General features: G+C 38.4%; 2 protein-coding genes across 6 annotated transcripts in view; one reads left to right on the top strand and one right to left on the bottom strand.

The window, feature by feature from the left end:
• Nucleotides 1-8,755, top strand: part of LOC108704343 (lipopolysaccharide-responsive and beige-like anchor protein) — a 369,752-nt gene extending 360,997 nt beyond the window's left edge. Inside the window, exons 55-56 of the mRNA XM_041579550.1 lie at nucleotides 6,404-6,555; nucleotides 8,064-8,755. Of these exons, the coding sequence (XP_041435484.1) occupies nucleotides 6,404-6,555; nucleotides 8,064-8,154 (243 nt within the window). The 3' untranslated portion in view covers nucleotides 8,155-8,755. The remainder of the gene's footprint in view (nucleotides 1-6,403; nucleotides 6,556-8,063) is intronic.
• Nucleotides 8,756-31,961: 23,206 nt separating this feature from the next.
• Nucleotides 31,962-94,484, bottom strand: dclk2.S (doublecortin like kinase 2 S homeolog). Of its 5 annotated transcripts, none has more exons than XM_041579553.1 (18): nucleotides 93,379-94,484; nucleotides 83,242-83,573; nucleotides 68,229-68,328; nucleotides 67,186-67,281; nucleotides 62,245-62,283; nucleotides 58,442-58,536; nucleotides 55,856-55,922; nucleotides 54,344-54,452; nucleotides 53,313-53,370; nucleotides 51,752-51,871; nucleotides 49,448-49,594; nucleotides 47,232-47,365; nucleotides 46,180-46,257; nucleotides 45,160-45,256; nucleotides 40,081-40,161; nucleotides 38,572-38,685; nucleotides 34,593-34,605; nucleotides 32,352-32,498 (listed from the first exon to the last, which is right to left on the bottom strand). In XM_041579553.1, exons 1-18 carry the CDS (start codon nucleotides 93,797-93,799, stop codon nucleotides 32,485-32,487), a joined length of 2,115 nt encoding a protein of 704 aa, XP_041435487.1. In that variant the 5' UTR covers nucleotides 93,800-94,484; the 3' UTR covers nucleotides 32,352-32,484. The 5 variants fall into 5 exon arrangements, 4 of the variants coding, with proteins under 4 accessions (XP_041435485.1, XP_018098760.1, XP_041435487.1 ...); XR_005964882.1 differs by having other exon boundaries at nucleotides 32,415-32,498; nucleotides 34,593-36,763; XM_041579551.1 differs by lacking the exon at nucleotides 34,593-34,605 and having other exon boundaries at nucleotides 31,962-32,498.
• Between the last annotated feature and the right edge of the window lie 49,695 nt (nucleotides 94,485-144,179).

The raw sequence follows: 144,179 nt of genomic DNA on the forward strand, positions 1-144,179 counted from the left end.
AGCGGCATTAGAACCTCCACCATTTTCCTTGTGGCCGTGCCCTCACATTTCTGCCTACTTGTTTACATTTGTAACTTTTCTTATCTGCCTTTCTAATCCATGCCATTTTTCTAGTCATGCCCTTGTTAGAGTTGGGTAACTCCCTCTGGCAGGATCTCTGTGATCATTTTCACCTTCTCCAGTCCATCCTTATCTTCATGTCTCTCGCAGCATTTCTGTACTTGACATTGCACAGCCCACATCAAAACAACATTTCTGATTCATCTACTATACTTATCATTTCTTAGCTTACAAACGTTTCTCTCAGATGATATATCTCCTTTACCATCTGAGCGAACAGAACATTTTTTGGATGTTCATTTAATTTATTGCCTTATTTACAGTTCACATTTTAGTGTCTATGTTAGTTAAGAAAAGATCTGATATAAATATTATAAGAATTATACATACCTATTTACATGTATAGCTAATCTCATTTTCACAAAGCATCTATTTAAATTCATAGTAATGTCTTCAAAGTCTTTCCTGTCCAACCATTTGTTAGGATTTCCTACACCTACAATGAGAAAGTGGCAATATAAAAACTATCACCAAGTAAAGGTATGAGACCTATTATCCAATGCAGGGGACCTGGAGTTTCCTGGAGATCTTCATATCTTAAGTCTACTAAAAAATAATTAAAAATAAAATTAATCCAATAGGCTTATTTTGCTTCAAATAAGGATTTAATTATATCTTAGTTTGGATCAAGTACAAGATACTATTTTATTATAACAGGGAAAAAGTAAATAATTTTTAGGTATGCACCGAATCCACTATTTTGGATTCGGCCGAACCCCTGAATCCTTCGTGAAAGATTCGGCCGAATACCGAACTGAATCCGAAAAATATTTTTTACTTCCTTGTTTTGTGACAAAAAGTCACGCGATTTCCCTCCCCGCCCCTAATTTGCATATGCAAATTCGGATTCGGTTCGGCCGGGCAGAAGGATTCGGCCGAATCCGAATCCTGCTGAAAAAGGCCGAATCCTGGCCGAATCCCGAACCGAATCCTGGATTCGGTGCATCCCTAATAATTTTTTTTTTTTTTTTTAATTATCTGGGTAAAGTACAGTCTATAGACAAATGGCCTCATCAACTTAGTCTAGTTTATTAGATATGAAGAGCTACAGTGTTGGACTGGCGCACTGTGATACCAGGAAAACTCCCAGTGGGCCCAGGTATCAGTGGGCCCTTCTGATTTTAACCATTTGCCCTATTTTTGCATGGGAACAGAGAGGCTAAACAGATGGAAGGACAGAGTTTAGTATGTAAGGAAAAGAGAATAGGAGAAAAAAAATCTTGACTGAGAAGAGGAAAAAAAATTTTGGAGAGAGGCCCATGGTCTAAGGTTTTCTAAAACGCACTAAAATGATAACATAGGCGACCATCATACAATACACATACTTACATTCATGTTTTATATGATAGCCATGGGCAAACATGAAGGTGATTTCAAGCACTGTGACCCTACATTTCTAGAGTGAAAAAACCAAAGTGGGAAAAATATCCTAATTCCATGGAGTCATTAAGTTAGAAAAGAATAAATTCTTAGTATGCCTTTTGTCCTGCTTTTCAGTGTTTCAATATTTTTCAATGTAATATAAGAAGAAGAAAAAAACACATAACATTTTTCATGGCTTTTATCTATTTTTATAATTTCTTATTAGGATGACACATAGGCACACACAACACAACAAATATGGCAGCTCCTACAGTTTAGAAAATGTGAGCAGGCACTTCTAGGAACCAATCTTCCAGGCAGACGTTCAATTAAAAAAATTTATTTATTGAAGAGCACTAGGACACAGCCTAACGCGTTTCGTATCAACAGGATACTTAATCATAGGCTGCTCAAATTTTCTATACGGTTATCTGCTCCCTCAGCTGGAGGTTCAGGGCGGTGCACCTGGACCCCTTCCCTAAACTGGTGAGTGTTTTTCACTTTGAGACCTGACAGATTTATTGCATCTACCCATCAGTGTTCATGATTCTAGCTCCTACAGTTTGCCAATGTAGATTTAAATACTCATTTGTTTGTTGTTAGATCTTTGTGTAGCTCAGTACATCTTCCTTAATGTTTGCCAGATTCACCGATAATATCGTACAATAATTCTGTACGATATTCAGTGCGTATATAGCAGGAGACAAGCCGACTGTAGACTTGGATATCGGTCGGCTCATCAATTGGTCGAGGCGGAAAATTTTGATCTGGTGCTTTTGAAGGCACCCAAAAATCGGCCATTTTAAAGGTGGCCATACACGGGCCGATAAAAGCTGCAGACAGACCGAGTCGGCAGCTTATTGGACCGTGTATGGGGCCCCCCGACGGGCTTCCCCGATCGAGATCTGGCCAAAAGTCGGGCAGATCTCGATCGGATGAGACTAAAAATCCCGTCCATCGCGGCCGCATCTGTTCGTTGATGCGATCCGACCGTCCGTTACAATTTGTTAGGATCCAATCGTTGGGCCCTAGGGCCCACGATCGGATCAGCCCGATATTGCCCACCTCAAGGATCGGATCTCTCCGTGTATGGCCACCGTTAGTGCTGAATTGTCAGATACAGGTAGAATTCTATTGTTACTACCTGTATCAGCTCTACACATGTGCATTGAAACGGACGATCTTTCTTGGAAAGATCTTTTCCAGGAAAGCTCATAATTGTTATGTCTATGGCCACTTTTAGAGGGAGCAGTGATCTTGGCTACAGAGCTACATTTCCATTTTAACCCCATCTGGAAACCTAAAATGCTGATAAATGTTGATATTCTGCTAGTAGTTATTTATTGTAAGGGGAAAGAGCTGATTACTAGGGCAATATTCTTTGTCAACGTGAGTAATTTGAATGGATGGTTTTAATTTAATAAAGACATCAGAGGAATCACTTTCTCAGGTTATGGAAGGGTTAAAGATTAATGACTTTAATTTGCCTCTTAGTATAGCGTTTCTTTCATAAAAAGCTCAGAGTATAAAACCCAAGTGAACCATGTCTGAAAGGTTAATGGATTTTCTTCAGATGAATTTTCTAAATGTAGCAAATAATTATTTGTCATGGCAATAATTACAATTTCAAAATAGCCTTGGGACCTGGGCAGCATTGCGACCAATGGGGAAAATGAGTATTGATTTAATTTATGAACAAATAGCTCTGTAATACTTTGTGCCATTGTATTTCTGTGTGTGGATTCAAGTATGTGCTGTCTGGCTTCTGCATGTCTTCTGATACTTACAATGAAATGTCATTTAAAATCTTGCACATCATGCTTCGCAATCTTTAATATTTCTGCAGTACCATACCATTTTTTGAACCTGAATTCATTGTCAGCAGTTACATACATTTTATTTTCACTTTATAATTGAAGATTTTATTTTTTTTACATTTATTTTTTTCTTAAATTTTTTAATATAAATATATAGTCATATGAAAAAGTTTGGGAACCCCTCTCAGCCTGTATAATAATTTACTCCACTTTCAACAAAAAAGATAACAGTGCTATGTCTTTCATTTCCCAGGAACTGGGTACTGGGGTGTTTTCTGAACAAAGATTTTTAGTGAAGCAGTATTCAGTTGTATTAAAATAAATCAAATGTGAAAAACTGGCTGTGCAAAAATGTGGGTACCCTTGTAATTTTGCTAATTTGACCCTCGAGTTAACTGCTCAATACTGATTACTGGCAACAGCAAATTGGTTGGATTAGCTTGTTAAGCTTTGAACTTCATAGGCAGTTGTGTCCAATCACGAGAAAAGGTATTTAAGGAGACCAACTGCAAGTTGTGCTTCTGTTTGACTCTCCTCTGAAGAGTGACAGCATGGGATCCTCAAAGAAACTCTCAAAAGGTCTGAAAACAAAGATTGTTCAGTATCATGGTTTAGGGGAAGGCTACAAAAAGCTCTCTCAGAGGTTTAAACTGTCGGTTTCAATTGTAAGGAATGGAATTAGCAAATGGAAGGCCACAGGCACAGTTGCTGTAAACCCCAGGTCTGACAGGCCAAGAAAAATACAGGAGCGGCATTTGCGAAAGATTGTGAGAATGGTTACAGACAACCCAAAGATCACCGCCAAAGACCTGCCAGAACATCTTTCTGCAGATGGTGTATCTGTACATCGTTCTACAATTCAGCACAATTTGCACAAAGAACATCTGTATGGCAGGGTGATGAGAAAGAAGCCATTTCTGTACTCACGCCACAAACAGTCACTCATTTAGACAAGTCACAGTCATTTTGGAACAAAGTGCTTTGGACTGATAAGACAAAAATTGAGTTATTTGGTCGCAACAAAAAGCGCTTTGCATGGCAGAACAAGAACACTGCATTCCAAGAAAAACACCTGCTACTTACTGTCAAATTTGGTGGAGGTTCCATCATGTTGTGGGGCTGTGTGACTAGTTCAGGGACTGGGGCCCTTGTTAAAGTCAAGGGTCAATGAATTCAACCCAATATCAACAAATTCTTTAGGATAATATTCAAGCATTAGTCACAAATTTGAAGTTACCCAGGGGTTGGATATTCCAACAAGACGATAACCCTAAACACACTTTGAAATCTACAAAGACATTTATGCAGAAGGAGAAGTACAGTGTTCTGGAATGGCCACCACAGTCCCCCGACTTGTATATCATGGAAAATCTATGGGATGATTTGAAGCAGGCTGTCCTTGCTCAGCAGCCATCAAATTTAACTGAAGTGGAGAGATTTTGTATGGACGAATGGTTAAAAATACCACCATCCAGAATCCAGACACTGATCAAAGGCTATAGGAGGCGTCTAATGGCTGTTATATTTGGAAAAGGAGGTTCAACTAAGTATTGATGTAATATCTCTGTTGGGGTGCCCACATTTATGCACCTGTCTAATTTTGTTATGATGCATATTGTATATTTTCTGTTAATCCAATAAACTTTATGTCACAGCTGAAATACTACGGTTTCCATAAGGGATGTTATATATTAAAATGAACTTGCTACTTTGAAAGCTCAGCCAATGATAAACAAAACTCTAAATAATTAAGAGAGGTTCCCAAACTTTTTCATATGACTATATATATATATATAGTTCATTCATGTGCTCTCTCTCAGCCTAATATATTTTACCTGTTAAAACAATAAAACCAGGATGTTTGTCAGTAGTATACTGTGACTTGCTTTCTCAGTCTGAAATCAGCCAGGTAGAACAGGTGGGATCTGTCAGAGACTCACAATATCAGTGTGTATGTTGTAGCCAGGGGCACAAAAAGTTTGGTTGAAGAATAAACAAATTGTTAAAGGAGAGTTCAACCCTAAAGTTAAAAAAACCCTACCCACTACATAGACCCCTCCTCCCCCCAGCCTAAGTGTTACCCACGGGCAAATGCCCCTAACGTTTTACTTACCCCTCAGTGCAGATTCAGGCATTGGTGATCACAGGCGCCATCTTCTCTTCCGAAATCTTCGGAATGAGACTGGTGGTGCGGTGCATGCTCAGTTGGAGCAATTATCCGTTTCGCGACAACTGCATATGCGCCTAAACTCACGAAAATTGACAAAGCTTTGGTCTCATTCCAAAGATTACCAAAGTGAATGAAGATGGTGCCCCCGAACTTCGATGCCTGAATCTGCACAGAGGGGTAAGTAAAATGTTAGGGGCATTTGCCCAGGGAGCAGGGAGGGGGGGTCTATGTAGGGTAGGGGGGTAGGGTTTTTATAGCTCAAGGGTTGAATTCTCCTTTAAATATCAAAACGACTGGATTACAGGAGGTGATTTATTATGGATTGAACTAGAGAATCCACAAGAATGCTCCTTTTAGGAAGACAATGCACTGGCCTGGAAACTTTCTAATGCAGTCTTGTGCCACCATCTTACCTGAATTTCTCAGTTGTCCTCAGATATAAACCTTATTCCTGTGCATGGGTAGTAGGGTAACATTTCTAGGCTTCACTGCTCATGCTCTAAAGGTGGCCACACACACAGAGAGATCCACTCATTTGGCGATGTCACCAAACAAGCGGATATCTCCCCTATATGCCCACCTTGAAGTGGTGATACCGGGTTGATCCAATTGTGGGCCCTAGGGAGGGTCTCATACATGGGCCAATAGCTGCAGCTTTTATCGGCCTGTGTATGGTCACCTTATGTCTGGTAAAAGGACCATTGGAAATGAAAGATAGGATGGTGAAGCTAAAAAAATGTATTCAGATTAACCTGATAGTCCCAAGGCCTACATTTTGTCTTTTCATCAAACTCTTTTCTGTTAGATGGTTATTCCGATCAGAAAACTACTAAAACAAATATTTTGTTATTCTGTTTACTCTGTTTATGCGCCTTGTATACATACAAGCATTGGTATACATTAAACATATTCTGACTTCTGTTTTATTCTGAAGGCCATTCTGCTTAGCCGGGATGGGCAGTACCTACTGACTGGAGGAGACAATGGAGTTGTCATGGTGTGGCAAGTATCCGATCTCAAGCAGCTCTTTGCTTACCCAGGCTGTGATGCAGGGATTCGATCCATGGCCATGTCTTTTGACCAAAGGTGAGATTAAACGCTAGATTTTAGGCCTCTGTTCTGAATGGACCAGGCAATGTAGCCAGATTAATTTAGCCAATTAGTTTCAGAACCAGTTTAACGTCTGACCATATTTTCAGGTCCAAATATCCCAAGTAGAATCTGTTTACCATTATATGCAGTAGATACTGACTAGCCATGTTGGGAAATCCATTCAACACATGAAGTTATGAGATTTAAAGGAACAGTGATGTCAAAAAATAAAAGTGTTTTAAAGTAATGAAAATATATTGCAGTGTTGCCCTGCACTGGTAAAACTGCTGTGTTTGCTTAAGAAACACTATTATTGTTTATATAAATAAGCTGCTGTGTAGCAATGGGGGCAGCCATTCAAAGGAGAAAAGGCTCAGGTTACACAGCAGATAACAGATAAGCTCTGTCTAATGGTGTTATCTGTTATTCATTAGTTAACCTGTGCCATACAGCCGTTTTTCAATTTCCGCCATTGCTACTCAGCAGCTTGTTTATAAGAACTATAATAGTGTTTCTGAAGCAAACAGAACAGTTTTACCAGTGCAGGGCAACAGTACATGATATTTTCATTACTTTAAAACACTTTTATTTTTTGGTGTTACTGTTGCTTTAATGCATTTAATTCAGAACTACAGTAGAACCCTCATTTTACATTTTTCAGGGAACCATGAAAAATGATGTAGAATCCGGGAAATGTAGAAAAAGTAGAAGGAAAGCTATGGAGGCATTTTATTGTCAATAGATTAGCTGCAATAGTGCAAGTTAGATTGCTATATTTATTCTGTAAATTGTTTTACCATACCTGAGTAAAAAGAAGCTCTCTGTTTGTTTAGGATAGCAGCTGCAGTATTAGCTTGTTGTGACATCACTTCAGAAGGGAGGTGGGGGGAGGAGCAAACTGAGCATGCTCACGCCCAGGGCAAGGAGGTTTAAGCTGAAAACAGGAAGTCTGATACAGAAGTCCATGAGTACACAATAGAAGGAAAGAAATTAGGTTTTTCTTTTGACAGAGGACTCAGAGCAGCATTACTTTGAGGGTTTACTGGTGTATTTATATAGACCTTTCTGATAAAGCTTATTTAGTTTTAACCTTTCCTTCTCCTTTAAAGTAACTTTTTTTTCAAGTACTGAAAGGATATTAGCACAGGAGTCTGTTTGAGACACAATATTTAGTGTGTTATTAACTAACGAGTAAGCATTGCAGTGTTAATGTTACACTATGGGGGCATGTGTAAGACTCTCTGTCAGTCACATACAAAACCTAAAGCAATAAGTGATTGGTGCAGGACTGTATAAGGGACAGACTAATTGGAATTGACCATTTAAAGACAGAACTATGGCAAATATACATCTGGTTAGTATTTTCAACCTCTTTATTTCACAAATAATACAATTCATAGAGGAAAATACTTATACTATAGAAACTCACTTTATATACAGTATCTTTGTGTATGTTGACCATGGTGGTGCTTTTATAACTGTTCTTTTTCTTTTGTTCCTAGGTGCATAATGACAGGCATGGGCTCTGGAAGCATCGTGCTCTTCTACAATGACTTCAATCGCTGGCACCATGAATATCAGACAAGATACTGAAACCAGCAGCCGCCTATATACTTCACTGAAGCACTTGAACCCCTTGCCTATTGTTGCACGGCATCTTTAAACATGTCTGTCAAGCAATCTGCCACTGCATCCACCCTTATAAATAGCGACGTTACATCTGAATGGAATTTAAATGAGGCTCAAATAAGCGGAATATTTTTTAGAGTTAACTGCTATTTTTGTAGATCTTAAGACTCTGTTTTTTTGTGGTTATAGATGAACTGAGGTTGAGTTCTGTAGTACAACAATTATAAATATATAAATATATATTTTTAGTCATAAGGAGAAGTCTATTTTCATCAGTGTCTAAAAGCAATGTTTTTCTATATCTTGGTGAGGTGAGTGGGTGTTACATTCTCTGATTTTACTTTGAACTCAGTGGCTGAGGGAGGTTGTTGGGGCATTTTAAGCTGTGCCAGGTACATATACTTTGTGTTATCCTGTTCTTTTCTTCTGTATTCTGGTTTTCTGAATGATTTTCTTATTAAAGCACTGACAATTTGGTAGAAAATTGGAACAATTACTGTCAAGTGATTTAAATGTCTTGCAACAATTACTGTTCAGGGATAAATAAATACATGGGATCATCTGACACTGGAGCTGTTGTTGTACCGTTCATTGAGATGCTTATTTACATGTGTATGTGAATGTGTTTGTTTATACCAATACAGCAAGTAATAAATGGCATCTTAAATGGTCTTACACTATAGCCTGGTAGTAAATAGATTTAGTATGGCAATTCATGGAGGCATCTCCATTCCTAGAAGACTGTTAACGGTTACTAGTGATGGGCGAATTTGTCCCGTTTCGCTTCGGCGCGAATTTCCCATGACATGGGCTAAAAATATAAATAAATTCGCCCATCGCTAACGGTTACCGCTCATTTCTTTATGCTGCCATTTCCGTAAATAGGCAGACTACGTAAATACGGATGTTAATTAACCAGGACGTTATTTCAACGTTCCGATGACCCTGCCGTTCTGAAACATTTCTGTGTGGGATTGTGTGATCTTAAGAATTATTGTAAGTCTGTATAAAGACTTGTTTGTAACTAGTGACCTATGTATGGGCTGAACTGACATTCCATATCTTTTCCAGGCCAAGGATGTTTGCTAAAGCCGAGCCCCTTTTTTATTCATTTAGTGACAACCTTTTCATTACCTGAAGTGTGCGATAAAGTTCCTCAGTTTGAGAGGGGTTGAAAAAAAAAAATGAAATTTGTAATTGATAATCTTTGATTTGTCTGTGTGTTCTTATTTACGAGGCTCGTTTCTTTACTGTTTTTCATCAGGGTTAATGTATATATTTGGCTTTATTTTTATAAGCAGGATTGTCAAAAGTAATTCATTTTGGCCCAACTAGTATGCCAATTCATTGTCTATGTAAAGGTGACCACAGACAGGCCATGGAGCAAATATAAGTCATGGTTAGGGAGGATTAACTCAACTCAAATAGCACTGTACTGTACTGACTACACTGACTGTTATAATAAATAAAACAAAATGTCATTCTCAATATTGATATGGAAATCAAGCCTCTACAGACAAGCTTTGATGGTTCCAAGAAGGAATGATTCCCGGACTGTTCTAACTAAATAGTTGCTATTCCTTTTCTATACACAGACCCATCTGCCCTGCCCTCGGTACCAGAAGTTGAGACCAGATAATATTTCTCCCATGTAGGACAAGGTTAAATGTAGAGATGAATAATAATCGTCCAGTGGCTCCTACATTGGGAAACCAGTATCTTTTCCCATTTTCAATGGTTGACCTTTAAGAACGTTCACACATTAAATATATTTTTTATAAAAATGGGATTTAAATAAAGATATTCTAGTTCAGACTTGACACACAACATTAATCTATCCACAATGTGGTATATACCCCAATGTGTTCCTTTGAACCTATTTTGCCAAGGGATATGGATCAATAGACAAGTCACAATTGCACCAAGAGAACTGGCCACTAGAAGTGACACAATCCAGTGTTTTGGTACATCGGCTGCAATTGAGTCGGGTGCATCTCCTCTTGAAGCTGCATGAGCTGGAATTACAGGAAACAACTGGCAGACTTAGTGGCTCATGTGTCAAATACAGGGCCAGCCCAACCATGAGAAAAGGTGAGAACTTCCTCAGGCAGAAGTGTTTGTAGATTACCAAAAGCGTGCAACTGTAACTGCAGGACCACCATCAGAAATCGCAGGGCCCCATATGACAAAATTTCCTGGGCCCCCTGGGCTGCGCCCACCACAAGCCACACCTACAGGTCCGCCCTCCCCACCACACAGTAAAAAAACAAAAAAATATTGGTGGCTAGGGTTCCCACATGTTATAATAAAAAATAAAAAGATATTGGTGGTCAGGGCCCCCCATAAAAAAACTTTTGTGGCCAGGGCCCCTCCATTAAAAAATATTGGTGGCTAGGCCCCCACATGAGAGAAAAAAATTGGTGGCCAAAATTGGTCGCCAGGCCCCCCCCCACATTATAAGAAAATTGGTGGCCATGGCCCCTTAAACGTCCATGCCTTCCCGAAGTCAGCAGATGGGGGGGCCCGGCTAATCAAGTAAGTATGGCGTGGCTGGGGCCCCCCCTTACCCTCGGCCCCCTGCAACTCTCCCCCCCCCCTGATGGCTGCCCTGTGTAACTGGTAACTTTAAAAGGTGAACTTCTGTTTTTTTAACAGAAGCCAAATTTGGTTTGGCTACTGCCAAGAGCACAGCTGCCACTCCCAGTAGGGGGCAGCAACCCCTGAAATGCCCCTATATAAATGCATTACTATTGGAAACATCATATAAAGTAGTTTTTGGTGATGCATGGTCCCTGCTCAGCTCCATAAAGCATCTAGTAAATAAATTGTGCTTCCAGGACTGTGAAAAAGGGTTTGGTCTCACATGAATAATGGCAATACCTTTAGGTTGCCAGAATTTAGTGAAGGGTTTATGGAGTGATAAAGACTTAATTTTAAGTGAAATCATCACTGTACACTGGTAAATGAAAAACAAGTATCATACTTGACAAAGAAGCTAAATTTGTATGGTCTCTATGGATTTGATACATTGTCCCTCAGGGTTGTGTCCAGGCCCTCCTCTCTACATAACCATATTAATAATACTAGTTTATTCTGGAACATGCTGTGCTGGGAACGTTTTGTAAAATCTTGTTCTCAAAATGGAGGCTTTTGTTTCCCATTGGATTTTAATAATTATTTTTTAATAATTATTTTAATAATCATTTTTTTTTAACCTGTATGAAGGTTCAGTATAAAGTTTTGGTAGGCATCTCTCAAAGGATTATATAAAACTACACGACTCTGAGCCAGAAAATGATAGCAAGGAACTCTGGTAGGTCATCTCATCCCTGAATGTTAGTGTTGTACTGTACAACTGCAACAGTGTTAAAACAAAACTACATGGAAAGAAAACTAATAAAGGCCAATATAACCTCTGCAGCGCCAGTTTTGTGCACTAGACATACCTCCCAGCTGTCCCGAAATTTCAGTGGGACAGTCCCTTATATTGGCGGCTCAGCCCGCAGCCTGGATTATTATTAAAAAGTCCAGAGTTTCTCTTTCATCTCCTGCACTGACACCAGAGAAAGATACAAAGTTTCTGATACTTAATTAAAATAAGAGGCTTGTTTGGCAGAGAGCCCAGAACACTAAACACCTGCTCTTAGATACATTAGTAACTATTTAAGATAAGCAGGTCTCTTGGGAGAACTGGGACTTGCCGCTTAAAGGGCAATTTCAGTTTTCATTAGCAAAACTGTTAAAAAACATGAAACACGGACCTAAAACTCCCAGAAATGTTTGAATAATCTGCCAGATTTTGTAAAATGAACACAGTAATTAGGGGGTGTGGCCATAAAATGGACGTGGTAGATCTTTGTCCCTGTTTACGTTTTTTAAATGTTGGGAGTTAAGCATTACATCTGGTTTGAATAGTTGCTGTACATAGGTCAGTGCAAGTGGCATTCCATCAGCAGTGACTTCAGTCATTATGTTCTGCCTAAGGTGCACCATCACTCTACTAGGACTTCAGGGGGGAAAAATTTACATGTAAATTTCTGGAAAAACATTTGGAATACTGGTTAATGTAAATTGAGTTAAAGGGACTGGCACTTTTGTAATTCCATAAGGAAACATGATCAAGTGAGTTCCATCTTTTACTCCTACGTGTTTTTAATGTGTTTATAAATGCACACTGAGCACTTCAACATGTATATACCACTTGTAATGTATATACTACTCTCTATTTATATGGTATATTTATTGCTCTATTCATATTTGTCTGTTCTATTATATTGTCTCCTGAATCTGTATCAAGCACAAGAAAATGAATCATGTGGCATCTAAAAACCCCATAATGCAGCGAAACACAAATCTGAATGCTCGTGAGGACAACCAGGCAGTGTATAATGAAATCAATTAGCTGATGTGTGTTTAGGGGCTCAAACCTGCGTCTCAAACATGTATCAGACGCACAAAGTAATGTCCATGTGCAAGAGCCTTTATAAGGAGAAGTGTAGTTAATGAATTAATCCCTTTGCTTACAGGGCAGCAATTGTGCCGTGCTTTAGGGCTAATTAGCTTTACAATTGTAGTGGTCACTGATTCTATCTGAGATTCACTTTGTCAAGTAGTGATAGTTCCAGATTGGACTAGTATTATTATGGTTATGTAACATGGAGGGCCTGTTCTATAAAGAACAGAGGGATTGAGATAAGAAACTCTATGCAAGAAATAATTAATTTTATGAACTCTGGGTTATTTAACCGTTTCTGACACTTTTCAACACATGGAAATGACACAGACCCATCACCCTACTATTCTGTTGGGTTAGTTGAGCAAATTAAACTCTACTTATACTATATAAATTCTTACATTTTGTGTCCTTTATCATAACAACAAGCAGACCGGCACCAATAAGTAGAAGCTGTATAAAATTATAGACCGTGGGGGTCATTTATAAAGTTCGTGCAGCGCATATTTTTCGCAAATGGTTGTATTGCGCATGTTTTTTCCTGAACGCTAATATATTGCACTGCTCTGCCTGTCTTTCCGGTTTTTGCAAATTCGCAGTGTAAATACTTTTTCGCAAATGGCGCACAAATGAGACGGGAGTTTGCGTGAGCGCACCCAATGTGCGAGGTTGTTGTGCGCAAAAATAGCGTTGACAGTAACTTAAATTCACAGTTTGCGAAACTGTCTTGTGAATATTTTATCCGCCACCAAAGTTGTGGCGTAATTGAGTCGCAGAGTGTGCGCATAAATATTCACAATTTGCAAATTGTGACATATTTAAAAAACTCCTATAGACATTCACATTGTGAAAAAAAATTCGCAATTCTGTTTGCACCCTCTTATTCAGCTTTATAAATATAACCATGCGCAGGGCAAATATATTCACTTTGCCAACCAATCTGCCCTGCGCAAAGTTTATAAATGACCCCCCGTGGGTAGAGAGGGGCAATGTGAGAAGTGCGGTCACATCAGTGAAGAGCAAAATTAAAAGCTTCTGCGCTTTAGTCCTAGAGGTGGGGAATAGGCCTGAGTTAAATGTTTTGCAGAGAAAAAAAACATCCATATACTATAATGGCTAGTAAAAAACATAAAAAAAACGCACTTGTGTGGCTTAAAAAATTGTTGCACAGTTTGATGCCCATTGACTTCAATGTATTCGTCGGCTTTTTTGACGTTTTGTGAATTTTTGGCAAAGGCAAACGGTCAGATTTTGCCCATGACTAGTGGGGAAGGCAAAATATGATTGACAGCTGAAATTTTTAAATGACTATGGATGTTGTTAAAAAATAATTTGGGTTTAATTTGAAAAGGACTTTTATGTCTGGGTGACAAGTCCCCTTTACAAATGCATGAAATTAGTTTTCCATAAACAGGGTCTTCATGCTTAGGCTGATGGCACAGAAGGCATCTCTTAGCTGAAAGCAGACATTTCCCATATAAATGTAGGAACCCATTGGATCATGGCCCCTATGCCTTCATCCCCCTCCATTTCCTTGTTGCTGGGTTAAAACCCATGTATCCTTTTCTACTCATTTTACAAATCCAGTTCATTGGCCCTTAGGTTGATGACCATTTCCTGTATCAGTGTAACGTATTGCTTGGCAAGGGGTGGTCCTTCCTCTTTTATATTGAATAAAGTCTGCTGTTTTTTTAATGCAAAGAACCCCTGGCATCCATTTTCTATTATTTAACTATTTTGGCAGTATAGAGATGTAGATCAGCAACACCCTCATGTGCTCTTTCCACACAGTGAAAGCCCATCCTGCTGAAAGAGGGTCCAGTGTAGCCCATGCTCTACCCTTCTTGTTGTTATTTGCCTTTTTAATCCAAATTAGGTTACACGAGTCAACATGAGAATGTGAAGACAAGTGCAGTTTCCAGCGCAATGACATGTTTTTTTCCCCACAAAGCAGAGCTTATTTCCCCCAGAATTCCATCCAGGATTGCCACCTCCTGCCGACAGGTAGACTAGGCAGGGGGCGGGCCTGTTACATCAGGGGGCAGGGCTTTTGATGGTCCAGTGCTGTGCCTGTTACATTAATCCCCAAATGGAGAAATGTAGCACCTATTTTAGTAAATCAGTGTCACATTTATTCACTGTTATGTTGTAAATTATTCAATCTCTGTTTAGTCTGCGATCTGGTTGTAGTCAGTTGGTGACACTATTCCAACAGATTTTCCTTCCATCCCAGTGGATTGAGGATTATCTGTTGCGTTGGGAAATTATTGTTGGTTGGAAGGAAGTGAAGAGCCAACATTTTAAGGAAACTTTTATTCCCATATTGTTGTGCAACTGCATTTCCAAGAGCACAATGAACAGGACTGCTGTGAGAAGTAGCCCTGAAGCTCCAACAGTTGAATATTCCTTAAATAAATAACTATTGTGCCGTACACAAAGTAGATGATGGCTGGGACGCTCTGCACCCTCTAGTGAAACTCAACTCTGTAATGGGATACACTTGAAGCTTGATGATTATTTGTTTATTTGACATAATCAAAGGCTGAGTGAAAATGCCCTGCATCCAGAAATCAGCATATTCTTCCTGACGGTGTTTATCTTAATTGCACCATTGCTAGAAATGGCCCCAGGCTGTGCAATTTAAGAAGCTCGTTTACCCCTGGGAGATGCGAGTACAACTGGCAAAAACATGTGAAAGTGACTTTGAGACAAATATTCTGAACACAAACTAGTAGGGCCGTGCTTTATTGTCAGATGTGTTCAGCTAGACCCTTATTATATGTACGTTGGGTAAGAGGAAGGAAACCGGCTCTGGCAAATAATGGCTTAAAGGGGAGCACATTCATTTCACCATTCCCAAAGGATTGGAACAATAAAATATAAACAGCTACAAGGAATTCCATGGGAAGTTTGAATGGGCCACGTTTGCTTAATATTCTCACAGTGCACGACTATAGGGAACATTTTTAATAATAATCCTGTTGCTCAATGAAAGCAAGTCATATGTCACCTTATAGTTCTGCTTCTCTCAATCAGTTCTGCATTCACTGGAACTCAGCCATGACCTAGTCCTATGCCAATTGCCATAATTGTGTCTGGAAATGAAATTCCGAGATGTTCTCTGCTGTGGGGTTAAACTGATTACTTTGTTATTGTATGTGCACTAGATATTCATTCCTTACATGAATACATTGCAGTTCATTGGGTTTCATCTCTAATGGCCTATTTAAGTCATCTCATGCAGAACAAAGTGGAGAGAAGGAAAAAGATATGGATCCACCGCTCAGCCCCTCACACTAGCTCTTTACCCGGCCATCCAAGACATAGGGGCATATTTATCAAGGGTCGAATTCAGAGTTTATAGGAGTTTATAAAATCTTCCATAAACTCGTAATTCGAAAAAAACGACCAATCCAAATCTATTAAAAAATTTAATTTTTAAATTCGGGTGAATAGGATCGACCTGAAAATTTGAATCTAATTTGAATCAAATTCGATTTGTTTTTTCACAAATTTTTTTTATTTTATTTCAAAAGTCCACCAAACTACTCCAAATTGATTGTAGGATGTCCCCCATAGGCTAAAGCACCGATTCGGCAGGTTTTAGATGATGAATAGTCAAATTCTTAATGGGACAGTAATTGATAAATTTCGAATTTCAACTTTTTTTTAAACTCAAATCGAATTTGGACTATTCCCTAGTCGAATTACACTAAAATAAACTCGAAATTCGAATTTAAAAATTCGAATTTTCAATTCGACCCTTCATCTGCCCCATAAAGCCATGTTTTTAAGTCCTACTGGTCCTACTGTTTAGTAAATACAAGTAGAGAAAGATCCACCAGATATTAACTGGCATGGTCACTTCAAAATGAACTTTTTTTTTTAATGATATTAATACATAGTAACATAGTAAGTTAGGCTGAAAAAAGACGAGTCCATCTAGTTCAACCTTTTAATTCTATATAAAACCTGCCTAACTGCCAGTTAATCCAGAGAAAGGCAAAAAGCCCCATCTGAAGCCTCTCAAATTCGCAGACCAGTCTCTGGATCAACTTGTACTATGAGCTATCTCCCATAACCCTGTATTCCCTCACTTGCTAAAAAGCCCTTTCTTAAAGCTATCTAATGTATCAGCCTGTACCACTGATTCAGGGAGAGAATTCCACATCTTCACAGCTCTCACTGTAAAAAAATCCTTACGAACATATAGCCGAAACCTCCTTTCTTCTAATTGGAATGGGTGACCTTGTCCCTACAGGTAAATAAAGCATTAGAGAGATTATTATATGATCCCCTTATATATTTATACATAGTTATCATATCACCCCTCATATTCTGATGAAGTTGGTCTCTTGCAACCAGATGGTTTAAACCTCAAACTGCAATTGCAAGACCAACTGCAAGCTGTCCTAACAAAAAACTGCAAGATCCTAAATGCAAAAATATTCAGGTTGAGAAAAGCTGGAGCCTTCAGTCTGTGTGCCCATAGCCATAAAGAGCTGATAATTATCATATGTGCCCCTGAATACAGAGATGGTTGTACATTATAGTTGTTACAAAAAAAAAAAAAGTAAAACTACACAAGTGAAACGAAAAAAAGGTGGAGGGAAAAGCAAAAAAAAGGAGAAATGAATGGAGATGTTAGTAAAAAAAAAAGACCAAACAAATCAGATTAAAAACCAGAAAATTCTCATAGTCAAAAAGGCTTGTTTATGGGCACAATGCTTGGATCAAAGTGCAATTTACTGGCATAATTCACATTTTTTCTTCACAGAATGCTATTGCAGGAGCACTTGTACTTGTGTAATTGCACTGTTGGTGCTAATTTAGAAGAAACTTTTGTCAAAGCAGGTTTTTATATTAATGTCACCGATTATATTTGCCAAACACAAGGCAGTTGTGCCCATGGGTAAAAAACATTGGTGGAACCCAAGAATTACCTCCAAGTTTAGGGTGGAAGTAATACCAGACAAGGGTGATCCTGGTCCCTCTGGATTGACTTATCAATCTCTCATTTATTTATGAAAAGCATATGCTGAGCTACAAATAACCACATTCTCTGACAGTCAGTAAGGGCTGGGCCAAGGTATTTTGGCACCCAAGGCAAGGGATTCAATCAGTGCCCCCCCCACCCGGTCCTGCATTATCATTTCCCACCTTACCATTCATATTGTCCCCTGTACCTGTGACAGCAGCCATCATGTTGCCCCATTTGTACCTGTGCCTATGGCAGCTAATCCCTCGGATTGGCCCAAAACCCTAATCTGTACCAGTGCCAGCATAAAACAAAAAATCCATCATATTGCCCCTAATTTTTAACCTGTGCCAGCAGGAGCCAAAATCCATCATATTGCCCCAAACATCTGTGTACCTGAGCCAGCAGCCACCATATTGCCCCATGTACCTGAGCCAGCAGCAGCCAAGAGGGAGGTGGGGAGTGCTTCTGCCCGCAGTATGAATCATGGGCAAGGGGGGGTTAGAACAGACAATTTATAAAATTGAAAACCTATTAAAGGATAAGCAAACCAGGGCTTACAAAAAAGAAAAGAATTCCCCTTAAAAGTGCCCCCCCATGATTGCGCCCTAGGCAGGTGCCTACTCTGCCTACCTCTAGTTCCGGCCCTGCTAATGACGCATTCAGTATGGACCAGTTTTCTACAGTCGAGCTAGGTGGGGGGGTCCAGGCCCACTGGGGCTGCCAAATCAGAGGCCCACACACACCTGCTCTGGGCCCCCAACCTCCCAGGCAACTTCAGGGCCTCGGACCCCCTCAAACTTCAGGCCCCCCACCAGCTGCAACAATCCTCTACTCACCTGCCTCCCCACCCCTGACCAGCACGTCCCTGGTTTTCTTGCATCAGTCGGGGGTGGGGAGAGATCAGGCAGGTGTAATCAGACCAGTCTAACACTGGTGTTATATCAAGAGCGTTTTGTCATATTTTTTCATCTTTGAGACCAGCATAGTAGTATTGAAAAGCACTTTGAACTCCAAAGACTTACTTTTATTTCAGGTGTTCTCATTTGGAAAGCTTGAACACAATATTTCTATACACATGAAACTTTCAAACCTGCTCAACTGCAGAAATGACCAAGACAATACCCTTCCAGATTGTCGGCTCAATACACACCAACAGTTTAGCATACAAAAGCCTTGTAACATCCCAAAATACCTATATGTGAGCACTTTCAGACTAAAGCAACATTATTTTTAATGAGTATTGTCAGAGTCTGGTCTAGGCATTACGGATATATAACATATTTTTGTCAGGTTGCTTCAAAAAAACACCCAAAGTTGTGCCAGAACAGAAAACAGAATAAGCAAATCTGTCTCTCCAAAGTGTCTCTGGATTAGGAAAAGTAAACTTAGACTTGACCAGAAAATTTTACAAGAATTGATTTCCTTATTAAGCCAACACTACCAAATCAACTCAAATATCTCAGTTGAACCTGCATCTTCAGTAAGTGGAAGTGCTCTATCCACCTAATGAATCCATTGCATTTGCTACTATATCTTTCCGTGCATAAAACAACTCAATTTTAGTTACATTTCTTACTCTACTGGAGACTTTTGGAGTAAGCATTTACCTTCTCTACTACCAGTAGCTTCTGATAACCCAGGATCAGCCCAATATGTATAGCGAGCTGTACTTCCCACTGCTGATCTTTGAGTGTGTCGGGTGGAGGGTGGGGCGACCCATCCTGGAGGATCTGGAAGGGAGATATTTAAACCATTTATATAATATTCTAACTGTATTTCCTAACAGTGTGTAGTGTTACGAGCAATATAATCTGCACGGATAAGCATGCTTGTAGTTTGTATGGGGCTACACTATGCTTCCTAATATAAACATCTAGATTTGGGAATTCATAATTGTTCACTGCTGAGATCATTGTTGTCTTTTTCCCCTCGTACAATGCAAAACACCATCTGTTCACAAACACCTGAGTGTGCAATTATGATGTGGACTGGGCTATTTTTATCTGTAAGTGAACTTGACAACAGGTCCTGATGATGGGAGGCTCCATGGCAAATTTAAATTGGAATACGGAAATGCAATGCTTTACTGCCCTCTCGTGGTCTCTATGCAGAAAAAAAAGCGGAATTAAATTTGCAGGCAATTGGCTGGACTTACTATTCTTCAGATAATTATGGGCTCATTTTGTGTTGAGGATTGAACAACAAAAAATCCCCATTATTAAATTCCTATGATATTAAATCCTAATGCTGAGCATATCATTTGTAAGTAAATCTAGACCAGTGTTTCATACTATTTTGATATATTATCACTAAATCTTAGAATGGATGCTTAAAAAATAACATTCTTTTAGCAATTTATTTATTTAAGAGCATACAGTATATGAAGAGTTAACCTCTGTGTTTGCCAATTGCCCATTCATGTTTAAAAGAAAACAACATTTTCAGAAAGCTTAACCGACAGATTTATCTACTTATAACTGACCTGTACAAATCAGTCATTATTATCTGTGTGTCACTTACTGATCACCTCTAAGGAAATAAACTAAGCCCGCACAATGGAACACAAACACCTGCATTACTGATACAAATGTGGTGTTAACTGTGTTTGACAGCCCTAGAAAATCATATAAACATTAAATAAACCCAATAGGCTGGTTTTGCTTCCAATAAGGATTAATTATATCTGAGTTGGGATCAAGTACAAGGTACTGTTTCATTATTACAGAGAAACAGGAAATCACGTTTAAACATTTAGATTATTTGGATAAAATGGAGTCTATGGGAGACGACCTTTCTGTAACTCCGAGATTTTTGGATAATGGGTTTCCTGATCAGGGCCGGCCTTAGGCCAATTGGACCAATTGGGCTCAATTGGGCCCCGCACCTCTGGGGGGCCCCGCACCACAGGGCAGCACAGATAATATTTCCCTCAGCACATGATGCTGCCTGGCCTGCCCCCAACTTTGAGAGTCCAGCCCATCCCCAAATCCATAGGTCTAGCCTGCCCCCAACTCTCATAGGCCCAGCTTTCCTCCAACCTTGATAGGCCCTGCCTGCCCCCAATCCAACCAAGCCTGCTCTCAAGCTGAATCGGCCCAGCCCCAAACTAATTGGCCCAGTCCACTCTCCTATTTCCTCCCTCTCTCTCTTACCCTGTGTGCCCCTATTATGTTACCTTGTCTGCCCCTTTCCTTTCTATTTTGTGCCTGTATGCCCTTATTTTCCTAAATACTTGGTGTGTCAGTAGCCAGCAACACTTTGTCTAGGGGCCCCGCCAACATGGTCCCAATTGGGCCCCACATGTGATAGGACCAGCCCTGTTCCTGATAATGGATTCCATACCTGTATAGGTTTCTGGGGGTTTTCTTATTGTTAGGGGGTCTTATGATACACAATACAAATACAGGCAGTATATTTTTACGGTGGTAGTATATACAGGTATGGGATCGGTTATTTATATATATATTAGTTATTTTCAAAGTGAAATGCAATTAGTGGCCCCTTTGATCAGTCAAGGCTATTGTGCTCCCTTATACGTATGTGCTGCATTCTCTCTTTGTATGAGACGACACTGACATCTAGTGGGAATTATATTAATCATCTTACTCAGATCCTTCACTCAGGAGAAACCATTAATCCCAAGCAAATGGCTTTGAAGGGATATTATCACTTTCTCAGTGTGGTTTTATCCTTTATGTAATCTGTTATCTGTTTTTAAATGAATAGAACATTAATTTCAGTTATCTGCAGTAGGGACAAATCATCCTGATAAAAGAAACCTGTCGCTCTGCTTAGAAATGACCAGAGGAACGTCAGGCAACCCTTGTCTCCTTAACAACGTCCTTCTATACACAGAGCAACTCATTACGTTTAGCAGAATATTATTAGTTGTACAGACATTAGTTGTACTCATATGCCTGACTATGAACCACATTATGATGCTAAAAAAGTATAGCGTGGATTTGCAACACACGACTGGTGGATGTTTTATGACATCAAACATCAGGGCAAATATTAATGGAATGCATTCTGGCATCAGTCATGGCAGACAGTTTTTTTAATTTATGCAACAACACAAAATAAAGACCCAACAAACGAATTATCAGCTTATCCCCAATCTTTGCAATAGCAGGCACTCCTTTCAAAGGTCACACCGTATAGACCTCAATTAGCATCAACAAAAGAATAGTGAAAGGATGCCACAGACTGCAGAGCTCTGCTGCGTTAGTGCTTTATTGTACACGAGTCACACGGACCCTTTCTCAAGTGTAGCAATCACATGATCAAACCACATCTTATAACCTTAATTGCCAAACAGTGCTCCTCTTCCCACCAATTATCTCATTAGTCCAAAGTAATAGTAAAAGTGTAAAAGAAGTAGAAAACGTAAAACGTATAAAATGTTTAAAACATTTAAAAGTCCCAGTGATCTCCAGTGAACAGGTAGTGTCCAAGTGCCAAAGTTCCATATCTTCAGGTTCACTCTATAATAAAGACAAAAAATCCAAAAAGACCCACATCACCTTAGTCCACTAAAAAATGGACAACCGCTATTTAGTTTAAAAACATTTAAAATAGATATTCACATAAGAAAGGTGGTACTATCCTTTTTATGGATCTACCTGTCCTGACAATCCAAGAATACATGCATAACTGTGCCTTTCCACAATTATTCTAGAGATACATTCATATTAGGCTATTACACTTTACAATACGATTTACGTCTTAAAGCAATCGCTTCTCCCTTACCTTACCCCCAGCTGAGAGGATAGGCACCATTTAAAAGTATAGTCAGGTAGCCATTAGTTGCTATGGTATTTCTGGTCAGGCAAAGCATTACTGCTACCATAAGAGGTTGGATTAGGTTTTGTAGTGCAAGTTGTAGCACTTGGTGAAGAGCAAATATTTGATATTTTTAACAAACCAGGGTCAAGGCCATTACATTACATACAGCAGCCAAGGTTGGGAGTTCAATCACCACTTCTTATCATGTGCAGTTTTTTGGAATTTTATGTCTACAGTAGCCTTGGTTCATTATGAAGTACCAGCTGCCATTAAATTTGCTAAACCTAGAACGGTGCTTTCAAGGTGAAGTGGTTAAGAGAGGACCTTGGTAAAGATGAACGTTGATAGGTCAATTGAAACAATTTGGTTACAAATTAAATCGTGCCTAACCATGTGTAGTGTTTCCGTGGTGCCATGTTTGGCAGACATCTTTATAAAGAGATAAGAACACTGAGTGTTGAATTCTGCGGTTTTGTTACAGTGACCTTTGTTCATCGTGAAGGACTTGCCCAGATGGCTTTCCCATCTTTGTATAAAATAAGTTGTGTGATTAGGTTCTGAGTTGCACTTTTTGAGTTAAGCCCCACTCTAAGGGTCAGGGCACACAGGCAGATTCGGGGAGATTAGTCGCCCGGTGACAAATCTCCTCTTCTTCGGGTACTAATCTCCCCGAACTGCCTCCCCACTAAAATGTAAATCTCCGGCGGGATGGCACTCGGAGCGATTCGTTTGCCGAAGTCGCCCAAAGCTGCCTTACAAGGAAACTTCGTGCAACTTCGAAAAACAAATCACTCCGAGTGCCATCCCGCTGGTGGTGCATGGTTGGAGTTGTTGGGGGAGGTGCATTGGTGGCCAGGGCTTGCATGGCTTGATATGATGATACGGATTGCACATTCTACCTCTTTTGACACCAGAGGCTGCCCTTCAAGAAAAATGTATTTAAAAATGGGGGGGGGGGAAGTCTGTGCGGATTTGGTAGGAGTCGATTTCAAAAAATAGCGAGAACTCTTCAGATCTTGATAAATAATAGTGTTAGGTCCCCGAACCTTAATTCAATAGAAAACTAGTGGGGTGACATCAAAAATGCTGTTTCAAAGGCAAAACCAAGAAATGCAGAAGAAATGTGGAATCTAACAGGTGCCAGAAGTTGGTGGACTCCATGTAACACAGATGTGCAGCAGTTCTCAGAAACACTGATTATACAACTAAATATTAGTTCAGTGATTCAGTGAAGGAAAGAAAAAAACATTTTTCAGTTTATACAGTGAATGAGTTTGTAAAGAAGATTGCAGATGCTGCTATTTTTTGGAACAGCCTAATATTCCCTTTTCTTCACTTTCTGTAGAGGAATAACACAGATTTGATAATTTTTTCTTCATGTTTTAATTTAGAATAGAATGTGCAGTGTTCTCAATGCATTTGTGTGTATGGAAATAAAAGTTATTATAAGGATTTTGAGCTTTATTCACTTTTGCAAACATACTGCTATTATACTAACACAACTGTACCTGAAACAGGTGGTCTGACTTTTTTCATTCGACTTTGAATGCTGAACTACCCTATTCGATGGTCAAATTTCAAAATTTTTTGCACTTCGAAATGCGGCCCTTGATAAATCTGCCCCTTACTGTTCTGTGTAAGTCACTCATTTCATATTATCTGGAATGGTAATGGGATATTTTAGTTGTCCTGGCCGCTGGCAGACAAAATGCCCCATGTGCCACTAATAGCCAACACTTCTAGTGTAACACAAATGTAGTATTATAGACATTACGGTGCCTTGTTTCCATGGTTATTGATATGCACAGATTTGTTCTTAGAATTAGAACTCCAGGAGTGATGTCGGAGCGCTGCGCAAAAACACAGCCGTCAAGATGGATGCGAAGGAAATAAAGTAAGCAATGTGAACGTCGGATGGTGTCGCAGCAGCAATCCAACGCGACACGACTGTCGGATGCAGACGTTGCAACTTCATCCGACATTTCCATCTCTTACCTTATTTCCGTCGCATCCGATTTGACGCCTGCGTTTTTGTGCAGCGCGTTGGAGCGCGCTGAAATCATCCGTGGAGTTCTTCCTTAAGTTACCAGACAAAAAAACATAATACATTTGTATCGTTTTCTATATTAGACGAATTCCATTTGAATAACTGAAAGGAGGCAATGACAACTTTGGGAGCTATTTGCTCTGGGGTAAAATTTGCCTAAATGAGAATGACAAGTAAAGACAACTATGTGTATGCTTCTCATGCACATCATCATTTTTATTTTTGTTGCTGTTAAAAGCTGCTCAGTCCCACTCAAATACATTATATATAGAACAACATATTGAATTATCCTTTACCCATCAACAATGTTAATGGCAGAGCAAACCTACTTAAAAATAAAATAGTTAATACAGTCATCATTGTCATTAGCGCTGCATCCTGCCGTTATGTTATAAAGATAAAGTTGCATTGAATTATTTCCCTTGTATATTTAAGTTGGTTATTTCTTACCTTTAAAGGGCATGTAAAGGCAAAGAAATAAAATCCCATTTTTACTTTAATGAAAAAGAAACCTATCTCCAATATACTTTAATTAAAAAATGTGTACAGTTTTTATAAGAAACCTGACTGTATGTAGTGAAATTCTCCCTCAATTTACTGCTGTGGATAGGAATTGTCAGATGGTCCCTAACTGCTGAGCAGGGAAACAATCATACTTATGAACAGCAGGGGGAGCCCCCGCCTTACTTCCCAGCCATGCAGAACTCAAGCAGTTTTGTTTATGACGATCCCTAAGCAGCCCAGACCACACTGAGCATGTGCACAGTCTTAGTCTTGCAAAGATGTTTAACAAAGTTACAAGATGGTGACCCCCTGTAGCCAACTTTGAAAGCATAAATTATTTGTTTGATTAGGCTTGTGGTGCAGTAAGTTCATGTTTATATTTAGTATACAAAATACAACATTTCTAGCCCTATTCTATTTTAGACTTTATATGCCCTTTAAATAGTGTGTGTTTGAGAAGTAACGCATGGACACAAACACACAGTATCTGGAATTGGCATGTTCAAGACACTTGAAGCTTTCCAAATCAGTTGAATTTTTGTGCATAAAAGACGTTTCTGGGGTAAATCATAAAACATTGCAAATTTGCATTTAATTTTATTTAGGTATTTAGAGCTCTAAATATTGTTCCAGTAGTGAATATTCAAAAACACTCAGAATTTAGAAAGCTCAGGTTCTCCTGGAAAAAAAATGATTGTATAGTTTTCCTAGGTAAACTTAATCTCCTGGGGTCAATTGGGCTTTGGTCCTTCTATACAGCAATCAAACAAAATAAACAGGATAGTCATTTCACTAGTGGTTTTCCATGAAGAGGATGTTTATTGTAAATCTTTTAACATTTCTAGTACAAAATGAAATCCAACAATAAAGATGTTCTCACACGTGGCATTAAGAAGAAGACAAATAAATTAGAGCCTGTACAGTGTAACGTTGCCATAATCCAAACAGTCTAAATTAGACTATAAATAATATTAGTGGTTGGTTAAATGTACTATGAAATTTAAAACCATCGTTGAATTGGATTATGTATCTCCAAGGTCCAGTAGTGCTCAAAATAGTCATTCTTAGGAGCCAAAACACTGGAGTAAAAACTTGTCTAACCTGCATTTCTAAACTCATGCTGCTAGTTTTTAGAGTCACTTTAGTAAATTGTTCAAATAAGCCCCTCCAATAGGCTGCAAAGTCCTGAGCTGTTTCACAGACTGCCATATTTTCTTTGGCTCAAGATCACTAATTTGTCTTTGACAAGAAGAGAGACAATATAGAAGCAGTTTACACATTATGGGCACCTAAATGTTGTGTAGGGTTTAAAACAACTCAGTTCCGAGTGCAGGCAATAAATGTTGCTCTTTGTGTGTGTGCCGGCAGTTTTCATGTGCAAATTTACATTTCGCCAATATCTTTGCTTTCACACTATCCCATACCTGCCTCACTCTTGGAGCCATTACTTTATTTAAAAAAATAAAAACCAGCTCTGTGGGCACAAGTGCTTCTCGGCACATTTCGCCCATCAAACCAAGATTATGATTAAAGAAGTTTGACCTTGAGAGAAGAAGTTGTAAAGTAACAATATTGGCAGATTTATTATGTGGTGTAAAAACAACAGCGGAATCATTTGCCAGACATCACCATATAAAAACATTTTTCTTCTTTCCTTTCTTAGAGCAACTTTCTCCAGAACTCACTTACAAATGTCTGAAATAACAAAAATAACAGCGGCAAATCTGGCGTTCGCATGGAGTAAAATAAAACCTCTTGATAAATTCGCCATTTATTTTGAACAGTTTTTTCAGTGAATTTCATTTTACACAGCATAATAAACAGACCCCTATAAAGTATAGAGAATGATCTCCCCACTTGGTGCAGTCAAGCAACTTTAGGAGAAGCTGCAAGTTTGATGAAAACGATTGCAAAATGCAAGAAGTCGATTGGTTTCCATGTGAAGTGAGTCAGAAATAGGGTCTTCATTTAATTGTGCCAAGAATCAAGAATTCTTAATACCTAAATATTAAACATATTTCATAATATTTTTGAAACTGCTCTGTTTTTCCTGCTCGTCTCTATGTAAAGAGCCAATAACCCTCGTGAACATACATGTGAACCTTCAGGAATCAGTGGAGAAAGAACCTTTAAGAAAGAAAAAGTTCTACAATCAGTTAGGTATTCTTATATCATTAGTTCCATTCATCATCCGTTGATCAGCTGACTTCAGCCGCACAGTTTATGGAGTCAGAACCATTTTTGATTAAAGGGGTTGGTCACCTTCAAACAACTAGTTGTTTTCCGATAGATCACCAGAAATATCGGCTTTTTCCAATGACTTTCTATTTTCTATGTGTTACCATTTTTCTAATATTTAAGTGTAAAGTGTCTTTTTTCACCTTCCAAAACAGCTCGGGGATGGGGGGTCGCTGACCCAGTTAACTATTGATACATTTCTTATCTTTGTCCCTGTTTCATTACAATTGATACAATAGCTGTGAATACTCCAGAGATGCTGCTGAGAAATGTATCAACTAAATGTTGCAAAATAATAACAGTTTATAGAGTCTGCACCTGAATTACTGAGCTGCCAGACTCAAACACCGGAGACAGGAATATTCAACTTTAAACTTAGATTTTGGAAAAACAGTAAAAAAGAAATAATGGAAAGTAATTGAAAAGTCTTTATTTCTGGGGAACAATCTGAAAACAACTGAAAAAAAGTGTTTGGAAGGTGAACAACCCCTTTAAAATACTTTGGAAAGCTCCTAAGAATTTGACTGCAGAAAAGCTTTTGAATTGGCTCTGACCAACTGCTGCATTTAAAAAGCTTTCATGCACTTTTCAGTTAAGTTTTCTGACTCTCTGTAAAAATGTCCTGACAGTTAGAAAAGTGATAATACTATAACTGAAATAAATCTGCCCCTAAGGCTGCTGATTCCAGTGTTAGTTTGCTTCTCAAATTTCTTGGCTATAATACTGAATAAATAATATTATAAAGTTCAAAATATTGAAAAAAAAAAACATAATGCATTTCTCTACAGTGGTCTAAAGTTGAAAATAGAAATTGCTATGTGCCCAGAAACAATGATAGTTTGAGCAGGCACATTAACATCTAAATGCCTCCATGCAGGGGTGAAACTACAGAAGCGGCAAGGCAGAGGCAGACCCTGTGGCTGCAGGGAGCCAGTGAGGTATAGGGGCTCCATGAGGCCCTAATTTATGAGAAATTTCAACTTTTTTTGGTAAAACAGGACACCCTCTAGCTATGTTGGAGGCCCTAAAATTAATTTGTCATGAGGAGCAGTAACATCTAGGTATTCTATTTCATCCACATATACATATAGCCCTGTACTTAATCTGATAACCACCAATTTCACACTCCATTTGGTTAAACAAAAGAATGGATGAGCAAATATGGGGTAAATAAGGCTAAGGATGATTCAGGCACCTGCACTATACTTAATAAAAAAGGCTATACCTGCAGGTAGTTGCAAAGCAATTTGAATAATTGTCTGTAGTCACAGAGCATTATGGGTTATGTGTTTTTTCTTGGCAGTTGAATTACAGTACAGTAGTTGGTTTCATGGCATTTCTCTTTATCTAAATGTGCATCAAATGTGCACTACTCAAAGCACTTCAGCAAATCTCCCAGGGAGGAGTCATGTTGTGTCAGCATCCTATTGATACAAAATGCTCCTTATGCCACAGTAGAAGGCACAGCCTCATTCAGCTCGGATGTCTTATTATATGATTAATACAAATATGCCATCGGATTCTAGAGCAGAAACAGAGGAAGGATTTAAAGGGTATCAAAGCCCTGAAAACAGAGGCCATGCATTTAGCAGAACAATGCAGAGCAAGTACAGACAAGTGGAAGAGAATGTTCTTGTGCTCCATCATCAGTGTTATGGTGATACACCTTGGGATGGGGGTGCTGCTTGCTCTGCATGTGAGAAGGTTGTTCAGTTCAGTATTTGCTATGCAAGGAGCTGCCATACAGTCAGAAGTGTTTATCAGGGGCAGACAAAAAGGTTAAAGAGTACATATAGTTACCCTTTAAAGGATCAGTAACATCAATTTTTTTTTATTAAAAAAATCATTAGTGTAGAAAGAAAAAAAAAACACAAAGACATATTAAACTTTTAAATCGCTAAGTCGTTATTAAGAAATAACTTACCGAAACTCCGCTTGCATTCCTCTTCAGAAAAGGCGACACGGCGACGATCCATCATGCGGCGCTCGATTTCTCCTCCTTGGCTATCTCCTATAAGGAAAGCAGGAAGGAGAAATCGAGCGCCGCACGATGGATTGTTGCCGTTTCGCCTTTTCTGAAGAGGAATGGAAGCGGAGTTTCGGTAAGTTATTTCTTAACTTAATATGTCTGTGTTTTTTTTCGTTCTATGCAAACTAATTTTTTAATTAAAAAAATTGAATGTTACTGGTCCTTTAAGCTTAAGTAAATTAAGGCAATATAAAAGATATAACTGCTTTAAATGACATGTAACCACACTGCACAGAATGTCATGGAATAGATTACTGCTAATGTAAGAATAAATCAACCAAAGGACTTGTTGCACCTCAGGTAAGTCCTGTTATAAGTCAACCTTAAATACTTCCGTACTTTCGCTTTCTGCTTTTTTCCATCTAATAAACCTAATTATGGATGAGAGATCCTACGCACTGTTATCATGCCGTCATTTAGTAACGTGACACTTACATTTGATCTGCATTCAGTTTTACATGATGTATGTTAATGCAGTCTTTACATAAGCTCATGAATCTAGGCCAAGGCATCATTAAGGGAGTGTAAACATGGTTAAGCCTAGATTATTTATCAAATATTATCAATATTCTTTTTTTTTTTTTTCAAAAAAAGCTACTCTACAGAAAAAAGAATGCCAGCAGCTTGCTGGTTAACTCAATGGTGGGCTATGGTCCATAATTAAGGTAAGAATAACTGTAAATCAAGAGCAATTACAGGATCAATATACTAAAGGGGTTATATAATAAATAAATAATAAATAAAGTAACCAGTATCAGCCAATCAGCAGGTGGTCAACCATCTAAATGGTTGCTATGGGTCATTGCTCCTGTGCAAACTTAGTGCCTTTTATTACATATGAGTGTTGGTGGCAGGCCCGGACTGGCAATCTGTGGGTTCTGGCAAATGCCAGAGGGGCTGCTGTAAGTTGCCATAGACAGGCACTATTTATTGGGCTGGTGGGGGCTGTTTGGGCCTCTGTGTAGCTGAAATGCCAGGGCCTATTTTGAATCTCAGTCCAGACCTGGTTGGTGGTTAAACTTAATGAAAAAGTCAACGATGCTCTCTCATCTGATTTCTGCATGCCAATGTTATTTGGTGTATTGCAACAACAAATTATAAGCCTTCTACTTGTCACCAAAAAGCAATTTTGTTAAATAGTCACAGAGACATTTCAGATAACCTGAAACAAAGAAGAAGCATGTTTATGAGTGATATATGAACCTTGAGGGGTACAGAAGAAAAACATATTTGGGTAGGACGTCGCATTTTCAGCAAAACGGCACAATTAGCAAATATTTTCTTAAAACAGCCCCAGAATGGCACATTCAGTGTATCTGCATCCATTTTGATGCTGCGTGCAAAGAGCTAGCGTTTCACATGTCTCCATTCAAACGTCATAAAAATAGAACAAGGCATGGGCTGTATCGATTATGTCTTCATTTTACGTATAAAGGCAGGCCATTTGTTGTAGATGTGAACCATTGTTTTGGCTGCAGAATACAGTTAGATGTTTAAAAAAAATACAATAACAGCAATTTATAGCTTCAGTTCCAATTGTCTATGAAAATTAGACAATCCCCATTAGCAACACCTCACCGCTCCTTGTAAAAGAAGGACAAATATATTGCTGGATAAAACTGCAGAAGTTCTCTTGCGTATGATTGTTACACCATGCGGCAGTTAATCCATTGTGAGGCAGAGGGGCAAGCACTAGGCCACTGTAAAAAGGATTCATGGAGTGTCTCTGCTCTACTACTGAATACTTAGCCTTACTCTAGTCATTTAACAGAAAACGGTGTAGCCCCGTAATATTTCTGCAAAGGGGCAAGGAGACTACTTGGAAAAAAAATATTTGTATATAAACTCCCAAAAACCATCATCTAGCAATAAATAAATAAATAATTACACGCTCACAGAGAGGAAAAAAACATTTGTCTTTTCTTTACAGAATCAGCTTCAGTGACCTCTGAAGAGGTTTTTGCATTTTCCCACCCAATGGACACACCAAGCGGCTTCAGTATGAATGTGCCACACCTCATTTCAGTGCTCACATGTGTTTATCAGCATTCTTATCCAGTAGCATTTCATTTAGTCTGATATCATCAAATAGGAGGGAGAGTCACTGAATTATAGTTTTATATTACCTATAAAATCATCTCTTTTCCACCTTTGTCTGGCAAACATACTATCTGGCTGAACATCCATCCTTTTCTGAACCAGAATATTTTCACATGTAGGCTATGAAAATATAGGATTTTTTTTAGCATTCAAAATGTATATACATTTATGTTTGTGAGTGTATGTTATGTACCCTATAGCTGCAAATCAGTTCTAACATTAATGTCTCCATAAAGCCTGACCTGAAACTGTGAAGGCTATTTGCAAAGTGTGGAAACCCCCTAACTGAAACCATTGTTTCTAATCTAGTAGCAAATCAGTAGACAATCAGTAGTTACCTAGTTTGATAACTAAAAAAATGACCTTTTAGGATCAGGGTACACAGGTAGATTCAGGCAGATTAGTTGCCAGGCGACAAATCTCCTCTTCTTCGGGGCGACTAATCTACTTGAACTGCCTCCTCACCGGCTAAAATGTAAATCGCAGGCGGGATGGCACTCAGGACAATTCGTTTTCCGAAGTCGCCAGAGTATCCTCGTGAGGCAACTTTGGGCAACTTCAGAAAACAAAGCGCTCCGAGTGCCATTCCACCAGCAATTTTCATTCTAGCCGGTGGGAAGGCAGAGGAGGCAGTTCGGGGAGATTAGTCGCCTAGAAGAAGAGGAGATTTGTCGGCTGGCGACTAATCTCCCTGAATCTGCCAGTGTACCCTTATAAAGCACAGCCTTTAGTCTCACATTTTTGGAATGTGGTCTTGAATGTGACCTACTGGAAAAGCTTGGCTCTCAGGCACTAGCTTTGGATATACACATTTAGAAAGCACACTCACGACAGTCTCTGCAAAAGATGGCAGAAATAAAATCATAAAGATCATCCATGAATCATCAATGACACATAGAGCAGAAAAGTCATAGAAGGGCAGGTTTTGTAAGTATAATCTTGCTGATTTTGGTCATTAGTCAACTACTTGGGCTGTACATCTGCCCAACATACGTCTGGCAAGAGAAAGCAATTTTCACAGGCTCAGTTTCATCACAGCAAGTCTGTGGATCCTGGAACAAAGATCTTGAGATGATGAAGTCACCTTAAAGGTTTTCTTTAGGTTATTGCGGCCAGTGTCCGGACAGCACTTTGCACAGATGATCTGCATCTCCTTGTCAAGAGCTGTGTTCTAAAGATAAATTAGACATGTAAATGTCACGATAATGAATGTCACTGTACTAAACAGTACTACTAATGTCTATGTACGCATGCACTACAGAGAGAAGGAGAAGTAACGGACTAGTTATAAAAGATTAGTGGTCACCTCCTCTACTAAAAATTTTTTGGTGCTGTTCAGTAGTAGTAGAAAACCATCAAGGAGCTTATAAAAATGTCAAGAGAAAATAACTCCATATAATTAAAATATCTGCTTATATTTACATTTGTAAGTAGATATAGAGGTGCACAGAGCAATCTGTGAACTTCGTATTATAATGCGGTACCCAAATGTCATACAGACTGCAATGGATAAGAGATTCAAGTACATAGCAAAGGCCTAGAATGACAAAATAAGCTAAGAAATATGAGCATATCTATAGAATACAGGCAGTCCCCGGGTTACGTACTAGATACGGTCTGTAGGTTTCTTCTTAAAGAGATACGGACACCAGAAATTAAACTCTTTTTTTACATCTATCATAATATTGGCTTTGAAAGCTACTTATAACTTTGCCATAAAAGTATTTGCACAATGTATTTGCATTACCTGTCTGATGCCCCATATTCCTGTATGAGGGGGCTGCCATATTTGTGCAGCAGGAGTCCGTAAGCATTAGAAACTCTAACTGACAGGCTGAGATGGGACAGTCAAGTTTAGAAATTTCAACTAACAATTATATACAAAAACAGACCTCTCAGCAAAAAACGATCAACATGACCTATAGGTGATTTAATGTACATTCATATTTTAAAAAGTAGTTTTTTAGTGTCAGTATCACTTTAAGTTGAATTTGTATGTAAGTTGAAACATATACATTTACTTATTAAATGCAACTTAGACAGATGTTTGTCTTAGTATTTATTTTTACCTTTCTGTGCTCTGCAGTAGACAACACATGCACACGAGGGGATAGGGGCAGGTGGATTATTAAAGCTAAATGCTAATAAAGGCCAAGCAAACCACAATATGTTACAGTAATAGCCTCTGTTTGTAAGTGTGAGTAGTATGTAAGTTGAGTGTAACTCTAGCATTCCTGGATTTGCATATGGAGGAGTATTTTCCTCTTGCAGGTTCCATCTCTCTATTACTAGTTAACCACCACCAAAACATTATCCATTATCCTTTTCTACTCAGTATGTGGCAAGAGAGGATTCATAGCAGTTTAACCAAATATGGCAGGTAGATAACAAGTTCCATATCTATTCCCAAATAATGCAGTCTTAACTCCAGACACCTGCAACTTAAATCGTCTATTGAATTCAAATTTTATAAAAGGGAAACTTCACTCAATTTTGAATGGTCTGACGACTCTTCCTCCCCTCTTACTTTTTATTTAATTCTATTAGTATTTCTGCCATTTTCCCCAATTTTTGTGTTCAAATCTATTTATGGTTTAAAACTTGCATAATAAAGCATTCTATAAAATATATCCTAAACCTACTAATGATGTGACTCAAAAGTGCTGGCGTGTTCATAAAAAATATCTCAGGCTAAGGATTATCACAGGGATTTCATACAAGGTATATTTATATCCCCCTGCTTGCCTATGAGCTGCACAGACTGCTGTGTATGACATTGTGATATGATCCAGGCCATGAATATGAAGAATGTCAGCTAATTGCTCCACAAAATGGGAAACGTTGGACAGTGCTGACTTGTGAAACACATGCAATCATGAAAGGTTCCGTACAACAATACAGTTCCTAGTTAATATTTTGTTATATGATCCTTAATGGCTTCTGATGACACCCCCTAGGGGATCTGCTCTACTACACTAGAAGGCTTCTCAGTGCATTTTATTCAGTTAAATGAATCAATGAACATAAAAAAGTAACTTCTAATATTCAACAATTTAGTAGACCCCTCTAGCTGTCGTTGAATTACAAGTGAAAGAGGGCAGTTTCATTTTGGTTATTGTGGGTTGGCTAATCGATTGATTTCTTTTAGGTTTTTACTATTCTATAAGGAAACCCTACATGGTGGTTACTTCTCCTTCCCTCACACTGAACAGATTATAAGATTGTGCACTGGTGCAGCAGGCAAGGCATTGCAGTTAGTACATACCATTGGCGTGGACCTGGGCAGAAGGAAGCAAGGCAGATGTTTGGAAACAGCATTAATGGAGGAAAGAAGCAAGGAATAGAAACGATGCTTACTAAAAGCAGAATCAACAGCATCAGCACCAATTCAAGCGCAGCACTATATTTGTATATATCATTTTGGTATAATACATGTATGCAATATATTTTGCTTCTCTGTACATTTAGAAACTGTATGATAAAATACATGAAAAGTAACACAACGCACTACTTCACTTTGGTGACTTTTTGACTGTTTTCATAGAGCTCAGCAGTGTCGCATGTGACACACTAACTTAGGGACTGGCTGTGTATGCCCAACCACCACCAATTAATTACTGCCATCCCTTCTCACTACTTAGATCTTCACTACCCATTTATCCTCTTTCCTTATTCACCTCATATTCCTCTTTATTTAATGGTCTGTTGTTTTCTCTATTCCTATACTTATTTGCCTTTTCCACTCCTTTCTTCTTGTTTTCTGTTCTGCCCTTCTGCTGAAGTTGCGCTACCATGTTCCACTAATACTGAGTTTTTGATATCTCCTTAAATCAAATGACTATAGTTTTCCTCACTCCTCCTTGATCTTTGTTCACATTATCTTTCTTCATACATTTCCTGTTCCCTCAGCAACTTTTCACTTCATTAAAATTTGCTTTCCTTCTCTTTCAGCTGTGATTTATTCCTCTCACATCCGTCTTGCAGTCACTCTGCCCTCATTATTCCCTTTTCAGTACTCCCTTTCCTAAGTCTGCTCTAAAACAGTAAAGGGCAGTAAAACCAGGCTTTTCTACGGACAAACCATGATTGCTTTCGGTTGTACTGTATATGCATTAACATGAGTCAGTACCAGAATACCAGGTATAGAGACCATGCAATGTATGACTTCTGGTTCAATTTTAAGTAAAATAAAATACTCAGGGAAAGAGTAGTTTTGTTCTGGGTATGGACACTGAACTACATTTATTAGCCCCTCACAGCCAGAATGTCACAGCATCTACAGTATATAACCCACATAATATGCAAAGGCCATAAATATCCTAAAATATTTCTTTACAAACAATACTTGTCATACGTTATAAACTGTTCTTAAACGTTTTAGCAATATACATAAAATTATTAACTAAAGAAAACAAGGCCAAAGGAGTCTAAGGTGCAATGATATTAGAACATAGATTAGTTAGAACATTTTCAGGGCCAACATTCTGCAAGCATACTTTTCTTTATGTATATACAGGGAGATGTTTTACCACTTATATATATGCAAATAATAACCTAATAGATGAGGTTGAAATAAAGACACATGTCCATGAAAGTCTTTTTGTTTGACTGAAACCTGCCTAACTGCTACTTGATCCAGAGTTAAGAGTGTTTCAGAATCTCTCTAATAAAAATGCACCCCCCCCCCCAAATACAGGCAAAACATTTTCTCTGTAATGTTTATAAATACTGTAAATTCTCTCTCTCAGCAAAACATGGCACCAGCAGATGTAGATCTTTCTCACAAGGCCATATTTATATATAGGCACCCACTGGCCGATGCCTACGATGGCATTTCTATTAGGTGTGGTCATCAGGTGCCAACATATATAAAAAAAAACACAAAGATAAAACCCACAGATACTAAAAAAGTTTAACTTTATATGAGCTTCATCTCATTCTGAAGTTACTTTTTCTGATCACCCTTTCAGAGTATGTTATATTTGGAAAATAACTCAACAATGTGCCTCTTTTCATTATCTTGCAATGCAAGAGTCAGATTTTGATGGGTGTAATACATCAATGGGGGGGGGGCTCCATTTGCTTAGAAGATATATAAAAGCTCACTCCTCGAAATTACTGACTCCAGCGTCAGCTAAAGTGTATAGTGTTAGAATTATGCATATCTTTCAGTATATCAAATTGTTAGTGGAGATGTAGAGTCCAGAGTTTGGAAAATAACTCAGAAGAAAGATCAAAATCCCAGTTATGGCCATTTAATCCCATCACCAGCAAAAATAAGAGCTGTGAGCAAGAAATGAGCTAAGATAAGATACATGCATGCCTGCGTTTATAAAATGTCATCTTTTATACCACTCCACTCCAGCTCATCTCCACTCGCCCCACAATGTAAGACATCAAGTTCAGGGGTTCCCCTTCTTATAAGTCAAACTCAAACTGTAAAATGAAATGCAAACATGGTCATCTGAAAAATGTATCAACTCAAAATCTTTTGCTGGTTACCACAGTTTATAGCTATAAACCTAATATCCATATAGCAATGGACTAGTACAATTGGATAGAGCTCTTGTTTAAGACAAAAGGGCTAGTGTCAATGGAAATGAAAGCATATCTGCATGTCTGCTTGACTATGCTATTTGCATGGAGCAAAATGGGCAATCTGCATGGCACAGAAATACTTCTACAACGGGTGTGATTAATTGTAGAATGAAGCCACCATAAGGCAAATGTAAAATATGAGGCCATCGCTGTCTGTTGTTTTATCCTCACCTACATCAATAAAATGAGTAGTTGTTTTACAAGATACCTAATGATCATATACAGTGCTTGCAGAAGAAGACATTAATGCAGTATGGCTATTGTGCAGAGGAAAAAGGGTAACATTCCATCGGCAACTTCTCACAAGTACATTAGAGGACATTATAGACAAATAGCAGGGGACTTTTTTACCCATAAAGTGGATCACCGTACCAGAGACCACCCCTTCAGACTAGAAGAAAAGAACTTTCATTTGAAGCAACGTAGGGGGTTCTACACAGTCAGGACAGTGAGGTTGTGGAATGCACTGCCGGGTGATGTTGTGATGACTGATTCAGTTAATGCCTTTAAGAATGGCTTGGATGATTTTTTGGACAGACATAATATCAAAGGCTATTGTGATACTAAACTCTATAGTTAGTATAGATATGGGTATATAGAATTTATCTGAGAGTAGGGAGGGGTGTGTGTATGGATGCTGGGTTTTCATTTGGAGGGGTGGAACTTGATGGACTTTGTCTTTTTTCAACCCGATTTAACTATCTAACTATATAACCTCAAAGTTTTGTCCATGTGAGAGGACCCTGTATACAGCCATCTTGAATATACCCACTGTAGAGTTAAAAATAGCATTTGTGTTTCTTCTGATGTACAATATTGGATTGTTAACCAGCAAAACAAAATTCAACTTTAAGTTAACTTAACCAAATAGTTATTTTTGTATCTCATACAGAAAAATACAGCTTATCAATGGGAATGTGAGTAGTGGAAGAAGACTGTTCTATACAAAAGCAGGTCTATTAACTTTTATAGTCTAATTCATTTGAAAGTTTTCAGTTTGCTTCAGGCCCGATCTTGTGATCATTGGATGTTGTAATATCCCTGTTTTACTTAATTTGTGGGTACTTTCTTTGGGCGGGCATAGGTGGACGGTGGAGAGTCTAGCTCCCATGCGGTCCCTCCGTAGATAGGCAGGTTGTGCATGAGGGTAACTGACCGGAAGGGTGGGAGCGGGCTGAATAATACCTACATGAACTTGGAGGAATACTGTGGCTGAATGGCTATTATGCCAGAGTCTTTACTCCACCGATCCACCATTAGTCTATTTTAATTGTTTTTAAGGACATTGTCCTGCACTCCAAATGATTCTATTTGGTAGTGATTGTGTGTCGTTCAGTGTGCGCTTTTTATGGTGATTTCGATTAAAAGTTACATTTTACCTTACTTTATTGTTACTGTTGCAACACTGTATTCTGAACCGGCTTGCTGGGGGAAGTAACTGGTAACTTATCGCTACAAGTATCCAGTCATTCCCCATTATTCTTTGTTTGGTGTTACACTTTCTTTACTTAACTAACCAAATATAAATGGCCGGAGATGGTGACCAAAATGAGACAAATGTATTAAAGTTCCGTAACATGCAATGCCATTATATTCACATATTCTGCTTTATCAATGAAGCTAAAGAGAGCACTGATGAAACTTACCATGATCACAGACACTGCAGCTGTAGTGTTGGTCTCTTTAGGTAGAGAGTTGAAATGCTGCTTCAGTTTACCTGTAACCTCGACCTGCATATTATTTCCCTGTGATGCATCATCCTACAGTATAATAAACAAAACAAAACTAAAATGTTTGGAGTAAAAAGAGAATGTGTTACTTTCCCAATCATGACCAAGACTTATGTATAGTATGTACAAGCCGGTATATCTCTGGGCTATAAGTACATCGAGTCCTGCTGTTATCAATTGGCAGCAATGTGTAGTCTAATATTAAGAACATGGATTGCACATTTCACCCATACCACGCTAGTACCAGTGGGATAGACCCAGAATCTCTATAGTATAATTCTACTCCTGGACAAATGGATCTTTCATCGTCACAGTTCCTTCATAGATAGTTTTCCTTAGGATTTAATTACTGCATTTAGAATGAATTGCTGCAAAGGCTCCATATATATCAATATATATGATGTACCAAATAAAACCGGTAAAATAAACACTACTTTCAGGTTACAACCAATCCCGTCTTGTTGGCTCTTAACAGTAACTGCAGAGAAAGGAAAATGTATTTAATCTCCTTCACAATATATCCCCCACTACTTTCCTGAGGCAAAGACAACAGAAATAGGAAAGGGCTCCTTTACAATTTATTTTAAACAAACGCTGCTTATTCCAGGAGAGGGAGTGTAAGCTGGGATGTACTAAATCCAAGATTCCACAAAATCTTAGCACTTTTTTGCCAGATTCAGATTAATCAGAATGCCAAGTGTTCAGCCAAACGAACCCCTGTTCAAAGTTTTTGTTTAGAATTGATGTCGTTTTTAACGTGTTTCTCAAATCGAATGTAAATTGGCGTCTGGATTCGCTAAAATAAGGATTTCGTGCAAATGGGAAAGGGAACAAAGTTAAAACAAAATATTCTTTAGGAATCCTTTATTACAGCATTCATATTATAGAAAAGTGCAGAGCACAGATTCAGTATAACAGAATACAAGTGTATATTGTCAGTTTAATGTCAGGATCTGATCTTAGGGCTAGTTTCACATGGGGAATTTTGACCATCGCTGTCATCACAGAGTGTTTCCCCAATATTCATATGGAGAGGGGGTGACAGGTAGAGAGGCGTATTTTGATTGCTGCTGTTTTATAGGGTCAAAATACCCCATGTGACTTTAGAGTCTATGGCAGGAAAATGCAAATCAGACCTAACGGCATTATTTACAGACAACCAGGCTACAACACTGGCAAGCCTTCCTGTATATATTTATACTAATCCTTGTTTCTTAGCCTTGGGTCCCCAAACTTGCAACATCCATCTAATTATAATCAAACATTCACACATGCTAGTTATTTGAAGTACAGCAACAGCATGGAGCCCAAGAGTAGGAAACAGAAAGATAAATGAAGCGTTACAGTTACAGCACTTGTAAATCAAAATACACTGATCATCACTATGGAACCAGTTAAAAGGTACAATCTAATGACATTACTTACAGACACCCAGGGATGTGAGAGAATTTGCTCAGCTGTATATCGTTCTTCTACGTTTACCTGTAGCATGCAACTAATCAGTTCCTAGAAAAACACAAATAAATATTCTATAAAAAGTAAATAATAGTAAATTATGCACAATGTGTTATATTTTTTCTTTAGACTATTATACTATTAGTGGGAACAGCAGTAAGAAAAGAAAGGAAATCATCTGGAGTAGGAATAATAACATTTTCTAGGAAAGATCCAATCCGATCCAAAGATCCAAATTACAGAAAGATCTGTTATCCAGAAAACCCCAGGTACCAAGCATTCTGGATAACAGGTCCCATACCTGTACTTGAATATTCCTTATTGGAGGCAAAATAATCCTATTAGGTTTAATTAATATTTAAAAGATTTTTGGTAGACTTAGGGGGTTATTTATCAAGGTCCGAATTTATCTCAATATCGGCTGCTACAAACTCCGATCTAACTCGCTCGGTTTTTAACGCTTATTCATTATTACATTTTCCCGAAAATTTGCTTTGCAGGAAAAGCTCAGATTTTCACGATTTTTTCGTGAATTTTTCCCGAAATCTCCGAATTTTTCTGAGTTTTCACCCGAAAGCTCCGAAAACATCATGAAATTGCCCGAAACCCCTGACACAACAAAGAATCAATGGGACTGTTCCCATTGACTTTTATGCAACCTCGACAGGTTTAAGATGCCGTGTTTTTCTATTCGGGCTTTTTAGCCCTCGGGGTTTAATAAAAGTCTGATTTTATAAAAATAAATTTTTTTCGGATTTGGGGGAATTTCAGGTATTCGGAGCTTAGTAAATAATCCCCTTAGGGTATGGTGATACAAATTACGGAAATGCCCCTTATCCGGAAAACCCCAGGTCTTGAACATTCTGTATAACAGGTCCCATACCTGTATATGCCTACATAAGGTGCTTAGTGAAGTCACTGGTTTAATCTGTGCATAGTACTGTAATTTGTGTCACATGACTTAAGAAAACTTGTATTTTATATCTATATTTCTATGCCTTAGGTGGTGGGGTAGCCAATTAATTTCACTTTCCATTCAGCACTTCCTATATGCATCCATACATACACACACTGACCCTCCATACCCTCACATAAATTATATATACCCATATCTTTACTAATTGTACATTTTAGTATCACAATAGCTTTGGAAATTATGTAAGCCATTCTTAAAAGCATTAACAGAATCAGCCATCACAACATTATCCTGCAGTGCATTCCACAACCTCACTGTGAAGAGCCACCTACACTGCTTCTTTTCCTCTAGTGTGAAGGGGTGGCCTCTGGTACGGTGATACTCTTTATGGGTAAAAAGGTCCCCTGCTATTTGTCTAAAATGTCATCTATACTTGTAAAGTGTAATCATGTCTATTTTAGAGAAGAAAACCCAAACCTTGATTACCCTCATAATTTAAGAAATTATATTATCTTTTTTAATCCGCACCATCTAACATGTCAGCATTGGACATGAATGATTATATTGAGGAAAAAGAGGATGTGCAGACAACTCCGAAAGAAATTTAAATTGTACTGAAGGGCTACCATAATGTAAGTCTTCCATCCCTCTAACCAGTTTAGTTGCACTTAGTCTCTGCACTCTCTCCAGCTCATTTATTTCCCTCTTAAGGACTGGAGCCAAAAACTGTAAAAGAGGCAAAATTATGTTTTCATCCACTGAGTTTATTCTTCTTATTCTTTTTATGCAAGACGGTACTTTTAATTATACATTATTTTGCCAAAGTGCATAATCAACAACCTCATTTTCCAGTTGGCTGCCCAGTTTTCCAATCTAGTCAAATCACTCTGCAAAGTGGCAGCATCCTGCATGGAACCTATAGTTCTGCACAATTTAGTATCATCAGCAAAAATAGAAACAAGTAATTTCAATGCCCACCTCCAGGTCAAGAGCCCTGCGGAAAGAACAACTCTGATCCAATTAGAAAATGTTCCATTCACCACCATGTAATCTATCTTTTAGCCATTTCTTTATCCAGGTACAGATACTATGTTCCAGGCCAACATTCCTTAATTTAACCAGTAACATTCTGTGTATCAAATGCTTTAGCAAAGTGTAAGTAGATCACATCCACTCCCATCCCAGAATTGAGGTCCCTGTTCACCTTCTCATAAAAAGATCTATTACACATAAAACCATGCTGGCACAAACTCATAGTATTATGATTTGCAATGAAATCAAGTATCTTATCCCTTAAAGCAGGGCTGTCCAACTGGTGGCCCGAAGGCCGCAAACCGCCTGCGACCCCCCCTTCTGTGGCCCCCCACATGCTGTGTGTGCTTACCATATGTAAACTTCAAAAGGTATCACTACAGAGATTAACTGGCCCCTGCATTGTTTAAACCTCAAATTCAGACGAATACCCTGCATTGTTCTCACCCCTACAATCATGTACTGTTCACACCTGAGATCTAGACTTTAACTGCCCACATTGTTCACCTGTTCACACCTTATTCAAAGTGCTAATGAGCACCAGCACTGTGTAACTGTATGTAGTACATATCAGAATGATAGGTTTCCCTGTCTCCTACTCTGTTCTGCCTTCCCTCCTTGTGTGTGCCATTCTCTGCTTGCCCAGTGCTGCTTGTGTGTGCCATTCTCTGCTTGCCCAGTGCTGCTTGTGTGTGCCATTCTCTGCTTGCCCAGTGCTGCTTGTGTGTGCCATTCTCTGCTTGCCCAGTGCTGCTTGTGTGTACCATTCTCTGCTTGCCCAGTGCTGCTTGGGTGTGCCATTCTCTGCTAATCCAGTGCTGCTTGTGTGTGCCATTCTCTGCTTGGCAAGTGCTGCTTGTGTGTGCCATTCTCTGCTTACCCAGTGCTGCTTGTGTGTGCCATTCTCTGCTTGCCCGGTGCTGCTTGTGTGTGCCATTCTCTGCTTGCCCAGTGCTGCTTGTGTGCCATTCTCTGCTTACTCAGTGCTGCTTGTGTGTGCCATACTCTGCTTGCCCAGTGCTGCTTGTGTGTACGATTCTCTGCTTGCCCAGTGCTGCTTGGGTGTGCCATTCTCTGCTTGCCCAGTGCTGCTTGTGTGTGCCATTCTCTGCTTGCCCAGTGCTGCTTGTGTGTGCCATTCTCTGCTTGACCAGTGCTGCTTGTGTGTGCCATTCTCTGCTTGCCCAGTGCTGCTTGTGTGCCATTCTCTGCTTACCCTACTCTACCTGTGGGATGTAAGCCTGTTAGGGGTTTGTTTTTGGGGTTTGTTAGCATTTGGAAATTGTTGTCTAAGGTGTTTAATCATGTGTTGGGGGGTTGTTGTATTATCCACAGAGGAGGATGAGGCCTATGGATTTAATGGTATGTTTTAACATGACTTCAATTTTTCACATATGAGTGATGAGGGATTTCCCTGCAGTGAGCACCAATCATTTGGTTTTTTGGTGTGCTACCACCGTTAATGTGGATATGATCTTAAAAGTTCTTGTGGTAACATGGGTGTGGTTTAGAAGGGGGAGTGACCAACACTGACTTCTATTATCGGCCCTCCACCACATAGGCCAGTAAAATGTTGGCCCTCGGTACCACAGAAGTTGGACAGCACTGCCTTAAAGGAACAGTAACATCAAAAAATTAAAGCGTTTTATAGTAATAAAAATATAATGCAGTGTTGCCTTGTACTGGTAAAACTGATGTGTTTTCTTCAGTAACACTACTATTGTTTATATAAATTAACTGCTGTGTAGTAAAAAGAGAAAGGACTCTGCCATATAGCCTTTTTTCAATTTCCGCCATTGCTACACAGCAGCTTGTTTATGTGAACTATAGTAGTTTTTCTGAAGCAAACAGATCAGTTTTACCAGTGCAAGGAAACAGTACATTAAATATGTATATTTTCACTACACTTTAATTTTTTGGTGTTACGGTTCCTTTAATACCCCTCGAAAAAATTTCCTACCACTGATTTCAGACTAACCCGCCTATAGTTTTGAGGCTGAGAAAGGGACCCTTTCGAATAGCAGCAACACATTAGCAATTCGCCAGTCTCTCGGCACCATGCCAGACCTCGATGAATCCTGAAAAATTAAGTAAAGTGGTTTGGCAATCACAGAGCTAAGGTCACTTAGTACCCTGGGATGAACACCATCCAATCTAACACGTTATCTTAACACGTTCTAGTCTCTTTTGAATTTCCTCATGTGTAAGCCATGCATCATTAGTTGAATTACTAGAATTTTGACTATTAAGAAGGAAATCTTCATTAACAGGTTCCTCATTTGTGTAGATATATGAAAAATAACAGTTCAAAATCTCTGCTTTTTTTCTGCTCCATCCAACCAGCTGACCCCCTTCTGACATTAAGGGTCCCACTCCTTCCTGCTTCCCTTTCCTATTTACATATTTAAAAAATAATTTTAGATTCTTTTTACTGCTTGCTGCAATACCCTTTTCCATATTGATTTTAGCTTTTTTGCATGATTTATTGTACCTGATAAATGTTTCAGCTGTCCCAGCTAACATGAAAGACTTAAAAGCACGACATCAACACCAACACTTCTATTGAATCACAGAGGTTTTGTTTTGCAACCACTTCCCTTGCTTACAAGGGGAATATACGGACATTTATATTTATTAAGCAGCATTTTAAAGACATCCAACTTTTCTTCTGTGTTTAATGCTGTGAAAAGCATTTCCCACTTAATATGTTGCAGAGATGCCCTTATACTGTCAAAGTTTGCACATCTGAAATTTAGTGTTTTAGTTACTCCCTTATAGAATTGCCTCTGCAACAGAATCTGAAATGAGACCATGTTATAATCACTTATCCCTAAATGCTCACCCACACAAATGCTAGACATGAGTTCAGTATTATTAGTTATTACAAGATCGAAAAGAGAGTTATTGCTAGTAGGTTCTTGAACGAGCTGGAATAAAAAGTTGTCATTCAGCATATTTACAAAGCTACTAGCTTTTTCTAACTGGGCTACCCCATTACCCACAGTCAATGTCTGGCTAATTGAAGTCACTCATAGTAATAACTTGACCTAGTTGTGAAGTAAGTGCAAAGTACAACACATGAATATAAACACATATACAACCTTTGCCGAGTCAGTGATATTATCCCAATAAGGGGAGGGGAACTCCAACTTCCCAATAAGTATCTGATCAAAAAGATCTTCCTGAAGATTATTATCACTTTGAAAAAAAAACAGAAGAAATCACATCCACTTTCTTAATGAGAATCACTTTGTCACTAATAACATGCAATTATATATAACTGTCAAAATAATACCATATTCATATCCTTTCCCTCAGCTTTTAAAAAGTATAAAGAAATACAAACATAACCATAAATTGTTTTTTTAATTAGTTAATGCAACTCCAGTAAAATCTTATTAAAATCTTATTTAATCAAAGCTTTAAACAAAGCTGCAGCCTGATCACACTTTTTTTTTAATATCACAAATGCAAGTGTAACCAGCTACAAGGATTCATTTTATTTAAATGATCTTATTTCTGGTTCTCACAATGATGGAAGAATGTGTGAACTTTTAAAGAGATGTTATGTGAAGATATCTCAAACATTTTTGGAGGCTAGCACATTCAACATATTGTGGTGTGCATGAAGAATTTTATATGAAATCACATTTTGTGACCTGAGCACACAGTTTTTAAAAACTGCACACCAAGTGGCCACAAAACAATTCTTTGTGTACATATACAAGAAGGAATAAGAGGGAACATTGATATTATGCCCTGCCTATTTCAGATGCTGTGGACAGGCAGGTATTGTCCCAAAAAATGCATAATTTGCATAATTGTTCTTCTGGGCCCTGGATGTTTCTCTCCCACATCAAAAGGACTGATCACAAATGAAGTCAAAACATATTTGGCCAGGAACTGGCCAAGTCTAATTAAAACACCAATTTGGACTTGGTAGACAGTCCAAGTTTTGTTTAAAGCAAATTCTATATTTATGTATATAACCGAGAACATATCTTATTCTTGAAAGCATATTACATTCAAATATAAGCAAATAATTATCAAAGCAAAATAATGCCTTTGTTATCATGCAAAGACACAGCAACATACATTTACCATTAAACCACAAAATTTACCTGCGGAAAGGCGGAAAACCACAAAGCAAAATATAGGTGATCACTCCCGCTGCCCAGATGTCAACTTTTAAACCATACCTAATGAAAAGAGGGGAACATTTTACACATTATATAATACATTGGTGACTGAGTGTAGAGCATTGCTTTGGCTGGCTTTTGAACACATTTTCTACAAAAACTGATTAAATCCAATTCAAACTTTAAAGACTCGATTCAAGTTTTTTCTCCGAAAAAAACTTGAATATCAGGAACGCTGCAAACAACTCAAAATTGATCCCTGGACATCTCCCATTGACTTAAACAGTAATTAAGCAGGTTTTAGGTGGCGAATAAATAAATCTCAAAAATCAAATTTTTTTAAAAAACTCTAATCAAATTTGAGTAACTCCCTAGTTGAATTTCACAGTTTTGACCATAAAACAAGTAGAAAATTTGAATTTTGAATTTGAATTCGACCCTTGATAAATCTGCCCCTGTATGTGGGGTCCAAATTTTAATTATAAATTTGCCTAAGATCTGCTAAATACAATGCCTTTTCTTATACAAATTTTTATGTTCTACTAATCAGCCATTAAAAAAAAAAACAGTAAATGTTTATTTTATATTTCTCTAGTGATGGCAATTAAACTTTATAATTGGCCAAGGATATCAAATCTAGATTTAATGACATGCCAGCACAGTTAAGAAGATGTTGGAAATTACAGACTACAACAAGAAGATGGGGTGTGGGTAGACTGTAGAAAAAACCTCACGGCACTCAGGTCTACGTGAAAATTTTATTGAAGCGGAGTGCAATGCCTTTTTCACGTAGACCTGAGTGCCGTGAGGTTTTTTCTACAGAATTGCATTGGGAGGTTGCCGAGCCTCCACCCACGTGCCCCAGGCATATCTATATCCATTGAAAAGGAGGGTGTGTGAATCCACACTACACCGTGTGGGTAGATCTACCATAAAGCAAGGCTTTAGCAATAAACATATTCCATATTTCAGGAGCTGGCTGAGGCAACCCACAGCTGAAGGGAGACTTCTTGTTAATCTTAAGAATTGCATACCCCGTTTCTGCAATTATCTCTGGTGCGACATATGTAGGTGTGCCACAGACGGTGTACAATGGCCCATCAACCACAGTGGCCAAGCCAAAATCTCCAAGTTTTAGTGATTTGGTTTTATCAGGATATTCACACACCTGTAAACAAAAGATACATATTAATTCCCATGGCATAGGACCCTGGTAATAAAACAGGGTTAAAATAAAATGTCTTTTTGTCTGTCTATAACTGAATCTGACTGTATTAAATCTGCGAAGACGGTAAAGGTATATCTGTCAATCATATTGCCACAGTTTTCTGCTGTAGATGAACAGCTTTAAAAAACGGGAAATAAAGCAAAGGAGAATGCATTATAAAGGAGTAGATAATTAAGAACAATTTAAATTTTTGCACGAGGGAGATGATTAGTAGATTCTACCATAAAAGAATCCAGGCATTCAGAACTGCATTCAGATTTCTATAATAATAATGCTTATAAAATCCCCTTTATTCCCCAAAAAGATAATGAAAAGGCATCCAGCCTATTCAAAATAATCCATTTAATATTTCATGGAAATAGGCAATTGCTCCTACTAAGAGATGAAACCAAGTCTCGTCCCACATAATGTCACATCAGTTCAGAGCTACAATAAAGCCAAGGCTATTGAGCAGACCTTCTGCCAAGCCTTTTGTTTGTGAACAAGACATTACGCACATGGAACTACTTGAAATTCTTCTGCTAGTCTACTAGAAATGAGCAGATATATTTCAAATAATACTGCTTACTCCAAACAGCATGCATTATGAGGTTTTCTTAGTGTAGTTTATGGTTTGTAAGATGTGGAAAGAGTTTAAAAATGTGTGTACAGCGAGTGTGTACCAATGGTACAGTTTCTATGGATGAACACTGACTTCTTACCATAAGAAGAATGTTACACTATCATTAGGGTTTACACATTATAATATATAATAATATGGGTCAGCTGGTGTCGAATTCAAGTGATACTATTTACTTAAATCAATCTCAATAAATGTACTCTTGTTCACCTGAGCATTGTCACGCAGGGCTGCCATTAGGAAAGGTGAGAACCATCCCTCGGGTGGCAGTGAATGGACAGTTACCAGGGGAGGCAAAATTGACATACCAAAAGGAGTTGGAATACAAAGGGAATATAAAAAAAAATATGAGGAAATTTTACAGAAAATAAAAGATTTTTTCCAGCATGACAACCATCAAAGGCATATCAGGCATAACTTGCATGCTGCATGAAGAGCGATAATAACAAATTAAACTTTACACCACTCAGTGGTAAACTATTAAGTGAAATACAACTGGTTTCCCAGATAATTAATAAACTTGCACTGATTTTTGCTTTTCTCTGTTATACTGCAACATCATGTGTACTTTACTTAACTGTGTACGAAAGAGTATAAAGTAAGCACATTGTTCATATAGGCATTGCATTCCCTATATTAGAGTGATATATACCGTTTTCTTAAACTCAAACACTTTCTAGAGAATTTATGTGTGCGTTATGTTTCAGTCATTCTTTTCAAGTATTTTTCTTGTTAATAAAATATAAATACAAAAACCAACATATTTTTTGTGGAAGGCTTTTCCCATGCAGAGAGTGAAGGCCATCTAGATACAGCACATAAGCGGAAGCACTTCACAGGATTGTCCTATAATTTTATCCATATAAACTTCCAATAATTTCCTAAGCAGCTTACCCATGCCTTCAGTAATTTGTAAGTGTTCATTAATGGATGTTACATAAATTCTCCCTTTTGCTTTAAAAATGTTGCTTCAATTGAATTGAGATGATGCACTTAATGGAGAACTAAACCCCCTACCCTCCATAGCCCCCCTCGCACAGGTGTTAATACCTGTAAATGCCCCTAAGTCTTTAATTATCCCTCGATGTAGAGTCAGCACACCATCTCCACAGCTTCGGGTGAACCCGTGAGCTCCGCTGCACTGACTCTACTAATTAAAGACTTAGGGGCATTTACAGGTATTAACACCTGTGCGGGGGGGGGGGGGAGGGGGATTATGGAGGGGTGGGGATATTAGTTTGGGGGTTTAGTTCTCCTTGAAAGGGTCTCTACTGGATACATGCAGACCACACAGATTTCTCCTTTAAGACCTTGTCACAGTTTATGGACTTGCCACTTGCATGTGAGGTGTCAGCTGTGTTCTTTTATACAAAATGTGTCACTATCAAATACATGTTTCTTACCAGGAGGTTCTCGGGTTTAATATCCCTATGGACAATGTTCAAGCCGTGCAGATACTTCATAGCACTGGCAAGATTGTACACCATTGCACTAGCATCCCGTTCTGTGTACTCTGTTGAAGATGTAATTGCATCAAATAAATCCCCACCCTTGAAATAAATGGATAGAAAATGTCAGTAAAACACTTGTTTTAATAAGAAGCAATACTTTACAGAAACATAGGCATCGGAACTGGGAGGGTCACAGGGGCTGTAGCTTCCCCAGAAATTTCCTCCTCCGAATTGCAACATTTTTTTTTTTACAATTTTTTATTCTTTTTTTTTTTTTGCCATTTTTTTTCATTGTGCTGGTGACTGTTTGAGCTGGCTTCCCTCCCTGGTTGATCCACTTCCATTTCGCACCATCACCAGGTGAAGTGGAAGTTGCCAGAGAAAGGAAGCCCTGCCTGCCGCAGAGAGGGAGCATGGAAGAGGATCAGATGGTGGCGGAGTAACTACAGGGGAGCAGGGGGTGCAATTGCCCCCTTCCCATCCCCTGCAGCCATAGGAGATCACTACACTGTCCGAAAAGAGCGGGTGAGCAGTGGGGGGGAGACAGGTGAGCAGTGGGTGGGGAGGCGGGTGCACAGATTTTACTTTCCTTCGTTTTAAAAAAAAAAACCCCAGGGCCAAGGGGTTAGCTTTTACAGTGTCGGCATAACTACTGGGGATCAGAGGGTGCAACTGCCCCTCCCCCCACTTCCCCTGCAGCCGGAGGAGATCGCTGCCTCCACTGTCCAGAAACAGCACGTCTAGAGGAGTGGGGGGTGTGCACAGACTGCGTGCTGTCTGCATCCTCAATGTAGTTACGCTGGCTTCCGAGCAGCATAGCATTGGCACGTCATATGCGGTGCAGTGCAGTGCTGGCCTGTTCCTGCTGAATTTGAGAATGCAAATCCTCCTGATCTGCGGGCGAATCAGGATTCCACCAGGCACCTTCGTTGAATCCTCCTAGGTGAGGGTGAGTGCCAATTTGTCAATGTGCTCATGCTCTACTTGTCTCTTCTCATGATATGGGTTCTGGGGGGTATTTATACATGTAATTTCCCCTTTGCCATCCTGCTATCAGTTCTGGGGGGTATTTATACATGGAATTGCCCCTTTGCCATCCTGCTATCGGTTCTAGGGGGTATTTATACATGAAACTGCCCCTGTGCCAACCTACTATGAATTCTGGGGGGTATTTATACATGGAATTGCCCCTGTGCCATCCTACTATGAATTCTGGGGGTATTTATACCTAGAATTGCCATTCTGCTATGAATTCTGGGGGTATTTATAAATTAAGTTGCAATTATGCTGTGAATTCTGGGGGATTTATAAAATTAAGTTGCCATTCTGCTATGAGTTCTAGGGGTATTTATACATGGAATTTCTATTGTGCCATCCTGCTTTCTGGGCAGGGGGTATACAGAAAATACAGGGTTAAAGATCTTAGTACAAAATTAATCCACACAATGGAAGAAAAATTTTGATGCAAATTGGAGAAGCTTTAAAAGGGGTTGTTCTCCTTCCTTTGTATCAGCTAGCAGTTAGACAGGTTTCACTTAGGCTAAAAGGCTAGACGTGTCTTTTTCAACCTAAATTACTATGTTTATATATAATTATTATGCCGATGCAGTGGGATTGGAGCATTTGTACAACTGTCCCATTATAATATAACATCGATGTCTAACTAGCAGAAAAGGGATCCATGTAGTGAAAGATATTTCATTACTAATGCAGTCACTGCATGGCTTTCCTTGCTACAGGTTACACAATGTTTTAGGCCTAGAGCTCCTCATACCTTGCATTTTGGCAGAACAATAGAGTGAGGCAGTGCATCAGGAGGTGCTATATTAATAGGTTTTGGAGTGCCTATGCTCACTGATTCTTGACTATATATGTATTCTTGTACCTATACCCACTTTGTTTTATTCTATATTGTGCTTGGCCTGCCAGTATTTTCTATATCTTAGTGCTTGTGGTGCCATTGTTTAATGTATTTTGTGTGCCAGTGCCCTCTGCTTCTTACTATATAATGTTCTTTATATTGCTTGTGGTGCCTTCTCTATATTATGTTCTTGGGAGATCAGTACCTATTGCTCCTTTGTATGTCTTTTGAGTACCTCACAGTCTCTGCATGTAATGTACTTTATTTGCCAGAATCTTTTTCCCTCTTTTCCCCATAATGTGCTTGTAGTGGCACCCCTAAACAGCTTTTCAAAACATTAAAAACAAGTATTCTTCTGTCAAATTAGTATTCTGCATGTGGAAAAATTATTGTACCTTTACTAGTTCCATTACTAGATAAAGTTCTGTGGTGGTGTCCATTTCTTCAATAAGCATTATGATGTTTGGATGTTTAACCTGGCGCAATATTGACACTTCATTTTCTATTAAATGCTCCTGTTGGATGGAAACATACTTTAATTATTTTTTGAAGAGGGTTTAATCCTGAATCCTGGCAAATGTGATCTCTAGTGTACATCTTAAATTAAATCAAGATCAGATGAGAGCCTGTATAATCAGTGTAGTAACTACTCAAGTTCAGTTATTGCTGTTCAGTATTCAATAGCATTCTTGATCTTGCATGGTTAATACAATATATTACTATTCAAAAATGTAAAGGATCACATACATTCAAAAGAAAGATGTTTTCCAAATTTCCAAAGGCTTTGCCTCATTGTAATTTGTACCCAGTGCTCATAGCCTGGCAAATGCAGCAGCGCTGTCCGTTTTGCCACTGTGCAATCTTGCTATGAATTCTGGGGGTATTGATACATGAAGTTGCTACTGTTCTATCCCTCTATAAATTCTGGGGGTATTTATAAATGGAATTGCTACTGTGCCATACTGCTATGAATGATGGGGGTATTTATACATGGAATTGCCAATGTGCAATCCTGCTATGAATGATGGGGTATTCTACTGTGCCAACCTGCTAGAAATTCTGGGGGTATTTACTACATGAAATTGTCACTGTGCCATTCTGCTGTGAGTTCTGGGGGTATTTATACATAGAGTTGAAACTCTGTCCCCTTATACTGCATAGCATTTATAAAGGTGGGGCCCCAAAAGCACTACCCTGCCTATGGCCCCATTTAGTCTTAATCTGGCTCTTATCACATTGACTAAAATATATATATAAATATATAATAACACCAAAATATAATATGCCGTTTCCCTGCACTGGTACAACTGCCATGTTTGCTTTAGAAACACTACTATAGTTTATATAAACAAGCTGTACAGCAATGGGGGCAGCCATTCATGCACAGGTTACATAGCACATAACAGAAGCACTTTGCAGAATACTATTGTATTTATTATTCCTTATCTGTTATCTGCTAAGTAGCCTGTGCCTTTTCTCCTTTGTTAGCTTGAATGGCTGTCCCCATGACTACACAATAGCCTATTTATATTAACTACAGTTCTTTTCTAAAGCAAAAACATAACATTTACCAATGCATAGCAACAGTAAATTATATTTAAATTACGTTAAAATGCTTTTTTTTTTTTTAGGTATTACTGTTCCTTTAAGTCAGAGAAAGAGGAGCAGTAATTCTAAAACAGGAGCGGTCTTAGTACGCAGGGCTCATTATTTCTTTTAACCAAAAGTTGGGCATGCTCAGTCAGATCTTATCCCACCAATCTAACTTTCTGCCAATTGGAATTATAATAAAAGTATGAGAAGCTATGTATTTAATAAAGGAAATTAATGAATATTTTAGCCCATCACACTATATACAAGCAATGAAACTATATATGTGCATGGGAATACATATATTAAATACAGTTACAGGTTTAACCGGGGATTTTATAATGTAATTGTTGCAAAAAGGATTACCTTCCCACAGCATTTTGCCTTGTCTATGATTTTCAAAGCAAATTCTTTTCCAGTTGATCTGCCAAGGAAATAAATCAAGCATACAATATCAGACAAGAAAGACACAGCAGGAATAATAAAAATTTTAGCTGTAAACCTTTGTACTAAACTGTAATAAATAACTTCATTTATATATGCGTTTACTGACTAGATTTACAATTGTATTCAAATAAGTAACAAAAGAAGATGGAAGGCATGTTTATTCATTTGGAGATTCTCAGCCCAGGAAAGGGTGGCCATGAATATTTATCACAGAAATCTAAGTAACCAGAAATTAACCTAGCAATCAGCCCCCTCTTTACTCACATCTCAAGGCCTTAAAATACTCCATCCAATTACTTAGGAACTGAAAGCCATGCACACCAATGACACCCCTTTTTACCCAATGGGATATATGCAGTAAGAACATCACCTTTGACTTTGTGTATAATTAGAGCAAATACATACATATAACACTTCCACTTCCAGGATATGAAAGAAGACCGCAAACCACCCAAAATTCTACAGCTATAAAAATAACTGGATTTTTTCTCAGCTGTTACATAATAAGTAGCCCATTAAACGCCATCTTTATCTGTATAATTGTGAGCTCGGGCAGTCATGTTTAGCCTGTTGGGTAACTCGCATCCAAAAAGTATAAACCACTACCCTCTTATTATGGGCAACATCAATTCTATCAGCTTTTTTTTTAGCTATATCGCATATTGCAGATTCATAAAATTTGTCTTTTCCAGGCATCTTTTATCACTGTCACCATCTTTTAATCTTTTATCAATGTTACTAAACATGACATACTGATCCCTGATATGACCGTCTACCTGCCTGCCTCTAGCTCCACACTAATGTAAAGGAGTATTTTTCTCTTTCAGTTTCAGCAATAATATAAAATGATGATGGAGACAAACGGTGAAGGGAAGAAAATCTTTTAGAGAAAAACAAGGCATTGTTTTTCAAACAGAATTAAAAAATGTTAATCAAAAAAATTAACTCACCTTTCCACGCATTCTTTTACAACTGCAAAATTACCATCTCCAATAACTTTCCCTATTCTATATTTCTCGAGTATTATGGAGGCATCAGTGAATTTATTTCCATTAAGTCCTATTAAATAAGAAGGTAGAATGAATGCTATTTACAAAACAGAGTATTTTATGGCATATAACTTAAAGACCCTACTACTAGCAACTCCAGTATTATGAAATCCTCACATAGAGCCAAATTCAGTACTATGAGGAAAATTTAACTCATGGCTTATCACATAAAAACTCAATGATATCTATAGGTAACTGGATTAGGAGATATACTAATCCAGTTGCTTACTAAGGGCTGGGACACACTGGGCGATTTGGGGAGATTTAGTCGCCTGGCGACTAATCGCCGCGACTTTTCACGACCAATCTTCCCCGAATGCTTCCCCTCTCTCTGCGCCTGGCTAAAATGAAAAATCGCCTGCGCTAATCACACGCGGCGATTCGTTTTCTGAAGTCGCCCGAAGTTTCCTCGTGAGGCAACTTCGGGCGACTTTGGAAAACGAATCGCTGCGTGTGATTAGCGCAGGCGATTTTTCATTTTAGCCAGGCGCAGAGAGAGGGGAAGCATTCGGGGAGAAAAGTCGCTGCGATTAGTCGCCAGGCGACTAAATCTCCCCAAATCGCCCAGTGTGTCCCTACCCTTAAGATGGGTTGCTGCAGGCAGATAATATCTGACAGTTTAGACAATTTTTGTTCAAACTGGCCAATGTCTGCACATGTGTAATAATTTAAATTCTGCTTGGAATCATAATGATTGCAATCAGACTTGTTGGTAAAAGTCATTCAGCCTCTTAGCATTGGGCTTTCACCTAATGCAATAATTTCTTGAAAGTGCTACATCAGGGCTGTCAGACAGATCAAACACATTTGCTAGACTGGTAAACCTGGTGTGTTTGCTTTAGAAACTCTATTACAGTTTATATAAACAAGCTGCTGTGTAGCCACAAGGGCAGCCATTTAAAGCTGATAAAGGAGAAAAGGCACAGAATACATAGTGGATAAAAGATAAGCTCTGTAGTATACAATGGGATTCTTCAGAACTTCAGTTCTACTGTTATCTGCTGTGTCTCCTATGCTTGAATGGCGTCCCGCATGATAGCTTGTTTATATAAACTATAGTAGAGTTTCTGAAGCAAACACACAGTTTTACATTATATTGTCATGTCTTTTAAACACTTTCATTTTTCTGTGCTACTGTTCCTTTAAGGCTTTGTTAATTGGCAAGGAATGGATCTACTCATTTGAGTAAAAAAATAGCTGGCTGATTACTTACAACTGGAGAGTATGTCACGACCTTATTACGTAATAAATATGTTGTTAAATTGCTAATTTTAAAAATGTAATTTGCTAGTCTAGTTGAACCATGAGGAATGCACAATGATAGAGAAATAATCACCTCCATAAAGAGGTCTCACTGGGTGACCTGCATTGGAATGGTTCAAAGCAAGGTACATGATCCTCATGTTTACATACCTTCCGGACTATTGAGTAGTTCTGATAGACCATTCACATTTGAAGTGGAGCCACAATGTGGTGGAATCTGAAATCAAAGAATATAAATTATATTTATATATATTTATTTCCATTATCCTCAATATCTTTTCACTGAAACGGTTACCTCTTTGACTTTCCAAATTTACCATCTAGTATTTAAACAGATTTATGCTTAATAAGGGCTTGCTTATATACAAAACATATAACAGAGTTAAAATTACAAAACAAACAAAATTTGCAAGATTAAAGGGAAAGTAAACCCAATATTTATCAGATGGACCAGTAAAATGATATTCAAGTGAAAATGCCTACTTCCTATCACTTTTAGTTCCCCGGGTCTGGATTCACTGTGTAGCTTAATCAAATACAGAAACAACAATAAAGGTCAATGCCACAAGGGAAGGTATAAAGGCTGTATGCCTGTGTTTAGAGTAAGTTGCCCCTATATTGCCATTTCTTTTACACCCAAAAGATAAAGCAACTTGTATTAAAAAGGTAATTCCTGGGGTGTGTACAGATTTGTCAAGAATCCATGTGATTACAATCACAAGCCTGGGATTGCATAATTCAGTGAAACCTCAATTTTATATACACTAATTTTGTTTTACTGTATTTTTGTTGTCCCACCAATTATGCAGTGTTTTTCCCTGATGTTACACCATATTTTCACAGATTTTACACGGGGTAGATATATTAAGGTTTGAATTGTAAATTCAAACTTGAATTTTTAAATTGGATTTTTAGTCAAAACCAACAATCCTAAAACCTGTCGAGTTCATGTAGAAGTCAATAGCAGAGGTCCAGACCCATTTGAACATGTTAATAGCCTTCCTGACATTCGAGTATTTTTCTAAAAAAAGCTTGAAATTTAGTCTAATTCGATTTGAGTTTTCAAGTCGGTAATATTCGTTTTAGAGAGTTAGAGAGTAATATTGAGTTTTAGACGTTTTTTTTCTATAAGATACTATTCAAGTTTTGAGGTCATTTGAGTTCATTCGAGGTAACAAAAACTCGTAACATTCGACCTTTGATAAATCAGCCACCTTATCTGTCTGGTTCTGCCTGTAAATAGTCAAGTCCTGTTAGTCTGCACCTCATATCGTAATGCACAAATCACTTACTGCTTCACTCACTTCACTTACTGTGCATGTGACTTTCAGAGAGGTCATTAAAATGCTGTACCATAGTATAAATTAAATGCTGCAATATTTACCCTTGTCATCAACACAGTAACATGTTGTATTTCAAAGTAAAACCAATGGTACATTTATCCTTTGAGTACTTGAAGAACAAGTTGAAGTTTATCACATTTCCCTGATTTGAAATAATTTTTTCCTGGTCCTCTGGAGAAACGTACTTTAAAAGTAACCACAATAAATATTCAGCTTTACAGAGCATTTGTTTTTTAGATGGGGTCCCCCTTTTGAAAGCTGGAAAGAGTCAATAGTAAAAAAAAAAAAAAAAGGCTAATAAGTTGCTTAGAATTAGCCATTCTATCACATACTAAAAGTTAACTTAAAAGTGAGTCATCCCTTTAAGCTAAATTCAGACTTCTGAAAATCAGCACAAAGAGAATGTGTTTCTTCCGGACTGTTTAAAAATAGCGGACATACACTGGAGTTCTGATGTGGACTGGTGGGAAGTGAGCCGATAAACGCCTTTTGGAACCAGTACAATTTCCTTTACTGGGGTTTTGTATTGTTATTTTGCTGCACCAGGTTTTCATTTTCCTTCCACAAGAAACATACAGTATTTATTGCTGTTTAGTTTCAGAACAGAACTGGTTGAAGCCGGAGGAAACAAACTCGCCAATACTATTCAGTAGTATGTGTAACAATGTGTGTTATTATGGGTATGTGTCGCATGGAGAGTTATTGCTTTCCTAGTTATTAGTATTTGTCTGACATAAAAACACCCATAGGCTGTGCAACTTTTTCAGAAAATGTATTTTAACGCTGAATTCCCCATAGGTCTGGCACAATGTGCTCTTTGCTCTGTACTGTGCCAGATGGAGGGACTTTATCTTTTGCTAATGATGTTATTTGCCACAGCTCTGACTTGCAGGTCTAATTTGACAGGGTATGCAAAAAAGGAAGATGAGATCCTATGCATTAGAGGGCAGAAAGCACACTCTGGGACAGATTTATCAGAGATAGGTATTTTTTCCTGGTTACTGCTGTTTTGATTTCTTCAGGGTGTGGCAACTGAAGCCGAGTTGCATGTGTCGTACAGCACCTAAACTAAAAAACCCCTGGAGAATGGGAAAGAGGATTGTGAGCCTGTTAAGACTGAATATTAATAGATTGGGTAGGTACAGTATGTACCATTAAATTACATAATGGATTTGTCAATTAAAAATGTGCTGCCGGGTAACGGATAAAATGAGACATTGTTGAATTACCAGCCAATTACACTTTAAATGAGACTGTGATCTGGGAAGCCCATCTTTCTTTTCTCTTCCTTTTTGTGTTTTCTTTAGTCTCTTTCTTCTATGTATAAAAAGTGAAAAAGTTAATAAAGAAAATCTTACAAAAAAAAAAAAAAAAAATGTGCTGTATTCCTTACCTTTAGGCCTCGAAAGCTGCCTGGGCTGGTTGGAGATGAGCAGGAGGATTTTGTAGATTTTGGGGTGGATAGCTGGCTACTTGGTGTTCCATTGACTAAGAATAAGAATTAGAGAGTATTTAAGTAAAACAAGAAAATACAAGAACAGGTCAGTAATGCTCCCCCATTTATCTCCCACTGACACCTTGATAGAATTAATCATCAATGAATGTTTAGTAATCTAAAACTCAAACATCACAATAAAACTGGCAATATGTACAGTAGTTTACAAGAAAATTGCAAAGGTTTTTATACCTGTTCATTATTCACCTTTTATAATATAGAATGTTGCAATGTGGAACCAACTTGTATTGATAACTGAACCACTCAGCATTGTAGTGCAGTCAAAACTCCCCCTGGATTTCTTGCACAAAAGTTACTGGTGTTGATGCTCATTTGATTGTTTCACACTGTTGTATATCGTGACACACTATTTGACAAGCTAGACTATCACATGGGAAATGCTGCATGCACAGTTTACCAATGTCATTTTTCTCCCATGCAATTTTTTTTACCATGGAGCATAGCTGGCATAATATGTACGTGCATTTCCTCTCCAAATCTATATAAATTAACTTATACCAGGTAATATGGAACAAGAATTGTGATAGTAAATAGTAGAACAGAGATTTTTAGACTTCTTTGGTTAAAGAGATTCTTTCATAATTTTTATGGTGTAGTTTTTATTTATAAATTACACGGTTTACATTGCAAATAATTCACTCCACCATGTAAACCATGTAAACCTGAATTCCTAAACCGACAAGTGTTTTTTTTTTAGTTCATCTCAAGTCATTTTGCCTGGTCATGTGCTTTCAGAAAGAGCCAGCACTTCATGCTATTTTTTCTCCTACTCAATGTAACTGAAGGTGTTGCAGTGGGACATGGATTTTTACTATTGAGTGCTGTAATCTGGGTACCTTCCCATTGTTCTGATGCTGGGGGGGGGGGTGATATCACTCCAACTTGCAGTGCAGCAGTAAAGAGTGACTGAAGTATATCAGAGCACAAGTCACATGCCTGGGGCACCTAGGAAACTGACAATATGTCTAGACCCATGTCAGATGTCAAAATTAAAAATACAAAAAAAATCAATTTGCTCTTTTGAAAAACATATTTCAGGTCAGAAGTCTGCTGGAGCAGCACTATTAACTGATGCATTTTTAAAAAAAAATTGTTCCCATGACAGTATCCCTGTGATAAGCCTTCACATGTTTACATCCATACATTGCTTCATCCCAAAAAGGGTACTCAGTCCCAAAGTTTAAGTCTGTGTAGCTGGAAGGCAGAAGGCTATATATTGCACTATGTAGGATTTACAAAATATATTCCAGCAGCACTCCGGTTCAGTGGAAAAAATGTATTTATGAAGCAACGTTTTGGGAATAGCCAGCCCTTTATCAAGCTTGATAAAGGACTGGTTATGCCCGAAATGTTGCTTCACAAATAAATTTTTTCACTGAACCGGAGTGCTGCTGGAATATATTCTGGAGATTGGATTTGACCTGGGCAGACAGAGTCACAGTCGGCACCCGACGCTTCAAAGAGCGGTGAGAAGGATTGTGTAGCACTACTTTCTATGTGCACTATGTAGGATTGTTATGCCCCCCCAGCTTGTCCAATAGCACCATAGAGATATTTATCATAGTATTAATATAATAATGGTCAATGCAATGTGTCAAATCAAATAACTGTCCCACTACACAGAAAAGGTTGGAAGTACTGAATAAGAAGATCATTAATGCTAAATGAGTTCTATTTAGGCAAATACTCTTTAGGGTTTTCAGATAATATAGCTCCTGGTAGTTGAAAATAATCTACATATTTCTGAGTTGACAGTATACCCTATACATTAACCTGGGCCATGTGTGTGTTCCTTTTGTCCTTTAAACTACACACTAACTGGTAAGTGGGTACAAAAATAGTCTGCAGTGTTGGTCTGACATGAAGCTGATTTGTTAGAGGTCTAATAGCCTAAGCTATGTCAGTGCTGAAGACTACAAATCTTCAGACACTTTAATGCTTGTGTCCAACATATGCAATGTCAGCAAGAAGCAAGAGGTTTGAGGGCCACTTCACTGTAGCCAACCTCCGTGGACATAAACACAAGAGAACAATTTATCAAAGATTGTAGAGAAGGGTTGTTCTAATTTGATGAAATAACCATGATAAATAACTGGACAGAATCAATCTGACCTTCAGACACAAGGTTCAACCCATACCATCTGTCACAGACTCAATGAAAAGGGGCTTTTTTGTAAGAGACCGAAGAAGACCCCACTGCTGACAAAGAAACATAAGAAAGCCCAGCTACAGCTTGCCAAAACACACCTGAACAAGGTAAAATTGTCTCATAAAGAACGCTCTATGGACAAATGAGACTGAATAAGAGCTTTTTGGTTAAAGTGCAACATACTTACAGGAAAACAAATAAAGGCATTAAAGAAAAGAACAACATGCCTACAGTCAAACATGGAGGGGGTCCCATCATTAAATAAGAATATTACCAAGGCATTTTGGAGCACAAAATTCAACTAATGTCAGAAAGCATGGTCTTTATCTCAGATCACAGATTTCCAGCAGGCTAATGATCCAAAGCACACTTCAGAACAGTTTAGCATATTTTTCTTTCTAGGTTGCTTTTTTAAGTGGCCAGATCGAAATCCAATTGCACACTTAAGCTGCCCATAGATGTTCCGATTTTTAAAAGATCAGATCCTCATCGTGAGACCACGATTGTACGAAAGTACTAATTTACCATCAACTAAAAAGACCAACAAACCCTGCAAACATAGATAGATTGCATTGGGACCGACAAAGATTTTTTGACCTGGCCGATCAATTTCCTGACAGATGTCGGCTGAAAAATTTTAAGATGTACGATCGTTCGAATCCCACTAACCATACAATAATTTCGAAGGATTGGTCGGACTTCCCTAAAATCGGTCGTTCGGCAAGAAGAATCGTCGCGTCTATGGGGAGCTTTACTCAAAACTGCAGAAGTGGAGCAGTTTAGAAAGAAAGCCTTGATTTCAGTTATTCTTTCCAAAAAGTGTGCTACCAAATATCAAGTCTAGAGCATCAGTAATTTGTCAGTTTTTCAGATATGAAAATGTGACAAGTTCTATCTAAATGAAATAATACATTTCTGTAATCTTATTACAATAGTATTGTAATATTAATAGAATTGTGGAAACCTGGTTTTGCCAACGTCAATCTTATTTTGCATTAGACTGATTTATTTTAATATTTTAATATTTTTGACTTTGTCTAATTGTCATGGGTACCAAAGATCACTAATAGTGCAATGTATAACCTGTACAGAAAATAAACGAACACACAGTGCCAAATATAAGCTTTTTTAGATACTAAGGGATATTAACAAATTTGCACAACAATTTATACAGGTAGCAAATGTTAAGAAGCTGAACTAGGGTTGCCACCTTTTGTGGATAGTTGTAGACCAGGCAGGCCCTATGACATCAGGTGTAATCCCGGTGATGATGGGGGCTGGCAGATGATGATGGAAGCTGGAGCAGGTACTGGTCCAGGGCATGCCAATGATGTTGGGTCAGGGGCTTGGTTATGACGTGACGATCGACGATTGGCTGATCGCCACACCATTCATTTTAAAAGTCTTGTTCGGATTTCCTAATTTGAAAACGGGACAGGTGGCAACCCTAAACTGAACAGAGGGTGAGCTGGCATATGAGCTGGTGAAGGTAAGATGAAGGAGAAAAAAATGTGCGAGAATAATGGCTCACCTGGAGATTTTGTGCTGGAATAGTAGCCACCCCTCTTTACTGCATTCATTCAGTTATAGAGACAAACAATGAAAGCATCAAGAAGATGAACTAATTAGAATATCATTTCAAATGCAAATTTCAAAATAAACGTGATTTCTTTCTTGAAAAAGTTATAGCAAGAAAATTGAAGGGAAGCTATAGTCATACACATTTTTTTCTGGTATTGTTCTATTTTTTTTTGTTTTTTATTGTGTAAAAATAAACACATTCAGCTATGCCAATGTATAACGGCAGGTGTTCAAAGCATGACACCCTGTGGGTATAAATACAGGTGACAAAAATCTGGCAGGTTTTTAGGTGCTCTAGTTTCCTCCCACCCCACAGCTCAACAGTGAATGTGAGAGGAAACTGAGATTGTAAATTCTGCTGTGTCACACAGTATGGCTGCACACTGGTAGAATAAACCCAGAGTATTATCAGCTAGCTTTAATATAGTATCCCTGACTGGCCAGCCCCTAGTATTTTCATAAACTATTGTCAATAATTCCCTTAAGGAGTAAATGTAGAAGCACCAAGAAGCACCCTAATATAGAAGTTAACAAAAAAGAAGAAAAAGGCATTTAAAAATTACCAGTCTGTGGGACAGAAGCTGCATTTAATGAATATTAACACGGTAATAAATGTTGTAAAACCGCAATCCGGAAGGCAAAGATAGGAAATGAGGAGCGCATTGCAGCAGAGGCCAAGACTAATGCCAAAAACTTTTTAAAGTATATTAATAGTAAAAAGATGTAGGTTGGGAGTGTGGCTCCTTTAAATAATGGTACCAGTATGGCTGTAACAGACACAGAAAGGGCAAATGTGCTAAATCAGTTATTTTCTTCAGTGTATACAATAGAGGAGTCAGTGTTCCCAGGCTCACTTCATAGCTGCCTTATTGGCTCAGCTCAATCTAATTATTGGCTGACTCAGGATATAGTTCATAAAGTTTTAATACAAATGAATGCAAACAAGACTTCAGGGCAGATAACATACACCCCAGGTTCTAATAGAGCTTAGTTCAGTTTTAGACTGGCCCCTATTTCTGATTTTCTCAGATTCACTTTCATCTGGTATGGTGCCTATGAATTGGAGGAAAGCTGATGTTATTCTAATATTTAAAAACAGATTACGATCTCAGCCTGGAAATTATAGGACAGTAAATTTGACATATGTGGTGGGCAAATTACTTGAAGGCTTGTTAAGGGATCACATTCATGCAGCAATCAGCTTGGCATTATGAATGATTGCTCCTATCAGATGGATTTGCTTGCTTTTATGATGAGGTAAGTTGTAGATGCTGGACAGTAGTTGTAGATGTGATCTATTTGGATTTTGCCAAAGCGATTAATACCCTGCCCGACAAATGACTGCTTTCTAAACTAAGGTCTGTTGGACTTAATGAATTCATAGTAAGTTAGATTGAATTTTTTTTTTTTTTGAAAGATTATTATATGATCCCCAGTGTGAACAACCCCAATTTGTTCGATTGTGAGGTTGCCGGATCCTCTAATATTGTGCACTGGGCTGATCTCTACAAGGGTGTGCGATTGTTCCAATTGCTTATGTGAAACATCCCCAATTTAGCCAGTCTTTCCCCATAGCTAAGATTTTGCATACATTTTACTAGCCCAGTTTCCCTTTTCTGTATCCTCTATAATTCAATAATGTCCTGTTTGAGCATTGGAGACCAAAACTGTGCGGCATATTCTAGATGGGGCCTTACCAGTGCTCTATAGGTTGAAGAATGACCCCTTTCCTGCTGCGAATCAATGCCCCTTTTAATACAGCTCAAGGCCTTATTTGCCCTTGATGCTGCTGACTGGCATTGCTTGCTGCAGCAAAGTTTATCATATACAAGGACTCCAAGGTCCTTTTCCATAATAGATTTGCCTAGTGCAGTCCCATTAAGGGTATAAGTGGCTTGGATATTTTTACATCCCAAGTGCATGACTTTACATTTATCAACATTGAATCTCATTTACCAATTAGCTGCCCAAATTGCCAGTTTGTCAAGTCGTTTGCAAATGGATAGGATAGGTGATTTGATAACTATGTATAAATATAGAAGGGCATCATATAATAATCTCTAATGCTTTATTTACCAGTAGGTCTTTCCAGCTGACACAAGGTCTCCCATTCCGATTAGAAGAAAGGAGGTTCCACCTAAATATTCAGAAGGGATTTTTTTTACAGTGGGAGCAGTGAAGATTTGGAATTCTCTTACTGAATCAGTTGTCCTGGCTGATTAGATAGCTTTAAGAAGAGGTTGGGTGGCTTTTTAGCAAGTGAGGGAATACAGGGTTATGGAAGATAGCCCATAGTACAAGTTGATCCAGGGACTAATCCAATTGCTATTTTGGATTCAGGAAGGAATTGTTTTCCCCCTCTGAGGCAAAATGGAGAGGCTTCAAACAAGGTTTTATTTTACCTTCCTCTGGATCAACTAGCAGTTATGCAGGTTATACTGTATATAGACTTAAAAGGTTGAACTTGATGGACATGTGTCTTTTTTTCAACCTAACTTACTAGGTTACTTTGTTACAATTCACTTCTTGCATGACTTTACAGTAGCTAAGATCAATATAAGTGGTTGAAAAATAACTAGCCCTTATAAGAAATATTGCATTTAAGTTTAACTTCGAAAAATCCATAAAGGAACACCAAAAAATGTAAATGTTTCAAAGGAATGACAATATATTGTACTGCTTAGTATTTTTAAAAGAGTATTTATTATGAATGAAAGTTCATCCTTTGATAAATACACCTTTCAAAATCCCATAGAAATGAATGGAGAGTGGCGGAATTTCACTCTAGAGGACTGTGGTGATCTCTAACTTCACTCTTTGATAAATATCCCCTAAAGTCTTCCTAAGCATTGGTTATATATTTTGCACTCGACTTCAGCCATGTTATCAGAAAGTAGAACAGCAGCCAGACTCATACAGAAAGTACTGCATGTAAAACTTCAGACAGCTATATCATTGCACAGGGTATCTGAGACCACAGATACACTCGACAGCAATAAATAGATTTACAACATTGTTACTTCAACTTCTGCACTGTTTAAACAGTTGAAACAAGTCTGTTTAAGGCAACAAAAAAAATAAGTAAAACAAGTGGGAGTTAATGAGCAGCCCAAGCTCTATCAAGGAGAATTAGAAGGATTAGAGTCCTAGGTGTACCACTTCACAATAGTGATCCAAGTGTACAGACTTAAGAGGTACATTTTGTCCTGCCTAAGTTCCACATGGAGGGTCTGAATACTGTGGATAGGACACTTTCTTGTTGACTATATTCACTGTTCCATAATTGGCCCCCTTATGGGTAAGGCCTGTACCTGTGTATATGAGCATCTGCACTGAATTATTGTTTAGGACTATTTTCTAAGAGATTGTGCTAAAGAGTTAACATTTAATTTTTAGAATCACCAGTGCCCAATTTATTTGCTTAACCTAAGCATTGATGTTCTGTGAAAACCCTCTCTCTATATGCAAGGGCCCATATCCAGAGATTAAGATTGTTTATTGATTTATGTACGGTAAATGGATAGTCTCCTGGATGTAAGTAACTCCAGTAAAAGTACAAATTTTGGTGTTTTACCCCAAAATCGATAAGCTGCAGGGACTTTGTGAAATCGTGAAAATCAGTAAACCGGTGGAAATTGGTGCGAGGAAAATGTGAAATTTTGCATTCAGCAGTGGACGGCACGCGCTGAAACACATCACGCGCCATCTTTGATTTTCGGGAAGAGGTATCTTTAAAATGGAGACATCATGAACAGGCTATTTGTGAGATCAATCAATTTTTCTGGGGGGCACTTATAATTGGAAAGAGAGGGGAAATGGCGGACACCCCATGTAACCCATTTTGGAAACCTTTCTTGCATATATCTTCACATAATTAGACTGGCAATACCATATAATTTGGAGAACTATAACTCACAGAAACCTCACTTTATGTAGTTTTCATTTCAAAACTGGGGGAACCACCTAATACAACCTAGGAGTACTTGAAAAATTGTATCAAGTACAATACCTGAAGCAATTTGATAACTATCTTTTATGTATTTATACTGTTATTTATTGCGTTTCTGGCTGGCCAGATTTTAAATTGAAGATTTTTAACATTAAATAAATCTGTATACTTTCAGAATAACTCGGTCTCAAAATACACCTTTAATTAATTTTCTTAACTCCAGTTAAAGGGATCCGGTCATCGGAAAACATGTTGTTTTTTTCAAAATGAATCAGTTAATAGTGCTACCCCAGCAGAATTCTGCACTGAAATCCATTTCTCAAAAGAGCAAACAGATTTTTTTTATATTCAATTTTGAAATCTGACATGGGGCTAGAGATTTTGTCAATTTCCCAGCTGCCCCATGTCATGTGACTTGTGCCTGCACTTTAGGAGAGAAATGCTTTCTGGCAGGCTGCTGTTTTTCCTTCTCAATGTAACTGAATGTGTCTCAGTGGGACATGGGGTTTTTACTATTGAGAGTTGTTCTTAGATCTACCAAGCAGCTGTTATCTTTGTTAGTGAGCTGGTATCTGGTTACCTTCCCATTGTTGTTTTGTTTGGCTGCTGGGGGGGAAAAGGGAGGGGGTGATATCGCTCCAACTTGCAGTACAGCAGTAAAGAGTGATTGAAGTTTATCAGAGCACAAGTCACATGACTTGGGGCAGCTGGGAAATTGACAATATGTCTAGCCCCATGGCAGATTTCAAAATTGTTTGTCCTTTTGTGAGAAATGGATTTCAGCGCAGAATTCAGCTGGAGCAGCACTATTAACAGATTCCTTTTGCTAAAAAATGTTTTTTCCCATGACAGTATCCCTTTAAGTATCACCATACACATTAAATGATTATATATACAACAAATATAAATATATATATACACACACACACATCTCTCTCTTACCCATTGCCGGGGATTTACTACGTCGTGATGCCCCAGGACTTTTGGAACCTTGTTGTCTCGGAGTCCGTGAATACGCTGTTTTCAAGACTCTACACTCTATAAAGTAATGAAGATCAGGAATGTGAGTATAACACAAAACAGCCACAAAGCTTAGATATATTGTCGGAGTAAGTGTTTTGGGTCCTGTTGCTTGTGGTATTTGCTTTTCCAACTTTAACCATTAGCTGAAACTAATTTATCAAGCCAAGGGAGAATATAATAGAAAACTGGGGTCTCATTTCTCCAGGCCAAAAATTAATAAGATTTCACTATTCAGCTACCACGGTGATGCCTGTAACATAAAACAGATGTACTGTATGTAGAGGTTTTGGACAGAGTCCTCTAAGGCTGCCGTATACAAGTTACTGATAGTTACATAGTTAAATCGGGTTGAAAAAAGACAAAGTCCATCAAGTTCAACCCATTCAAATGAAAACCCAGCATCCATACACACACCCTCCATACCCTCACATAAATTATATATACACATACCTATACTAACTATAACTGATGATTTCTATGACGCTAATACATACAGAACTGTCCATCCACACGTTGAGCTGGCAACTCATGCCAACAGCTAACTAAATACTGTGCAAGTCTCAGAATAGATGGGCAGGTGCTCTTTCCTCATGTTACATTTAGTAATCAACCACATATAGTATATGCTCTGGAACAATATTAAGAAGCCATAACACGCAGCAGCTTCAGATCTGCTTCTGATTAATCTTGCCAGTCCATGTTCCTTTTACAAGTCAAGATTGTCAAAAGCAAAAAAAAACATATTTTACTGTATATGGAGAAGACCTACTAATGGTCAAGCATAGCAGCCTCTGTAGACTTATGCGTATTCCCTTTTATACATTCATGTTGCATGAGCTAAGATAAGCCTTGGAATACAGAAGTATAACAAAGTAATGCATTTTAGAAACACACACACACAAAAAAAAAGAAAATACTCAGGTTTATTATTGTTAATGGTTTTCAGGTTTCTCTGCAGTTACCATGATCCAGAACAAAGTCATCCTGTGCATATCGGTATTTTTCTGGGCCACAGGCAATAAAAACATCATCTTCTCCAAAGAAATCCTGCAAACATGTTACCTGTGATATTAAAAGGAGAAAAACATTAATAATCACATGAAATTTCTCATGGTAGAATTGTGGAATTAGTGTTTGAATTTCTGATGAAACAAATATAGAAAAGGCAAATCCCTTCAAATTAAACCTAGTGGAAATCCTGCTGCAGAATTTTAAGGAGTTTCAGGAAAAAAATATGACACCGTACCTCCCAACTGTCCCGTTTTCAGTGGGACAGTCCCCATTTTGACAGCTCAACCCGCATTTGTACTGAAAAGTCCCGACTTTCTCTGCACTGAAAAGCCACAAATAGAAACAAAGAATTGGCTTTTGGCAGAGAGCCCAGAAAAACAACAGGTGCAGCTAAGATATTTTTGTAACAATTTTGAGATAAGTAAATAAGTAATTGTAGCAATTTAGATAAGAAGGTCACTTGGGAAAAGTTAGACTCACAGCTTAAAGGGCAATTCATCTTCATTATCAAAACTGTAATAATTGAAAAAAATCTAAGAAATATGTTCGAACTTTCATAACCTGCCAAATTTTGTAAAATGAACATGGTAATTAGGGGGTGTGGCCACAAAAAGGGCATGGCCAAAAAAATTCACTGCGTTACACGTGACAACTTTTTGTTTTTTGCCCCTCTTTTCATTTCCAAAAAAACTAGTTACAGTTTCTACATACCGTATGTTTCTATATATGTATAATTGTAATGGAAAATAAAACTACATCTCACATTCAACATACATTTTTCATGGCAATGTGAACAGACAATACCTAGCAACACTGCAAACCGCTCAATCACTGCCCTCTGTTCTTGAGAGTTTGTGCCACTTCAATGGGACTGCAGGGACATATGCATATACATTTTACAGTTCTAGGTATATAGATTTTGTGACAGTGCACTTCATGCCCATCTTTCTGTAATTTTGCATAAGCAGTTTAGAATTTATATGGAATGCACAGATTTCAAGAGAAATAGGAACAGTTCAGACATACTGTTTTAATAATATTCCCTTGCATACCATTTGGACAAAAGGGAAAAAAAAGAAAAAGGCAGACTGCCAGCATATTTCTGAAAACAGCTGACTATCCAGCTGCTCTGGATGAATAGCATTCAACAGCAGTGTGTAGGACAATGTAAACTCTCCACCCTAGGAGCTTAGCTGATCTGTCCACGTTTTCGTTTGGCCCCTCACTATATCTGGGAATGTGAACACGTTTCACAGACCCAGAACAATAGAGACACTGCACAGAGTAACTTGGCATAAATCACACAAAGGGAAGATCTCCCAACAAATAAATCACAGTAATGTTCAGCCCAAAAGTTACACAGAAAAATGTAAAGATAACATTGTGTAACCTTATAGCTTTGCAATTATTTACTAATAAAAGTCATAAGGAGGAGTCACAATATTGGAAACAAAATTTAGTTTAAAAGGCAAATAAAATCCACAAGCGTTACAAGCTTTATTGGGGTCAGAGATTTGGGGCCCTAGGCATGGTAGGAAGGCAGAAGCATGACAGTTTAAATATTAATGCGAGGGTTAGAGGCTTTGTGCTTATCTTTATGTCACTAACAGGATGTGCCTGACATACATGAATTGGGTTAATTACATTTCTCAGTCAGCACCTATGCCTCCTAATTCTTAAGACCTGATGCACGTCCAACGGTTTCCACCATGTGTCCGTTTACTCACAATTTACAGATGTCGACAGCACCAGCCATAGATTATGCTGTTTAAAATGCCTTTATCGAGACATGGGTTTCTGGCCCCAATACACTTGGCGACGTGTATTGGGGCCAGAAACCCATGTCTCAATAAAGGCATTTTAAACAGCATAATCTATGGCTGGTGCTGTCGACATCTGTAAATACATGAATTGGGGAAAAGAAAAACATTGCAAAGTCAATCAGGAGGAAGAACATTAGGACCACTGAAATACTGATGAGCGAAATTTTTCTTCGCCAATTTTTGTTGTGAAAATTATGCACATAGACTCCAATGCCCCCTAAGAGAGTATATCGGGGAATGATCTGCTTGTTTTGTGACCTAAACAAGCAAATCTTTCAGTGTATGGCCACATTTATTGACATTGTACTCAACGTGGACCACTGCAGTCTAGAAGCCAGTAATGTAACTTTGCAGGCCTGATACACCCCCTTGCAGGTCCCCTCTATAAAGGATGCAAATCTGGAATCTCCTTAAGCCATGTGTTCTGTTTGGCTATAGTTATGCCAGGCTATAAGCCTACCCCTTCCAGAGATTTAGTCAATGGCACAATGTCTTACAGTGATCTTATCGAAGTCCATATACTTGTCCAGGGAAGTAGAATTCCCTTTGCATAATTTTGAATTAAAAAAGAAAGAAACAGGGCATGGGCACATAGAGGTTGAGAACAACAGAAATAGAAATTAGGCTAGCTGAGTATTTAGGACTGAGTTATTTTCAGGGGCGTACTAATCATATTACAATTGTAGATTTTTTTTTAAATACCATGCAAAATGTGGTCAAAACAATATTAAGATTAATTCATTCTTACTGGTGAACAATGGGGATAAGTTAATAGATTCCTTCCAATTTTTGTTTTGACACAGAGGTGCTGCAAAGATGCCCTTCGAGTGACAGCTGTACGCTCTCCAAGTACTGATAAATGTGTCTCTGGATTTACATCGTACGATAGCTGAATTTGGGATATAGCCTAAAACACCCATATTTTTGATATTTTGCAAAACAGCAAATGTCCAGACATTAAACAAACAGGACCATAGGGACTACTGCCTGAAACTATTCCATTCGCTGAATCTGTTTGTTATTGCACATTTGAATATTTAATGTGTTTATGAAACCACAAAGTGCTCACCAGGGAATAACAATAAATGTGAATGCTAAGGTTTGCAAGAAGCCTTACACTGGTGTATAGTAACAAGCATTGCAGAAAATCAACAATGTTGTTATGTATTTATTTTTATCTGGTGTTGAGTGTGCATATATTGTTGCCATATTGTTTTCATAGGCACACACTGCAATGTAAAGCTCTATAACAGTGATCTCCAACCAGTAGCTCGTGAGCAACATGTAGCTCTCCAACCCCTTGGATGTTGCTCCCAGTGGCCTCAAAGCAGGTGCTTATTTTTGAATTCCAGGCTTGGAGGCAAGTTTTGGTTGTATAAAAACCAGGTGCACTGCCAAACAGAGCCTAAATGTAGGTTGACAATCCACGTAGGGGCTACTAAATGGCCAATCACAGCACTTATTTGGCACCCCAGGAACACTTTTCATACTAGTTTTGCTCCCCATCTCCCCCTTTTATTTCTGAATGTTGCTCACAGGTTCTAAAGGCTGGGGATCCCTGCTCTATACGATGGCTAAGGTCAACTGGAACAGTTCTCTGTTACTGCTGTAGCCGGGTTGGCTTTCAGCATATTGTAAATAAGCCACAGCATTTGTAAAGAGGTTATTATGACCATGTCTGCATTTGGTCTATCTTGCGTATATTACTTCTATAACATACAGAGGGTCATATTAAAATATTTCTTTAGTTTTCAGTACAAGTGATAATTAATGGTCATTTATTGGATAGGACAGGTTGTTACAAAAGTTTTTTTTTCCCTTTACCAAACTTGGTTTCTCAGTAATTTATTCAGTGTTGTTATTTGTGTATTTAGGATACAGAATATGCCTTGATTAAAGTCATAAACAGTTCTTAATGATTATATGCACAGCAGCTACCAGTGGCGTAACTAGATATTACTGGGCCCCATGGCAAACTATTTTTCAGGCCCCCAAAATGTCTATAGGTTAACCTGTTTTACGAATATTTATATATCCTGGGGCCCCTGCAGTTGCAGGGACTGCTTCCTCTGTAGTTAACCCCCCAGGCAGCTAGGTTTAAGATGCACAAAAAAACAATAAACTGCATCAAAATCACAACCTGAAAATTAATAATTGTGTCCCTTAATCTTCTGATTGAATGATTTAGGAGGAAAGGAGTGGCTTTTGCCTTTGCAATAGGAGACGCCTGGTTTTCAGAAGCTTGCATAATGTGTTTGCTTGTTTTGCACATTGTTTAACAAAGTAGTAGCTTTCCTAATGAGTTATTCAAGTCTACGGGAGAGAAAGAGTAGAGAGAGAAAGAGAGAGAGAATGTAATGTATATATCGTCTTACAATGTTAGTGTTTAGTTATCAGTTGCCTTCCAGTGTGAACAGCATTTCTGATTCAGCATCTTTTAGCTTAACTAAACAGATTTCATTCTTGTGATTTAACGAAACATAAATAGGTTGTTAAAGCTAAGCGCTCTCAAGTTCACACACAATAACAGTTTTACTATCATCACATTTTTAGATCTATTGCTTAAACACTATTGCCTTTGAACTATTCAGTACAGGGCATAAAATGCCTGGAATATATTTTTCAAATTTAAAAACCTGTGATTGAATGACTAGTGTTACTATAGCGTCAAATAAGTAAATAAAATTAGCTAAAAATCAATAATTAGATATTTTTTAATATAACTCATGTAAAAGGCAAATGTTATGCCTACTATAAGGAAGTTTATAAAATACAAAAATATCCAACCTGTGATAAATACAGATTCAAAAATATGGAGAAGGAAAACTCTGCCAGTAAAATATATATTACTATGAGATGATTATAAAGAGGCAAAAGGAAAAAAAATGATTAAGCGTTTTCCTTATTTTTCTTCTCTTGGGACCACAACTAATGCAGTGTTGTTATTGATGCCATTTGTCGTGGCGATCAAAATATCAATATTTGCCCCAGATCACTTCCAAGTTCCTTTAAAGGTACAGTAACATAAAAAAATTAAAAAGTGTTTTAAAGGAAAGCCAATATAATGTACTGGTGCCCTGCACTGGTAAAACTGGTGTATTTTACTTGAGAAATGTAGTTTATATAAACAAGCTGCTGTTTAGCCATGGGTGCAGCCATTCCAGCACAGGTTACACAGACAGAAATGTTCTGAAGGATCCCATTGTATGCACAGAGCTTATCTGCCGAGTATCATGTGCCTGTTCTCCTTTTAAAGATTTGAATGGCTGCCCCCATGGCTACACAGCAGCTTGCTTATATAAACTATAGTTTTATTTCTGAAGCAAACACACCTGTTTTACCAGTGCAGCACAACAGTATATTTCATTTTTATTACTTTAGGATACTTTCATTTTCTGGTTGACTGTTACTTTAAAGGAGAAGGAAACCCTGTAGAAAAATATCCCGTACGCTCCACCCCACGTAGACTGCCCCCCGGGGAAATGCCCGATACTATATACTTGCCCTTCGTCACAGATTCTGGCAGTGGACTTCATGGCATCCATCTTCCGGGTCCTTGGTAAGCAGATCGGCAATCACGGTCAATTTCGGTGCATGTGCAGTTGTCAAAAACCGGCAAATTGCTCCAACTGCACATGCGCCGACATACCTATCTCCCAGTCAGCTTACAGAGGACCAGGAAGATGGATGCCATGAAGTCTGCTGCCAGAATCAGCGACAAGGGGCAAGTATAAAGTATGGGGCATTTCCCAAGGGGAGCAGTTAGCCTGGGGGGGAGGAGGAGGGAGGGGGTCTACGTGGGGTCAGGGGTTTTTTCTACAGGGTTTTCCTTCTCCTTTAATGGAAATCATTGCAGTTTGCCCATCGCCTGCTACTAATGTATAAAAACCATAAAAAGAAAAAAAGGATCTTATATATGTTTTTAAATATAATGTGATGTTCTTCTAGAATTCCTATACATAAGCTGCTGTGAAACCATGGGGATGCTATTCAGCCGATATTGAGCTGAATAGCGGCGCCGGCTTAGCTCGCATTGGGCCAATTGACGCAAGCCAGCGTTCCTGCGCATGCACAGGAGCGCAAAAAGTAAAAACCACAGAGAGTCGGGAACAGAGGGGACCAGACTGGGGGTAGGCGACAGAGGAGGCCTACTCTGCCTACCCCTTGGCCCGGCCCTGGTAAGGCCATTAAGGCTAGGGCCACACGGCGCGATTTCGCCGCGATTCTGCGCTGGGCGAGTTGCGAGTTGCGAGTCGCTGCGGTTTTTAAGCCGAAATAGCTTTGTTAACTTTGGCGCTGGCGTCAATGCAAATCGCGGCGAAATCGCTGCGCTAATTCACACGCGGCGATTCTTTTTCTACTGTCGCCCGGAAACGCCCAGCGAGGCAACTTCGGGCGACAATAGAAAACGAATCGCCGCGTGTGAATTAGCGCAGCGATTTCGCCGCGATTTGCATTGACGCCAGCGCCAAAGTTAACAAAGCTATTTCGGCTTAAAAACCGCAGCGACTCGCAACTCGCCCAGCGCAGAATAGCGGCAAAATCGCGCCGTGTGGCCCTAGCCTTAGAGTTTCTCCACTGGCTGAAATAATCGGGGGAGGTATTCTACTTGGCATTAACCGTAAATAGCATTCTTCTTTTCTGCTCAACCAAGGATGCGCTTGCCATGAGGCAAGCGCTGGACCTTGCCTTAGGCAGCATTTACTTGCAAGTTACCAGGGGCGGCAAAAAGCTGCTCCTGGTAACTTTAAGAGCACAATTTCCAGGTTTTAAACTGGAAATTCGGCTCTTCTAGTGCAAAAGAGCACAATTGCGCTCTCTACACTAGCAATGGGAATGACTCTCCCCTGTGCACAAGTTATCTGGTCTGTGCAATATAAAAATGCTTGATATCCCTCTGTGTTGTAGGTCAGTCATAAATGGAAAATCCAGACGTACAATGCGTGTTGAAGCTTTGTAATTGGCAGATATCTAATAAGTGAGGAGAAATCGAAGAGTGTCTAATTTATAACATGGATCCCTGTATATATTTAAGAACTTTAAACAGTAAGCTGGAAACGTAACTGAAAATGAAAGCAATGATTTCATGAAGGTTCAAAGAAAGAACGTTGCTTATATCTGTACAGTACACAAGAAAAAAATGCATGTTCATTCCACTTCTCAGACAACAAAGGCCTTATGGTATTAGAGAAGCAGCACAGTACTCCTGCTTATTCAGAAAGCAATGTTCCTGCTGAGTCTGAGAGAAGTGCCATGTGAGACACTGTTATTATTCACTGCCAAGGAGCAATTTACATCTTAAAACAAAAGCCATTAACATGCGCTATATCTTAGAAACTCTATGTCAGACAAACAAAATAAACAGAATATATTTAAGCCTGGACTACTACAGGTACAAGATGCAGTATATTATCCATAAAGCCTTGAAATACAGAAATACTATTGTGCGTAGTATTCCATTTAAACAAATTTTTTTAATTGATTTACTTGCTCTCTGTAAGAAGAAAAACAGTAGGGATGTACTGAACAACGATTCAGGTTCAAGAAACAGAAACATATCTATTTTGGTGGAGCATTTTTGTGGATATTATTGGAATTATGTACTCTAATTAGTGAGCAGATTTATTAAAGCAGTTTATAAGTGGCCAAATAGTGGTTGTGTAAGTTACAGAAGGAGGAATACAGAGGACATTTTTTTTGTATTATATCTGTTATTTATATAACACATTTGACAATGCACATTACAGAAATTACACATTCATATCGGTTCCTGTCCCAATGGAGCTTACAGTCTAAGGTTTCCATCACATTTACACACAATATGACCATTTTTATCATGAGCCAATTAACCTGTCTGTATATTTTTGGAGTGTGGGAGGAAACCTAAGCAGACACAGGGAGAACATACAAAATCCTTGAAGATAGTGCCCAGGCAGAATCAAACCACAGTGGTACTACATTCAGGATTGCTTTTTTTTTTTTTTTTTAAACATTTACAAACATTCATAGATAGCAACAAAGAATATACTATATATAATTTAAAATACTGGTAGTTTCTCCCCTTTGGTTTTATATGATATCTCCTATACTTTCATATGTGGACTGAGTCACTTTACAAATGTATATAACAAATCATTATAAACCCAATTAATTTTTCAACTAGAGCTATGAATACGGAAGCTGTGCATATGTGTATTCCTTTAATAAAGGGCAGAAGGGTAAAGAAGAGTCAAGTGATTTCCCCGTTTAGAGGAGCGTGTAGGGATAAATTTGAAAAAAAAGTGGAAAAACTTGTCTTTGAGCTATTTTGGAAGCAGCATTTATGAATTTAGTCAGTAAAAAGGGGTCTTTCAATTAGGGATGCACCGAATCCAGGATTCGGTTCGGGATTCGGCCTTTTACAGCAGGATTCGGACGAATCCCTCTGCCCGGCCAAACCGAATCCGAACCCTAATTTGCATATGCAAATTAGGGGCGGGGAGGGAAATCATGTGACTTTTTGTCAGAAAACAAGGAAGTGAAAAATGTTTACCCCTTCCCATGCCTAATTTGCATATGCAAATTAGGGATGGGAAGGGGTAAACATTTTTGCATATGCAAATTAGGGTTCGGATTTGGTTCGGTATTCGGCCGAATCATTCACAAAGGATTCAGGGGTTCGGCCAAATCCAAAATAGTGGATTTGGTGCATCCCTACTTTCAATACAGGTTTCTTTACGCCAACACAGGACAAAATCAACTTGAAAAGCATGAAAATGAAAGAAAGCCAGGCAAGTTACCCTACACATGATGCCGATACAGCACAACTTGCTGCAGAGTAGTGTTAGAGAATCATGGGCTCTGTTGCAAATTTTTAGGCTTCCCTCTAAGCTGTGTGCAAGCACGCACATTTAAGGGCCAATGCATGCAACAAACAGTTGAATGCCCAAAGAATTTTTTGTGTAAACAGCATATTGTTTTTTTTGATCTGAGCACACAGTTTTTACAAATGAGCACATGAGTTGAAAATACACAAAATTATTTTTTGGCGCACATAGCCGAGAAGGAATTAGAGGGAACAGACTTCCCTCTCTTAGTGAAATGTCCCTTACTCTTCCAAGAGTCACTGAAAGGCTGTAGTTTCCCAGCACATGACAATGGCAATAAAGAGGAGCAACTGAAACACAGAATTCTGTTTGGCCAAGACTAGAATAATCAATAGCATAATCCCCGGTGAAAACAATTCAGTAGGACATACATTTCCTCTGTGACATCTGCCTTCTAGCCATCCAATTGCTCCTTCTCATTACAAGTCAAGCGTGCCGACTTATTCAAACCAGGTCATACTCAACCCCTTTATGGGCTCATTTTTTTTTGTCATGAATGCTCCTGATTTGTGCATCTGAATCATAACTATCATTCCCTATAATAATCACAAGTAAAATGCCCCCTTATTAAAAACCACTATTAACACAATTCTTGCATTATAATAAATTAAGTTATTACTAAAAAATAATGTTATAACCATTGTCCATTGTATCTTTGTGTTTAGGATTAAAAATTATATAGGCTTTCTTGGAGATTTTCACCTTTTATATGGTCCAACTAGAATTGCCGGCTAAAATGAAAATCGCCTGCGGCAATGCACACCTGGCGCTTCGTTTTCCGAAGTCACCTAAAGTTTCCTCTTAAGGCATCTTCGGGCGACTTCAGAAAACGATGCTCGGCGTGTGCATTGCTGTAGGCGATTTTTATTTTAGCCGGCGGAGGGCAGGGGGAAGGCAGTTTGGGGAGATTGTTGCCCCGAAGAAGAGCAGATTTGTCGCTGGGGCGACTAATCTCCCCAAATCTGCTTGTGTGGCCAGACCCTAAAGCAGCTCTGGGAGGGGGGGGGGGTCGCCAACCCTTTAAAGGAAAACTATACCCCCCAAAACAATGTAGGTCTCTATAAAAAGATATTGCATAAAACAGCTCATATGTAAAATCCTGCTTCATGTAAATAAACCATTTTCATAATAATATACTTTTCTAGTAGTATGTGCCATTGGGTAATCATAAATAGAAAATTGCCATTTTAAAAAATAAGGGCCGCCCCCTGGGATCGTAGGATTCACTGTACTCACAAACATACCAACAAACCATACATGTTAGGTCACATGAGCCAATTAACAGACAGTGTTGTGTCTTTTGCTTCCAAACTTTTTCCTGTTACAGTTAGAGTTGAAGTATTTCTGGTCAGGTGATCTCTGAGACAGCACACAGACCATCACAAAATGGTGGCTCAAGGCAAGAGATGTAAAAGGGCAATATTTACTTAAATATATATTCCAGTTTGGTAAGATTCTTTAATATGCCACTTAATATGAAATGAACTATCTGTTGCTTAAGTGTTCATTTTGGGGGTATAGTTTTCCTTTAAACTGTTCTATTTGATATATTTAATTGATACATTTAGTTGATACATTTCTTATCTTTGTCCCTGCTGAGCAAAATCCTTGGGTTTCTTTACAGGCAGCTGTTAGAATTGATACAATAGTTGCTAAAACTACAGATGCTGCTGAGACATGTATCAACTAAATGTTGCAAATTGTTACAGTTTAGAGTCTGCACCTGAATTACTGAGCTGCCAGACTGAAACACCAGGGACATTCAACTTAACAGTAAAAAATAAATAATGGAAAGTAATTGAAAAAAAAGTCTTTATTTCTGGGGAACAATTTGAAAACAACTAAACTGAAAAAAATGTTTGGAAGGTGAATAACCCCTTTAAATATTTATATAATAGGCGCACTTAGTAATGAGTCCCGTCATCATGCCATGTCTCTACAGATAAGAACCAAGTAAATCGTGTCCTTCAAATTTGCTTTGGGTCACTTACACAGCAGCAAGGTGCCTAGGAGTAGGTGCTAAATTACATGTGTGCATCCAAACAGAGCATCGTTTTGTTGACACAGTCTGTGGGACTACACCTCTTTATGGCCCTTATCAGGTGCTGAAAAAGAGACAATATTTGGGACTAGTAAAAATTGTCGCCCATAGCCTTCAATGCATTTTCGCTGCTCCATGAATTTTCAGCTAAATGGGTCAGATTGCCCATCACTATTAGGGACATAAAACTGTGCAATGGTGAATAATGTCTAGGTATCACTAGGGATATGTAGATGTTCTCCTATGCTATGCATACTGGGCTGCCTGTGCTAGAAAGCATAAATTCTTAATACTTCCCTTGACAGCAATATTTCTAGAGAAATATGAATGTGTATATGTGTGTTTATGTGTATACTGTATATATATATATATATATATATATATATATATATATATATATATATATATATATATATATATAGTGTTACTTTGGGTGGCACTCTGCTTCCATTTCAGCCCCAGGTGCATGGTAAGGGCTCAGAAAGGCCTGAGAAAGGCTGAATAAGACTGAAACGTCACGTTGGCTGCACATGCACTTTTCAATACATTTGCTTTTTTCATAAGAAATCCTGGTGTTGCTGGTCACAATTATTTCTACCATTAATTAATATCTGGTCACAATAACAAACTGTACACACAGAAAAAGATCACTTTACCCCAAGATCCTATTTTATACCAGTACTGGTAGTTTTCCTTCAACTCACTAGGGATAATGACAAACTCACAACACCTAGAGGCAGATTTATCAAAGGTCGAGGTGAATTTTCAAATGAAAAAAATTTGAATTTCGAGTTATTTTTGTGTACCTCGACTAGGGAATAGTCCAAATTCGATTCGAATTTGCAAAAAATTAAAAAATTCTAAATTTATCATGTACTTTAAAAATTCTAATTCGACCATTCACCATATAAAACCTGCCAAATTGCTGTTTTAGACTATGGGGGACCTCCTAGAACCTATTTGGAGTCAATTGGTCGACTTTGAATTTTTTTTTGGGAAAAACTTTGAATCTTATTAGAATAATAATAAATGCGCAATTAATTCAATTCGTACGATTTGTATTCGGCCAAATATGGACCTATTCGATCAAAAACAAAACCGACATAAATTCGGTTGGTCTTTTTGAATTCGAATTTCAAAGTTTTTTCAATTCTAAATTCAACCCTTGATAAATATGCCCCCTCGAAAATACAGATAATGGTGTATAATTTAGGCACAATTTTGGCATTCATGTGTATATGTAAAAAGAAATGCTTCAGTGCAGCACTGTTCTTATATGGAAAATTCTGGCATCTTCGGAAAACGAACTGCCGCGTGTGATTAGCGCAGGCGGTTTTTTATTTTAAGCCGGCGCAGAGTCAGGGAAGGCGTTTGGGGAGATTGGTCGTCACAAAGACGAAGCGATTAGTCGCCAGGCGACCAAATCTCCCCAAAACGCCCAGTGTGGACTTACCCTAAGAAGGTGAAAAGTGACATTTTACACTTCAATGCTAGAAAAACAAATAGAAACACAAATAGAAAATAGAATGCAATTTGAAAAAGTTTGCTGAACTATCTGAAAACAACTGAACTGAAAAAAAAGTGTTTGAAAATGAACATCCCCTTTCTAACAGAGCTTGATCTTCATATGTATAGATATATATTTAAAATTTTACTCAGCTGGATTATCCGTGTATTTGCTCCTTTTGAATATGAGCTACTAGGTTATAAAAAAAGACTTAGCTCTAGAAAAAATACTAGGTGCTCCATATCTCTTTAAATAGAAGTGCTTGATTGGATGTACCCATGGGTTCAAAGTATACAAGATAAATAACTTCAAACCAAAAATGAAGGGGGAAAAAAAAAGAAAACAGATGCGGGTGAAGGAAGGAGGCCCAGCCCCTTTTTGGGGTTTAGTTTAATGCTTTTAAATATGGAGAGAGTCTCTATTGCATTTCAAGTTTCTAGAAACATAAAACCAATAGCTTTAGGAGTATCAGTAAACAATATTGTAACAATTATTCGCTGTATTTGTTACCAGCTCAAATTGTATTATCAGGCTTCTCTCCTAATATTTCTAAACTGTTTCAGAATTGAGCATTGCACAGATCAGTACGTTGTCACAGTTCACAACACAAGTACAGGAGGTCCTGTAAATAGCAAAATATAATCACAGGAGCATGCAATAATAAACTGTAGAACTGTCTAAAAGAAGACCCTTGATGTAATATATGATAAATTGTAGTCATATACAGTACTCAGTAGCAGAGGTTTAAAAAAAAAAAAGTTAGGATAAGGTGAAAAGTAGCTACTATTCTCAATGTCTTATAAGGTACATTTATGACTATAAATACATACTAAATAAGAAGCTATATACATGCTTTTCTGAATATTCAAATGCTAGGGTACTTGTTCTGACAACATCTTGTTATATACTAAACTTGCAGTGAATTGCTTTTTCTTAAACACATATTTTTCTCCTACACATATAAATGCATTTAGATACAACATTTTATATTTAGGCGTATGCCATAATTAAAATGAGTCACTGCCTTTTTGTGAGCTAATTATAGAGTCATGTTCTTTTTCTTTTCTAGATGACAAAAAGATTACCCTAATTGTACTTCTAGCTTGTCGTGCCATCACCAAGAAACTATAAAAACACAGTGCAATAAGTATAAATTAAGTATATAAACAAAAGAAAAAGGACTGAATAGTTAATAATGCAGTGTCTGTAATTATGTATATCATTTCAGCGGAGCGTTAACCTAAAATTGATTATTAAACATGCTCATGGAATGTTTTAGAAGTGAGACCGCAATGTCAGAAGTGATAATGCTACAGGTTGCATCACCTGTTTTATAATAACCATTTCCACATCAGGGCTTAGCTAAGGATAATATGTCAGTGTTCAATTACAGCTGCATGGAAAGTGCATCAACTGTTTAAAGATGAGGAGACAGGCCACCATTATACAGGTATAGGATCCTTAATTCAGAAATCAGTTATACAGAAAGCTCGAAATTACAGGAAGGCCATCTCCCATAAATTCCACTATAAGCAAATCATTTTAATTTTTAAAAATTATTTACTTTTTCTCTGTAATTATAAAACTGTATTTTGTACTTAATGGTAACTAAGCTCCATGAATCCATATTGGTAGCAAAACAATCCTACTGGGTTTATTTAATGTTTAAATTATTTTAGCAGATTTAAGCTATGGAGATCCAATTTATGGAGAGATCTTTTATACGGAAAAACCCCGGGTCTACGTAAATAGTCTCAGCCCAACTTAATCTTCCTCTGGCTCAGAAGGCTGTTTAATATGATTTAAAAATTATAGTTTCTACTCAGCCATTATAAATCTATGGCTGCACGAAAAAAATTAAGCATTGTTTTCTTAATATTTAGATATACAGTCCATACACATGAAAAGCTTTAACTTATAGTTGTTTAGCCAACTTATTCTAAGAAAAAACAAATGGTTATTGTGTTATGTCTGCAAAAGGTACTTTAAAAGGTTCTATGAGAGTTTAATTAGGAGTGAAAACCACAAACCTGGTGCAAGTGGATAAATAAAGAGACCATGTCATTTAAGAATACAATCACAACAAAAATAGTATATTTTATAGAGGGTCACTGGTCAAAATGAAAACAAATATAAAGAATAGACATTAATAAGTTTGCATGGACACAATCTAGCAAATGCGAAGTGAAGCTGTATAAACAAGCAATCCAAATGGCAGGATTTGACAAACAGTAGTGCTGTTTAGAGGGTAGACGAGAGAATTATTATTACTTTAATGAGGCACTAAATCCAAAATATAATTTACAGATTTTAAATATTGTGGAGTTTCTGAGCAGGACTTCTCAGATATCTTTTTTTTTTTTTTTCAAAAAGCAATTGTTTTCTAACCATAAATACAATTATACAATTCCATTAATGATTAGGCAAAGAAAGACACAAACCACTGGATAACTCATTTGAAATATCTAACAGGCTGAATGAGACCAGATTTTTGGAATAAACAAAAACCTGGAGGACGAGCAGGGTTTAGAAAGGCACCACCATTGAGTAATTTGCTTTCATCTACTAACTGTAGACTGTTCTAAAGAAATTGCTGCTGGTAATGCATTAGTGTAATTTAGCACCTATGATCATGAATCAGTGCATGACTTTAAATAAATGTCTCCAGTTAAAATTGGAATATTATGGGAGAATAGGGAAAATAGAAAGTGATGTGCTCTTACTTACCGGTTTTCCATCTAGAGTGCACAATCTCTTGACAACCCCAGAATCAAGTTTTATAGCTTCTGTGATGTCTGTGAGGACCTGATCAAAGGAATGAGCTGTCTTCTTATTTAGAAGGATTCTAACAGCCTTGCGGGGCTTCGACCCACTCCGAATAACCGTGACCAACTTGGGCTTGATGTAATCTTTACTCTCTCTCATCTCATTTTTCAGAGTCATTAAAGTAGACAGTGATCGACCAGATCCAGTTCTGACATTAGACCAGTTCGGACTGACATTTCTATTATAATCCACTTTACGATATGGCTCATTTGAGGCACATACATAACTTTCACCTAGGATTTAAATAAATTAATTACAAATGGTGAGTGTATAGTTGCAACATATAATTCATCTCAAAATCTACATACTAACAAACATATTACTATATATACATACATAAAAAAAATTTTAGTGTTCATGCTAACGAACAGTTACATAATGAAATACTGAGTCCGATATTTTTAATGAGATTATAACCAAGATATGCAGAATATACTGTATTCCTATTCCAGTCCCAAAAAGCTGTGATTATGTGTTCATAAGTAAAACTATAATTTATATCAATAATGACACAATGCAAAGCTGGGGTTGTCTGAATAAAAATACTCCAGTTAAAACCTGTTGAAATCATGTAGAAGTCAATGGCAGATGGTCCGTTTAAAAACAGGAACGTTTTTTTACCTTCAGAATTCTCAATAGTTACGGGAAGTTTGCACTCGTTTTTATTCAATAACACGATAAATTTGAACTTTTGGAGCAACAATTACAAAAAGTTGCACGATTAGAATTAACGTTTTTGTCGCAGCTTTCTCTCACTCCAATTCTTTTGAGAATTATTAGTGGTGAATTAAGTGCATTCGGATTTGGGAGTTTGGTCAAATTTTTTTTTTAAAAAAAAGTGAAAAAATTGAGTTTTAGTAAATAACCCCCATAATGTGTAAATAGCAAGTCTCATTATTGCAACAACAGTATTTCTGTAATGCTTTAATACAATCCTGTGTTTGGGGTTTTTTCAGTTGAGATTAAGTATTTTTCCATGTGAATACTCATGATTGACTCACTAGTTTTAAGTGGCCTTGAATCAAGAATGTCCTCTTGATATTTAAACAGGATGTGACAATAAGACAGCTATTGGCTATTATTGTGTAACAGTTATTCACAGTTTCTTTCAGGCTGATTTTCTGTGATCTACTGTACGGATTCCTAAGGATTATTTAACATTTTTGCTCTAGTTCAGGAGAGATAAGTAATTACTGTTTATCAGGTGCCATACACATTACTGCCAGGGAATTTATCATATTTCTGAAAGTTAGGAATGTCTACAATGATTTGTTTTTGGAGATCTTTGTCCTTGAAAAGTGAAGCTATAAATGCTGCTCCCCAACTACTTTGCATACTCCTGTCCAGCTCAGCTGTTACTTGTATAATTTAAACCATATATTGGATTGTAATATGCCTCTGTGAAACTGCTGCCCAAAACCTCATTTCCAATGAACACTAAACACTTTCCACATTAAGTCATTACCTGTGGGTGAAAATCCCATCTGAAGCCTTTTCAATTTGACGAAGAAAGGATAGATATTCCTTCCGGTTTCCAAGATTTCAGTCATACCAGTCCCTGGATAAACTTTTTGCTAAGAGCTAATTGCAGTAACAATGTATTTTTTTCCTTGACTCAAACTGAATAAAGTGGATCCAATACAGAACCCTGCAGCACCCACTAAGACTCCTACTCCAAATAGATAAAATTACAAGTAACAACCACCCATTTATAAAACACATTTAAGTTTCTGCTGCCTCCCTGAAAAAGCATGTGATACAGGTAATATCTGAGGTAACTTCTCTTTGAATACATTAGTATTTAATTCCTTCTGTGGGAGTCTTCTTCAACCCAAAGCTACTGTTCTAAACTCTGGAGTAACATTACTAAGCCCAGCAGAGTGACATGAAAGCTTCAGCAGAACCCGACTGCCAGCATTGCATCCTCTCATTGATCTGACAGGAACAAGGTACTCTAAAAAATGTACAATGTGAAACAGTGCTTTTTTATGTTATATCTTCTTGCAAATATTGTCTCCCTTTCAGACAGAGTCCGTTTTGCGGTGCTTAGCTGGGCTTGAAGATACTACTCTGTCACCCCAGAGCAGTGATGTAACAGTGGAAAGACAGAAGGACTATCAAGGACTATAAGCCTCCCAACTGCAGGAGCTATCAGAAACAAATACCATTTTAAAGTCCTTCTCCCTTTTTTTTGTTTCAAGGACAAAATTTTATTTTTGAATAGGGCTCATGAGGAAAATTTATGTGCAATATCTGTTTGGACTGTTCCCTGTCTGAAGGCCTCTGGCACAGTGGGTGTATTCTCAAAGAAACCATGTAGCCTGTCATTACATTAAGGGTAATGGTACACAGTAGTTTTGTAGTAGATACCATCCAACATTTGAAAAATAGGAAGAAGGACAAAAAGGTCTGCTGCACACCGAAAATTTTTAGATTCATAACATTACCTCACCAATAGCATCACTTGGGAAAACAGAATACCAAAACCTAAACTCTTCTTTACTAATGGTCTCTTTTTTCCTCCCTTTTGCCTATCTTAAAATCCTTTTTTTAAAAAAAAATCCAAGATGTCCGTGCATTTCAGTGGAATTAACAACTATCTTGGATTTTTTCCTTGAGATGCCAAAAGCAGAGAGCTAGCTGGGAAGAAGCAAAGAATAGCAACGAGACAACAGGATATGTGGTGTTAAATGGAACTGTCCTGCGAAAGTATGTATGGGAAGTATGTGTTTGGTCACCCCCATGATGACCCATGATGTGCATCAATAGAGAACTGCATTTTTGGGCAATATATTTGCATGTGACTAAGCAAGACAAAGCAGGAGATGAGCAACAAAACTGCAGATCTTATTGTATGCCATTACCCTTAATGGAAACCACCCACAATAAGAGAAGACATTCATACAGAAAATGTGCATTTGAGCATTTTTTGGTGAAGTCTGCTAGTGACCTTTTGTGATAAATGACATGGGTGCATTCTGGAAGAAAAACGATGGGAGGAATTTACCATAGGCCTAAATGCTTTCAGTTTCTCCATAACACAGCAGATTCTGATGCTGTCCCTACATGCAAGGCAATTCAGAATATGCTCTAAAGTTTTTTAAAGCTTTCTGAAATCAATATAAATCTAAAGACAATTTGGAACTATGAATATTTCTGATCTTGGTATGTTTTATAGGATATAAAAGTAACTTAAGGTGGCCATACACGGGCTGATAAAAGCTGCAGACAGACAGAGTCGGCAGCTTATTGGCCCGTGTATGGGGCCCCCCGACAGGCTTCCCCGATCGAGATCTGGCCAAAAGTCGGCCAGATCTCGATCGGATGGGACTGAAAAAAAAATCTGTTTGTTGATGCGGTCCCACGATCCGATCGCCCGCTCCCATTCGTTAGGATCGGATCGTTGGGCCCACGATCGGATCAGCCCGATATTGCCCGCCTCAAGGTGGGCATATCGGAGAGAGATCCGCTCGTTTGGCAACATCGCCAAACGAGCGGATCTCTCCGTGTATGGCCACCTTAAGATATAATCTTTAAAACAAAAACTAAGAAAAAAAATAGCCAAAGCAAAACTTTAAAAGTTTACTCAATAATTTAAAAAAATATAATTTCTTGTAGACAGAAAGGTTGGGGAGCACAAAAGTAGTTGCTGAAATATAAGGTAGCTGTGCCAACTGCCTCATACTGATCAGATTTTTTTTTTGCTTCACTTTCAATTGCTGCAATTCTAGCTTTTTGTTGGCAGCTTTAAAGGGCAATGCACATCTCTCTTTTGCAGAAGCAAAACAGATGTTTAACTGAAAGCACACAGCTTTTTTTATTTTATTATTGAGGTATAGGATCCATTATCTGGAAACCTGGTATCTAGAAAGCTCTGAAAATGCAGTAAGGCCACCTCCCATAGATTAAATTTTAAGCAAATAATTAAAATTGTTATTTATATTATTAATTAGTGATGAGTGAAATTTTTCGGCAAGTTTCGCTGCGAAAATTACACCCTAGACCAGGGGTAGGGAACCTGCGGCTCTAGAGCCGCATGCGGCTCTTCATCCTGCTTGCTGCGGCTCAGTCTTTCGGCTCTGCCTGTTAGGTTGTATTTACAGCCCTCGCACCTGCTGGTGGCTTCTTGAGTGTGCGACCGCGGTAAGCACACTCAAGAAGCCGCCAGCAGGTGCGAGGGCTGTATAGACGTCTCAGGAGTGACAGGCAAGACTGAGCCACAGCAAGATGATTCATCATGGTCCTTACCACGGTCACACACTCAAGACAAGAGAGAGACGATCAGCATGGAGCTTCAGAAACAGAAGTCACATTAAACAGATGAGAACACTAGCATTTAATAGGGCTATTCAGTGTTTAATTTATTTCAAAGTAGCCCTGCATATACACAATGCACTTCTGTTTGTTGTATTCTGTTGTTGTAACAGTTAAAATTAAAAAAAGTTAAATATAATTTTATAATCTGTGTTATGTTTTGCGGCTCCAGACTATTTTTCTTTAGTGGGAGAGGGGCAAAATGGCTCTTTTGATAGTAAAGGTTGCTGACCCCTGCCCTAGACTCTAATGAGTGAAAACATTTGTTGTGTTTCAAATATTTGTCACAATTTTGTCACCCATAGACCAATGAATTTTGGCGACTTTTGACAAATTTTCGATGTTTTTTTGCGAATTTTCAACAAGGCGAAACTGGTCAGATTCGCCCATCGCTATTATTAAAATTACCATTTTCCCAGTAATAATAAAACATTACCTTGTGCTTAATATCAACTAAGCTGCATGGAATAGATACTGCTGGCATTGCCTCATCATTATATAAGAAATATTTCCTACTTTTAAGGATAGATAAAATGATCTACTCTGATGGTAACAGAAAGGTTGCTAAAGAAGGTGAACTTCTCCTTTAACATCTCCAACAGAGATATAATTGTGTGTAATTTATCTAGTGATACCAATCATTTTCAGGCTGGGAAACTTGAGTTCTTGTTTGAACAAATTATTTATGGTCCAGTATTCCCTTACAATTTACTACTCACATTTACCTCTGCTTCAGAGAATCTGTAGACTGGTCAGTTACCAAACAACTGCATTATTTATTTCATAAAAAATGTGCCTGTTTCTACCAGCAATCATCAGGAAACCTTGCATTTAATTGCTTACTTACTATTTTAAATGTATATTGCATGTATTGCCTACAAGGATAAAATTAGTTCTTTGCTCCACAGCACCCGTCACTGATTTTTTTTTTTTTTTTTTTTTAATGAAATTAAATGAATGGCCTGGAATGCTTGTTGGGGCCTGGATACTGAAGAGAATATAACGGAGTATAAAACTGCCTGTTAATTTATTAAAGGGAATTAGTTCCTTAGCTGCCCCGTCTAAACAAGGAAATGCATATGTATGAACTGTTTATCTCTGTTTGTATAGTAGAAGTAAAAGTTTTGTGAGTTGGCTTATAGAAATTGCAGAGTGCAATAGTGCTCAAAATAGTCATCTATGAGCTATAAGAGGGCTTAGGGTGGACATAAAGAATTTGAATGACAAGTTGCTATTCAATCTGGTCATAAAAATCAATTTTAAAATAAAAGAAAGCTAACCCAGCTGGTCCTATTACATTTACAAACACAATGATCAATTTTAGCAAACGTCATTAAACCTTCCAGTATGTTTTTGCAACGTGCAGGAAAATTGATTGAGCCCAGAATGCACAGAAATCAGTGCAACCACAGGACAGACATACAAACCGACTTGAACAAAATCTAGAACCCCTGTACTGCAAGTTTATCCATATAACCAAAGAAACGACTATCATGGATTCCTTTTGATCTGTTGAATCAGGTGCGTCTATATGAAGATTTTTTTTTTCTATTGGAAGTTCAGATAGCATTTATGCACCTTTAATACATAGACCCAACTGAATCAGCTCATGACGAAAAGGGGGGTATATTTTCCCTTTAAGAGGTATAAAAAAAACCCACAGATATCCCCAAATATGTATAAGGATATCAAAACGTTAGTGGAAAATATTATAGATCTAAAAATGCACATTAGCATTAAAATGTCTACAGTGTTTTCTAAATATGTCTAAATGGTTAGGTCCACCCACCTTAATGGACATTTACACTAACTGCTTTGCAGCTGCTGTTTATACTATTGATTGACAGATTAAGTGGCTATGTTATTTGAGTGTGTGATGTTGTTAAGTATCCCCATTCATCCCATCTTCACCTAAAAGCTTCCGGTCACTTCTTTCTCTTCTGGTGGTTGATCCCTTCATACATTTCTAGTGTGCTCCTATCCCAAAGATGTGACAGATTTTTCAGGTGCAGTTCTAGATACCAACAGAACATAAATAAAACACTTCTGTATTTCTTGTTTTCTTGTACCATGTTCCCTTGCACTTATTGATGTTACTAAAAGAGTAAGACACACCATGCAGAGGTACAAAAAAGCCATGTGCTTTACACCTCCAATTGACTGTTATATACAGGGGTCCCTTTGTGCACCTACATTTAATTGTACCAGAAATATTGGGCGGAATGTCTCAAGTGCAACTTGCATTCCATTTATTATCAGATGTTGCTAAATAACTTGCATCCGTTCCAAATTCTGCTCTAATTTGCAGCAGGTCCAGTTACTATAAATTTGATTAAAAAAATACATTGTGGGTTAAAAGTGCATGGTAAATTGTGGCAGCGCTATATTTTGCCATGTCACCCCCATCACATTTACCAACAAGGGTTCATAAGAAAAGCAGAATTTAAAATAAAAAAAATGTATATATGTTCCAGCACTGCTATGTAATAATGCTAGCCTAATTGCTCTGGTGTCTTGAGCCCTTTGAGTACAGGAACTCCTAGACTTTCCCAGTATTGATTGGTAGGTTTCTCTGTCTTTGGGTGTGGGAAAACATGCAGAGTCATCATTTAAAGCAGCTGGAAAAGATCTCAAGATGGACAAATCTAGGGGCCTGTCTCCAGCGCCTGTGTTAATCCCTATCAAAGTAAATACTGTTTAGACTTTTATATATGCAGGGCTAAAACTGTACCAAGAAAAAAATATAAACAAATTAGAAAAGCAGAACCTGCGGCCCTCCACTGCCATTTTTTTTTTTTTAAGATGAGGCAATTTTATTCCATTTTAAATATGCAAATTATGCACAGGTTGGTGTTTGACAATCTTTTGTGGAGGATTTGGCCAAATCCAAAAATTAAGTTAAAGAATTCTGCGCGTTCCTAATTTTACAAAAGATATTTTCTAACAAAGGTCTCTGAGGTATAACCCCCACGTTTCACTCAAAAGCTCAAGTGCCACTACCTTGCTTTTAATCTCTTTCACTGTTTCTATAGGACCTTAAAACATTGCAAGCTCGAGCAAAGGTGCCAGTGTATTAATATGCATGCAGGGGACTGCAGTTATGTTCTCCCTGTGCTTTCCCCCAAGTACTCCTGTCTCTTCACTCACCGTCACACAACAAAAAACATTCATGTAACCTAACTAGTAAAATAATAGCTGTAAAACAATGTATGCTTGAGTATGCATGGTAATGGTTTGTGTGTTTTAATGCTCGTTTTGTACATGTGAGAATATATTTTTCATTAGAAATACACTGTACCAGAAACAGACACAATTAACTTGTCACTTGACTTGTCAAATGCCTTTTCATTTGCTGGCCTCCCACAGTTTAGTTTATTACAGGCCTAACTTCAACATCCTTTCTGCTGTGTGATTTCCTTGCCATCAAATGCAATTGCAGCTAAGCCGACGGTGCAAGGGATGATACCAGATCCAGAGATGACTGGGCAGTACTGAGATCACTGGTCTAGCACCACACTCCTTACAATGGACTTAAGCTGGCCATAGACACAAAGATCCGATCCTACGAAACGAGGATTCGTACAATTTTCAGACCGTGTGTGGAGAGTCCCGTCATTTTTCGTCCGGCGGAGATAAGTTGTTTTGTCGATCGGACAGGTTAAAAGATTTTTGTCGGCTGCCGATAATATCTCTGCATGTATTGCCAATCGGACGATTTTCAGTGGGAAACGGTCACCAGCTTTGTCGGACATAACTTTCGTACGATTGCTGTCAGGGGCAGAACATCGGCTGATCTGTTCTTTCACTACTTTATTTGATCGGAATGGTTAGTGGCAGGTCGTGAGATGGGGAAGTCCGATCGTTTGAGGATTCGAACGATCGGATCTTTGCGTCTATGGCCAGCTTTAGATCTATAGGCTTGGGCAGGGTTGCCAGGTCTGATTTTCAAAACCAGCCCACGTCAGCTCAAAACCAGCCTAAAACTAGCCAAAAGACACTTCAAAAGTAGCCAAAAATAGCACAATATGTGGAATGAAGAAATAAATGAATATATGTAAAAATACGCATTTTTCAAATTTTCACTGATTCGCAAATTTTTTCATTAAGCACAATTGGATAGATTCGCCCATCACGTAACTATGGAGGGGGGGCCCAGGAGATATAGGGATTCCATAAGGCCCTAATAAGTAATCAATTTCAATAACTATTGGTAAAACAGCTCAACCCCTAGACATTTTCGTGGCCAGCAGAGTTTTGCCCCAAAATTGACAAAAAAAAGTCAGTCCCATTGCATGATGGGTATTGTAGTCACATTAAACTTGGCAAATCAAAAACTACATTACCCAAAATGCATTGGGAGACACAGGCTTGGCAAGAAAAAAAACTTTGGCTGGTTTCCAAAGAACACGCCAGCCACAGGCCCAAAAAGTAGCCCAAATCTGTACCTTGGCTAGTTTGTAGTTTCAAAACCCACCTGGGCTTTAAATTAGTAGCCCAATGTGGCTGGAAACCCTCCAACCTGGAAACCCTGGGTATGGGGACCAAACAGCTACTGCCTGTGATTTGCCCCTCCACTGGAGACCAACATCTGACCAATTACCCTCTGGATGCTCAGTTCACCACCCTGTGTGACCAGCAAAATCATTTGATATTAGCCAGGATGTGCCAAGCTCCCTGACTCTCAATAGACGCATGCACACATTCTATTGTACAGGTCCTAAGGTGATCCAATAAGCGGAACCAACTGGATGTTAAAGAAATCAGAAGACAGCTGCACCCAGGGTTGCCAGGTTGGAGGGTTTCCAGCGAAATTGGGCTACTAATTTAAAGCCCAGGCAGGTTTTAGAAATACAAACTAGCCAAGGTACAGATTTGGGCTACTTTTTGGGCCTGTGGCTGGTTTGTACTTTGGAAACCAGCCAAAGTTTTTTCTTGCCAAGCCTGTGTCTCCCAATACGTTGGGTAATGTAGTTTTTGTTTAACAATTTGCGACTGCCAAGTTTAATGTAAGACTACTATACCCAGCATGCAATGGGACTGACTTGCGTAGAAGTCGGGAGTTACCAGAATTTGGACTCTGTACCTCAGCCTCCTGTCCCTCTTAAGCATTCTCCGGTGACTTTCCTCAATTTCAGAGCAAAACTCTGCTGGCCACCAAAATGTCTATAGGTTTTACCAATATTTATTAAAAATTGTTTATTTATTAGTGCCTTATGGGACCCCTATATCTCCTGGCCCCCCCTCTGTAGTTACATCCCTGGTGATGGGCGAATCTATCCCATTTTGCTTCATGGAAAAAATTGTGAATCTGTGAAAATGTGAAAAAGCTGTATTTTCACATATATTCATTTATTTTTTTCACTGCACATATTGCGCTATTTTAGGCTACTTTGGAAGTGTCTCTTGGCTAGTTTAAGGGTAGGACTACGCGGATGTTTTCGTTGCGTCAGTCACATGGGACAGAAATAAGGTAAGAGATAGAAATGTCGAATGAAGTCGCGGCATTGATCAGACGCGGCATGCCTGTCAGATGCAGACGAACGCATTGTCGCAGCGCGTTGGATCGCTCCGAAAACGTCCGTGTAGTCGTACCTTTGGGCTGGTTTTGAGCTGACTTGGGCTGGTTTTGAAAATTAGACCCGGCAACCCTGGCTGCACCTGTGTATGAGATGCAGGCTGAATAGAACTCTGTTTATAGTGAATTGACACAGAGAGCAGCATTACCTTCCTGCAGTTCATCCAAGCTGTCAATCTTGTAGGTGCCATCCAGTGTATAGATAGAGCGCACCCCCTGCGGGAGGCTGACATTGTCGCTGAGGGAGCGGGTGAGTTCCATGAGAAGAGCATCCAATGACCTGAATCGCTCGGAGGACACGGCGTAGGGTAAGCCCTTGAAGTAGCGGTCTCCATTGCGGTAGAATCGCACCTTCTTGGCCTTCCGTTCGGAGCTGAGCGCCTGTAGGGTGCGGGTGCGGTAGAAGCTGCAGTGTGCGCTGTGGGCGGGGCTGGGAATGAGCCCGTGATTCCCCCGGTGTCCAGAGCCGCTAGAGCTTGTGCTTTGCTCTCCGCGACCCCCCCGGGACTGTCGCTGCTTTTTGTTCCTTTCCTGGAAGTGCTCCAGCTCGATGCTCCGGGCGCTCGCCATTGTCACGTATCGGCTGAGTGGAAGCTCCTCAATGACAGGCGGGGTCCCCAGCAAACGCTACTGACACAACGACACAATCAATTAAAGCGCCGTGACAGACAAGAGGCACGTGATGCGCAGCTGCAGCGACATATTCAGCCGCGTTGTACGAGGTGCCGCTTAGGACGAGTTCACTCCCGCACATTTCAATGTCACACCCCCTGGAGTCCTTGCTGGGAGCCGCATCCCCCTGTAGGTTATTTCTTGCTCATAGTTCAGCGTTCCCGGCGCCCCTCACATTCACCTCACACCGGGGAGACCGCTCATGCCTCGCACACTGCGCTTCCCGCCCTCTCTGAGTGCCACTATCAATGGAACTTCCCTTTGCGGGGGGACAGATTTTCTCAGCACACAGCAACAGGACTCGGGATGCGCAGCCACTGCTTTCCAATGACATTAGTCGCCCAAATCTTCACTACTATAAGAAAAGCAGCTGGTCTTTCAGCAAGAAGCCGCTTCATATGCAGATAACGCCGATTGTGGCATCAACCAACACCCCCGCCAGATGATTGGTCCATTTTCAGCTGTGTAGGAGAACCCAAAGACGATGTAGGCCTCTGACGTCACTGACTCATCTGCAAAAGGGACCCAGTATACTAGTGCCGCAGTCATAGGAATAAGGAATGCACTTGCTGGATGCTGAGCAGTTCATTATCCAATGCAACTGACATGCGAACATGAAATTACTTGTACGTGGCCTCATTTGCTGCAGCGTTTTGTTCATAATAAGAGAGACGTGGATGAGAGTTGTAATTAAGAGACGCCTTAGCTGCTGTTTTGACAATAAATCAGAATCATAAAGTGATACTGACACTAAAATGCTACTTTTTAAAATATGAATGTACATTGAAAGTTACCTATAGGTTATGCAGATTGTTTTTTGCTGAGAGGTTTGTTTATGTAAGTAATCAGGGCCGGATTTCTGTCTTCGGCACCCCGAAGCCGCTCTGCGCCGCAGGGTCGTAGCACCCGGCAACACTGGGTCCTACTGCCCCCAAACGTTGTCAGGTGCGTGTGTGCGCATATGTCGCCCCTACAGTCTTGCCACCCTAGGCCCAGGCCCTTAAGTAATTGTTAGTTGATGTTCCTAAACCTGACTGTTTTGCCAACCAGACTGTCTCACCTCAGCCTCTCAGTTAAAGTTTCTAATGCGGACGGACTAACTGATCAGGCGCTTTTCAGGGGCTGCTGCCGCCCCCCCCCCCCTTCAGTTCCATCCTTCTAACATGTAGTGTCGGAGTGGGTCAAGGAGGGTCCGCCTCGCTAGTGCAGCGAGCACTATTGCACTCAATGCACTAGAAGACCTGAATTTTCATTTTAAAAATAAAAACTGAGTAAATAGGCTGTGCAAAATAAAAAATGTTTCTAATATAGTTAGTTAGCCAAAAATGTAATGTATAAAGGCTGAAGTGACTGGATGTCTAACATAATAGCCAGAACACTACTTCCTGCTTTTCAGCTCTATAAGTCAGCGACTTGAAGGGGGGCCACATGGTACATTTCTGTTCAGTGAGTTTGTAATTGATCCTTCAGCCTTTATACATTACATGTTTGCCTAACTAACTATATTAGAAACATTTTTTATTTTGCACAGCCTATCTATTTACTCAGTTTTTATTTTTGCAATGAACAATTCCTTTAAAGTTACCAGAGGCGGCTTTTTGCCGCCCCTGGTAACTAGACACTCCCAGTGCCAGATTTACATAGAGAGCACCCCTAGGCCCGCTGTCGTTCGTCACCCCCGATCTCTCCCTTTTATTTGCTGAAATTTTCATCATTGGTACCAGAGCAATGGGGATTGGCACACGGGAGCTTTATAAAACTATCGTATCTCCTGCTCATCCCCAATGTGGGTGTGGTTGGGCAGCATGCCACCCCCTAAAATTCTGCTGCCCTAGGCCTGGGCCTTTGTGGCCTCTCCACAAATCTGGGCTTGGCCACTCCGTGCCACCTGAGGTAAGATTCTCATCTTGCCTCATGGCCGGAGCAGCCCTGCTCCTCATAGAAGAACATGGGGCATCAGACAGGTAATGTAAAAGCAATGGGCAAATACTTTATGGCAAAATTATAAGTATCATGCAAAGTCAATTTTATGATAGATGTAAAAAAGGCGTAATTTCTGGTGTCAGTATCTCTTTAACATGCTTTTAAAGATTCTGCTCTGTATGTACCTTGAAATAGTATTTTTTTAATGACTGGGCTGTAGTAGATAATGTAATTATAGGTGCAAAGTTTGCTACCTTTCTAATCACCTATAGCAACCAGGAGGTAGCATTTAGTGGGCATCTACTTAAAAGCAAACATCACATCTTATTGGTTGCTAAGGATAACTGCACCTGGGTTACTTATCTATCTATCTATCTATCTATCTATCTATCTATCTATCTATCTATCTATCTATCTATCTATCATCTATCAATATATCTTGTCTATTACCCCTTCACAACAATGTCTATTTTTAAGGCACCAAGCTTAAATCATTAGGCATCTGAAAGCAGGCCCAGACTGGCAATCTGTGGATTCTGGCAAATGTCAGCAGGGCAGCTGTAAAATGCTATAGACACTCACTATTCATTGGGATAATTGAAGGCTGTTTTGCCACCTTTTTTGTGCCATACTGGCCTTTGGGTTGTAGGTGGGTGGTGACTTTATCTGGGGAGGGTCAATGATGTCATGGGTCAGGCAGTGGGCAAGTGGGGCAGGGAAATGAGCAGAGCCGGTCCTGTCATTTTAGGGCTAACTGGGGAGTGTAGAGGGTCAGGGCGGGATCTATAGGATATCGTGCCTTGGGCCTAGCTGGTATCATCCCTAATGTCATGGACTATTTTGAAGCTCTGGTCTGTACCTTTCTGAAAGACACAGGCCATGCTTTCAGTTTTGATGTGAGGTCTCCAAAAGGAAAATCAGCCCACATTTTGTATTTGTCATCTCGCTTCTGCACAACAAAGATACAGGAACTGAAAAAGAAAGCAAAATAACTGCTGTAACGTAATTTTCTTCTTGGTTTATTATTTTTTCTTTCATGCCCTTTGTTCTTCTTTTATTCTTTTACTTCATAGCTTTTTTTTATTATGCCGCTCTCCCATTTGGACTTTAATTCTGTCTTTGCATTCTACCAACAAGCGTGCATGTCTGTAGTAAGCATACATTTTTAATTCAGGCTCTATCCCTGTTATCTTCTTGCCTGCAATTTCAGTCACTGATAACAACCTGTAGAGTAGCAAAGCAATGCCATACATCTAGTAAAAGTTGTACTTGACATATAATGGGTTCCTATCTTCCAAAAATTGCACACTGTTAACAATTTTCCCTCTAAGGTGTGCGCGAGTGTACACAAACACAACACTTGGTATTAATTCTGACCTGAACACACATTTTTTAAAATGTAAATACAAAAGTTTAAAATGTGCACACAAATTTTTTTTTATGTGCACATAGCCGAGAAGGAATTATAGGGAACATTGCTGGTAACAGCTATTTAACTATAAAACTTCTTCAAGTAAAGCTTTCGTATTAAAAATGTTGGATGAGGGTGGTTGGAGAAAAAACAAGGGCAACAAGCTGGACATGTTTGTATATACAATGTTATGTATATATGTAATGTTACTCTATGCTGAAGCATACTGCTTTTATTATTATTATTATTATTATTTTATTATTAAAGTCCCACCTTTCTTACAGTAAGTTCACTACTAATATATTAGAACTCATTCTTATTAAAGTGGTTACAGTTCTGGGTTTATTAAATCATATTAATCATAAACTAGATGCTAGATTAATACCAAACTGATTCCAAATCTAATTGTGCGTATTAACATTGTCATAGTGATGTCATGTTAAAATGGAGGTTTAAAGGGGTTGTTCACCCTCCAAACGCCCTTTTTTTAGTTCAGTTGCTTTCAGATTGTGCACCAAAAATAAAGACTTTTTCAACTTTTTTTTTTTCTTGCTTGCATTTTAAGTGTACAAAATGTAAGTTTAGTGTTCCTGTCTCTGGTTTTTCAGTCTGGCTGCTCAGCAATTCAGGTGCAGAATCGGAACTGTTGCAATTTGCTGCATTAAGGTGCCCATACACGGCAGTATAAAGCTGCTGATATCGGTCCTTTAAACCGATTCGGCAGCTTATCTGCCTGTGTGTGGGGGCTCCCGACGGGTCCCCCCGATCGATATCAAGCCAAAAATTGGGCAGATAACAATCGGGCAAGCTTGATTTTTCTTCAATCCAGGACCGCATTGGCTAGTTGATGCGGTTCTGCGACCCATTGGCACCAATTTGCAGCATTGTAATCCGATCGTCCGGTCCCAGGACCAAAGGTCGGATTAACCCGATATATAGCCCAGCCGTTGGTGGACATATCGGGTTAAGATCCACTTGTTTAGCGACTTGCCAAACGAGCAGGTCTAATAGTGTATGGCCACCTTTAGCAGCATGTGTGGAATATTAGCAACTATTGTATCAATTCTAACAGATGCCTTTAATAATACTCAGATGCTAAAGAGTGAGAAAGATAAGAAATATATCAACTAAATGTATTAATATAGAACAGTTACAGAGTCTGCGATTTCCCCCCCTCCAGCTGCTTTGAAAAACATAAGAAGGTAAAAAAAAAAACTACTTTACACTTCAATATTAGAAAAACGATCATAAATAGAAAATAGAAAGTAATTTTAAACATTTTCAATTTCTTGTGAAAATGAAACTGAACTGAAAAAAAAGTGTTGGAAGGTGAACAACCCCTATGTATGTTTAAACTCTCATCCTCTCATAGCCTCTTAGACAAATGAATGACTTAGTTATTAGCGTTACAATTAGCAATTGGTTTTTTTGACAATTTTGTTGACTAAGTAGAAGTGACATGATCTGTGAGAACCGATATTATACATGTCTTATAATTCTTTTAACCTGGGCAAAACTGATCATGTTCTCCTGACAATTGTCAGAACTGTTTATATGGGTGTAGTACCTCATCACTGTAAAATCTTGTTATGATTTCTGAAATGCCCTTTTGGTGTGTACTGATCTGTTCACAGTGCACACCCTTTTTACTTGCATTATCTTGATCTCATATATCACATATTTGTACATATGCTTTGCAATGCTGACTCAAGAGGATGTGTATAAAGGCTACAAAAGTGGTAGCTGTGGTTTATAAAAGAATACAAAAGAATAGTCATTAGTAGATTTTGGAAAATTAACAAAAGCCCCTCTTGTTTTATAACTGTTTGAGAATGAGATAAGCAACAGCTTTGGTTCTCCTAGAATATAAATGGAGGATGTGTGTGTAGTGCCTTGTGTAAAAGGGGAACCACTAAAAGGTCAACTTAGGAAGAAAGCCCCTCTGACTATTTTAATGAAAAAAGTCCGGCCAAACTAGAATCCACAATTGTATCTTATTTATTATTAAAAAAACACAATTTTATTGGATCGGGGACAAACACAAAACATTTTTTGGACTATTTCCCATTTCTGGCTAATTCCAGCGCAGACCATAGAAACTTTCAAATAGGATAGGGACCTCTCCCATTGACTTATATACAACCTCAGCAGGTCTGAGATGCCAGATTCTTTGATTTTGACTTTTTCCATCCTCTGGGTTTAATAAATCTAAAAAAAAAATTGAGTTGTTTTTTACATAAAAAATTCAGATTTTATAGTTAAAAAGATAGATTTTTTTTAGTTTTTGGCTTTTGGATTTATAACCCCCTAAATCTGTGATATATTTTTGTTAAAAAATGGATAACACGTTATATAGAATAGATAACTATTTTATTGTTATATAAATTGCCTTGGTTTAGACTACGGATATACTGTATATCTCCAAGGCTGGTGTGCCAATATTAAACTATATCCAACAATTGAAAGGCTAAAACAGTACTGTTTAGGGGTTGAGAACTAGAAAAATTACATTTTATTTCACATGTGCAAAATCAAGGAACACAGGACAGGAGGATACTCTTGAATTAAAGGAAAATGATACCCTCGAATTATGTAGGTCTCTATAAAAATGTATTGCATAAAACAGCTCATATGTAAAACCCTGCTTCATGTAAACAAACCATTGTCATAATAATATACTTTTTAGTAGTAGGCGCCATTGGGTAATCATAAATAGAAAATTGCCATTTTAAAAAATGAGGGCCACCCCTTGGTATCCTAAGATTCACACAAACAAATCAAACAAACCAAACATTTTAGGTCACATGAGCCAATTAAAATACAGAGTTCTGCTTTTTGTGCCCGCACTTCTTCCTGTAACAGTTAGAGCTGCAGTATTTCTGGTCAGGTGATCTCTGAGGCAGCATAAAAATTGGGTCTCAAGGGTAAAGATGTGAGATTTGGTCTCAAGGGAAAATATATAAAATGGCAATATTTACTTAAATATATATTCCAGTTAAGTAAGATTCTTTAATATGCCACTAATATGATGTAAATTATCTGTTGATTAAGTTTTATTTTTGGGGGTATAGTTTTCCTTTAAGTGGGCCACTGGTCTAGAGCCTTTGACACTTGAGATTTAGGAAGATCCCCAGCGGTTTTATTTTCTAAAAGAGGTGGTGCAGTAGTATGTGGTGTGCTGCACCCTACATTTCTTTTTAGACCGCACACTTTAAATTACACAATAACATACAGTATAAGTATCAATAACTGTTCAGTAACAAACAGCAATATAAGACATGGTGACCCTAGTGTTTTATGATACAGTAATTCCAGTATTTTACTACACAGTATCTCCAGCAGAATATATAGCAGCGATATATGTTACAATGGCTCCACCATTTCATGACACAGCGACCACAGTATTTTATGACTTAGTTGCCCCAAAAATAGACGAGATTCAGTTCAGTGAGAACAAGATTCAATTTGAGATTCAGAAACACTTATGTCACTGTTTATCATGTGAAACCTCTGTTGAAGTCTATGGGAGAAAATGACTAGAAGAAATTAGAAGAAAAGTTTTTTTCTCCTGGAATTGAATCTCGTCAATGGATTTTTCACATGATAACAGGAGATAACTTTTTCTCACTGAACTGAATATGGCCATTGCTGGATGAAGTGGGGGAGGGGGCCTAAGGGCAGATAGGATGGAGCAGGAAGGCAGAAAGCAGATGGGGGACAGAGTAGGGATGCAGCCTGACAGATGGGGATGGCTTGAGGGAGGTTGTGAGACAACAGGAATATTTTATGTAGGGCAGTGAATTCTGCATGTTTGGGGGGGGGGGGTTGAAGTGGAGGGGTTGAAGTGACAATTTGTGTCTGTTGTGTAATTCCACTGTAGTTTGTTTTGGGCTAAAATCCTCACATTAAGATTTGTAACAATAAATTTGTATCCTTACAGAGGATTTGCTTTAAGGAGGGGTCAGTGACCCCCATTTGAAACTAGATAGAGAAGAAGAAGAATGCAAATTCAAAAACTATTAAAAAATGAAGGCCAATTGAAAAGTTGCTTTAAATTAGCTGTTTTATAAACTACACTAAGTTAATTCTACATTGCTGCTTGCCTCAAACGCTGGCTGTTTTTCTGACCACAGTTTTGCCTTACCCTTTGGATATCATGATTTTAGACTCTGGTCCGTTTTCCTGCAGACAGGGCCGCCATCATGGGTGCACAGGGGGGACGGTCGTCCCGAGCCCGGCAGAATTTAAGTTTAAAGGGGGGCCCTGCTGTGCTGAACTTTCTAGATTAGTCAGCCCCCCCTTAAAGGTGTGGTTCACATTTAATTTAACTTTAGTATGTTATAGAATGCCTAATTCTAAGCACTTTTTTCTATTGCCTTTCATTATTTAATTCTTATAGTTTTTAAATTGCCTTCTTCTTCTTCTTTCAAATGGGGGGGGGGTCAATGACCTCAGCTAAAAAACAAATGCTCTATAAGGCTACACATTTAGGGGCACATTTACTATGGGTCAAATATCGAGGGTTAATTAACCCTCGATATTCGACCATCGAAGTTAAATCCTTCGAATATTGAAGTCGAAGGATTTACCGCAATTCCTTTGAATCGAACGATTCAAAGGATTTTAATTCATCGATCGAACGATTTTCCTTCGATCGCAAATTGCTAGGAAAGCCTATGGGGAGCTTCCCCATAGGCTAACATTAGTGCTCGGTAGGTTTTAGGTGGTGAAGTAGGTGGTCGAAGTTTTTTTTAAAGAGACAGTACTTCGACTATAGAATAGTCGAACGATTTTTAGTTTGAATCGTTCGATTCGAAGTCGTACTCGTAGGTCGAAGTAGCTAATTCGATGGTTGAAGGAGCCAAAAAAAACCTCGAAGTTTTTTTCCTTCACTCGAGCTAAGTAAATGTGCCCCTTATTGTTATTGCTACTTTTTATTACTCATCTTTCTATTCAGGCTCTTTCCTATTCATATTTCAGTCTCTTATTTAATTTGCAAATATTCTTTATTGATTTTCACAAAGAAGAATAGAGCAAGTTGGGTATACAACATACTTTCATACATCATACACATTTATTTACGCATTACCGAGTACACCGTTGGGGAAGGGGAAGGGAGGGTTGTTAGTAAGGATAAGGAGTCGGGTACAGGGGTAGAAAGAAGAAGGGGGTGAAAAGGCACTTCCTGAACTTAAACCAAAATCCTATTGCTCAAAAAAAAGATTATAATATTGTACAATCAGCTCAGGTTGTTGAGACCTTTGTCCTTTGAGTAGATAGTGTTTGCCTACACAAGTCAAGTATTTGTGTGCGTCTCCATACTCTCCATATGGCTATATTTTGGGTTGCCCGTTTAATATCACAGTCCATTAATTCCTCCATTGTCATGCTGTATTGTGCATCTTTAAGTACTTGGAGTATTGTTGGTGCTGTAGTTGCCTTCCACATTCTAGCTATGGAAGCCCTTGCCGGGAAAATCATGTGGTGTAGTATAAATTCTTCTCCACGTTCAAGGTTTGCTGGGAAAATATGTAGAAGAGCTATAGCTGGCGTGAGCACTATTGAAATATTCAGCTTTGTTGTAATGAGTCTCTGTATATCTTGCCACAGTGGTGTAATCTTGGGGCAGTCCCAAAATATATGTAGTAAAGTACCAACAGCTCCACATTGTCTCCAACAGAAAGCGGAGGTGGTGGGGTATATATGTGTTAACTTGTGTGGGGTCAGATACCAGTTAAGTAAAAGCTTGGTATATTGTTCCAAATGATTGCCGCATCTGGTAGCCCTTATGATGTGTTGAATGACTCTTTGCCAATCAGCAATTAGTCTCTTATTTAAACCGATGCATGGTTACTAGCTAATTTAGATCCTAGCAGCCAGATTGCTGAAATTGCAAACTGGAGAGCTGCTGCATAAAAAGCTATATAATTCAAAAATCACAAATAATAAAATATGAAGTGCAAATTGTCTCAGAATATCACTCTCTAGTCTACAGCATATTAAAATTTAATTTAAATGTGACCTAAGAGCCGAAGAATAGCAGCGCGAAAAGACCCAAAGTCACAAAAGGAGTATTTTAATTTTGTAAGGGGGAGCCCTGGCCACCAATGTTTTTTTTTTATCTTGTGGAGAGGGGGGGCCTGGCCACCAATAAGAGCAGAAAATTCTGTTGTACGGGGCCCTGTGATTTCTGATGGCAGCCCTGTTTGATCCTGACTACAGTTCTCTTGGCACTGAAAATTCCAAATTTTAGTCCATTTGGCTACAATTTTAGTCAATCTGAATATTATTCTGTTTCAATATACAATGCTGTTCTATTTCCAGTCTCTTCCTGTGGGTCTGCTTCCTGTTTTTAAAGTTTAGCTTTGCTGAAGGTTAAAATATGGAGCAAATTTTGTACCACAAAGCACACTCAATGAGGTTGTGGATGCATGTGCCAGAGTCTACCATACTAAGCCAAATGTTTTATATAGATCTCTATGCCATATAAATGGCACCTACAACTGAATCAGCTCTGCGGGTTTGCTCTCTTGGCTTTCAAATAAGAGAGTGAGACGGGCAATAAAGATTATGTAATATTAGTAAAATACACCGTTAATAATACTCCCTTGGTTTCATGACATTCTTTTTATGTGCCCAACGTCCACACTTTATAGTTAGTGGAACAGTCCAATAACATTTAGATCAGGCATGTCCAAAGTGCGGCCCGGGGCCAATTGCGGCCAGTTTTCAAATTTACACAGGCCCTCAGCCTCCATCATAAAAATAATAATAATGAGGTCCCCAGCATAGTGTGATCAGGAATCCCACAGCAGTAATATTAAGGCACATTAGTGAAATGATCTGTCACTTGGTCTATACTGCTGCCTGTGTGCTGAAGGTGTTAGCAATAGACACGTACTGGCACATAGAGACACGCTGTTTTCGCATACTTCTTTAGGGCTGAAGGTGTCAATAGACGTACTGACGTGCCAGTACAGTAAACTAAAGAAGTATGACGTCACTACGTACCAGTACGTACCAGTATGTGTCTATTGCTAACACCTTCAGCACACAGACAGCAGTATAGACCAAGTGGCAGATCATGTGCCCAAATATTACTGCTACGATTACTCGATTCCTGTAATTTAATGTTAATGGTTTAAAGAATCTCGGGCTGAATGGTCGGCCCCCACACATTTTCACCGTCCTCACCAAATCTGGCCCTCGTTGCAAAAAGTTCGGGCACCCCTGATTTAGATAGACAAAACAGTAGTCCTATATTTTAAAGTAAAGCAAATCTGTTCTGGTGAATGTGCAGTGAGAAAACCCTGGCTCAGTATTGTTCAACTTTTATGGTACCAAGAGATTGAATTTTTCTGGCCTACGTGGTAGAGGGCCGATAATGGAAGCCAGTGTTGACCACTCCCTGTTTTATAAACCACACTATTGTTACCAAAAGAACTCTTAAGACCATGCTCACCTTAATGGTGACAGCACACCAAAAAACCAAATGGTTGGTGCTCACTGTAAGGATATCACTCATCTCTCAAATGTGATTTTTTTTAAAACATTTAAAATTAAAACATATCCTTAAATCCATATGCCTCCTCTTCCTCTGTGGATAACAATGCACCCCCAGCACACAATTAGACACCTTAGGGGCCTCTAACAACAATTTCCAAATGCTAACAAACCCCCAGAACAAACCCTACCAAGCTCACGACCCACAAGTACAGCACACACAGGAAGCATAGGGCAGGCAGAGTATGGCACATGCAGGGAGCATAGGGTGTGTAGAGTATAGGGATGTAGCGAACGTCGGAAAAAAAGTTCGCGAACATATTCGCGAACTTGCGCAAAAATGCGAGCGGTTCGCGAACGGTTCGCGAACCCCATAGACTTCAATGGGAAGGCGAACTTTAACATCTAGAAAAGACATTTCTGGCCAGAAAAATGATTTTAAAGTTGTTTAAAGGGTGCAACGACCTGGACAGTGGCATGCCAGAGGGGGATCAAGGGCAAAAATGTATCTGAAAAATCTGCCTGTGTGTGCTTGGAAGAGATAGTGTAGGGGGAGAGCTGTTAGTGATTTCAGGGACAGATGATAGTAAGTTTGCTGGCTAGTAATCTGCTTGATACTGCTCTGTATTGGAGGGACAGAAGTCTGCAGGGATTTGAGGGACATTTTAGCTTAGGTAGCTTTGCTGGCTAGTAATCTACTGTTCTCTTTAAACAACTGCCATACGTTGACCTTGTAGGCATTGTTTGCCCAGTTTTTTTGGACGCAGCCACTGAAGCACAGTTGCCAGAAAAAATATGCCATATAAATGCTGAAAATAGTCATTTTTCGCCATACGTTGACCTTGTAGACATTGTTTGCCCAGTTTTTTTGGACGCAGCCACTGAAGCACAGTTGCCAGAAAAAATATGCCATATAAATGCTGAAAATAGTAATTTTTCGCCATACGTTGACCTTGTAGACATTGTTTGCCCAGTTTTTTTGGTTGTAGCCACTGAAGCACAGTTGCCAGAAAAAATATGCCACATAAATGCTGAAAATAGTCATTTTTTGCCATATACGTTGAGTCAACGTATGGCAAAAAATGACTATTTTCAGCATTTATATGGCATATTTTTTCTGGCCTCTGTGCTTCAGTGGCTGTGGCCAAAAAAACTGGGCAAACAATGCCTACAAGGTCAACGTCGTTGACCTTGTAGGCATTGTTTGCCCAGTTTTTTTGGCCACAGCCACTGAAGCACAGAGGCCAGAAAAAATATGCCATATAAATGCTGAAAATAGTCATTTTTTTGGTCGCAGCCACTGAAGCACAGTTGCCAGAAAAATTATGCCATATAAATGCTGAAAATATAAATTTTTTTGGTTGCAGCCACTGAAGCACAGAGGCCAGAAAAATTATGCCATATAAATGCAGAAAATATGCATTTTTTTGGTCGCAGCCACTGAAGCACAGTTGACAGAAAAATTATGCCATATAAATGCTGAAAATATAAATTTTTTTGGTTGCAGCCACTGAAGCACAGAGGCCAGAAAAATTATGCCATATAAATGCAGAAAATATGCATTTTTTTGGTCGCAGCCACTGAAGCACAGTTGCCAGAAAAATTATGCCATATAAATGCTGAAAATAGTAATTTTTTTGGTTGCAGCCACTGAAGCACAGAGGCCAGAAAAATTATGCCATATAAATGCAGAAAATATGCATTTTTTTGGTCGCAGCCACTGAAGCACAGTTGACAGAAAAATTATGCCATATAAATGCTGAAAATATAAATATTTTTGGTTGCAGCCACTGAAGCACAGAGGCCAGAAAAATTATGCCATATAAATGCAGAAAATATGCATTTTTTTGGTCGCAGCCACTGAAGCACAGTTGCCAGAAAAATTATGCCATATAAATGCTGAAAATAGTAATTTTTTTGGTTGCAGCCACTGAAGCACAGAGGCCAGAAAAATTATGCCATATAAATGCAGAAAATATGCATTTTTTTGGTCGCAGCCACTGAAGCACAGTTGACAGAAAAATTATGCCATATAAATGCTGAAAATATAAATTTTTTTGGTTGCAGCCACTGAAGCACAGAGGCCAGAAAAATTATGTCATATAAATGCAGAAAATAGGCATTTTTTTGGTCGCAGCCACTGAAGCACAGAGGCCAGAAAAAATTAAACCAGTAGGGTTTGCACCCTAGTTTGTAACGGTGGCGGAGGGAGGAGGAGGACGCTAAAGGACAGCTGTGTGTGGAGTCATGAGGCTTGAAGAGAAGGACAGCTGCATAGAAGTCAGAACAAGTCTTCCGGCGTGCAGTAACCCTCCGAGATCCACCCCTCATTCATTTTAATAAAGGTCAGGTAATCGACACTTTTGTGACCTAGGCGAGTTCTCTTCTCAGTTACAATCCCTCCTGCTGCACTGAAGGTCCTTTCTGAGAGCACACTTGAGGCTGGGCAAGACAAGAGGTTCATGGCAAATTGTGACAGCTCTGGCCACAGATCAAGCCTGCGCACCCAGTAGTCCAGGGGTTCATCGCTCCTCAGAGTGTCGATATCTGCAGTTAATGCCAGGTAGTCCGCTACCTGCCGGTCGAGGCGTTCTTTGAGGGTGGATCCAGAAGGGTTGTGGCGCTGCCTTGGACAGAAAAACATTTGCATGTCTGACGTTACAGACTGGCCAAAGGGCTTTGTCCTTGCAGGTGTGCTCGTGGCAGGATTACTGGCACCTCTGCCCCTGGAATGTTGATGAGTTCCTGAAGTGACATCACCCTTAAAAGCATTGTACAACATGTTTTGCAGGCTGGTTTGTAAATGCCGCATCTTTTCGGACTTGTGGTATGTTGGTAACATTTCTGACACTTTATGCTTGTACCGAGGGTCTAGTAGCGTTGCGACCCAGTACAGGTCCTTCTCCTTAAGCCTCTTGATACGGGGGTCCTTCAACAGGCATGACAGCATGAAAGACCCCATTCTCACAAGGTTGGATGCAGAGCTATCCATCTCCGCTTCCTCATTATCAAGGACTGCATCATCCACGGTCTCCTCCCCCCAGCCACGTACAAGACCAGGGGTCCCCAAAAGGTCACCACTAGCCCCCTGGGAAGCCTGCTCCTGTTGGTCCTCCTCCTCCTCCTCCACAAAGCCACCTTCCTCCTCTGACTCCACTTCTGGCACCTCTCCCTGCGTTGCAGCATGTGCCTGGGTTCGTTCTGGTGATTCCGACCAGAAATCGTGCGCTTCCAGCTCCTCGTCACGCTGGTCTACAGCCTCATCTGTCACTCGTCGCACGGCACGCTCCAGGAATAAAGCGAAGGGTATTAGGTCGCTGATGGTGCCTTCGGTGCGACTGACCATATTTGTCACCTCTTCAAAAGGTCGCATGAGCCTGCAGGCATCGCGCATAAGCACCCAGTAACGGGGGAAAAAAATCCCCAGCTGTGCAGATCCAGTCCTACCACCCAGTTCAAAAAGGTACTCGTTGACGGCCCTTTGTTGTTGCAGCAGACGTTCCAACATAAGGAGCGTTGAATTCCAGCGAGCCTGGCTGTCAGAAATCAAACGCCTGACTGGCATGTTGTAGCGCTGCTGAATGTCAGCAAGGCGTGCCATGGCTGTGTAGGAACGTCTGAAATGGGCCGACACCTTTCTGGACTGGGTGAGAACGTCCTGGAATCCTGGGTACTTGGAGACAAAACGTTGGACTATTAAATTTAACACATGTGCCATGCAGGGCACATGTGTTAAATTGCCTAGTCTCAACGCTGCCAACAGATTGCTTCCATTGTCACACACCACTTTTCCGATCTGCAGTTGGTGTGGGGTCAGCCACCGATCGGCCTGTGACTGCAGAGATGACAGGAGTACAGATCCGGTATGGTTTTTGCTTTCCAGGCACGTCATCCCCAAGACAGCGTGACAACGGCGTACCTGGCACGTCGAATAGCCTAGGGGGAGCTGGGGGTGCACAGGTGTGGAGGAGGAGAAGGAGGACCCAGCAGCAGAGTAAGAAGAAGAAGAAGACGAGGTAGAGAGCGATGGAGGAGTAGAGGTGGTGGCAGAACCGCGTGCAATCCGTGGCGGTGACACCAACTCCACTGTTGTTGTTGAGCTACCCATTCCCTGCTTCCCAGCCATTACCAAGTTCACCCAGTGGGCAGTGTAGGTGACATACCTGCCCTGACCATGCTTGGAGGACCATGCGTCAGTAGTCATATGGACCTTTGGCCCAACACTAAGTGACAGAGATGCGGTAACTTGGCTCTGCACATGTTGGTACAGGTGTGGTATTCCCTTTTTAGAAAAAAATTGCGGCTGGGTACCTTCCACTGCGGTGTCCCAATTGCTACAAATTTGCGGAAGGCCTCAGAGTCCACCAGCTGGTATGGTAAAAGCTGGCGGGCTAAGAGTGCAGACAAGCCAGCTGTCAGACGCCGGGCAAGGGGGTGACAGTCAGACATTGGCTTCTTACGCTCAAACATGGCCTTCACAGAAACTTGGCTGGTGGCAGATGACTGGGAATGGGAACAGGTGGTCAAGGTGGAAGGCGGAGTGGAGGGTGGTTCAGACGGGTCAAGGAGAGCAGAGGTAGAGCAGTAAGATGCTGGACCAGAAGGAGTGTGGCTTTTAGTTTGCCTGTTGCCTTTGAGGTGTTGCTCCCAAAGTGCTTTGTGCTTGCCGCTCATGTGCCTTCGCATAGAAGTTGTACCTATGTGGCTGTTGGGCTTACCAAGGCTCAGTTTCTGACTGCACTCATTGCAAATTACAATGCTTTTGTCAGAGGCACACACATTAAAAAAATCCCACACTGCTGACTTTTTGGAAGTGTGCGATCTGGCGGTAACAGTAGAAGTTGGCGGAGTTGGCGGTATTGGCGGCAATGGCGGGTGCGTTGGCCGGCTGAACACAGGTGCCGATACATGTTGTTGCCCTACTGATCCCTGCGGGCTGTCCTCCCTGCTTCTTCTAAGTCTTATTCTCCTACTGCCTCTCTGACTCTCCGTCTCTCCATCTGAACTACCCTCCTCTTGCTCTCTTCTACTAGGCACCCACAAAACATCAATCTCCTCATCATCATTCTCCTCAGATGCATCAATTTCTTCTGACACATCACAGAAGGAAGCAGCAGCGGGGACCTCCTCCTCATCACTCATTATGTCCATCTCTATCGTGTTCTCTGCCAGAATTAAATCTGGTGTAAGGTCCTCATCTCCTTCATCTTCTTCTGGCAATAATGGTTGCGCATTACTCAGTTCAAGAAACTCATGGGAAAATAACTCCTCTGACCCCAGTGAAGAAGGGGCACCGGTGGTGGAGGAAGTGTTACGTGGGGTGGCCATAGCAGTGGAGGATGAGGAGGATGTTGTGGTAAAGTTAGAAACGGTAGAGGATGGGGTGTGCTGTGTAAGCCAGTCAACTACCTCTTCAGCATTTTGGGAGTTCAGGGTCATTGGCTTTTTAAAACTGGGCAATTTGCTAGGGCCACAGGATTGCATAGCAGCACGGCCCCTAGCACGGCCTCTGCGTGGCGGCCTGCCTTTGCCTGGCATTATTTTTAAAAAAACAACAACAACAACAAAAACTCAGTTGGTTTTTCTGGAAACGATAATACACACAGCTAGATGGCGGGTTGAAGAAAACACTGTGCAAATAATGCCTACAAAGTCAACGTATACACTACTACAGCGGTGGATACGGATTACGTAAAATATATGAATGCTGCTTGAAAAAAAGTAACTCAAGTGGTTTTTCTAGAGACGATAATATTATCAATATTTAGACAAAATGTGAACAAGGTCACACAGCTCGATGGCGGGTTGAAGAAAACAGTGTGCAAATAATGCCTACAAGGTCAACGTATACACTACTACAGCGGTGGATACGGATTACGTAAAATATATGAATGCTGCTTGAAAAAAAGTAACTCAAGTGGTTTTTCTAGAGACGATAATATTATCAATATTTAGACAAAATGTGAACAAGCTCACACAGCTCGATGGCGGGTTGAAGAAAACACTGTGCAAATAATGCCTACAAGGTCAACGTATACACTACTACAGCGGTGGATACGGATTACGTAAAATATATTATGGCTGCTTGAAAAAAGTGACTCCGGTGTTTTTTCTGGAGACGGTAATATTATGGATATTTAGACAGAATGTGAACAAGGTCACACAGCTCGATGGCGGGTTGAAGAAAACAGTGTGCAAATAATGCCTACAAGGCCAACGTATACACTACTACAGCGGTGGATACGGATTACGTAAAATATATTATGGCTGCTTGAAAAAAGTGACTCCGGTGTTTTTTCTGGAGACGGTAATATTATGGATATTTAGACAGAATGTGAACAAGGTCACACAGCTCGATGGCGGGTTGAAGAAAACAGTGTGCAAATAATGCCTACAGGGCAAATAATGCCTAAAAGGTCAACTTATACACTACTACAGCGGTAGTAAAATAAAAAAAAGTAAAATAAAAAAAAATGAATATTAAAAAAAAAAAATTAAAGTTGGTGCTGCTGAACTACTAGGAGCAGCAGATTAGCACACCAGTCCCACTCCCCAACACTGCTAGACTAATAGCACTGGGCTCTTATAGTAGTAGTAGTAGTAGTAGTAGTAAAACAACAAAAAAATAAATAAAAGCAGTCCTTACAAGGACTACTGTTATTGCAGCAGTCAGCAGATGAGATCAGAAGCAGGACAGCTGCCCACTGCAGCTACATACAGAGCACTGCAGTAGAAGGTAGATTACTAGCCAGCAAAGCTACCTAAGCTTAAATGTCCCTCAAACCCCTGCAGACTTCTGTCCCTCCAATAACAGAGCAGTATCAAAACGATTACTAGCCAGCAAACTTTCAACTGTCCCTGAAATCACTAACAGGCAGCAGCTCTCTCCCTACACTATCTCTTCAGCACACACAGGCAGAGTGAAAAAACGCTGCAGGGCTTCGGTTTTTATAGGGAAGGGGAGTGGTCCAGGGGAGAGCTTCCTGATTGGCTGCCATGTACCTGCTGGTCTGGGGTGAGAGGGCAAAAAAAAGCGCCAACAATGGCGAACCCAAAATGGCGAATGTCGCGCGACGTTCGCGAACTTCCGGCGAGCGCGAACACCCGATGTTCGCGCGAACAAGTTCGCCGGCGAACAGTTCGCGACATCTCTAGTAGAGTATGGGGTAGAGTATGGCACACACAGGGAGCATAGGGCAGGCAGAGTATGGCACACACAGGCAGCATAGGGCAGACATAGTATGGCACACACAGGGAGCATAGGGAAAGTAGAGTATGGCACACACAGGGAGCATAGGGCAGGCAGAGTATGGCACAGACAGGGAGCATAGGGCAGACAGAGTATGGCACACACATGGAGCATAGGGAAAGTAGAGTATGGCACACACAGGGAGCATAGGGCAGACAGAGTATGGCACACACAGGGAGCATAGGGCAGACAGAGTATGGCACACACAGGGAGCATAGGGAAAGTAGAGTATGGCACACACAGGGAGCATAGGGCAGACAGAGTATGGCACACACAGGGAGCATAGGGCAGACAGAGTATGGCACACACAGGGAGCATAGGGAAAGTAGAGTATGGCACACACAGGGAGCATAGGTGTAAGGCTTACTGGTATCTGGAACCAATTAGCTGAAGGAAGAACACGCTTACAGTACCCCACACAGTATGTCTTCAAACTGAACAGAGGAGTGACTTGTAGGGGAAGTTATGAGAGTCTGCTAACAATTGATAGCGGCTGAAGTATGAAGTTGATAGCAGCTGTAGTATTATGACTCACAACAGGCAGACGTTAGGACGGGCACAGGGGTGATTCTGGCCTTTCTGCTGCCTGAGGCGAAAGCATGGCAATGCGCCCCCGTGCCACGTCAGGAATTAAATTTTATAGTGAATTTTATAGAAAATTAGGTACTCATAGTGCCCAAAGTAACCCTAGGTGCCATTGCCCTCAGACTAATATTGTGAGATTCATTGGTGCCTTCACAACTGGAATCACCTGAAATTGGCAAGGGCACCTGCACAAGTGAGTACTTTTATACATACTGGCTTTTGATGACAGACACTGTAGAAATAACAGGCAGAATCAGTACTAGTATAAAATTATTCCAAAGATTTGTTCTGTACCTGTGGTGGATGTGGTTTCTGAATAAACCCTGCCTGCCCTGAGCTTGTGCAAACGAGACGCACCAGTCCAGCACTAACCTAGCCCTAGAATTCACGAAATTGCTGTGCAGAACTGATTATGTAAAGATGGGAGCGCTGTGCTGCTGCACAGGTACTCTCACACCAAACAAGTAAGGGGAAGCAGGAGGGAACCGACGGTAGGCGCATATTTGATTTACGTTAGTTGCAGATATTACAGTGGCTAAAATGCCGCCCCTTCTGTTGACCCAAATTTTGCAGCCTGCCGCCTCATTATAGAAGCGCCCCTGGACGGGCATCAATCCAGCATAGTCGGGGAAGGGCAAGTTCATATCAATAAGACATAATATTAAGGAGTATCACAGTGACACAATACTGGTGACCCTCCAGCAGTTTATATGAGGTGTTAACAATGTGGTCACTTACAGTTTGGGTCTGAAGGTGAACAGTCCAGAGCTTTAGGGGTGTGAACAATAGAGATGTTACAGGTATGAACAATGCAAAGGGGGATTATAGGTGTGAACAATGCAGGAGTTTACTGTACGAATTTGTGGTGTAAACAGTGCAGGGGCCAGTTAATCTCAGTACTGATACATTTTAAATCTTACACAAGGAGCAGTCACAGTAGGCAGACTTTCATGTGGGGGCCACACAAGGGGGGCCACCAGTTAGACAGCACTGCCCTGAGTAAAGGGGGTGGATGACTGCTTGAAATAGAAGTGCATGAAACAGCTTCCCTATATAAACTAGTGCTCACTTGAGCACTTGTCATGCATCTCAAACGCCACGTACAAAAATGCGATTTGCGAAAAATATCTAATGTGTAAACTTGATATTTTCTAATAAGGAATTGCAAAAGGGAACAAACATTTATAGGGGGCCTCTATATCAAATGTCAATACAGCCAATTGAAAACACCAATAGAAACTGCCAATCAATATTTCTAAGCTTTATTTAGAGAACTATAGAAATGTGGGAGCTCAGGGACAACAGTTTCTGCTGCAGTCATGTAGGATGTGATGATTATAATGCAAGGGATAAGCAGTGTTGGCCCTCATAACTGTTGTAAATGTCTATGCAAAGTATGATGACTAAACCATCCTTTTAAATAAAAACGAACATGTCATAATAAGGAATCGTTTTCTGCTTATGGTGGTAAGCAGCAAGTGGGAAATGAGAAGATTGAACAAGAGAAGGGAAGCAATGATAACTTTTAGCTCCCAGCATTTTTAATTCAAATTCAACGCGCTTATTTAGTAGACACCCCTGCTCTGATGAAAATGCAAGGGCCTATACTGAGAAAGATTACAGGGACGGTTCACCTTTAAGGTGACTTTTAGTATCGAATAGAGAATTCGAAGCAACTTTTCAGTTGGTTTTCATTGTTAATTTTTTATAGTTTTATAGTTATTTGCTTTTTTCTTCTGACTCTATGCAGCTTTCAAATGGGCATCGCTGACCCCTTCTAAAAAACAAATGCTCTGTAAGGCTGCACATTAATTGTTATTGCTACGTTTTATTACTCTTCATTCTATTCAGGCCTTTCCTATTCATATTGCAGTCTCATATTCGAATCAGTGCATGGTTGCAAGGGTAATTGGAACCTAGCTACCAAATTGCTTAAAAATAAAATTGAAGAGTTGCTGAATAAAAAGCCAAATAACTCAAAAAACTTAAATAATAAAAAATATAGTAAAAATAAAGAATATCACTCTCTACATCATATTAAAAGTTATCTCAAAGGTGAACCACCCCTTTAAGTGGAAGGGGATGAACATTATGCTCACTGAAAAGCTAAGCTAGTTGAGTTTAGATGATTTGCACCTGCAAAATCACATTGCCCTCATCCCACATGCAGTGATTTAATATTACTTGTGTCATGATGAGGGACCGTGGGCTCAGTTCATAAATTGTTATTTGGCTAGCAGCATAGGTGGAGGGTATATTTTTTTTGTTTGGGTAGGCTAAGTCTAATATTACATCAACAGTTTCTTCACTGGCGATTTCCCACTGGCGGAGAAACAGCTGATTCAGTCCCATATTATAACTATTAGCAAAAGTTGAAATTCACCTTAAAATGCCCTAGAATCTTAAATCTGTCCCATACATGGGCTGACTTAAGAGCTACTAACTGATGTGCCCACAGGCTGCATAAATAAGTACAACATAATTTTTCACTTACCATGGACAAGACCATTTTAAAAAGAATATTCATAGCACTCTCTTATTATAATTATAGAAAAAGTTCAGTTTGTCCACATTACTGGAAAACAGGGCTAATGATTATTTTTTTTTTAACATTAAAGCATGTTTATTGGTATACGTGCACATAAAACACAATGGGTATGTTAACTATATTTTGGTCCCCTTGCAAAAAAACAGTGGCTGCTTTTTACTTTGGTTTCAAAGTAATACAATATAATAGTAGATGAGGCTGAAAAAAAACTTGCATTCAACCATCAACACAAAATTTGTGTGTAAGTAGCCAAACTGATCTGTTAGCGGATCCAGAGGAAGGGGAATTGAATTGATACAACAGTGGCTAATACTCTGCAGATACTGCAAAGAAATGTTTTAACTAATTGTATCAACTAAATGTAGCAAATTTTAACATTTCAGATGCTCCTGGATGACCGAGCTGCCGACTTAAACACGATCATTAAACGTAAAACTTCAATTTTGGGAAGATGGTAAGTAAGTAAAAAAGTAAAAGATGGAAAGTAATTGAAAAAAGTCTTGGTTTGTGATGAACAATCTGAAAATAACAATTTAAAAGCGTGTTTGGAAGGTGAACAACCCCCCTTAAGGAAACAGTCATCAATATCCAATCACAATGCTTCCATCAAACTATTCAGGTAGGTGTTGGCTTAATCTCACAGAGGTGTGAGTGAGATCTGGTCACAATGGTACCATAACGACTATATCACACCTTGACACTTTTTTCAGTTTCAGATAACACCTACCTGAATAGATCAATGGAACTACCATTGACCATTGATGGTATTTATTTTTTGTGCACTGTAAATATGAAATAATCCCCACATACCAGACAAGCAGAGGGAAGATCAGCAGATGCTTTGTCTTTTGGCCCTGATCCCCAGCACAAACACCCATCATGGGTAAAGATCAATCACACCTGTACCCTAAATGTGCTTGGTACTCAGATCAGTTCATAAAAGTTCCCATCTGAAATATCACAAGATTTTCAGTGCAAAATCTAATAATGACATCACTGGAGTCACCAGGTAGGGATTTTTCTTCTAAAGACACTAATCAGCAGCACCCCTTGCCCCTTTTTGTCTTTGAATTTTTCATTAAACTTTTTAGGCAAAAAGATTTGGGGAGGCTTAGCCCCAAGCCCTAATGAAAATCCGGCTATGGCTAGCAGACTTTTTACTAAGACTTTGAAGCTTCTATTTCTAATGTAGTAGTCATTTATTTGTCTACTAATAATACTTTCCTATCAGTATAACATATAAACAAACTCCATGTTTTCTTTTGCAAAACATTTTTATATCTCTGTTCCTATCACTCCTTTTGTTGATACTTCACTGGCTAATTGAACAACGTCTTGCTCTTCTCATTTCATCCTCCCCATGGCTTCTTCATTCATCTCCATGGATACTTAACTGGAGATAAGCACTTGGCTCATAATGACATCTTCCACTACTGTCTTCTCTTTCAAATACCATGTCACTAAGCAAAGGTCTGTAAATAGTTTAATGGACAAATGACAAAGGTTCCTTCATTTAATTTTGAAATCATGGTATTTGGGGGTTTGTATAAAATGGAGATCTACGTTTGATGCTAAATACCTTATGTAAAAAATGGATTTTTCAATTTATGCAATTAATTGGGATCATCCTCTGCATGTCAGATGGGTCAGTTATTTCTATTAAACAAGTATAGAATAAACACTGCCCATCTAGGTCAGCATATCACTGCTTTTTAACTCTCTTTTATGATTATTCATTCAAACATAATACAGTACATTCTCCTGCCATACTGCCATTTTGTTGTTTTAAGTAAGTGTGTATACATGTATCCATATCTTCTTTCCCCTTTACCTAAATATTATTTATTTTAATTTTTAGTTTTATTTAAAGTATTTTTGTAGATGCTACCATATCTGGTGCCTGTGATCCTTCTCTAGTTTCTGCTTTCTTAAGTTTTACCTCCTCCATATTATCACCTGTTAATCTGCCATAAATAAAAATCTTATACACTAGAATAGTTTAGGTTTATAACATAGAGCCAGCACTCTGGCTGGGGGTATCATTGCTAATTGTAACAGAAAAAGAACAAAGAGAAGGCTAAAGAAGCCAAAGGTGCAGTTTTGCCCTGTGTTCATAAATTAGCCTTTAAAGGTAGACTGTTTTGTTAAAGACACCATACAGTACATATGGCAACAAATATGGAGCAACCAGCTGTGTTGGGAGTTCTGAAGTTTGACTATTCCTGATATACTTTCTTATTTAAACTGGTGATTGTATACAGTAGGACATTAGATCTGATTACTAACACAACACAAAAAAAACATTTATTTGGAATCTATGTAACACTACTGGAAAAACAGGGAATTACAATGAACCATAAAAACCTTCTACTGTTGAGAAGTGATTTATTAGTTATTTGTACACCTTATGTTTTTATTCTTAGGTTTTATTCTTTTTATTCTTATTCATGATATCATCAATATTGGGAACTTCCTTAATAAAGCCTCAAATGTGTTGAATGGAGGTAAATAACATAAAAATGTATTCACAACCATAGAGGTTAAAATCACTGAAACATTTTGTAAAATTCATTAAAATGTTCATCAAAATGTTCATTTAGATCTCATAACAATAAATGATTTTGCACAAACTAGACAAGAATCTTGAAAAAGTTATTGCCATGCTGTTTACACAGTATCTTATCCTGCTTAAAGGTTTTAAACACATGTTAATTTGGACAGTACAGCCTGCTGTCCAACATCCTTCTTAAATGTCCTTCTGTTCCTCTCTTCATCTCTCTGTGCCTGACTTCTGTTTGTCTTTGGTAGCTGATGTAAAAAAATAATTTTGATGCAGGCATTTCAGCTGTTGAGGAAGCAGTGCACAGCAAGCAGCAAAGGAACAGGTAGGTGAAGAACAGTTTTCAGCATTTGGTTTGTGCATGGGTGAAATAATGCTTTTAATGTATCAATTTTCAATAGTGATCCTACTAGCTTATCTGGGGTTAATGTGTTTTTTCTACATTTTCTGCAAATATTTAAATATTTTATTTGGGGTTAATGTGTTTATTGTTCATTTTCTGCAATGATCGTATTAGCATGTCTGGGGATCATGTGCTTATAATCAATTTCTGCACTGATTTTATTTGTATGGGGTTAATATGCACATGGTCCACTTCTGCAGTGATGTTTCTGGCATGTCTATGGTTAATATGTTCATAATTCATCTTTTTGCAATCAGCTTGCTGGAATTTCTGGGGTTGATATGCTTAATCTATCCATTTTATGCATATATCTTACTAGCATATCTGGGGTTAGTGTGTCTCTTGTCCATTTTCTGCAAGGATCATACTAGCATGCCTGCGATTAATGTGCTTAGGAGGCAGGTTGAGAGGTTCTTGTTGGCTACTGATCTCACTGATATAACATTACAGTTGTTGGTTATTACAGTATTAGCTAGAGCTGTTAAGTACAATTTTCTTCTGATATTGTTTACCCTTTCTTACACCTGCATATGTTTAATAAAGTTAAATTGTGCCTGTTGCACTTACATTCTTTTGTACTTGATTACCAGGCTCTTGTAGTGTCACCAGGATGGACAGAAGCAGTCTGTCACGGTCGGCACCCAACACCAGAACAAATGCCAAGCACCCTGGTCTCGGCTCGTACTTCACCTGTAGTGTGACCGCCTTTGGCCTCGGGAGGAGCCCTCAGCTACTTGGATGCCACCACGACTTAAACCAGAGGTGCAAGGCTAGAGGTTCTGGATAGGCAGAGGGGCACGACTGTTAGCTAGAGTCTTTAGGTTGCAGGTCGCGGTACAAGACATTATGCAAAAGAGTAGTCAGATCAGGCCGGGTCGGGGCAGGCAGAGAATAACCGTAGTCATGCAGGCAAGGGTCAAACCAGGAAGTCAATCAGAGGGGTTGAGCAGAAGAGGTAGTCGGTATTCATGCAAGGGTCAGGATTCAGAGGTCAGAATAGTCAAAAGCCAGGCAGGAGTCACAACAGGAATCAAACAGGTTCAAAACAGATAGCAAAAGCTCAGATAGCACCAGGAACAAAATCCTATCATGGGCAAGGTCCTGTGGCTTTAATAAGCCTTTTATAGTTTTCAAATTTGGCACCATTGCGCGCTGGCGTCATCATGCCATCGCGCCTTTAAATACCAAGGGGCACACGCACGCCCTTAGGGATCTAAGATGGTGTTTGACACAGATCGGCGTGGCGGGCGTCAGCGCCAAGGGTGAGTAGATTTTATCACATTGACCCACTACTGCCAACATCATTACAGCTCTAAAGAAGTTGAACATGCTTTGTGGTAGGGTCTGTGTTCTACAAGACTTTGAGGAACACGTATTAATAAATATATCAATATGGAACAGCATGGCTGGCAGAGGAAAACATGGTCCATTTTAACAGGGAACAGAAAATACACTGATTTACAATACTGTCTTTTGTATATATTATATGGGTGAAAAAAGAATGCTTGCCCTCACATCTTCTCAAGGCTTCTGTGAGGTCACACACATTAATTAATTACAGTTTTAAGTAATTCATATTTTTTTTGAAAATTAATCCATTTGTATGGGATATATGGGATGAATTTATTGCAATGTGAGGGCAAACTGAATTTTACTAACTATTGCATGGGGTGGAAAGTTAAAAAAGCAGCTAGTACCTGTACTAAGAAGTGCCCGCACAAATTTTAGCATAATTGCTGCCAAGTTGGGAACTGTGTCCAATGCATCAAATGAATGCAGTTTTCAGAAACAGGATTACATCACTTGGTGATCTTTGTTCAGAGTGCCAGTAGTTCCAGGGTCCCTCAGTATCATAGGCATACTTACATATAATTAAGCAGAAGAGGGAAGAGGGAGTACTGACAAAATGTTGCATAGCACAACTATATGGAAGTACAAGGGTTATGTTTGATTTGTATTATAACGATCACAACTGCTACTGCATTAGTAAATGACACCTTTTGTTTCTTGAAATAACTTGTTCCAGTAATTACAAAGTCAAGCGTGTAGTTCAGAGCATTGTAGATTCTGCTGATTTTTCTTACACCTTTCTGGCTTTCACATTAGAAAATAAGCCAGTTTTGTCAAAAGAAAATAAAAATTGTAAAAACAAAAAAACAAAAAACAAACACTTATGCAAAAAAACCCACACAAAAACATAGTCTTAACATGTTGCCATCTAGTGGAGCTAAAGGGATAAACAGTAGCATTTGCCTTTATTTCTGTATTTGTTTTGGCTATAGACTGTTTTACGACTTTTTCATAAAATCCAGAAAATAATTAAAGAAAACATTAAGGGGGTTATTTATTAAAGTCCAGACCATAATCTCAAATGTTATACCTCATCAAAGAGTTAAACACAGATCAAAAATGGGACATTTTTAAAATGCTGCTTGATAAATATACATGTCAGTAAAATCATCTTGTCAGCAAGCAGTAAAATAATCCAAAACTATTTTTTAAATATGTAAATAGTAAGAAAATGAAGCAGGAAGGGATGGGAACCTTCATATAAGAGAGGGGTCAGCTGGTTGAGGAGAACAGGAAAAAAAAATAGAGATTCCGAACTGTTATTTTGCATTTGTCTGCACAAATGAAGAACCAGTTAATGAAGGTTTACTTCTTAATAGTCCCAATCCTAATAATTACTAATTAGTAATACAACTAATGATGCATGGTTCACATGTGAGGAAATTCAAAGGAGACTAGAACATGTTAAGAAAAACAAAAGTCTGGGACCGGACAGTATTCATCCGAGGGTACTTCGAGAGCTTAGCTCTGTGATTGCCAAACTGCAAGGATTCATTCAGGATTCTGGCATGGTACAGAGAGACTGGCTTATTGCTAATGTGGTGCCGTTATTCAAAAAGGGATCCTGTTCTCAGCCTCAAAACTATAGTCCGGTTAGTCTGACACCAGTGTGTAAGAGAGTGAAATGTAATGACTGTTAAAAATTTCTTGAGATGTGATATGATGAATGTTTTGTTTGTATGGCAGTGTTATATGAAAATTTTAAATGTGGGTGCATTATGGAGTTATCAGATTAAATATGAAATTGTCCTTATAGTAGTCATCCGTGTGTTCAGTGCTTCTCAACCAGCCGCAGTCCCCGTGCCAGATTGCAAGGATTCCAAGTAAATCAAAAATAGCCGGAGAGCACACCTTTATGTTTTAAAAGGTTTAATGCATTATGGAGTTAATGGTAATTTGGTAAACCTTCCAACCATAGAGTTTGGGTGTAATATTTCCCTTGGCCACTAGAGGGAAAAAGAGAGACAGGTGGTAAATGGTATAAAAGGAGGGTTTCCACCCAGGGTGTGGTCTTCAGTTCTAGACAGGTCTTTAAAGGACCAGTAACATAAAAATTTTTTTTAAAAAAATTCGTTAGTACACATCAAAACAAAAACACCAACACAAATTATACTTTAAAATCACAAAGCTTTTATTAAGAAATAACTTACAGAAGCTGCACTTCCTGTCCTTTACAGAAACGGCGAAAAGGCGACCATCCATCCTGCTGGGCTCGATTTCTCCTCCTGGCTACTCTGCTGACAGCGTGTGAACGAGCAACTATTCACGGACAGGCATCATCTCTCCTCGCACAGTGAAGGAGAGGAGAGCCGAGGAGAGATGATGCCTGTCCGTGAATAGTTGCTCGTTCACACGCTGTCAGCAGAGTAGCCAGGAGGAGAAATCGAACCCAGCAGGATGGATGGTCGCCTTTTCGCCGTTTCTGTACAGGACAGGAAGTGCAGCTTCTGTAAGTTATTTCTTAATAAAAGCTTTGTGATTTTAAAGTATAATTTGTGTTGGTGTTTTTGTTTTGATGTGTACTAACGAATTTTTTAAAAAAAATTTTTTATGTTACTGGTCCTTTAAGTATATATAGGGCTAGTTAGTATGGGTAGCTGGCACCCCATAAAAAATACTTCGACTTCGATATTCGAATTTGAAGTATTTCAATTCAATGGTCGATTTTAGAAGTATTTTTTACTTCGAAATTCGACCCTTGATAAATCTGCCCCTAAATGTAATATAAAATCTGTTGCTAAATATTCATTTGGGGAGTATAATTTTCCTTTAAAGGATAAGTAAACCTTTAAAGGATAAGGGTGCTATTTTAAGCACTTTTGCACTGTACAGATATTAAAGGAGCAGGAAACCCCCTGGGCAAAATACAAATGAAACAGAACATGAACAACAATCTCTTCAACTTTAACATAAGTGTTTTCCTCATCATGTCTCCTTACACGTAGTCACAATTGCCCAGTGTTTCTTACTTCTATTGTCTGTCCCTGGTTTTCATTCTCCTCTGAGCTCTTCGTTCCTGGAAATGTCTTAATTTTTTTCAAGTTGGCCTATGTCGATTTTAAACTATGTAGGATAATTTCCATTGACCCCCCCCCAGAAATCAGGAAGTACCAGTGTATATACTTCATGTTCAGAATGGGTACTATACTGTACTATGCTAATGTAGCCATTTACAGATACCGAAGAAGCAATTTAGAAATCCTCAAGATGGCAGTATTAGTGCAGCAAAGAGGGTTATAGGAAAACTTGCCATGTTTTAAAAATTCAGAACTGTCTAAAAGTAAAACTATAAGGATTCAAGAAGGTTGCTTTTATGTTATTATATTTATTATTATATTTATCATTGATCCAAGATATTCATATGAGGCCAACGGTAGGACCATTGTTAAAATGTATATATAACTGTTTTTATTGGGCTGTTAATTATCATCATAGGTAACAAGAGAATGTCAATAAATGGGGAACCTTGCATAATAAATCTATTCCAAAGAAACCTTCAGCTATCCCCACAGACGTTCTTAACCTAGAAATGCATTTGTTCAAGTATTCCCTTGCTAAGTCTGCCTGCAGGGGACAATCACCTCTACAATTATATAATAGATTAATTAAATCTATTAGAGATCATTGCTCCATTAAGCCTCTTCAAAAGAAGTTCATAAAGTCTATACTAAGGGGTCCATTTAGAAACAATCGAATTGCGATTGTTTTTCCACGGCTCAGAAAAAATTTGTGGTTCTCCTATTATTCTAAAAAGCTCTAAAAATGTGAGATTTATCAAGTGAAAAAAATACAGAAGCCTTTCATACCAAACTTTGCCAAGTAAAAGTTGTCGAGGTGCTGTAGAAGTCAATGGGAGGAGCGCAGATTATAATGGACAATTTTTAAGCCAATGAGAATGTTAGAGGTTTTCTGATTTATTTATGCTACGAATTGTCCAATAGTATTTGGATTCTATTTCAGATTATTCAGGGTTTTTTTTTGTTCGTAATTTTTATTATAATGTCAATGACAGTTGTGATTTAAGAGTTTGTAAGTTTAGTCATGTTTCAAAAACCTCTACAAAAATCTTTCCTCAAATAAGCCTCTGCCCTACGTGTTAGCTCTGGTCCGTCTGATTTTGCATGTATGTTAATAAAACCACACCTGACCTTTGGTGGGACATATGCTTTAAGGGAGAGGTGTGTGTGCAGAGTACTGGGAGCAGCTGGGGCAATATATTGTGAAATGCTTCATGGTGATTTCAAACCACCTTGAGATTAAAGAATAATCTTCTCTACTAAAGAAAGCTTAGTGATGAACACTTCTCCCATGAATTCCCTATGGAAACATTAACTGCTTTAGCATTTGTATTAGCCAGAGGAACAATAAAATCAAGAATGCGTCAGTATTCCAGTCTATTATATGTGGTTTGGCTACACATGGGCTATCTGTGTCACACTTTAAGTAAATTCTGCCAGTTGTTAACACTATCTGTTAGGTGCCTATTCTTAAAAAGTACCAATATATTGTATTGATGTTCAACTAAAATTACCATAAATAACATCTCTGATGTCTAATGTTCTCTTGCCTGATAAATACACCATAGTATGACCTTTGGGTTAGGTAGGCATGCCAGCACACAAAGTCTGTTCCAAAGAGACCAGCTGACAAGGTGTACTTCTATGGAGGAACATGTACTATTTTCCACTACATACATCCTAAACACCATGATTTGTTCATTTACACAATTAAAGGATAACTCATTTTACAAAAGCAGGTGCTGATTATCATACTCTCTTATATTCAGCATAACAGCAAAATCCCAAAAAGTTTCTTTCCTGAACTCCACAGTGCTATAAAACATATTGCTAACAAATATACACATGATGATACAGCTTAAAGAATTGACACATTTCCAAACATCTGGATACTTATATCCTATATGGCCACAATTCTTCAAGTTTCTTTTAGAGGTTAGTTGAACCGTCTATTTAGGCCACACCCATTGATGATGCAGGTGTATAATTATACAGACTTGTTATCTCCATCAATAAACATTGCCAGTAGAATGGGTTGCAAAGAAAAGCTAATCATGGAATTTGAAAGGCAACCTGAGATCTGGTTTAAAAATCATGCATATTAGCATCTTACTAGTACATATATATATATATATATATATATATATATATATATATATATATATATATATATATATATTTCTGTAGGTTACTATATGTAACTGTATTTTTAACATTGTTTTGTATTTGACATATATTCATCTTTCTTATATTTTTCTTGTCTTGAATTCTTATTATCTGTGTGAGTCATAACAGGATTTTTGAAATCCTGTCACATAAGCCTTGCACGGTACATACGGTATGTAAGGGACGTAAGCCTTTCTTATGTCTGGAGTTGTGTTGCCTTTCCTGACATGGAACATATGTGTGGCCAGAATATCTCTGCCGTTTATAGTATTCATGTTTTGCATGTTCTAATTTTTTACTAATCTGTCAAACCATGTTAATACTTGGGATAATATTCTGGAAAATAGAAGTGACAGGGGTGTGTCAAAACAGCTGTGTTAAACATTCATCATGCATAAAGTATTGTATTTAATTGTATTAGTTAAGGAACAGCATGCATGCCAGATATTAATGGATCGATATAAGGCTTGAATTCTTGATAAATTGCCTAATTTTTAAGATAGAGGTGATTGCTGACAGATGTGTCTAGTTGCCTAGTGTTTAACACAATAGGTAAAAACACCCTAATAAAAGTAATAAAAGTAAGATATATTTACCTTACAAAGCATTGCACTGCTGTACATTGTAATTCATGTTCCACAGGTGCAACTACAAATGTAAAAAAGGGAAAATATAACAGATGGAAAAAGGTAATGAATCAGCTAAAAGGAGGACCCTTCATACAGGCTGCAGACATAACAGAATCTATTTAATTTGTTTAAAGATTTAGTGATATTTTACCAAATAACGTTGCTAGAAGTCCTTAGTCTCACAGCAATATCAGTTTAGGGAATCCCTAATCTCTGTGAATAAGACATAAATTTAAACCTTCCGCATACCCATGACATTAAAAAATGACATCTTTGATAGAAAAAACAACGTGTCACAAATAGAAAAATTTGGTGGGTCCAACTACTCACCAGATGTAGCATCCTAAACAATTTTTTTCTGATTAGAATATCAAGATCAGGCGGGGAAAAAAAGAACAGACTATAGTGTGTTCATTTTTATTTTATAAAAACCCTCTACTTTAGAGGCTGCTTACAGTACTGTGGATGTAAAACCAACAACCTTTAACACAATGCATTTCACATTTCCTTAGGAGAAAACTGAATCCAAAAGGGTGAGGAATGAAGGAAACTGCATTCAAGTATTAAACACTATCTTGATTTGAACAGGACACCACGTGGAGAACTAATTGATTTTCTATCTGGCCCTACCAGCAGTTGTATGGTGTATTTCCTCTCTAGGTGCAACCATGTATACTACAATCGGTGTAGCATAACTTTCTTGAGATTACAAACCTGGCCAGGAAATTTTGTCTTGAAGCAAAATAGTAAAAACTAATTAGTTCCACTCCAAAGCCAACCTCTGCCTCCTGCTATGACCATTAAGTAACATAATAACATTTTAACATTCACTGCTTATGCTTCAATAAGAAAAAATTAAGGGGACGTCACAACTTAAAAAAGAGGTGTAATGTACATTACACACATACACATAAACACACACACACACACACATATATTGTCACCAGGTGCATCTCACAGTGAAAACATTTGTGTTTGCCCCAATATGCACAACCATATATAGTGATCCCACTCACCAGACCCACCGATATAAATAAATATGAGCTCTCTGTAAATTGAATTGTTCCTTATCTTAAAGCCTAACTTCCTCCAGCTGGGGAAGTGGAGGGGTTTCATTCTTGGTGGACAGCTAAATTGTTTTGTTTGGACAAACCAGAAAGTATAACGAATGTGACTTTACTCTCTGTTTCAGACAAAGCCATAGTTATTACTTAATTAACATAACAGGCAAAGGGTATGTTTAGTGCAAGCCCTATTCATGGCACTAATATTGAAAAATGGGGTATTGTCCAGGAAATACAAAACCTATAATGACAGGTGTGTCACAGACTTGTCATTTGTGAGTCACCAAGGGCACCTTGCAATATTATAATGCTCTTTGCTGTATTTTTACTTATAGAGCAAATTCAATCAAATAAAACATATAACGGTATGTACCATTTTATTTTAACTACTGCACTGTTGTGAGTCCGTACCTGTCTCTACCTCTACAATATTTCTACTTTTTAGGGGGGGGGCATGAGTGCACAAACCCCACAGTATCAATAGAGAGCTTGTAATGATCAAAACATAGCTGTCATTTTAGTTTAGGATGTAACAATGGAAATTCTGAAAGATGGAGGAACAGACAGAGATGTGTCAGCAGTTACGGGGGAAGCCGAAGGAACAGGGGGGCCCGGACTGCTGTGTCGGCTTTCTCTATAGCATTAATCCTCCCTTCTGGGCCGAGGGTAGCTATGCATGCTGGGCCCTTCAGAAGATTTTTATGGTGGGGGATTGGTGGTTCACTGTTTTTACACTAGTGAAGAGTGCTATTTCCTTCTATATATCCTTTGCATCCCAACACAAAATAAAAATATGATATTTAACAGCCTGGATTTACAAGCAATTCAGTCAATCACATCACCTACAGAACATAATAAAAATAGCTCAATGTCTCAGCATATATCAAAGTTCCGCCATGACCTCATAATCAATGACAGTTGAGGCAGGTCCCATGACTGCCTATGTCCCAGTTATATAGACACTGCACAAGATTTGTGATCGATGAGCAGATTCAGTATTTTTTTATGGAACAAAGTGACCTGCCTTAAAATGAGTTTGCTGTGGGGCTGAATAACTTGTAGTAATACTACTTATAATGGTACAAAATGAGAAGTAGAATTGCTTTACGGCCACAGCTTAAAGGAACAGTTCAGTGTAAATAAAAACTGGGTAATTAGGCTGTGCAAAATAAAAAAATGTTTCTAATATAATTAGTAGTATAGGCTGGAGTGACTGGATGTCTAACAGAACAGAAACCATGGTGGCAACCCTACATTCACGTAGTTTGAGGGCTTTCTGGATAAAGGATCCTATACCTGCACATTAGCAAGCATTTATAAAACACCAGCATATTCTGCAATGTCATACAATACAAATATATACATTTGAAACATCCAGATAAAATAGAACATTTACAAATACAAGATTTAAAGAGGACTAGTGTCAGTAGAGCTTACAATCTAAATGATTATGAAAAGCAAGTAGAATTGGGGCTTAATTTTAAAAAATTGCTCCTTGCATGTACAACCATGCTCCTAATCCACCCCAACTATTCTCTAAATATGGCAAAATTTGGCCAAAGATCCAACACCTCCAACCCCCATGCACACATCTAATGGGGTCCCTCTACCACTAGTCCCTAACTATAATACCATTTGTACCCCACTGTTGCCACAATCAGTTTTTTGTTGCTGCACAAATCCAGTCCTTGCCTGTGGCTCATATGTACTGCTTCTGGTGTAATCATGTGGCCATGCCCAAATGTCTCTTTTGTGAGTAAATGAAATTCAATAAAATAGTGTGTGTTTGTGTATTTTTCTCTGTTAATGGAAACTTTGACCCCTCCCCTATTGCTGCACAGAGTATGTATCAACGTACATGAATGCCATCCACCTGTCACTGTAGAAATGGAGTGGATTTTGAGCTAAAAAAATTCTCAAATTAGCATTGTATGTCCAAAATCTGTCCCAAGTGCACACGGACATGCAGATACTCATGGAGGCTTATTTATTAAAAGTCTGACCTTAGTGGTTTTTGAGGTTTTTTATTTTTACTAAAACTCAAATTTTTCTAGTTGGAAAACCTTGAATTTTTAGAGAAAAAAGGAAGTTGAAATTTTCTAGATTTACTATAACCCAAAGTTGCTAACAATTTGAATCCGAGAATACTCCAGCGAAATGATATTGAAATCATCATTTGCAGTATGTTTTATGTCTTCATGGGCTGTTTGAGCTAGTTTTTGTTCGATAATCCGAGTTATTTAAGTTTTTTGGCCGTCAGAGTTTTCAGAGCGTCAAATCAAAAAAGTTGCACACTTAAAATTGAGGCTCAGTTTTGTCACAATCTTTTTTCGCCCTGATTTTTTCGAGGAAAATAATTGATAAATAAAGGGAATTCGGGTTTGGGAGTTTGGCCGGATTTGTTTTTTTTAATTTGAATTTTAGCAAATATTCCCCTACAACCACAAGTGTCATTGAATTTATTAAAAGTTCCAATTATAAAAAGTACAAATGATAAAAAAAAAACACTGAAGGATCCGAATAAAAAATGAATACCTCTAAAAATTCTAATTTTTCGGGCAATACCTACCGAGAGAAATCTGAAAACCTCTAACATTCTGATTGGATTAAAAATGGTCCAATAGGATCAGCGTAGCTCCCATTGATTTCTATAGAACCTTGACAACTTTTCATGATTTTTACACTTAGGGGTTAATTAACCCTCGATATTCGACTAGGAACTAAAATCGTTCGACTTCGAATATCGAAGTTGAATGATTTAGCACAAATCCTGCGATCGAACGATCGAAGGATTATTCCTTTGATCGAACGATTAAATCCTTCGAATCGAACGATTAAATCCTTCGAATCGAACGATTAAATCCTTCGAATCGAACGATTAAATCCTTCGAATCGAACGTTTCGAAGGATTTTAATCCAACGATCGAAGGAATATCCTTCGATCAAAAAATCTCAGGCAAGCCTATGGGGACCTTCCCCATAGGCTAACATTGACTTCGGTAGCTTTTAGCTGCCGACGTAGGGGGTCGAAGTTTTTCTTAAAGAGAATGGTCGAATAGTCGAACAATTTTTAGTTCGAATCGTTCGATTTGTAGTCGTAGTCGAAGGTCGAATAGCCCATTCGATGGTCGAAGTAGCCCAAAAAACACTTCGAAATTCGAAGTTTTTTTAATTCGAATCCTTCACTCGAGCTTCATGAATCGGCCCCTTAATAAATCTAAAGTTTTTAGAGCTTTTTAGAAATATAGGAAAACCACTAATTTTTCAAGATTTTTCAAGATTTGTGCAAAAAAACAAAATTCGGTTGTTAATAAATGGGCCCTTTTATGTCAGCAACAACACAAGGGGAGACATGAGATGGAATTATTAAGGTTTGAAATTAGCCTTTGCACAATGCCGCCCATGCTATTGAATAGATGCAAGTCTCTGAACATGTAACTTGTTTTGGAACCACAACTGCTCCCATGACTATGACCCTGCCAGCATTCAGCAACAATTTATTTTTGAGGGCAGGACAATTAAATGTACCGGTAAGATGTAGATGATTAATAAATATATATATATATATATATATATATATATATATATATATATATATATATACAGTAGTTGGCCAGCTTAAATATATTGCAATATATGGACAAACAATCCCTGTTTTGTTTAAAGGGTAAGGCATTTTTCAGTAGCAGTATGCACAAAATGTCTCTGTCTTAAATATATTGATAATGGGTTGAGTGCAGAGGAATCTTATATTTGTCTATATATATATATATATATATATATATATATATATATATATATATATATATATATATATATATATATATACTGTATATAATGTAACCCCACATAAAATGATAACCTAATTGAAAGATCACCTAACCAATGAGTAGAATGCTTTATAGAAAGTTACTTAACACTGTTGATGCATATCGGACTATTAACCAGACAATTCATTCTGCAAGATTTAGATTTTTTTTAAATTTTTTTTATTTTGGGCTCCTAGTTTTGGTTGCAGTGTTGGTTACTTCTTCCATATTGAAGGCCAAATCACCAATTAGGCTGGTAGAAGTCCCTGGTTTTCTGCAATAAGAGTCTAATGCTACATTTCAATGTTTTTAAGTTGATGAAAATATTATTAAAGAGCTTTCTTTAATTACTAGGATTATAAAATGTAAGATAAATGCTAAAAGCTTTGCTAACTTCTCTGACCTCACATAAACTAAAGCATTTCTGCAATTATCACAGTTTTGCCGTTTCTATTGTCTGTCTGTTTGACTAACTGTAATTACACTTTACCTAGCTCAAATAAAACCTACATGAAAAGTGTCAACAGCATAATTTCCTCAGCTACCATTTAAATGAAAGCCTAGTGACTTTGTTAATGTAAAAGTGAGATTACAGCTTGTTTTTCCTAGATTTACACAGGATGACCTAGAAAAATATTTTCACATTGAGCCACAGTATATTGCCTTTCCACCCATAATTACGAGTTGAACCAGCCAGGTTGTGATAGGAAAAAATATATATTTTCCAATCCTTGGTTAAGTGAGCAAGGCTACTTACAAACAACCATATTAAATCCAAAGCAATACTAAAGTCTTCTCAGCCTTATAGTTTATTATGGTCAAAGTGAAAGAATATGTGCTTCAGTCTGTAGCAGTAAAATTGGAAAATTAAATTCCTTGAGGGCTTAACTTCACTGCAGGTACTGTATAATGGCCTTTAAATTAATTATAATGCTAAACTGTCAGTCTAACATTTTACTTAGCTTTTCATTAGTTTTCTCAGTTTCATTTTCAAAATTAGATTTTTATTGAGTTTTATTATTATATTATGTTCGCATAATTATCAGCATGTACTGGAAAAGTTTAATATATATTGAACGGTCTATTGAAAAAGAAGTCCAAAGACAGAACAGGATATTGAATCAAGTTTCTGCAACTCCCAATATCCCCAAAAGACTTAGTAGTAACTTTAGTTAGTGGATTTACCAACTGGCTAAAAACATTATTGGACTGGCTTTTCTATCAGGAGCCTTGAGGTTCACTATATTTAACTAGTGACCAATAAAGGCCAGTGAAATTTTTATAACTATAGATGTACTGTACTAAACAGGAAACACAAAAAAAACCTTCAAATGTAAATACTTATCAAACCATAACATATACTAGAAATATAAATCTGCATTCTCCAATCTTATTTTCCAATTAAATTCTATACAAATAAAAAATGTAGCATTCCTATATCAACTTAAAAGGAGTGTAAAAACGACTCAAATATTTATCTTCATTATCCGTGTGTGGGGTTGAAGCAGACCAATTAATATATATTAAATGGAGTTTTCAGTTGGCTTGGTACAATATAACTATAAGCTAATGTTTTGGATTTATATTGGTTTAGTGGCAGTCCCCATCAAATCTTTATTACAGAACTAGTACATACCTTGGTGAAAAATGCTATGCCAATGAATTGCTGGAATACACAATATTTACTTCTGTGCTGGTTCCATATTAAAAGTAAAAGTACCCCCGTGGTCTAGTGGGAGGGGGTCGGCAGGGTTCTTAGGGCGCGTGCGACGCACCTCTGCTTCTTTTATAGGCGAAATATAAAGGGGTATAAAAGGAGCATTCTGTCTGAAGATCCTTGCCCGTTATAGGTTTGTTTTCTAGCAACTTCCTGGTGTTTCTGCTTGTATCCTGTCTACTATTTGAATACCTGTTGTGACCCCTGCCTGTTTTTTGAAGATCCTGACTTCTGTAATCCTAAACCCTGCCTGGTAATCGACTCTTCTGTATCCAAAAACCCTCCTGATTGATCTCCTGGTTGACCCCTGCCTGTCTGACTCCACTTGCCCTCTACCTGTCCAGACCTGGCCCGATTTGACTACGCTTTCTGTCTAAGCTTTGAACTGTGACCTTCTGCCCAAAAGACTTTGCTTCACCATCGTGCCCCTTTGCTTGGCAATTCTCTTAATAAGATCTGATGGCATGAGATTAGCCAAGGGCTCCTCCCGAGGTGAAAGGCGGCTGTTAAAGGCAGAAGCAAGAGCCGAGAACAGGGTGCTTAGCATCGGTTCTGGATTTAAGGTGCCGACCGTGATACTGTATAAAATAGTGATGTCACATTGGTATAAAACTAGATGTATTATATAGAAAGGGATTCTGTTGAACTGAAAACTTTCACAGAGGCATTTACAGTATATTATACAGGGGATGTAACAGCATATTTGAGTGGGGCTGGGTGGTCATTGTTAGTATTCTCTGAAACAATGTGACTTATTTGCTGAGAGAGTAGGTTCAAATGATTTACAAATGGGTCAATTAAATCAATTATGTGGAACATTTGCTGGAAACAGGGAAACCTGTTTTGAAAAGTGGAAACTCAACAAATAAAGAATGCGAATGCTCTGCACAAAATCACTTCATTATTTATTAATAATGTGTATTGCACTACTAATTCTTAATTTACTGACCAATAAATGGTTTGGTAAAATGTTTCTTCTTGATATTGAATTTCAATACTGTACAGTGTTTGCCAAAAAATATTAATCTGGGAGGCCCATTAATCAAAGGTCAAATACATGTGAATGTTTTTAAATTCGAATATACTCACAATTTGACTGGGAGGTTATTTAAGAAAAAATGGCTAATATTCGATTCAATGGTTTTGACCGAAAAAAACTTGAATGCCAGGAAGGCTATTAACATCTCCAAATAGCTCAACTCACCTCTGCCATTATATTGTACATGAACTCGGCAGGTTTTAAGTGGTGAAAATTAGAATTTAGGACTGTTTCCACTGTTCTAATTTACATTCAAATAGAGGGATTAAAATTAGAATGTGTAAATTTTGATTCTTGAAAATTCTAATTTGAATTTACTATTCGACCCTTGATACATCTGCCCCTAATGTTTTGATGGACAAGTGCATAGTATCAGGCTTGATACAACTAAAACAACAACAATAATAAAAAAAAACCTTGTCCAATTCACTTAATGTGTAAATCTTGTACTTGAGCTTTCACAACTATTATATTGTAATACGTCTTGTTTGAATGCAATTTAAAATGAGATTCTAGAGCATTATGATGGATTAGAATCATCTGCATTTTTTAACCTGGAGGTCAATAAATCAGATTACTATTCTGTATATGTAATACAGATACTATGCACTGTCAACTAGAAGTGTTTATTGGTCCTTTAAGAGTTGGTGACTTATAGCTAAGGTCACAAAATTGACTTTCTTTGTTGTTGTATCATTATCAGATCTGTAATGAAAGATCCACTAGTGCTGAAAATGCTGATACTTCACCTTGGTAGCTTTGAATTATTAGCATACCAATGACAAGGTTCGTCTTCCTTGATGCATGTATTATATGTGAATTGGTCTCATAGCACATAAATTTGAAGTATTGCTCAAAGTTAGTTTAGCTATTTCATATCTCAAGAGAAAAGACTTGCCAAAAAGAGTTTGGTTTGCTTGTATTTCCTTTAGAATTTTGACCTTTTTAAGTAAAGGTTATATGCAGTTGACAACAAAAACATTGTTATACTAAGCAATATTTCATCACAGAAAGGAAAGCTCTCGCTCTAATAGGCATGGATAAAAGTTGCTACTTTTTTGAGTTGAAGACCTAGTGATTCCCATCATCCCAGATTCCCAGGCCTAACATTCCTTGAGAGTTGTATGCCTTGCTATGATTTAAGAGAAAATTAATTTTGCAAAATAGATGTTACAAAATAATTTTTTTTTCAAAAGCAATCTGCTGTGCAGTCCACATGTTGCAGAATTAGGAATGTTTTGAAACTGATAAAAACCCTTACTCCCTGCCCTCCATAGTCCCCCTCCCTGCTCCCCCCGCACAGATGTTAACACCTGTAAATGCCCCTAAGCCTAAGCAATGGAGCTTAAGGACACCATCTTCCAGCCATTTGGTAATCTTTAGGCCTTCCTCCAGTGCTTTTGTAATTTTCATGATTTCAGCGCATACGCGGTTATCAAGAAGCAGAAGACTGCTTCTACTGCACATGCGCCGATATGGCGATTACTTACCAAAGATTACCGAAGCACTGAAGATGTTGTCTGGGGGAGCAGGAAGGGGGGGACTATGGAGGGTAGTGGGTAAGGTTTTTTTTTTTAGTTGGGGGTTGAATTTCCCTTTAAAAGGGAAAAAAATCTGAATCTTTAGAAGGAAAAAAAACCTTGATTTTTTTCGATATTTATTATGCTCTGAAGCTGCTAAAAATCAAAAATTCTCAAGCCAAAACCTGTCATAATCATGTTGAATCAATGGCAGATGGTCCCTTTATAGGAGAAGGAAAGATTAAAATGAAGAGCTTTATCAGAAAGGTCCATATAAATACACCAGTAAACCCTCAAAGTAATGCTGCTCTGAGTCCTCTGTCAAAAGAAACACCACATTTCTTTCCTTCTATTATGTACACATGGGCTTCTGTATCAGACTTCCTATTTTCATCTTAATCCTCCAGGGCTTGGCCTTGCACATGCTCAGTTTACTCCTCTCCCCCTCCCTCCTCCACTCCCTGCTGTAATCTGAGCTCAGAGCTATGAGCAAGCAGGGAGAGACTCAGCCAGGATGTGATGTCACACCAAAAAACAAACAGAGACAGGAGGTGTCATTTATCAACACTGGCCAAATTTGCCCATGGGTTACTGCAACCAATCAAATTGCCGCATTCATTGGTTTACTTGCAGCTGGCTTTAAAAAGCTAATCACTGATAGGTTGCTATAGGTAACTGCCCATGGGCAAATTTGCCAGTGTTGATAAATGAGTCCCAGTGTCTAGAGCTGTTTACTCAGTTATGGAAAAGCATTCTGAAGAATAAAAATGGCATTCTAGCTTGCACTGTTGTGGCTAATCAATTGGCAACAGACTGCCTTGGTAGCTTTCCTTCTCCTTTAACAATTGGAACATGTTTTTTGCCTTTATGATTCGCAATAGTTTTGGGCTGTTTGACAATGGTTTTCGTTTGATAATCCAATAAATCTGAGTTGTCAAGGCGACCATTCGATAGCGTTTAGTTGTCAAGGCAACAATTCAATAAAGTTGAGTTTTCCATGGACAATTCGAAAAAGTTCTACAATCTGATTTGTCGCTCTATTTTGTTACCAATATTTCCTGCACCATCTTTTTTAATCAGATTTATTGGTAAATTAAGGGGAATCGGGTTTGGGAATTTGGTCAAATTTTTTTTTTTTTTTCAACTTTTTATTTATTAAGCAGACAAAGATATCTTCCATATGTAGGTAACATGCAGTGTTATACTTGTGTAATGCCGACAATATCACATTATCTGAGTAGATTTTGCATGTACATTTCAGTCTGCTGTTTTCATAACAGTAAGAAATATCAAAGAAGAAGAAAAAGAAACATTAGGTCAAATTTTTTTTTAATTGAAAAAGTCGAGTTTTGGTATATGTCCCCGCAACAGCTTAAAGGAATTGTTCAGTATAAAAATACAAACTGGGTAAATAGATAGGCTGTGCAAAATAAAAATGTTTCTAATATAGTTAGTTAGCCAAAAATATAATGTATAAAGGCTGGAGTGACTGGATGTGTAACATAATAGCCAGAACACTACTTCCTGCTTTGCAGCTCTCTTGGTTTTCACTGACTGGTTACCCTGGTGACCAAGCAGTAACCAATCAGTGACTTGAGGGGGGGCCACATGGGTCATAACTGTTGCTTTTGAATTTGAGCTGAATGCTGAGGATCAATTGCAAACTCACTGAACAGTTATATCCCATGTGCCCCCCTTTATAGTCACTGACTAACTAAGGGTTAGAGAACTGAAGAGCAGGTTGGATTCTGGCTATTATGTTAGACATCTGTTCACTCCAGCCTTTATACATTACATTTTTTGCTGATTAACTATTTTAGAAACATTTTTTATTTTGCACAGCCTATCTATTTAGCCAGTTTTTATTTTTACATTGAACTGTTCCTTTAATCATGAGTACTAGTCTGTGGTTAGATCTATGACACTTATATGGTTACTTGGCAGGAAGGAATATCAAAGTCTGTCTTATTCTGAGTGAATTTTCTTTTACTGTGCTGACTTTTTGTTACAGTTAAGGACAGTCTGGAACAGTCAACTCATTTGAAAAATAGCAATTATTGCCTTTTATTTTTAGTATCTCCATATTGTGCAGGGTTGTACAATCTGGACTATCATAAAAGTTCCGGAGAAATATGGGCATTTGGCATCGTTTTACTGAAACACTTTTCAAAGCGATATTGAAAATACAGTAGCTCCACTTCACATAAGGCTTGGTTAATTGAAACATCTTTTCACAAAGTAAAAGAAGAAAGGACATTAATGGCTAGTTAATTAGTATGCATCTTTTATTTTGTTTTATATTTAACATTACAGAACTATCAACAATGTATTAAACTAGAAAAGACTGATAACTAAAACATGGATTTGTATCTTGTGCGCCATTTTTCTTTTTTGTTTATCTGCATTTTTTCATGTGGGTTTATTTGTTTACTATTTGTGGTGGATGTGTCTTTGTGATGGTGTCACTGACTTAGATGGGATGGATGTCTCGGTGGAATGATATTACTTACTTATTGATTTTTTTTAATAATAAAACAGTACCTTGTACTTGGTCACAACTAAGATATTATTAATCCTTATTGGAAGCAAAACCAGCCTATTGGGTTTATTTAATGTTTACATGATTTTCTAGTTAAGGTATGAAGATCCATATTATGGAAAGATCCGTTATCTGGAAAAAGCCGAGCATTCTGGCATGTCCCATACCTGTATATCCTAATACATTATATCATATCTTTTGAATAAAGAAGAGAAGAACTTCTACACAACTATATATACTATAAATACAACCTATACTTTAACATGTCTTAAAATAAATAAAATTATATATATATATATGCATGTGTAATGCCACATAATTTGAAAACATATCTGATAACTATTATTCATTATAATAACAAACTATAGGGGTTTAATATTTCATTTTAACAGAATTATGCTGTTGGTCCAATCAATACATTTTTAAAAAAAAGATTGTTTGCAACTTTTCCTTCTAAGTCTTTTTCATACTGAAATCTAATTCAATAACAGATATTCAAAGCCATTATTGCAGTTGGATAGGAGCTGTGGGCACTAATGTTAAATGCTGTGACACATCTGTCAAGGAAATTGCTTATTTTTTTAAAATAACATTGTCCCGCAGCAAGAGACCTACAATGTATAGATATTTGCAATCTCTGTGAATAATATGTTGTTCTAGTTGTATGAACTGTATAAAGCCCTTAGTAGCTTTGTTTAGTAAAATTTCTTTCAATGTGGTGCTTACTCAGATAAAACTGTTGGGGGCACATTTACTAAGTTCGAGTGAAGGATTAGAATAAAAAAAATTTGAATTTCGAAGTTTTTTTTTGGCTACTTCGACCTTCGACTTCAATTTGAACGATTCGAACTAAAAATCGTTAGACTATTCGACCATGCGATAGTCAAAGTACTGTCTCTTTACAAAAAACTTCAACCTCCTACTTCACCACCTAAAACCTACCGAGCATCAATGTTAGCCTATGGGGAAGGTCCCATAGGCTTTCTAGCCAATTTGGGATCGAAGGAAAATCGTTCAATCGATGGATTAAAATCCTTCGAATTGTTCAATTCGAATAGCGCTAAATCCTTCGACTTCGATATTCAAAGTCGAAGGATTTAACTTCGAGGGTCGAATATTGAGGGTTAATTAACCCTCGATATTCGACCATTAGTAAATGTGCCCCTTGGTGTAGAACAGGCACTCAAAGAGCAATCTTCCAAACAGAGGTGTAAAATCCAAAAATATATTTTTAGGTACACATAACGGTAGCTATTTTGGATTTTACATGTCTGTTTGGAAGACAGCTCTTTGCGTGCCTGCTCTACACCAACATGGTTTGATCCGCTCTCCTAGCTAAAGGCTCAAGGTCGTGGACCTGTACTCAGGGCGTTGCTTCCAGTACTTGGTGAGTCATGTGAATTTGTTTTGGGATTTTTTTCAATTGTTCAAGCTTACTCACATAACATGAGGTTGTCCAGTGGTTCCTGAAAATGAACTGTAGACATACTGATACACCTGCACTGTGGAATTGCCCACTTTTATAGAACATATATTTCCTAATCACAAGAAGCTTGCATCTTTGGATTATAGGATCAGCTTACTGCTTTCCATTGTGGGTCTGGGTGCTCATGTCCCAGACCTTCAGCAAAGGGGAGTATGTCACAGAAATTCAATTTGTAGGCAGGCAGCAATCCGGAACACCATAAAGTAGAATCCAGGAACACAAAATTTAAATAATACAAAAAGTTTTCATGTCACCTAAGGACACTTAATCATAGGCTAACTTTCTTTAGACTAATACATGATATTTAAAGGAACAGGAGCCAATAGAAAATTGTTTAGGCAGAGTTTGTAAACCAATGAGCTTCTGTATGTTGTTGCCTCTAGTAGCTCAGATATAAAATACAAAGTATATAATTGCAATGTATAAATACAAAGTAATTATAGATTACAAGAGTACAAAAAGTTTTATTAAACATCTGACAAAAAGTCGAATTCAAGGTTTAAGGTTTAATACAAATGGTTGTCTGATACATTATACAATACATAAACACAATGTAAAATTACAAGATAGGTAATGTTATGCAAATATATAAATGGGTTCATTAAATAAAGCAAGAAATATCAAATTCAAAATTTAACCTCAGTGGTTGTCTGGTCCCTAGGTGAAATATCCATTTGGCTTCTTTTTTTAAAAGGTCTGAAGTTGTATTACCTGCTCGAATATTTTGAACAATTTTGTTGATACCTATTACACTTAAAAAGGACACATTATTACAGTGCTGTAAATGTTTTGCTCCAGGGGGTTACACGGTTTTCTTTTGTAATATTTAGTATATGTTCCCTAATTCTTTCAGTTTGTGACTGGTTTGGCCTACATATTGTTTCTGACATTTTACACACACATTTTAACACAAGTTAATAAATAAATTACATTTTTTGTGTTACTATTAGGGGCAGACTTATCAAGGGTCAAATTTCGAAGTGATAAATCCTTCGAAATTTGACCCTCGAATTGAAATACGTCAACTTCAAATATCGAAGTATTTTTCACCGAATTTGGCCATCGAACGATCAATGTATAATCGTTCGAATCGAACTATTCGAATGATTTTAGCGTACGATCGAATAATTTTACTTTGATGTGTGAAGACTTAGAAAAATGGTCTAGAAGGTCCCCATAGGCTAACATAGCACTTCGGCAGGTTTAATTTGACATTGAAGAATTGAAGTAGAAGAGACAGTACTTCGATTATCGAATGGTCGAATATTCAAACTATTTTACTTCTAATCGTATTTGAAGTCGAAGTCGTAGTAGCCTATTCGATGGTCGAAGTATCCAAAAAATTACTTCGAAATTCAAACTTTTTTAACTTCAAAAATTCACTGGAACCTTAGTAAATCTGCCCCTTAATGTAATGTTGTCTTTTATATGTCTTATTGGTAGTAGAAGAGGTAAAAACTGATGTTTTTCATTATATATTTACATCTACTCACACCGCACTGAAAACAGCCCTTTGTTTATAACCAAGTGTTATGTTAAATTTAATAAAACTGGGTGTAAGTTTATTACCTAAAATTTCTGTTCTCCTAGGGACACATTTATGTCCTTTTCTAAGGATTTTTTTTTATTACAGGATCTGTTTCTAAAATCACTAAATTTCTATTAATAATGTTTTGGTAATAATATTTATAATAATAATAATAATAATAATAATATTTGGTTAAATTTGGGACTGCATATCAATATACATGACAAGGTTTCCGAATCTTCTTTCTTCTTTTTCTGGGTATGTATGTTTCTGTTGTTAAAATTATTTATGGCAATAGAACCAGTATCGTCTACTTTATGGTACTGTGACATACTCCAAATTGTCCCTGTTTTTGTGGTCTAGTCCTGTATTGGGTACCCAAAAAGGATGGGGATTACTGAATAGCAGGAGTTTTAGATGACCCAAAACTGATTGTGGGCTGGTTGGATATGGGGTGTAACCTAAAAAGTAGCAGGTTTCAAAATTACATTGTCGGGAGTTACACTATTTAATATTTTCTATGAAGTGTATGCTGATGTCAGGGCCGGAACTAGGGGTAGGCAGAGTAGGCACGTGCCTAGATCGCAAAGCTGTGAGGGCGCCAGGCACGTACCTCCTCTGTCGCCTACCCCAAGTCCGGTTCCTTCTCTGGCCGACTGTTCACGCATGCGCACACGAGCGCAACTTCGCGCATTCGCACCTGAGCGCAACTTCGCATACTAAATAGGCGCTGCGACTGCCGGGCTTGCCTAGGGCGCCTGCCCAGCATGGTCCGGCTCTGGCTGATATCTCATATAGAAGAGCATATACCCATAAGGAATAGACACCAATAATGTAACAATTTATAATAATTTTTTACTGAGTAATACTTTATTCTTAAATAAAAATCGTGGAAAAAAAGTTGTACTTTTAAACCAGTCCTTGAAGTCACACTTTCATAAATATTTTACTACCTAACAAATTCTGTAATTTCTGTAGACTATAGAAAGTGGTTTTAAACCCTAGGGAAACATTTGCCAGTAAAACTATTTTTGTTACGCATGTAATTTACATTAATTTAGAATCTTGCAAGCTTGTCCTGATCAGATTTTGAAGTAAGGACATTAAATCATTAGTAATGTTAAACCTAACGCTCTGCTTTACACATACAGAACTTCATATACATGATTTACCTTCAAGATCCAAATGCAAATGGATTAATAATACACTGTAATCACAGGTAAGACATATTTGCAATCTGCGGGCAGCAACAGCATCATTAATTGTTTTGTTATTCAGTTTTAAATGTAATAATATACTGTAAAATATAAATTTTATCTAAGCTTTATATGTGCCTTGTGTTGCAGTAATTATACCAGTACAAAACTATATATATATATATATATATATATATATATATATATATATATATATATATATATATATATATATATATTCCTTTGAAAATCTTATTATGAAGATATTGTTAACATTTCTATTGCCATTATATGCTACAGTTCTATTAGCATTAGTTAAAATTACATATCAATATTTTATATTACTTTTCTTTTTTTTTAAGCAAAATGTTGGTAGTGTCCCTGGAAATATAAAGCAATCCCTGTAACACTTTTAAGCATGAGTTTTATATGAAGTAATTGGACTTGTTTACTGCCTTTTTAGGCAAATTGGAAAGATTTTGGTTACATTTACAGTAGTTGCAAATGTAATATATAGTCCGGATATATTAACTACATATTATTTGTTACAAAACAATATAAGAAGTGGTACAGGTATGAGACATGTCATGCAGAATGCTCAGGGCCTGGGGGTTTCTGGATAAGGGATTTCTCTGTAATTTAGATCTCCATACCTTAACTCTACTAAAAAAAATAGATATTTTGCTTCCAATAAGGATTAATTATATTCTAGGATCATACTAGGTTTTGTTTAATGATTACAGAGAAAAAGAAAAACATGTTTAAAATTTAATTCTGGATAAAGCGATTCGGATAATGGGTTTTGGATAACGGATTCCATACTTGTACTGCATGTCCAATATCTATAAAAGCAAGGGGAGGCCAAGTAAAACAGGGATCCCGGCAGAGAGGCAGGGTTCACCAGTGACCTGTAAGTGTGCTTAAATTGCAGGTGACCTGCAAAAGTGTGTGTGCATGGGAATTGATTGTTCTGAAAATAATTTTTTCTCTTAGGGGCAGATTTATCAAGGGTTGAATAGAAAATTCGAATTTTCGAGTGTCATTCACACATTCAAATTTTAATCCCCCTATTCAAATCTTAATTAGAATTTGAGATATATCACACCTCGACCATCGAAACAGTCCTAATTCGAATATTTGCCTCCTAAAACCTGCAGAGTCCATTTACAAGTCAAGTTAGCAAATTTACTAAAGGGCGGGCTCTCATTCGCAATCAATCGGCAGATGAAGTTGCGCTCTGGCAAAGGGACATAACTGCGCAAATTCAGTAAGATGTGGATTTTACTGAACGTTACCTCTTGCGCCAAACTTGCCTTTGCCACCTCAGACCAGGCGAAGTACAATATTGTAAATAGGACTTCCTCAAAATTTAGTTGAAAATTTTTCTAAGTCCCAAAAAAAGCTGGCGTCTTTTCCTTTTTTCAGGGTGATAGGATGCAAAAGAGGGTAAATATTTTTTGGTGTAACCGGCTTCCCCCCTACATTTCCTAACATATGGAACATAAACTATACACTGGGCTAATGTGTAGGGCATTATAACAACTCTATTTTCTTTTATTAAGCTTCCCATGGCTTGTGTAATGTAATGTATTTGCTGCAACATATACGTCCATTCAACTTTAACTTCCCGCCAACAGTAGAGCAACTTCGTTCTGCTTGCCGAATTAACGCCAGCACCCTGGACGCAACTTCGTATGTTAGCGAATTAGCATTGTCTGAGCTAATTTTCGCCTGACGAAGTGTTGCGCTGCCTGCGAAGCCGTCATTGGCGAATTTTCACCACTTAGTAAATTTGCCCTAAAGACAGAAGTCTGTTGAGCCATTTCTAGATGTTAATAATAACCTTCCTGACATTCAAGTTTTGTTTTCGGGAGAAAAACTCAATTCGTACAAATCTAATACGGATTGAATATGATTCTGATTATTCGGGTCGGAACCATTCGATCAAATATTAGTCATTCAAATTTTTTTCTTAACCCCCCAGTCAAATTGTGAGTATAATCAAATTAAAAAAATCAAATTCGAAATTTGTCCTTTGATAAATGGGCCTCTTAAAGTTATGCTCCTGTTCATCAGTGCTAATTATAAGGGAAACAAGTGGAAAATATAGATATGAATTAAAAGGGTAGGCAGAACATTTTTTTCAACAGAAGTATTTATTTTGCTAATATAAACAAATTTACATATAGGCATATCCAGCATCATGGACTAATGAGGGGTCTGTGGATGGAGGAGAGCTGGTGGGCGCAAGCTGCATCAGGAGACCTGTACTTTTGGCAGACACCCGTTGCGCTCTCGCACTTGCAGCAAATGCAACAGTAAGGGGCACATTTAGGGGCTGATTCACTATGGGTCGAATATCGAGGGTTAATTAACCCTCGATATTCGACTAGGAATTGAAATATCAAAGTCGAAGGATTTAGCGCAGAAAATTCGATCGACACGATCGAAGGATTATTTCTTCGATCGAACGATTAAATCCTTCGAATCGAACGATTCTAAGGATTTTAATCCAACGATCGAAGGCATATCCTTCGATCAAAAAAACTTAGGCAAGCCTATGGGGACCTTCCCCATAAGCTGACATTGACTTCGGTAGCTTTTATCTGCCGAACTAGGGGGTCGAAGTTTTTTTTAAAGAGACAGTACTTCGACTATCGAATGGTCGAATAGTCGAACGATTTTTACTTCGAATCCTTTGATTCGAAGTCGTAATCGAAGGTCGAAGTAGCCCATTCGATGGTCGAAGTAGCCCAAAAAAACCTTCGAAATTCGAAGTTTTTTTACTTCGAATCCTTCACTCGAATTTAGTGAATCAGCCCCTAACTATTGGTCAAATATCGAGGGTTAATTAACCCTCGATATTCAACCATCAAAGTTAAATCCTTCGACTACGAATGTTGAAGTCGAAGGATTTACCGCAATTCGATCGAACGGTCGAAGGAAAAACGATTAAATCCTTACAATCAAACGATTCAAAGGATTTTAATTCATCAATGGAACGATTTTCCTTCGAACCCAAATTGCTAGGAAAGC

The sequence above is a fragment of the Xenopus laevis genome, chromosome 1S (genome assembly GCF_017654675.1).
Source record: "Xenopus laevis strain J_2021 chromosome 1S, Xenopus_laevis_v10.1, whole genome shotgun sequence".
NCBI classification, from domain to species: Eukaryota; Metazoa; Chordata; class Amphibia; order Anura; family Pipidae; genus Xenopus; species Xenopus laevis.

What these genes read in the sequence shown, in the direction of transcription:
- dclk2.S (XM_041579551.1), bottom strand. Translation starts at nt 93,799, where the DNA reads ATGGCGAGCGCCCGGAGCATCGAGCTGGAGCACTTCCAGGAAAGGAAC. An exon ending in GAGATAATTGCAGAAACGGG is followed by an intron (nt 46,258 to 47,231) that starts GTATGCAATTCT and finishes TCTTTTCATTAG; the next exon opens with GTATGGTTTAAAAGTTGACA. An exon ending in ATATCACTGACTCGGCAAAG is followed by an intron (nt 40,162 to 45,159) that starts GTTGTATATGTG and finishes GTGTTTTTCTAG; the next exon opens with GAACTGATTAGTTGCATGCT.